Raw genomic sequence first — 140000 nt, 5'->3', positions numbered from 1 at the left:
GGATCAGGGCTGAGTAAGGCATCAATGATAATAGTAGTGGTGAAATGGGATCAGGGCTGAGTAAGGTATCAATGATAATAGTAGTGGTGAAATGGGATCAGGGCTGAGTAAGGCATCAATGATAATAGTAGTGGTGAAATGGGATCAGGGCTGAGTAAGGTAGTGGTGAAATGGGATCAGGGCTGAGTAAGGTATCAATGATAATAGTAGTGGTGAAATGGGATCAGGGCTGAGTAAGGCATCAATGATAATAGTAGTGGTGAAATGGGATCAGGGCTGAGTAAGGTATCAATGATAATAGTAGTGGTGAAATGGGATCAGGGCTGAGTAAGGTATCAATGATAATAGTAGTGGTGAAATGGGATCAGGGCTGAGTAAGGTATCAATGATAATAGTAGTGGTGAAATGGGATCAGGGCTGAGTAAGGTATCAATGATAATAGTAGTGGTGAAATGGGATCAGGGCTGAGTAAGGTAGTGGTGAAATGGGATCAGGGCTGAGTAAGGTAGTGGTGAAATGGGATCAGGGCTGAGTAAGGTAGTAGTGAAATGGGATCAGGGCTGAGTAAGGTATCAATGATAATAGTAGTGGTGAAATGGGATCAGGGCTGAGTAAGGCATCAATGATAATAGTAGTGGTGAAATGGGATCAGGGCTGAGTAGTGGTGAAATGGGATCAGGGCTGAGTAAGGTATCAATGATAATAGTAGTGGTGAAATGGGATCAGGGCTGAGTAAGGCATCAATGATAATAGTAGTGGTGAAATGGGATCAGGGCTGAGTAAGGCAGTGGTGAAATGGGATCAGGGCTGAGTAAGGCATCAATGATAATAGTAGTGGTGAAATGGGATCAGGGCTGAGTAAGGTATCAATGATAATAGTAGTGGTGAAATGGGATCAGGGCTGAGTAAGGTATCAATGATAATAGTAGTGGTGAAATGGGATCAGGGCTGAGTAAGGCATCAATGATAATAGTAGTGGTGAAATGGGATCAGGGCTGAGTAAGGCATCAATGATAATAGTAGTGGTGAAATGGGATCAGGGCTGAGTAAGGCATCAATGATAATAGTAGTGGTGAAATGGGATCAGGGCTGAGTAAGGCATCAATGATAATAGTAGTGGTGAAATGGGATCAGGGCTGAGTAAGGTATCAATGATAATAGTAGTGGTGAAATGGGATCAGGGCTGAGTAAGGGGATCATCAATGATAATAGTAGTGGTGAAATGGGATCAGGGCTGAGTAAGGCATCAATGATAATAGTAGTGGTGAAATGGGATCAGGGCTGAGTAAGGCATCAATGATAATAGGGATAGTGGTGAAATGGGATCAGGGCTGAGTAAGGCATCAATGATAATAGTAGTGGTGAAATGGGATCAGGGCTGAGTAAGGTATCAATGATAATAGTAGTGGTGAAATGGGATCAGGGCTGAGTAAGGTATCAATGATAATAGTAGTGGTGAAATGGGATCAGGGCTGAGTAAGGCATCAATGATAATAGTAGTGGTGAAATGGGATCAGGGCTGAGTAAGGCATCAATGATAATAGTAGTGGTGAAATGGGATCAGGGCTGAGTAAGGCATCAATGATAATAGTAGTGGTGAAATGGGATCAGGGCTGAGTAAGGCATCAATGATAATAGTAGTGGTGAAATGGGATCAGGGCAATGATAATAGTAAAATGGGATCAGGGCTGATCAATGATAATAGTAGTGGTGAAATGGGATCAGGGCTGAGTAAGGTATCAATGATAATAGTAGTGGTGAAATGGGATCAGGGCTGAGTAAGGCATCAATGATAATAGTAGTGGTGAAATGGGATCAGGGCTGAGTAAGGTATCAATGATAATAGTAGTGGTGAAATGGGATCAGGGCTGAGTAAGGCATCAATGATAATAGTAGTGGTGAAATGGGATCAGGGCTGAGTAAGGCATCAATGATAATAGTAGTGGTGAAATGGGATCAGGGCTGAGTAAGGTATCAATGATAATAGTAGTGGTGAAATGGGATCAGGGCTGAGTAAGGTATCAATGATAATAGTAGTGGTGAAATGGGATCAGGGCTGAGTAAGGCATCAATGATAATAGTAGTGGTGAAATGGGATCAGGGCTGAGTAAGGCATCAATGATAATAGTAGTAGTGAAATGGGATCAGGGCTGAGTAAGGCATCAATGATAATAGTAGTGGTGAAATGGGATCAGGGCTGAGTAAGGCATCAATGATAATAGTAGTGGTGAAATGGGATCAGGGCTGAGTAAGGCATCAATGATAATAGTAGTGGTGAAATGGGATCAGGGCTGAGTAAGGTATCAATGATAATAGTAGTGGTGAAATGGGATCAGGGCTGAGTAAGGTATCAATGATAATAGTAGTGGTGAAATGGGATCAGGGCTGAGTAAGGCATCAATGATAATAGTAGTGGTGAAATGGGATCAGGGCTGAGTAAGGCATCAATGATAATAGTAGTGGTGAAATGGGATCAGGGCTGAGTAAGGCATCAATGATAATAGTAGTGGTGAAATGGGATCAGGGCTGAGTAAGGTATCAATGATAATAGTAGTGGTGAAATGGGATCAGGGCTGAGTAAGGTATCAATGATAATAGTAGTGGTGAAATGGGATCAGGGCTGAGTAAGGTATCAATGATAATAGTAGTGGTGAAATGGGATCAGGGCTGAGTAAGGCATCAATGATAATAGTAGTGGTGAAATGGGATCAGGGCTGAGTAAGGCATCAATGATAATAGTAGTGGTGAAATGGGATCAGGGCTGAGTAAGGCATCAATGATAATAGTAGTGGTGAAATGGGATCAGGGCTGAGTAAGGTATCAATGATAATAGTAGTGGTGAAATGGGATCAGGGCTGAGTAAGGCATCAATGATAATAGTAGTGGTGAAATGGGATCAGGGCTGAGTATCAATGATAATAGTAGTGGTGAAATGGGATCAATGATAATAGTAGTGGTGAAATGGGATCAGGGCTGAGTAAGGTAGTGGTGAAATGGGATCAGGGCTGAGTAAGGCATCAATGATAATAGTAGTGGTGAAATGGGATCAGGGCTGAGTAAGGCATCAATGATAATAGTAGTGGTGAAATGGGATCAGGGCTGAGTAAGGTATCAATGATAATAGTAGTGGTGAAATGGGATCAGGGCTGAGTAAGGTATCAATGATAATAGTAGTGGTGAAATGGGATCAGGGCTGAGTAAGGCATCAATGATAATAGTAGTGGTGAAATGGGATCAGGGCTGAGTAAGGCATCAATGATAATAGTAGTGGTGAAATGGGATCAGGGCTGAGTAAGGTATCAATGATAATAGTAGTGGTGAAATGGGATCAGGGCTGAGTAAGGTAGTAGTGAAATGGGATCAGGGCTGAGTAAGGTATCAATGATAATAGTAGTGGTGAAATGGGATCAGGGCTGAGTAAGGTATCAATGATAATAGTAGTGGTGAAATGGGATCAGGGCTGAGTAAGGTATCAATGATAATAGTAGTGGTGAAATGGGATCAGGGCTGAGTAAGGCATCAATGATAATAGTAGTGGTGAAATGGGATCAGGGCTGAGTAAGGTATCAATGATAATAGTAGTGGTGAAATGGGATCAGGGCTGAGTATCAATGATAATAGTAGTGGTGAAATGGGATCAGGGCTGAGTAAGGTATCAATGATAATAGTAGTGGTGAAATGGGATCAGGGCTGAGTAAGGTAGTGGTGAAATGGGATCAGGGCTGAGTAAGGTATCAATGATAATAGTAGTGGTGAAATGGGATCAGGGCTGAGTAAGGTATCAATGATAATAGTAGTGGTGAAATGGGATCAGGGCTGAGTAAGGCATCAATGATAATAGTAGTGGTGAAATGGGATCAGGGCTGAGTAAGGCATCAATGATAATAGTAGTGGTGAAATGGGATCAGGGCTGAGTAAGGTATCAATGATAATAGTAGTGGTAAAATGGGATCAGGGCTGAGTAAGGATAATAGTAGGTGAAATGGGATCAGGGCTGAGTAAGGTATCAATGATAATAGTAGTGGTGAAATGGGATCAGGGCTGAGTAAGGTATCAATGATAATAGTAGTGGTGAAATGGGAAATGGGATCAGGGCTGAGTAAGGTATCAATGATAATAGTAGTGGTGAAATGGGATCAGGGCTGAGTAAGGCATCAATGATAATAGTAGTGGTGAAATGGGATCAGGGCTGAGTAAGGTATCAATGATAATAGTAGTGGTGAAATGGGATCAGGGCTGAGTAAGGCATCAATGATAATAGTAGTGGTGAAATGGGATCAGGGCTGAGTAAGGTATCAATGATAATAGTAGTGGTGAAATGGGATCAGGGCTGAGTAAGGTATCAATGATAATAGTAGTGGTGAAATGGGATCAGGGCTGAGTAAGGTATCAATGATAATAGTAGTGGTGAAATGGGATCAGGGCTGAGTAAGGTATCAATGATAATAGTAGTGGTGAAATGGGATCAGGGCTGAGTAAGGCATCAATGATAATAGTAGTGGTGAAATGGGATCAGGGCTGAGTAAGGCATCAATGATAATAGTAGTGGTGAAATGGGATCAGGGCTGAGTAAGGCATCAATGATAATAGTAGTGGTGAAATGGGATCAGGGCTGAGTAAGGCATCAATGATAATAGTAGTGGTGAAATGGGATCAGGGCTGAGTAAGGTATCAATGATAATAGTAGTGGTGAAATGGGATCAGGGCTGAGTAAGGCATCAATGATAATAGTAGTGGTGAAATGGGATCAGGGCTGAGTAAGGCATCAATGATAATAGTAGTGGTGAAATGGGATCAGGGCTGAGTAAGGTATCAATGATAATAGTAGTGGTGAAATGGGATCAGGGCTGAGTAAGGTATCAATGATAATAGTAGTGGTGAAATGGGATCAGGGCTGAGTAAGGCATCAATGATAATAGTAGTGGTGAAATGGGATCAGGGCTGAGTAAGGTATCAATGATAATAGTAGTGGTGAAATGGGATCAGGGCTGAGTAAGGCATCAATGATAATAGTAGTGGTGAAATGGGATCAGGGCTGAGTAAGGGTGAAATGGGATCAGGGCTCAATGATAATAGTAGTGGTGAAATGGGATCAGGGCTGAGTAAGGCATCAATGATAATAGTAGTGGTGAAATGGGATCAGGGCTGAGTAAGGCATCAATGATAATAGTAGTGGTGAAATGGGATCAGGGCTGAGTAAGGTATCAATGATAATAGTAGTGGTGAAATGGGATCAGGGCTGAGTAAGGCATCAATGATAATAGTAGTGGTGAAATGGGATCAGGGCTGAGTAAGGTATCAATGATAATAGTAGTGGTGAAATGGGATCAGGGCTGAGTAAGGCATCAATGATAATAGTAGTGGTGAAATGGGATCAGGGCTGAGTAAGGTAGTGGTGATCAATGATAATAGTAGTGGTGAAATGGGATCAGCAATGATAATAGTAGTGGTGAAATGGGATCAGGGCTGAGTAAGGTATCAATGATAATAGTAGTGGTGAAATGGGATCAGGGCTGAGTAAGGTATCAATGATAATAGTAGTGGTGAAATGGGATCAGGGCTGAGTAAGGTGTCAAATGATAATGAGTAAGTGGTGAAATGGGATCAGGGCTGAGTAAGGCATCAATGATAATAGTAGTGGTGAAATGGGATCAGGGCTGAGTAAGGCATCAATGATAATAGTAGTGGTGAAATGGGATCAGGGCTGAGTAAGGTATCAATGATAATAGTAGTGGTGAAATGGGATCAGGGCTGAGTAAGGTATCAATGATAATAGTAGTGGTGAAATGGGATCAGGGCTGAGTAAGGTATCAATGATAATAGTAGTGGTGAAATGGGATCAGGGCTGAGTAAGGTATCAATGATAATAGTAGTGGTGAAATGGGATCAGGGCTGAGTAAGGTATCAATGATAATAGTAGTGGTGAAATGGGATCAGGGCTGAGTAAGGCATCAATGATAATAGTAGTGGTGAAATGGGATCAGGGCTGAGTAAGGTATCAATGATAATAGTAGTGGTGAAATGGGATCAGGGCTGAGTAAGGTATCAATGATAATAGTAGTGGTGAAATGGGATCAGGGCTGAGTAAGGCATCAATGATAATAGTAGTGGTGAAATGGGATCAGGGCTGAGTAAGGTATCAATGATAATAGTAGTGGTGAAATGGGATCAGGGCTGAGTAAGGCATCAATGATAATAGTAGTGGTGAAATGGGATCAGGGCTGAGTAAGGCATCAATGATAATAGTAGTGGTGAAATGGGATCAGGGCTGAGTAAGGTCAGTAATAGGTGAAATGGGATCAGGGCTGGGCTCAATGATAATAGTAGTGGTGAAATGGGATCAGGGCTGAGTAAAGTAAGTGAAATGGGATCAATGATAATATGTAGTGGTGAATAGGACCAGGATAAGGCATCTGATAAACCAGTGACTGGGCTGGACCAGGATCAATGTTAGAACCAGACTGGGCTGGATAGGATCTATCTGTTGAAATGGGATCAGGGCTGAGTAAGGATCAATGATCTATAGTGGTGAAATGGGACCAGGGCTGGGTAAGGCATCAGGATAATAGTAGTGGTGAAAGGATCAGGCTGGGCCAGGATCATCTGATAATAGTAGTGGAAATGGGATCTGGGCCAGGATCTATCATGTAAAGTAGGAAATGGGCTGGACCAGGATCTGATCTATTGAAATGGGATCAGGACTGGGTGGGTCTATCTGTTAGAAACTGGGCTGGGCCAGGATCTATCTGTTAGTAGGACTGGGCTGGGCCAGGATCTATCTGTTAGACCCAGGACTGGGCTGGGCCAGGATCTATCTGTTAGACCCAGGACTGGGCTGGGCCAGGATCTATCTGTTAGAACCAGGACTGGGCTGGGCCAGGATCTATCTGTTAGACCCAGGACTGGGCTGGGCCAGGATCTATCTGTTAGACCCAGGACTGGGCTGGACCAGGATCTATCTGTTAGACCCAGGACTGGGCTGGACCAGGATCTATCTGTTAGACCCAGGACTGGGCTGGACCAGGATCTATCTGTTAGAACCAGGACTGGGCTGGGCCAGGATCTATCTGTTAGACCCAGGACTGGGCTGGGCCAGGATCTATCTGTTAGACCCAGGACTGGGCTGGGCCAGGATCTATCTGTTAGACCCAGGACTGGGCTGGACCAGGATCTATCTGTTAGACCCAGGACTGGGCTGGGCCAGGATCTATCTGTTAGAACCAGGACTGGGCTGGGCCAGGATCTATCTGTTAGACCCAGGACTGGGCTGGACCAGGATCTATCTGTTAGAACCAGGACTGGGCTGGACCAGGATCTATCTGTTAGACCCAGGACTGGGCTGGACCAGGATCTATCTGATCCTGATTGGACCAGGATATCTGTTAAAGGATTTACTCTACAGACGGACTGGGTGGACCAGGATCTAGTGGACGCCATACTAGAATCCAGGATTCCTCCTGGGGCTGGTCCCAGGACTCTAATCCAGATTCCTCCTGGGGCTGCATCCCCATACTCTAATCCAGATTCCTCCTGGGGCTGCAGGTTCCTCCTGGGGCTGCGTCCCCATTTACTCTACCAGATTCCTCCTGGGGCTGGTCCCCATTCTACCTTCCTCCTGGGGCTGAGTCCCATACTCTAATCCAGATTCCTCCTGGGGCTGCTCCCCATACTCTAATCCAGATTCCTCCTGTCCCCATACTCTAATCCAGATTCCTCCTGGGGCTGCGTCCCCATACTCTAATCTAGATTCCTCCTGGGGCTGAGTCCCCATACTCTAATCTAGATTCCTCCTGGGGCTGCATCCCCATACTCTAATCCAGATTCCTCCTGGGGCTGTGTCTCCATACTCTAATCCAGATTCCTCCTGGGGCTGCGTCCCCATACTCTAATCCAGATTCCTCCTGGGGCTGCGTCCCCATACTCTAATCCAGATTCCTCCTGGGGCTGCGTCCCCATACTCTAATCCAGATTCCTCCTGGGGCTGCGTCCCCATACTCTAATCCAGATTCCTCCTGGGGCTGCGTCCCCATACTCTAATCCAGATTCCTCCTGGGGCTGCGTCCCCATACTCTAATCCAGATTCCTCCTGGGGCTGTGTCCCCATACTCTAATCCAGATTCCTCCTGGGGCTGCGTCCCCATACTCTAATCCAGATTCCTCCTGGGGCTGCGTCCCCATACTCTAATCCAGATTCCTCCTGGGGCTGCGTCCCCATACTCTAATCCAGATTCCTCCTGGGGCTGCGTCCCCATACTCTAATCCAGATTCCTCCTGGGGCTGCGTCCCCATACTCTAATCCAGATTCCTCCTGTGGCTGCGTCCCCATACTCTAATCCAGATTCCTCCTGGGGCTGCGTCCCCATACTCTAATCCAGATTCCTCCTGTGGCTGCGTCCCCATACTCTAATCCAGATTCCTCCTGGGGCTGCGTCCCCATACTCTAATCCAGATTCCTCCTGGGGCTGTGTCTCCATACTCTAATCCAGATTCCTCCTGGGGCTGTGTCTTCATACTCTAATCCAGATTCCTTATCTAGAATCTGTCTTCCTGTTCTGTAGGTTTGGGTTCTGTGCTAGAATGTGTTCTGTGTTCTCTTTTGGAGTACTAGAATGTGTTCTGTGTTCTCTTTTGGAGTGCTAGAATGTGTTCTGTGTTCTCTTTTGGAGTGCTAGAATGTGTTCTGTGTTCTCTTTTGGAGTGCTAGAATGTGTTCTGTGTTCTCTTTTGGAGTGCTAGAATGTGTTCTGTGTTCTCTTTTGGAGTGCTAGAATGTGTTCTGTGTTCTCTTTTGGAGTGCTAGAATGTGTTCTGTGTTCTCTTTTGGAGTGCTAGAATGTGTTCTGTGTTCTCTTTCGGAGTGCTAGAATGTGTTCTGTGTTCTCTTGTAGAACGTGGAGTTCTCTCTGTGTGTCTGATGAAACCCAGCTGTAGAGACAGATACGCCCATTCATCCTCTAATACTCCTCCCTCTGTCTCTTTCTCCGTCTCTCTGTTTCTTCTTCTCTCCCTTTCTTTTTCTCTCTCTCTCCTCTCATTAGCATTCTAATGGGGCATCGTGGACTCAAAGAGATTTAAATCAGCCTCTCCTTCTCCACCCTTCTCTCCACCTCTCTTCCTCTCCACCCTTCTCTCCACCTCTCTCCCTCTCCACCCTTCTCTCCCTCTCCACCTCTCTTCCTCTCCACCCTTCTCTCCCTCTCCACCTCTCTCCCTCTCCACCCTTCTCTCCCTCTCCACCTCTCTCCCTCTCCACCCTTCTCTCCCTCTCCACCTCTCTTCCTCTCCACCCTTCTCTCTTCCTCTCCACCCTTCTCTCCACCTCTCTCCCTCTCCACCCTTCTCTCCCTCTCCACCTCTCTCCCTCTCCACCTCTCTCCCTCTCCACCCTTCTCTCCACCTCTCTCCCTCTCCACCCTTCTCTCCACCTCTCCCCCTTTTCTCTCCCTCTCCCCCCTTCTCTCCCTCTCCACCTCTCTCCCTCTCCACCCTTCTCTCCACCTCTCTCCCTCTCCACCCTTCTCTCCATCTCTCTCCCTTTTCTCTCCCTCTCCACCCTTCTCTCCACCTCGCTCTCTCTCTCTCTCTCTCTCTCTCTCTCTCTCACTCTCTCTCTCTCTCTCTCTCTCTCCACCTCTCTCTCTCTCTCTCTCTCTCTCCCACCTCGCTCGCTCTCTCTCTCTCTCTCTCTCTCTCTCTCTCACCTCTCTCTCTCTCTCTCTCCTCTCTCTCTCTCTCTCTCTCTCCACCTCGCTCTCTCTCTCTCTCTCTCTCTCTCCACCTCACTCTCTCTCTCTCTCTCTCCTCACTCGCTCCTCTCTCTCTCTCCTCTCTCTCTCTCTCTCTCCACCTCGCTCGCTCTCTCTCTCTCTCTCTCTCTCCACCTCGCTCTCTCTCTCTCTCCTCCACCTCGCTCGCTCTCTCTCTCTCTCTCTCACCTCGCTCGCTCTCTCTCTCTCTCTCTCCCACCTCGCTCGCTCTCTCTCTCTCTCTCCACCACCTCGCTCGCTCTCTCTCTCTCTCTCTCCACCTCGCTCGCTCTCTCTCTCTCTCTCTCCACCTCGCTCGCTCTCTCTCTCTCTCTCTCCCACCTCGCTCGCTCTCTCTCTCTCTCTCTCTCCACCTCGCTCGCTCTCTCTCTCTCTCTCTCCCCCTCGCTCGCTCTCTCTCTCTCTCTCTCCCCCTCGCTCGCTCTCTCTCTCTCTCTCTCCCACCTCGCTCTCTCTCTCTCTCCACCTCGCTCGCTCTCTCTCTCTCCACCTCGCTCGCTCTCTCTCTCTCCACCTCGCTCTCTCTCTCTCTCTCCCCCTCGCTCTCTCTCTCTCTCTCCACCTCGCTCTCTCTCTCTCTCCACCTCGCTCTCTCTCTCTCTCTCTCTCTCCCACCTCGCTCGCTCTCTCTCTCTCTCTATACCTCGCTCGCTCTCTCTCCACCTCGCTCGCTCTCTCTCTCTCTCCACCTCGCTCGCTCTCTCTCTCTCTCCACCACGCTCGCTCTCTCTCTCTCTCCACCTCGCTCCCTCTCTCTCCACCTCGCTCTCTCTCTCTCCCTCTCCACCTCTCGCTCTGCTCTCCTTCAGCCAGTTTCTTCTTATAGACTCAAAGTTGAATTCCCTCCTCTTTCCTCATTCATCACCCCTACTTCACACTCCCATCCTGTTGCTCTGAGCTCAGTAGGCTATTGTTGCAGGCTCTGTTAAGAGGTGTGTGGGTTGGTTCTCCAGAGAGGGGCTGCTTGGCCTGACTGAGCCAGAGGCTGGGTGGGTTGGCTGGGTCTGTGTGTGAGAGAGAGGGGCTGCTTGGCCTGACTGAGCCAGAGGCTGGGTGGGTTGGCTGGGTCTGTGTGTGAGAGAGAGGGGCTGCTTGGCCTGACTGAGCCAGAGGCTGGGTGGGTTGACAGATCTGTGTGTGAGAGAGATGATGGACTGTGTACCTCTACTACCTGTGTCGAGGCTATTGAGTCTGCCGATAAGAATGTGGTGATTGACAGAGTCGAAAGCCTTGGCCAGGTCGATGAAGACGGCTGCACAGTACTGTCTTTTTATCGATGGCGGTTATGATGTCGTTTAGGTCCTTGAGCGTGGCTGAGGTGCACACATGACCAGCTCGGAAACCAGATTGCGTAGCGGAGAAGGTACGGTGGGATTCGAGATGGTCGGTGTTCTGTTTGTCCACTTGGCTTTCGAAGACTTTAGTGTGGACAAAGGGTCCAGGCCAGTTGTGATGGAGGGGCGGGGCTCCGTGTGAACAAAGGGTCCAGGCCAGTTGTGATGGAGGGGCGGGGCTCCATGTGGACAAAGGGTCCAGGCCAGTTGTGATGGATGGGCGGGGCTCCGTGTGAACAAAGGGTCCAGGCCAGTTGTGATGGATGGGCGGGGCTCCGTGTGGACTAAGGGTCCAGGCCAGTTGTGCTGGATGGGCGGGGCTCCGTGTGGACAAAGGGTCCAGGCCAGTTGTGATGGAGGGGCGGGGCTCCGTGTGGACAAAGGGTCCAGGCCAGTTGTGATGGAGGGGCGGGGCTCCGTGTGGACAAAGGGTCCAGGCCAGTTGTGATGGATGGGCGGGGCTCCGTGTGGACAAAGGGTCCAGGCCAGTTGACAAGAGAGGTAGTAGTGTAGTTGGTGTACTTCGTTTGCTAGCCGGAGGAATGGGCCTAGCTTGAGGCTAACTGGTGCTTGCTTCTGGACAAGGGCGTTAGCCACGATAGCCACTCGGTAGCAGCTAGCTAGCTGCGATGATCCGGTGTAATGGTCCAGAGCCTTCGGCAGGAATCCAGTGATGTAGTGGAGAGAAAGAAATCAGTCCGATAGGCTCAGGGCTGATATCACGCTGTGCAGACTGACAGATATTATCTGGACTATCCGGGCTAAAGCGGTCTGAGCTAAAGACTGCTAACAGTGGCTAACAATGACTAAATAGCTAGTAGCTGATTAGCTGGCTAGCCACTGAAGGCTAGCTACTGAAGGCTAGCTACTGAAGGCTAGCCACTGAAGGCTGGCTACTGAAGGCTGGCCACTGAAGGCTGGCCACTGAAGGCTGGCTACTGAAGGCTAGCTACTGAAGGCTAGCTACTGAAGGCTAGCCACTGAAGGCTAGCCACAGAAGGCTGGCCACTGAAGGCTGGCTACTGAAGGCTAGCGCCACTGAAGGCTAGCTACTGAAGGCTAGCCACTGAAGGCTGGCTACTGAAGGCTGGCTACTGAAGGCTGGCTACTGAAGGCTGGCTACTGAAGGCTGGCTACTGAAGGCTAGCTACTGAAGGCTAGCTACTGAAGGCTGGCCACTGAAGGCTGGCTACTGAAGGCTGGCTACTGAAGGCTGGCTACTGAAGGCTGGCTACTGAAGGCTAGCCACTGAAGGCCAGCCACTGAAGGCCGGCTACTGAAGGCCAGCTACTGAAGGCTAGCTACGGAAGGCTAGCCACTGAAGGCCAGCCACTGAAGGCCAGCCACTGAAGGCTGGCTACTGAAGGCTAGCTACGGAAGGCTGGCTACTGAAGGCTAGCTACGGAAGGCTAGCCACTGAAGGCTGGCTACTGAAGGCTAGCTACGGGAGGCTAGCTGCTGATGGAGATTCCAGTTATAAGGTCGATAAAATAGCAGATCTGTACCACGTTGTGGGAGGCGGGTTGCAGGAAGGTATTTAATTAGAAAATGGAAAAAGAGATTTAAATGTATACAGAAAAAAGCTTGGTCACTGATGTTGTAGCTAGTAGCTAGATTTAGATGTGCTGGGTAATGTAGTTGCTAGCTCTAGTTGTGTGTTGTAGCTATGCTGTAGCTAGATTTAGATGTGCTGGGTAATGTAGTAGCTAGCTCTAGTTGTGTGTTGTAGCTAGTAGCTAGATTTAGATGTGCTGGGTAATGTAGTAGCTAGCTCTAGTTGTGTGTTGTAGCTATGCTGTAGCTAGATTTAGATGTGCTGGGTAATGTAGTAGCTAGCTCTAGTTGTGTGTTGTAGCTAGTAACTAGATTTAGATGTGCTGGGTAATGTAGTAGCTAGCTCTAGTTGTGTGTTGTAGCTAGTAACTAGATTTAGATGTGCTGGGTAATGTAGTAGCTAGCTCTAGTTGTGTGTTGTAGCTAGTAACTAGATTTAGATGTGCTGGGTAATGTAGTAGCTAGCTCTAGTTGTGTGTTGTAGCTATGCTGTAGCTAGATTTAGATGTGCTGGGTAATGTAGTAGCTAGCTCTAGTTGTGTGTTGTAGCTAGTAACTAGATTTAGATGTGCTGGGTTATGTAGTAGCTAGTAACTAGATTTAGATGTGCTGGGTAATGTAGTAGCTAGCTCTAGTTGTGTGTTGTAGCTAGTAACTAGATTTAGATGTGCTGGGTTATGTAGTAGCTAGCTCTAGTTGTGTGTTGTAGCTAGTAACTAGATTTAGATGTGCTGGGTTATGTAGTAGCTAGCTCTAGTTGTGTGTTGTAGCTATGCTGTAACTAGATTTAGATGTGCTGGGTAATGTAGTAGCTAGCTCTAGTTGTGTGTTGTAGCTATGCTGTAACTAGATTTAGATGTGCTGGGTTATGTAGTAGCTAGCTCTAGTTGTGTGTTGTAGCTATGCTGTAACTAGATTTAGATGTGCTGGGTTATGTAGTAGCTAGCTCTAGTTGTGTGTTGTAGCTATGCTGTAACTAGATTTAGATGTGCTGGGTTATGTAGTAGCTAGCTCTAGTTGTGTGTTGTAGCTATGCTGTAACTAGATTTAGATGTGCTGGGTTATGTAGTAGCTAGCTCTAGTTGTGTGTTGTAGCTATGCTGTAACTAGATTTAGATGTGCTGGGTTATGTAGTAGCTAGCTCTAGTTGTGTGTTGTAGCTATGCTGTAACTAGATTTAGATGTGCTGGGTTATGTAGTAGGTAGTAACTAGATTTAGATGTGCTGGGTAATGTAGTAGCTAGCTCTAGTTGTGTGTTGTAGCTATGCTGTAACTAGATTTAGATGTGCTGGGTTATGTAGTAGCTAGCTCTAGTTGTGTGTTGTAGCTATGCTGTAACTAGATTTAGATGTGCTGGGTTATGTAGTAGCTAGCTCTAGTTGTGTGTTGTAGCTATGCTGTAACTAGATTTAGATGTGCTGGATTATGTAGTAGCTAGCTCTAGTTGTGTGTTGTAGCTATGCTGTAACTAGATTTAGATGTGCTGGGTTATGTAGTAGCTAGTAACTAGATTTAGATGTGCTGGGTTATGTAGTAGCTAGCTCTAGTTGTGTGTTGTAGTTATGCTGTAACTAGATTTAGATGTGCTGGGTAATGTAGTAGCTAGCTCTAGTTGTGTGTTATAGTTATGTAGTAGCTAGCTCTAGTTGTGTGTTGTAGCTATGCTGTAGCTCTAGTTGTGTTGTAGCTATGCTGTAACTAGATTTAGATGTGCTGGATTATGTAGTAGCTAGCTGTAAATGTGTCAGAGTTGAGGACAATGATTCTGTTGGTCGTTATTCAGACCGTGAAATCTCTTTATCCTCGCTAGCGCTTCCCTGACGCATCACTGGACAAATACACAGCCCCGCTCCCTGTGTGTCAGAGAGTTTCAGTAATTATGGGTAAGACACTGTAGACACACAATGATCATGTACAACTTTTATGTTTGTGTAGATCTGGTATAGATGATAGACATGGTGGTGAATAGTAGTTAATTCAACAGGTAGATCAGGTATATAGACATGGTGGTGGTGAATAGTAGTTAATTCAACAGGTAGATCAGGTATATAGACATGGTGGTGGTGAATAGTAGTTAATTCAACAGGTAGATCAGGTATATAGACATGGTGGTGGTGAATAGTAGTTAATTCAACAGGTAGATCAGGTATATAGACATGGTGGTGAATAGTAGTTAATTCAACAGGTAGATCAGGTATATAGACATGGTGGTGGTGAATAGTAGTTAATTCAACAGGTAGATCAGGTATATAGACATGGTGGTGAATAGTAGTTAATTCAACAGGTAGATCAGGTATATAGACATGGTGGTGGTGAATAGTAGTTAATTCAACAGGTAGATCAGGTATATAGACATGGTGGTGAATAGTAGTTAATTCAACAGGTAGATCAGGTATATAGACATGGTGGTGGTGAATAGTAGTTAATTCAACAGGTAGATCAGGTATATAGACATGGTGGTGGTGGTGAATAGTAGTTAATTCAACAGGTAGATCAGGTATATAGACATGGTGGTGGTGAATAGTAGTTAATTCAACAGGTAGATCAGGTATATAGACATGGTGGTGGTGAATAGTAGTTAATTCAACAGGTAGATCAGGTATATAGACATGGTGGTGGTGAATATATAGACATGGTGGTAGTTAATTCAACAGGTAGATCAGGTATATAGACATGGTGGTGGTGAATAGTAGTTAATTCAACAGGTAGATCAGGTATATAGACATGGTGGTGGTGAATAGTAGTTAATTCAACAGGTAGATCAGGTATATAGACATGGTGGTGAATAGTAGTTAATTCAACAGGTAGATCAGGTATATAGACATGGTGGTGGTGAATAGTAGTTAATTCAACAGGTAGATCAGGTATATAGACATGGTGGTGGTGAATAGTAGGTTAATTCAACAGGTAGATCAGGTATATAGACATGGTGGTGAATAGTAGTTAATTCAACAGGTAGATCAGGTATATAGACATGGTGAATAGTAGTTAATTCAACAGGTAGATAGGTATATAGACATGGTGGTGAACAGTAGTTAATTCAACAGGTAGATCAGGTATATAGACATGGTGGTGGTGAATAGTAGTTAATTCAACAGGTAGATCAGGTATATAGACATGGTGGTGAATAGTAGTTAATTCAACAGGTAGATCAGGTATATAGACATGGTGGTGGTGAATAGTAGTTAATTCAACAGGTAGATCAGGTATATAGACATGGTGGTGGTGAATAGTAGTTAATTCAACAGGTAGATCAGGTATATAGACATGGTGGTGGTGAATAGTAGTTAATTCAACAGGTAGATCAGGTATATAGACATGGTGGTGGTGAATAGTAGTTAATTCAACAGGTAGATCAGGTATATAGACATGGTGGTGAATAGTAGTTAATTCAACAGGTAGATCAGGTATATAGACATGGTGGTGGTGAATAGTAGTTAATTCAACAGGTAGATCAGGTATATAGACATGGTGGTGGTGAATAGTAGTTAATTCAACAGGTAGATCAGGTATATAGACATGGTGGTGAATAGTAGTTAATTCAACAGGTAGATCAGGTATATAGACATGGTGGTGAATTCAACAGGTAGAATTCAACAGGTAGATCATATAGACATGGTGGTGAATAGTAGTTAATTCAACAGGTAGATCAGGTATATAGACATGGTGGTGGTGAATAGTAGTTAATTCAACAGGTAGATCAGGTATATAGACATGGTGGTGGTGAATAGTAGTTAATTCAACAGGTAGATCAGGTATATAGACATGGTGGTGGTGAATAGTAGTTAATTCAACAGGTAGATCAGGTATATAGACATGGTGGTGGTGAATAGTAGTTAATTCAACAGGTAGATCAGGTATATAGACATGGTGGTGGTGAATAGTAGTTAATTCAACAGGTAGATCAGGTATATAGACATGGTGGTGAATAGTAGTTAATTCAACAGGTAGATCAGGTATATAGACATGGTGGTGAATAGTAGTTAATTCAACAGGTAGATCAGGTATATAGACATGGTGGTGGTGAATAGTAGTTAATTCAACAGGTAGATCAGGTATATAGACATGGTGGTGGTGAATAGTAGTTAATTCAACAGGTAGATCAGGTATATAGACATGGTGGTGGTGAATAGTAGTTAATTCAACAGGTAGATCAGGTATATAGACATGGTGGTGGTGAATAGTAGTTAATTCAACAGGTAGATCAGGTATATAGACATGGTGGTGGTGAATAGTAGTTAATTCAACAGGTAGATCAGGTATATAGACATGGTGGTGGTGAATAGTAGTTAATTCAACAGGTAGATCAGGTATATAGACATGGTGGTGAATAGTAGTTAATTCAACAGGTAGATCAGGTATATAGACATGGTGGTGGTAATAGGTAGTTAATTCAACAGGTAGATCAGGTATATAGACATGGTGGTGGTGAATAGTAGTTAATTCAACAGGTAGATCAGGTATATAGACATGGTGGTGGTGAATAGTAGTTAATTCAACAGGTAGATCAGGTATATAGACATGGTGGTGGTGAATAGTAGTTAATTCAACAGGTAGATCAGGTATATAGACATGGTGGTGAATAGTAGTTAATTCAACAGGTAGATCAGGTATATAGACATGGTGGTGGTGAATAGTAGTTAATTCAACAGGTAGATCAGGTATATAGACATGGTGGTGAATAGTAGTTAATTCAACAGGTAGATCAGGTATATAGACATGGTGGTGAATAGTAGTTAATTCAACAGGTAGATCAGGTACATAGACATGGTGGTGGTGGTGAATAGTAGTAGTAGTTAATCTCAACAGGTAATTCAACAGGTAGATCAGGTATATAGACATGGTGGTGGTGAATAGTAGTTAATTCAACAGGTAGATCAGGTATATAGACATGGTGGTGGTGAATAGTAGTTAATTCAACAGGTAGATCAGGTATATAGACATGGTGGTGAATAGTAGTTAATTCAACAGGTAGATCAGGTATATAGACATGGTGGTGGTGAATAGTAGTTAATTCAACAGGTAGATCAGGTATATAGACATGGTGGTGGTGAATAGTAGTTAATTCAACAGGTAGATCAGGTATATAGACATGGTGGTGGTGAATAGTAGTTAATTCAACAGGTAGATCAGGTATATAGACATGGTGGTGAATAGTAGTTAATTCAACAGGTAGATCAGGTATATAGACATGGTGGTGAATAGTGTTAATTCAACAGGTAGATCAGGTAGACATGGTGGTGGTGAATAATTAATTCAACAGGTAGATCAGGTATATAGACATGGTGGTGGTGAATAGATCAGGTATATAGACATGGTGGTGGTGAATAGTAGTTAATTCAACAGGTAGATCAGGTATATAGACATGGTGGTGAATAGTAGTTAATTCAACAGGTAGATCAGGTATATAGACATGGTGGTGGTGAATAGTAGTTAATTCAACAGGTAGATCAGGTATATAGACATGGTGGTGGTGAATAGTAGTTAATTCAACAGGTAGATCAGGTATATAGACATGGTGGTGGTGAATAGTAGTTAATTCAACAGGTAGATCAGGTATATAGACATGGTGGTGAATAGTAGTTAATTCAACAGGTAGATCAGGTATATAGACATGGTGGTGAATAGTAGTTAATTCAACAGGTAGATCAGGTATATAGACATGGTGGTGGTGAATAGTAGTTAATTCAACAGGTAGATCAGGTATATAGACATGGTGGTGAATAGTAGTTAATTCAACAGGTAGATCAGGTATATAGACATGGTGGTGGTGAATAGTAGTTAATTCAACAGGTAGATCAGGTATATAGACATGGTGGTGAATAGTAGTTAATTCAACAGGTAGATCAGGTATATAGACATGGTGGTGGTGAATAGTAGTTAATTCAACAGGTAGATCAGGTATATAGACATGGTGGTGGTGAATAGTAGTTAATTCAACAGGTAGATCAGGTATATAGACATGGTGGTGGTGAATAGTAGTTAATTCAACAGGTAGATCAGGTATATAGACATGGTGGTGAATAGTAGTTAATTCAACAGGTAGATCAGGTATATAGACATGGTGGTGAATAGTAGTTAATTCAACAGGTAGATCAGGTATATAGACATGGTGGTGGTGAATAGTAGTTAATTCAACAGGTAGATCAGGTATATAGACATGGTGGTGAATAGTAGTTAATTCAACAGGTAGATCAGGTATATAGACATGGTGGTGGTGAATAGTAGTTAATTCAACAGGTAGATCAGGTATATAGACATGGTGGTGGTGAATAGTAGTTAATTCAACAGGTAGATCAGGTATATAGACATGGTGGTGAATAGTAGTTAATTCAACAGGTAGATCAGGTGTATAGACATGGTGGTGGTGAATAGTAGTTAATTCAACAGGTAGATCAGGTATATAGACATGGTGGTGGTGGTGAATAGTAGTTAATTCAACAGGTAGATCAGGTATATAGACATGGTGGTGAATAGTAGTTAATTCAACAGGTAGATCAGGTACATAGACATGGTGGTGGTGAATAGTAGTTAATTCAACAGGTAGATCAGGTATATAGACATGGTGGTGAATAGTAGTTAATTCAACAGGTAGATCAGGTATATAGACATGGTGGTGGTGAATAGTAGTTAATTCAACAGGTAGATCAGGTATATAGACATGGTGGTGAATAGTAGTTAATTCAACAGGTAGATCAGGTATATAGACATGGTGGTGGTGAATAGTAGTTAATTCAACAGGTAGATCAGGTATATAGACATGGTGGTGAATAGTAGTTAATTCAACAGGTAGATCAGGTATATAGACATGGTGGTGGTGAATAGTAGTTAATTCAACAGGTAGATCATGGTGGTGGTGTTAATTCAACAGGTATATAGACATGGTGGTGGTGAATAGTAGTTAATTCAACAGGTAGATCAGGTATATAGACATGGTGGTGAATAGTAGTTAATTCAACAGGTAGATCAGGTGTATAGACATGGTGGTGGTGAATAGTAGTTAATTCAACAGGTAGATCAGGTATATAGACATGGTGGTGGTGAATAGTAGTTAATTCAACAGGTAGATCAGGTATATAGACATGGTGGTGGTGAATAGTAGTTAATTCAACAGGTAGATCAGGTATATAGACATGGTGGTGAATAGTAGTTAATTCAACAGGTAGATCAGGTATATAGACATGGTGGTGAATAGTAGTTAATTCAACAGGTAGATCAGGTATATAGACATGGTGGTGAATAGTAGTTAATTCAACAGGTAGATCAGGTATATAGACATGGTGGTGGTGAATAGTAGTTAATTCAACAGGTAGATCAGGTATATAGACATGGTGGTGGTGAATAGTAGTTAATTCAACAGGTAGATCAGGTATATAGACATGGTGGTGAATAGTAGTTAATTCAACAGGTAGATCAGGTATATAGACATGGTGGTGGTGAATAGTAGTTAATTCAACAGGTAGATCAGGTATATAGACATGGTGATGAATAGTAGTTAATTCAACAGGTAGATCAGGTATATAGACATGGTGATGAATAGTAGTTAATTCAACAGGTAGATCAGGTATATAGACATGGTGGTGGTGAATAGTAGTTAATTCAACAGGTAGATCAGGTATATAGACATGGTGGTGGTGAATAGTAGTTAATTCAACAGGTAGATCAGGTATATAGACATGGTGGTGGTGAATAGTAGTTAATTCAACAGGTAGATCAGGTATATAGACATGGTGGTGGTGAATAGTAGTTAATTCAACAGGTAGATCAGGTATATAGACATGGTGGTGGTGAATAGTAGTTAATTCAACAGGTAGATCAGGTATATAGACATGGTGGTGAATAGTAGTTAATTCAACAGGTAGATCAGGTATATAGACATGGTGGTGGTGAATAGTAGTTAATTCAACAGGTAGATCAGGTATATAGACATGGTGGTGGTGAATAGTAGTTAATTCAACAGGTAGATCAGGTATATAGACATGGTGGTGAATAGTAGTTAATTCAACAGGTAGATCAGGTATATAGACATGGTGGTGGTGAATAGTAGTTAATTCAACAGGTAGATCAGGTATATAGACATGGTGGTGGTGGTGAATAGTAGTTAATTCAACAGGTAGATCAGGTATATAGACATGGTGGTGAATAGTAGTTAATTCAACAGGTAGATCAGGTATATAGACATGGTGGTGGTGAATAGTAGTTAATTCAACAGGTAGATCAGGTATATAGACATGGTGGTGAATAGTAGTTAATTCAACAGGTAGATCAGGTATATAGACATGGTGGTGGTGAATAGTAGTTAATTCAACAGGTAGATCAGGTATATAGACATGGTGGTGAATAGTAGTTAATTCAACAGGTAGATCAGGTATATAGACATGGTGGTGGTGAATAGTAGTTAATTCAACAGGTAGATCAGGTATATAGACATGGTGGTGAATAGTAGTTAATTCAACAGGTAGATCAGGTATATAGACATGGTGGTGGTGAATAGTAGTTAATTCAACAGGTAGATCAGGTATATAGACATGGTGGTGGTGAATAGTAGTTAATTCAACAGGTAGATCAGGTATATAGACATGGTGGTGGTGAATAGTAGTTAATTGGTGGTGGTGAATAGTAGTTAATTCAACAGGTAGATCAGGTATATAGACATGGTGGTGGTGAATAGTAGTTAATTCAACAGGTAGATCAGGTATATAGACATGGTGGTGAATAGTAGTTAATTCAACAGGTAGATCAGGTATATAGACATGGTGGTGGTGAATAGTAGTTAATTCAACAGGTAGATCAGGTATATAGACATGGTGGTGAATAGTAGTTAATTCAACAGGTAGATCAGGTATATAGACATGGTGGTGAATAGTAGTTAATTCAACAGGTAGATCAGGTATATAGACATGGTGGTGGTGAATAGTAGTTAATTCAACAGGTAGATCAGGTATATAGACATGGTGGTGGTGAATAGTAGTTAATTCAACAGGTAGATCAGGTATATAGACATGGTGGTGGTGAATAGTAGTTAATTCAACAGGTAGATCAGGTATATAGACATGGTGGTGGTGAATAGTAGTTAATTCAACAGGTAGATCAGGTATATAGACATGGTGGTGAATAGTAGTTAATTCAACAGGTAGATCAGGTATATAGACATGGTGGTGGTGAATAGTAGTTAATTCAACAGGTAGATCAGGTATATAGACATGGTGGTGAATAGTAGTTAATTCAACAGGTAGATCAGGTATATAGACATGGTGGTGAATAGTAGTTAATTCAACAGGTAGATCAGGTATATAGACATGGTGGTGGTGAATAGTAGTTAATTCAACAGGTAGATCAGGTATATAGACATGGTGGTGGTGAATAGTAGTTAATTCAACAGGTAGATCAGGTATATAGACATGGTGGTGGTGAATAGTAGTTAATTCAACAGGTGATCAGTGGTGGTGAATAGTAGTTAATTCAACAGGTAGATCAGGTATATAGACATGGTGGTGGTGAATAGTAGTTAATTCAACAGGTAGATCAGGTATATAGACATGGTGGTGAATAGTAGTTAATTCAACAGGTAGATCAGGTATATAGACATGGTGGTGGTGAATAGTAGTTAATTCAACAGGTAGATCAGGTATATAGACATGGTGGTGGTGAATAGTAGTTAATTCAACAGGTAGATCAGGTATATAGACATGGTGGTGAATAGTAGTTAATTCAACAGGTAGATCAGGTATTCAACAGGTAGACATGGTGGTGGTGAATAGTAGTTAATTCAACAGGTAGATCAGGTATATAGACATGGTGGTGGTGAATAGTAGTTAATTCAACAGGTAGATCAGGTATATAGACATGGTGGTGAATAGTAGTTAATTCAACAGGTAGATCAGGTATATAGACATGGTGGTGGTGAATAGTAGTTAATTCAACAGGTAGATCAGGTATATAGACATGGTGGTGGTGAATAGTAGTTAATTCAACAGGTAGATCAGGTATATAGACATGGTGGTGGTGAATAGTAGTTAATTCAACAGGTAGATCAGGTATATAGACATGGTGGTGGTGAATAGTAGTTAATTCAACAGGTAGATCAGGTATATAGACATGGTGGTGGTGTTAATTCAACATAGATCAGTTAATAGACATGGTGGTGAATAGTAGTTAATTCAACAGGTAGATCAGGTATATAGACATGGTGGTGGTGAATAGTAGTTAATTCAACAGGTAGATCAGGTATATAGACATGGTGGTGAATAGTAGTTAATTCAACAGGTAGATCAGGTATATAGACATGGTGTGGTGAATAGTAGTTAATTCAACAGGTAATCAGGTATATAGACATGGTGGTGGTGAATAGTAGTTAATTCAACAGGTAGATCAGGTATATAGACATGGTGGTGAATAGTAGTTAATTCAACAGGTAGATCAGGTATATAGACATGGTGGTGGTGAATAGTAGTTAATTCAACAGGTAGATCAGGTATATAGACATGGTGGTGGTGAATAGTAGTTAATTCAACAGGTAAATCAGGTATATAGACATGGTGGTGGTGAATAGTAATAGTAGTTAATTCAACAGGTAAATCAGGTATATAGACATGGTGGTGGTGAATAGTAGTTAATTCAACAGGTAGATCAGGTATATAGACATGGTGGTGGTGAATAGTAGTTAATTCAACAGGTAGATCAGGTATATAGACATGGTGGTGGTGAATAGTAGTTAATTCAACAGGTAAATGGTGGTGTGAATAGGTAGATCAGGTATAGACATGGTGGTGAATAGTAGTTAATTCAACAGGTAGATCAGGTATATAGACATGGTGGTGAATAGTAGTTAATTCAACAGGTAGATCAGGTATATAGACATGGTGGTGAATAGTAGTTAATTCAACAGGTAGATCAGGTATATAGACATGGTGATGAATAGTAGTTAATTCAACAGGTAGATCAGGTATATAGACATGGTGGTGAATAGTAGTTAATTCAACAGGTAGATCAGGTATATAGACATGGTGGTGAATAGTAGTTAATTCAACAGGTAGATCAGGTATATAGACATGGTGGTGAATAGTAGTTAATTCAACAGGTAGATCAGGTATATAGACATGGTGGTGAATAGTAGTTAATTCAACAGGTAGATCAGGTATATAGACATGGTGGTGGTGAATAGTAGTTAATTCAACAGGTAGATCAGGTATATAGACATGGTGGTGGTGAATAGTAGTTAATTCAACAGGTAGATCAGGTATATAGACATGGTGGTGATGAATAGTAGTTAATTCAACAGGTAGATCAGGTATATAGACATGTGATGAATAGTATTATAACAGGTAGATCAGGTATATAGACATGGTGATGAATAGTAGTTAATTCAACAGGTAGATCAGGTATATAGACATGGTGGTGAATAGTAGTTAATTCAACAGGTAGATCAGGTATATAGACATGGTGGTGGTGAATAGTAGTTAATTCAACAGGTAGATCAGGTATATAGACATGGTGGTGAATGAATAGTAGTTAATTCAACAGGTAGATCAGGTATATAGACATGGTGGTGAATAGTAGTTAATTCAACAGGTAGATCAGGTATATAGACATGGTGGTGGTGGTGAATAGTAGTTAATTCAACAGGTAGATCAGGTACATAGACATGGTGGTGAATAGTAGTTAATTCAACAGGTAGATCAGGTATATAGACATGGTGGTGATGAATAGTAGTTAATTCAACAGGTAGATCAGGTATATAGACATGGTGGTGAATAGTAGTTAATTCAACAGGTAGATCAGGTATATAGACATGGTGGTGAATAGTAGTTAATTCAACAGGTAGATCAGGTATATAGACATGGTGGTGGTGAATAGTAGTTAATTCAACAGGTAGATCAGGTATATAGACATGGTGGTGGTGAATAGTAGTTAATTCAACAGGTAGATCAGGTATATAGACATGGTGGTGAATAGTAGTTAATTCAACAGGTAGATCAGGTATATAGACATGGTGGTGAATAGTAGTTAATTCAACAGGTAGATCAGGTATATAGACATGGTGGTGAATAGTAGTTAATTCAACAGGTAGATCAGGTATATAGACATGGTGGTGAATAGTAGTTAATTCAACAGGTAGATCAGGTATATAGACATGGTGGTGAATAGTAGTTAATTCAACAGGTAGATCAGGTATATAGACATGGTGGTGGTGAATAGTAGTTAATTCAACAGGTAGATCAGGTATATAGACATGGTGGTGATGAATAGTAGTTAATTCAACAGGTAGATCAGGTATATAGACATGGTGGTGAATAGTAGTTAATTCAACAGGTAGATCAGGTATATAGACATGGTGATGAATAGTAGTTAATTCAACAGGTAGATCAGGTATATAGACATGGTGGTGAATAGTAGTTAATTCAACAGGTAGATCAGGTATATAGACATGGTGGTGGTGAATAGTAGTTAATTCAACAGGTAGATCAGGTGTATAGACATGGTGGTGGTGAATAGTAGTTAATTCAACAGGTAGATCAGGTATATAGACATGGTGGTGGTGAATAGTAGTTAATTCAACAGGTAGATCAGGTATATAGACATGGTGGTGGTGAATAGTAGTTAATTCAACAGGTAGATCAGGTATATAGACATGGTGGTGGTGAATAGTAGTTAATTCAACAGGTAGATCAGGTATATAGACATGGTGGTGAATAGTAGTTAATTCAACAGGTAGATCAGGTATATAGACATGGTGGTGGTGAATAGTAGTTAATTCAACAGGTAGATCAGGTATATAGACATGGTGGTGGTGAATAGTAGTTAATTCAACAGGTAGATCAGGTATATAGACATGGTGGTGGTGAATAGTAGTTAATTCAACAGGTAGATCAGGTATATAGACATGGTGGTGGTGAATAGTAGTTAATTCAACAGGTAGATCAGGTATATAGACATGGTGATGAATAGTAGTTAATTCAACAGGTAGATCAGGTATATAGACATGGTGATGAATAGTAGTTAATTCAACAGGTAGATCAGGTATATAGACATGGTGGTGAATAGTAGTTAATTCAACAGGTAGATCAGGTATATAGACATGGTGGTGAATAGTAGTTAATTCAACAGGTAGATCAGGTATATAGACATGGTGGTGGTGAATAGTAGTTAATTCAACAGGTAGATCAGGTATATAGACATGGTGGTGGTGAATAGTAGTTAATTCAACAGGTAGATCAGGTATATAGACATGGTGGTGAATAGTAGTTAATTCAACAGGTAGATCAGGTATATAGACATGGTGGTGAATAGTAGTTAATTCAACAGGTAGATCAGGTATATAGACATGGTGGTGGTGAATAGTAGTTAATTCAACAGGTAGATCAGGTATATAGACATGGTGGTGAATAGTAGTTAATTCAACAGGTAGATCAGGTATATAGACATGGTGGTGGTGAATAGTAGTTAATTCAACAGGTAGATCAGGTATATAGACATGGTGGTGGTGAATAGTAGTTAATTCAACAGGTAGATCAGGTATATAGACATGGTGGTGGTGAATAGTAGTTAATTCAACAGGTAGATCAGGTATATAGACATGGTGGTGAATAGTAGTTAATTCAACAGGTAGATCAGGTATATAGACATGGTGGTGGTGAATAGTAGTTAATTCAACAGGTAGATCAGGTATATAGACATGGTGGTCTATGATGAGAGAGGCCTGTAATTTTCATCATAGGTGCACTTCAACTATGACAGACAAAATTAGAAAATAAAATCCAGAAAATCACATTGTAGGATTTTTAATGAATTTATTTGCAAATTATGGTGGAAAATAAGTATTTGGTCAATAGCAAAAGTTTATCTCAATACTTTGTTATATACCCTTTGTGGGCAATGACAGAGGTCAAACGTTTTCTGTAAGTCTTCACACTGTTTTCACACACTGTTGCTGGTATTTTGGCCCATTCCTCCATGCAGATCTTCTCTAGAGCAGTGATGTTTTGGGGCTGTTGCTGGGCAACACGGACTTTCAACTCCCTCCAAAGATTTTCTATGGGGTTGAGATCTGGAGACTGGCTAGGCCACTCCAGGACCTTGAAATGCTTCTTACGAAACATTTTTAAGTGGGAGAACTTGCACAATTGGTGGCTGACTAAATACTTTTTTGCCCCACTGTGCTGTGTGTATATAGCTGTTTTCCCTGACTGTTCTGTGTGTATATAGCTGTGTGTATATAGCTGTATTCCTTGACTGTGCTGTGTGTATATAGCTGTGTGTATATAGCTGTATTCCCTGACTGCGCTGTGTGTATATAGCTGTGTGTATATAGCTGTATTCCTTGACTGTGCTGTGTGTATATAGCTGTGTGTATATAGCTGTGTGTGTGTGTATATAGCTGTGTGTATATAGCTGTGTGTATATAGCTGTGTGTATATAGCTGTATTCCTTGACTGTGCTGTGTGTATATAGCTGTGTGTATATAGCTGTGTGTATATAGCTGTGTGTATATAGCTGTGTGTATATAGCTGTGTGTATATAGCTGTGTGTATATAGCTGTGTGTATATAGCTGTGTGTGTGTATATAGCTGTGTGTGTGTATATAGCTGTGTGTATATAGCTGTGTGTATATAGCTGTGTGTATATAGCTGTGTGTATATAGCTGTGTGTGTATATAGCTGTGTGTATATAGCTGTGTGTATATAGCTGTATTCCTTGACTGTGCTGTGTGTATATAGCTGTGTGTATATAGCTGTGTGTATATAGCTGTATTCCCTGACTGCGCTGTGTGTATATAGCTGTGTGTATATAGCTGTGTGTGTATATAGCTGTGTGTATATAGCTGTGTGTATATAGCTGTGTGTATATAGCTGTGTGTATATAGCTGTGTGTGTGTATATAGCTGTGTGTGTGTATATAGCTGTGTGTATATAGCTGTGTGTATATAGCTGTGTGTATATAGCTGTGTGTGTATATAGCTGTGTGTATATAGCTGTGTGTATATAGCTGTGTGTATATAGCTGTATTCCTTGACTGTGCTGTGTGTATATAGCTGTGTGTGTATATAGCTGTGTGTATATAGCTGTGTGTATATAGCTGTGTGTATATAGCTGTGTGTATATAGCTGTATTCCCTGACTGCGCTGTGTGTATATAGCTGTGTGTATATAGCTGTGTGTATATAGCTGTGTGTATATAGCTGTGTGTATATAGCTGTGTGTATATAGCTGTGTGTATATAGCTGTGTGTATATAGCTGTGTGTATATAGCTGTGTGTATATAGCTGTGTGTATATAGCTGTGTGTATATAGCTGTGTGTATATAGCTGTGTGTATATAGCTGTGTGTATATAGCTGTGTGTATATAGCTGTGTGTATATAGCTGTGTGTATACAGCTGTATTCCTTGACTGTGCTGTGTGTATATAGCTGTGTGTATATAGCTGTGTGTATATAGCTGTGTGTATATAGCTGTGTGTATATAGCTGTGTGTATATAGCTGTGTGTATATAGCTGTGTGTATATAGCTGTGTGTGTATATAGCTGTGTGTATATAGCTGTGTGTATACAGCTGTATTCCTTGACTGTGCTGTGTGTATATAGCTGTGTGTATATAGCTGTGTGTATATAGCTGTGTGTATATAGCTGTGTGTGTATATAGCTGTGTGTGTATATAGCTGTGTGTGTATATAGCTGTGTGTATATAGCTGTGTGTATATAGCTGTGTGTATATAGCTGTGTGTATATAGCTGTGTGTATATAGCTGTGTGTATATAGCTGTGTGTATATAGCTGTGTGTATATAGCTGTGTGTATATAGCTGTGTGTATATAGCTGTGTGTATATAGCTGTGTGTATATAGCTGTGTGTATATAGCTGTGTGTATATAGCTGTGTGTATATAGCTGTGTGTATATAGCTGTGTGTATATAGCTGTGTGTATATAGCTGTGTGTATATAGCTGTGTGTATATAGCTGTGTGTATATAGCTGTGTGTATATAGCTGTGTGTATATAGCTGTGTGTATATAGCTGTGTGTATATAGCTGTGTGTATATAGCTGTGTGTATATAGCTGTGTGTATATAGCTGTGTGTATATAGCTGTGTGTATATAGCTGTGTGTATATAGCTGTGTGTATATAGCTGTGTGTATATAGCTGTGTGTATATAGCTGTGTGTATATAGCTGTGTGTATATAGCTGTGTGTATATAGCTGTGTGTATATAGCTGTGTGTATATAGCTGTGTGTATATAGCTGTGTGTATATAGCTGTGTGTATATAGCTGTGTGTATATAGCTGTGTGTATATAGCTGTGTGTATATAGCTGTGTGTATTTAGCTGTGTGTATATAGCTGTGTGTATACAGCTGTGTGTATACAGCTGTGTGTATACAGCTGTGTGTATATAGCTGTGTGTATATAGCTGTGTGTATATAGCTGTGTGTATATAGCTGTGTGTGTATATAGCTGTGTGTATATAGCTGTGTGTATATAGCTGTATTCCTTGACTGTGCTGTTAGTTATGGATCACCAGGGGTGGAGTTTACAGGACTACACAGAGACACTGCAGCCGTAGCGCAGATACACTTCCTCCAAGGACAGGTAAGACTGTAAGGTCACTTCCTCTAGAACAGGTAAGACTGTTAGGTCACTTCCTCTAGAACAGGTAAGACTGTTAGGTCACTTCCTGTAGGACATGAAAGACTGTTAGGTCACTTCCTCCAAGGACAGGTAATACTGTTAGGTCACTTCCTGTAGAACAGGTAAGACTGTAAGGTCACTTCCTCCAAGGATGGGTAAGACTGTTAGGTCACTTCCTCCAAGGACGGGTAAGACTGTTAGGTCACTTCCTCCAAGGACGGGTAAGACTGTTAGGTCACTTCCTGGAGGACGGGTATTTTGTTTTGCCCTCGAGGTGGGGGGGCCAGTCAAATGTTTTGCCCTCGAGGTGGGGGGGCCAGTTAAATGTTGCCCTCGAGGTGGGGGGGCCAGTTAAATGTTTTGCCCTCGAGGTGGGGGGCCAGTTAAATGTTGCCCTTGAGGTGGGGGGGCCAGTTAAATGTTTTGCCCTCGAGGTGGGGGCCAGTTAAATGTTTTGCCCTCGAGGTGGGGGCCGTGTGCGTGCGTATCTAGCGGTCGTGTGCGTGCGTATCTAGCGGCCGTGTGCGTATCTAGTGGTTGTGTGCGTATCTAGCGGCCGTGTGCGTATCTAGTGGTAGTGTGCGTATCTAGCGGTTGTGTGCGTATCTAGCGGCCGTGTGCGTATCTAGTGGTTGTGTGCGTATCTCGCGGTTGTGTGCGTATCTAGTGGTAGTGTGCGTATCTAGCGGCCGTGTGCGTATCTAGCGGTTGTGTGCGTATCTAGCGGCCGTGTGCGTATCTAGCGGCCGTGTGCGTATCTAGCGGTCGTGTGCGTATCTAGCGTTCGTGTGCGTATCTAGCGGCCGTGTGCGTATCTAGTGTGCGTATCTAGCGGCCGTGTGCGTATCTAGCGGCCGTGTGCGTATCTAGCGGTTGTGTGCGTATCTAGCGGTTGTGTGCGTATCTAGCGGCCGTGTGCGTATCTAGCGGTTGTGTGCGTATCTAGCGGTTGTGTGCGTATCTAGCGGCCGTGTTTGTGTGCGTATCTAGCGGTTGTGTGCGTATCTAGCGGTTGTGTGCGTATCTAGCGGTTGTGTGCGTATCTAGCGGCCGTGTGCGTATCTAGCGGCCGTGTGCGTATCTAGCGGCCGTGTGCGTATCTAGCGGCCGTGTGCGTATCTAGCGGTTGTGTGCGTATCTAGCGGTTGTGTGCGTATCTAGCGGCCGTGTGCGTATCTAGCGGCCGTGTGCGTATCTAGCGGCCGTGTGCGTATCTAGCGGCCGTGTGCGTATCTAGCGGCCGTGTGCGTATCTAGCGGTTGTGTGCGTATCTAGCGGTTGTGTGCGTATCTAGCGGCCGTGTGCGTATCTAGCGGTTGTGTGCGTATCTAGCGGTTGTGTGCGTATCTAGCGGTTGTGTGCGTATCTAGCGGTTGTGTGCGTATCTAGCGGTTGTGTGCGTATCTAGCGGCCGTGTGCGTATCTAGCGGTTGTGTGCGTATCTAGCGGTTGTGCGTATCTAGCGGTTGTGTGCGTATCTAGCGGTTGTGTGCGTATCTAGCGGTTGTGTGCGTATCTAGCGGTTGTGTGCGTATCTAGCGGTTGTGTGCGTATCTAGCGGCCGTGTGCGTATCTAGCGGCCGTGTGCGTATCTAGCGGTTGTGTGCGTATCTAGCGGTTGTGTGCGTATCTAGCGGTTGTGTGCGTATCTAGCGGTTGTGTGCGTATCTAGCGGCCGTGTGCGTATCTAGCGGCCGTGTGCGTATCTAGCGGCCGTGTGCGTATCTAGCGGTTGTGTGCGTATCTAGCGGTTGTGTGCGTATCTAGCGGTTGTGTGCGTATCTAGCGGTTGTGTGCGTATCTAGCGGTTGTGTGCGTATCTAGCGGTTGTGTGCGTATCTAGCGGTTGTGTGCGTATCTAGCGGTTGTGTGCGTATCTAGCGGTTGTGTGCGTATCTAGCGGTTGTGTGCGTATCTAGCGGTTGTGTGCGTATCTAGCGGTTGTGTGCGTATCTAGCGGTTGTGTGCGTATCTAGCGGTTGTGTGCGTATCTAGCGGTCTTGTGCGTATCTAGCGGTTGTGTGCGTATCTAGCGGTTGTGTGCGTATCTAGCGGTTGTGTGCGTATCTAGCGGTTGTGTGCGTATCTAGCGGTTGTGTGCGTATCTAGCGGTTGTGTGCGTATCTAGCGGTTGTGTGCGTATCTAGCGGCGGCGGTGTGTGCGTATCTAGCGGTTGTGTGCGTATCTAGCGGTTGTGTGCGTATCTAGCGGTTGTGTGCGTATCTAGCGGTTGTGTGCGTATCTAGCGGTTGTGTGCGTATCTAGCGGTTGTGTGCGTATCTAGCGGTTGTGTGCGTATCTAGCGGTTGCGTGCGTATCTAGCGGTTGTGTGCGTATCTAGCGGTCGTGTGCGTATCTAGCGGCCGTGTGCGTATCTAGCGGCGTGCGTATCTAGCGTGCGTATCTAGCGGCCGTGTGCGTATCTAGCGGCCGTGTGCGTATCTAGCGGCCGTGTGCGTATCTAGCGGCCGTGTGCGTATCTAGCGGTTGTGTGCGTATCTAGCGGCCGTGTGCGTATCTAGCGGTTGTGTGCGTATCTGTGCGTATCTAGCGGCCGTGTGCGTATCTAGCGGTTGTGTGCGTATCTAGCGGCCGTGTGCGTATCTAGCGTAGCGGCCGTGTGCGTATCTAGCGGTTGTGTGCGTATCTAGCGGCCGTGTGCGTATCTAGCGGCCGTGTGCGTATCTAGCGGTCGTGTGCGTATCTAGCGGCCGTGTGCGTATCTAGCGGCCGTGTGCGTATCTAGCGGCCGTGTGCGTATCTAGCGGCCGTGTGCGTATCTAGCGGCCGTGTGCGTATCTAGCGGTTGTGTGCGTATCTAGCGGTTGTGTGCGTATCTAGCGGCCGTGTGCGTATTTAGCGGCCGTGTGCGTATCTAGCGGCCGTGTGCGTATCTAGCGGCCGTGTGCGTATCTAGCGGTTGTGTGCGTATCTAGCGGTTGTGTGCGTATCTAGCGGCCGTGTGCGTATCTAGCGGCCGTGTGCGTATCTAGCGGTCGTGTGCGTATCTAGCGTTCGTGTGCGTATCTAGCGGCCGTGTGCGTATCTAGTGTGCGTATCTAGCGGCCGTGTGCGTATCTAGTGTGCGTATCTAGCGGCCGTGTGCGTATCTAGCGGCCGTGTGCGTATCTAGCGGTTGTGTGCGTATCTAGCGGTTGTGAGCGTATCTAGCGGTTGTGTGCGTATCTAGCGGTTGTGTGCGTATCTAGTGGTTGTGTGCGTATCTAGTGGTTGTGTGCGTATCTAGCGGTTGTGTGCGTATCTAGCGGTTGTGTGCGTATCTAGCGGTTGTGTGCGTATCTAGCGGTTGTGTGCGTATCTAGCGGTTGTGTGCGTATCTAGCGGTTGTGTGCGTATCTAGCGGTTGTGTGCGTATCTAGCGGTTGTGTGCGTATCTAGCGGTTGTGTGCGTGCGTATCTAGCGGCCGTGTGCGTGCGTATCTAGCGGCCGTGTGCGTATCTAGCGGTTGTGTGCGTATCTAGCGGTTGTGTGCGTATCTAGCGGTTGTGTGCGTATCTAGCGGTTGTGTGCGTATCTAGCGGTTGTGTGCGTATCTAGCGGTTGTGTGCGTGCGTATCTAGCGGCCGTGTGCGTATCTAGCGGGCGTGTGCGTATCTAGCGGCCGTGTGCGTATCTAGCGGTTGTGTGCGTATCTAGCGGTTGTGTGCGTGCGTATCTAGCGGCCGTGTGCGTATCTAGTGGTTGTGTGCGTATCTAGTGGTTGTGTGCGTATCTAGCGGTTGTGTGCGTATCTAGCGGCCGTGTGCGTATCTAGCGGTTGTGTGCGTATCTAGTGGTTGTGTGCGTATCTAGTGGTTGTGTGCGTATCTAGCGGTTGTGTGCGTATCTAGCGGCCGTGTGCGTGCGTATCTAGCGGGCGTGTGCGTATCTAGCGGCCGTGTGCGTATCTAGCGGTTGTGTGCGTATCTAGCGGTTGTGTGCGTATCTAGCGGCCGTGTGCGTATCTAGCGGCCGTGTGCGTGCGTATCTAGCGGCCGTGTGCGTATCTAGCGGCCGTGTGCGTGCGTATCTAGCGGCCGTGTGCGTATCTAGCGGCCGTGTGCGTGCGTATCTAGCGGCCGTGTGCGTATCTAGCGGCCGTGTGCGTATCTAGCGGCCGTGTGCGTATCTAGCGGTTGTGTGCGTGCGTATCTAGCGGCCGTGTGCGTGCGTATCTAGCGGCCGTGTGCGTATCTAGCGGTTGTGTGCGTATCTAGCGGTTGTGTGCGTATCTAGCGGCCGTGTGCGTATCTAGTGGTTGTGTGCGTATCTAGCGGTTGTGTGCGTATCTAGCGGCCGTGTGCGTGCGTATCTAGCGGGCGTGTGCGTATCTAGCGGCCGTGTGCGTATCTAGCGGTTGTGTGCGTATCTAGCGGTTGTGTGCGTGCGTATCTAGCGGCCGTGTGCGTGCGTATCTAGCGGCCGTGTGCGTGCGTATCTAGCGGCCGTGTGCGTATCTAGCGGCCGTGTGCGTGCGTATCTAGCGGCCGTGTGCGTGCGTATCTAGCGGTTGTGTGCGTGCGTATCTAGCGGCCGTGTGCGTATCTAGCGGCCGTGTGCGTATCTAGCGGCCGTGTGCGTGCGTATCTAGCGGGCGTGTGCGTATCTAGCGGCCGTGTGCGTATCTAGCGGTTGTGTGCGTATCTAGCGGTTGTGTGCGTATCTAGCGGTTGTGTGCGTATCTAGCGGTTGTGTGCGTATCTAGCGGTTGTGTGCGTATCTAGCGGTTGTGTGCGTATCTAGCGGCCGTGTGCGTATCTAGCGGCCGTGTGCGTATCTAGCGGCCGTGTGCGTGCGTATCTAGCGGCCGTGTGCGTATCTAGCGGCCGTGTGCGCGTATCTAGCGGCCGTGTGCGTATCTAGCGGCCGTGTGCGTATCTAGCGGCCGTGTGCGTATCTAGCGGCCGTGTGCGTGCGTATCTAGCGGCCGTGTGCGTATCTAGCGGTTGTGTGCGTATCTAGCGGTTGTGTGCGTATCTAGCGGTTGTGTGCGTATCTAGCGGTTGTGTGCGTATCTAGTGGTTGTGTGCGTATCTAGCGGTTGTGTGCGTATCTAGCGGTTGTGTGCGTATCTAGCGGTTGTGTGCGTATCTAGCGGCCGTGTGTGTGCGTATCTAGCGGTTGTGTGCGTATCTAGCGGTTGTGTGCGTATCTAGCGGCCGTGTGTGTGCGTATCTAGCGGCCGTGTGCGTATCTAGCGGCCGTGTGCGTATCTAGCGGCCGTGTGCGTATCTAGCGGCCGTGTGTGTGCGTATCTAGCGGCCGTGTGCGTATCTAGCGGTTGTGTGCGTATCTAGCGGTTGTGTGCGTATCTAGCGGTTGTGTGCGTATCTAGCGGTTGTGTGCGTATCTAGCGGTTGTGTGCGTATCTAGCGGCCGTGTGTGCGTATCTAGCGGTTGTGTGCGTATCTAGCGGCCGTGTGCGTATCTAGCGGCTAGCGGCCGTGTGCGTATCTAGCGGCCGTGTGCGTATCTAGCGGTTGTGTGCGTATCTAGCGGTTGTGTGCGTATCTAGCGGTTGTGTGCGTATCTAGCGGCCGTGTGCGTGTGTGCGTATCTAGCGGTTGTGTGCGTATCTAGCGGTTGTGTGCGTATCTAGCGGTTGTGTGCGTATCTAGCGGCCGTGTGCGTATCTAGCGGCCGTGTGCGTATCTAGCGGTTGTGTGCGTATCTAGCGGCCGTGTGCGTATCTAGCGGCCGTGTGCGTATCTAGCGGCCGTGTGCGTATCTAGCGGCGTGTGCGTATCTAGCGGTTGTGTGCGTATCTAGCGGTTGTGTGCGTATCTAGCGGTTGTGTGCGTATCTAGCGGCCGTGTGCGTATCTAGCGGTTGTGTGCGTATCTAGCGGTTGTGTGCGTATCTAGCGGCCGTGTGCGTATCTAGCGGTTGTGTGCGTATCTAGCGGTTGTGTGCGTATCTAGCGGTTGTGTGCGTATCTAGCGGTTGTGTGCGTATCTCGCGGTTGTGTGCGTATCTAGTGGTTGTGTGCGTATCTAGTGGTTGTGTGCGTATCTAGCGGCCGTGTGCGTGCGTATCTAGCGGTTGTGTGCGTATCTAGCGGTTGTGTGCGTATCTAGTGGTTGTGTGCGTATCTAGCGGGCGTGTGCGTATCTAGCGGCCGTGTGCGTATCTAGCGGTTGTGTGCGTATCTAGCGGCCGTGTGCGTGCGTATCTAGCGGCCGTGTGCGTATCTAGCGGTTGTGTGCGTGCGTATCTAGCGGCCGTGTGCGTATCTAGCGGCCGTGTGTGTGCGTATCTAGCGGTTGTGTGCGTATCTAGCGGTTGTGTGCGTATCTAGTGGTTGTGTGCGTATCTAGCGGCCGTGTGTGTGCGTATCTAGCGGCCGTGTGCGTGCGTATCTAGCGGCCGTGTGCGTGCGTATCTAGCGGCCGTGTGCGTATCTAGCGGTTGTGTGCGTATCTAGCGGTTGTGTGCGTATCTAGCGGCCGTGTGCGTGCGTATCTAGCGGCCGTGTGCGTATCTAGCGGCCGTGTGCGTGCGTATCTAGCGGCCGTGTGTGTGCGTATCTAGCGGCCGTGTGCGTATCTAGCGGCCGTGTGCGTATCTAGTGTGCGTATCTAGCGGCCGTGTGCGTATCTAGCGGTTGTGTGCGTATCTAGCGGTTGTGTGCGTATCTAGCGGTTGTGTGCGTATCTAGCGGTTGTGTGCGTATCTAGCGGTTGTGTGCGTATCTAGCGGTTGTGTGCGTATCTAGCGGTTGTGTGCGTATCTAGCGGTTGTGTGCGTATCTAGCGGCCGTGTGCGTGCGTATCTAGCGGCCGTGTGCGTATCTAGCGGTTGTGTGCGTATCTAGCGGCCGTGTGCGTGCGTATCTAGCGGTTGTGTGCGTATCTAGTGGTTGTGTGCGTATCTAGTGGTTGTGTGCGTATCTAGCGGTTGTGTGCGTATCTAGCGGTCGTGTGCGTATCTAGTGGTTGTGTGCGTATCTAGCGGTTGTGTGCGTATCTAGCGGTTGTGTGCGTATCTAGTGGTTGTGTGCGTATCTAGTGGTTGTGTGCGTATCTAGTGGTTGTGTGCGTATCTAGTGGTTGTGTGCGTATCTAGCGGTTGTGTGCGTATCTAGCGGTTGTGTGCGTGCGTATCTAGCGGCCGTGTGCGTGCGTATCTAGCGGCCGTGTGCGTATCTAGCGGTTGTGTGCGTATCTAGCGGTTGTGTGCGTATCTAGCGGTTGTGTGCGTGCGTATCTAGCGGCCGTGTGCGTATCTAGCGGCCGTGTGCGTGCGTATCTAGCGGCCGTGTGTGTGCGTATCTAGCGGCCGTGTGCGTATCTAGCGGCCGTGTGCGTATCTAGCGGCCGTGTGCGTATCTAGCGGCCGTGTGTGCGTATCTAGCGGCCGTGTGCGTATCTAGCGGCCGTGTGTGTGCGTATCTAGCGGCCGTGTGCGTATCTAGCGGCCGTGTGTGTGCGTATCTAGCGGTTGTGTGCGTATCTAGCGGCCGTGTGTGTGCATATCTAGCGGTTGTGTGCGTATCTAGCGGTTGTGTGCGTATCTAGCGGTTGTGTGCGTATCTAGCGGTTGTGTGCGTATCTAGCGGCCGTGTGCGTATCTAGCGGCCGTGTGCGTATCTAGCGGCCGTGTGCGTATCTAGCGGCCGTGTGTGCGTATCTAGCGGCCGTGTGCGTATCTAGCGGCCGTGTGTGTGCGTATCTAGCGGCCGTGTGCGTATCTAGCGGCCGTGTGTGTGCGTATCTAGCGGTTGTGTGCGTATCTAGCGGCCGTGTGTGTGCGTATCTAGCGGTTGTGTGCGTATCTAGCGGTTGTGTGCGTATCTAGCGGTTGTGTGCGTATCTAGCGGTTGTGTGCGTATCTAGCGGCCGTGTGCGTGCGTATCTAGCGGTTGTGTGCGTATCTAGCGGTTGTGTGCGTATCTAGCGGTTGTGTGCGTATCTAGCGGGCGTGTGCGTATCTAGCGGGCGTGTGCGTATCTAGCGGGCGTGTGCGTATCTAGCGGGCGTGTGCATATCTAGCGGTCGTGTGCGTATCTAGCGTTCGTGTGCGTATCTAGCGGCCGTGTGCGTATCTAGTGTGCGTATCTAGCGGCCGTGTGCGTATCTAGTGTGCGTATCTAGCGGCCGTGTGCGTATCTAGCGGCCGTGTGCGTATCTAGCGGTTGTGTGCGTATCTAGCGGTTGTGTGCGTATCTAGCGGCCGTGTGCGTATCTAGCGGTTGTGTGCGTATCTAGCGGTTGTGTGCGTATCTAGCGGCCGTGTGCGTATCTAGCGGTTGTGTGCGTATCTAGCGGCCGTGTGCGTATCTAGCGGTTGTGTGCGTATCTAGCGGCCGTGTGCGTATCTAGCGGTTGTGTGCGTATCTAGCGGTTGTGTGCGTATCTAGCGGTTGTGTGCGTATCTAGCGGCCGTGTGCGTATCTAGCGGCCGTGTGCGTATCTAGCGGCCGTGTGCGTATCTAGCGGTTGTGTGCGTATCTAGCGGTTGTGTGCGTATCTAGCGGTTGTGTGCGTATCTAGCGGCCGTGTGCGTATCTAGCGGTTGTGTGCGTATCTAGCGGTTGTGTGCGTATCTAGCGGTTGTGTGCGTATCTAGCGGTTGTGTGCGTATCTAGCGGTTGTGTGCGTATCTAGCGGCCGTGTGCGTATCTAGCGGTTGTGTGCGTATCTAGCGGTTGTGTGCGTATCTAGCGGTTGTGTGCGTATCTAGCGGTTGTGTGCGTATCTAGCGGTTGTGTGCGTATCTAGCGGTTGTGTGCGTATCTAGCGGTTGTGTGCGTATCTAGCGGTTGTGTGCGTATCTAGCGGTTGTGTGCGTATCTAGCGGTTGTGTGCGTATCTAGCGGTTGTGTGCGTATCTAGCGGTTGTGTGCGTATCTAGCGGTTGTGTGCGTATCTAGCGGTTGTGTGCGTATCTAGCGGTTGTGTGCGTATCTAGCGGTTGTGTGCGTATCTAGCGGTTGTGTGCGTATCTAGCGGTTGTGTGCGTATCTAGCGGTTGTGTGCGTATCTAGCGGTTGTGTGCGTATCTAGCGGTTGTGTGCGTATCTAGCGGCCGTGTGTGTGCGTATCTAGCGGCTGTGTGCGTATCTAGCGGTTGTGTGCGTATCTAGCGGCCGTGTGCGTATCTAGCGGTTGTGTGCGTATCTAGCGGTTGTGTGCGTATCTAGCGGTTGTGTGCGTATCTAGCGGTTGTGTGCGTATCTAGCGGTTGTGTGCGTATCTAGCGGTTGTGTGCGTATCTAGCGGTTGTGTGCGTATCTAGTGGTTGTGTGCGTATCTAGCGGTTGTGTGCGTATCTAGCGGTTGTGTGCGTATCTAGCGGCCGTGTGCGTATCTAGCGGTTGTGTGCGTATCTAGCGGTTGTGTGCGTATCTAGCGGTTGTGTGCGTATCTAGCGGTTGTGTGCGTATCTAGCGGTTGTGTGCGTATCTAGCGGTTGTGTGCGTATCTAGCGGTTGTGTGCGTATCTAGCGGCCGTGTGCGTATCTAGCGGCCGTGTGCGTATCTAGCGGCCGTGTGCGTATCTAGCGGTTGTGTGCGTATCTAGCGGTTGTGTGCGTATCTAGCGGCCGTGTGCGTATCTAGCGGCCGTGTGCGTATCTAGCGGTTGTGTGCGTATCTAGCGGTTGTGTGCGTATCTAGCGGTTGTGTGCGTATCTAGCGGTTGTGTGCGTATCTAGCGGTTGTGTGCGTATCTAGCGGTTGTGTGCGTATCTAGCGGTTGTGTGCGTATCTAGTGGTTGTGTGCGTATCTAGTGGTTGTGTGCGTATCTAGTGGTTGTGTGCGTATCTAGTGGTTGTGTGCGTATCTAGTGGTTGTGTGCGTATCCTAAATGTCCTGGATTGGTTGAAATTGGAAGCCCTCTGTTTGTACGACGCCGGGTCAGTTTTATGCAATAATGCAATGATTTGACTGTTTTTCTTGCAGAAATGGTGAAATATGGTTAAATATGCCGTCGCGTAATTTGCAGGGAATTGTTGATTTGACAAAAATATGTGTGATCCTGGATTTGACTGTTGGGATTGAAATAGTTTAACTGCACAAATCAGTTGACTGCATACCCACAAGCCACTGCAGCCCCTCATGATGAGGTCAGATATTTTGTAGCCCCCCTGGTTTTAGGTGCTAGGTTTATTTATATTTACAAATTCACCCTTCAGTCCCTCCTTCCTGGTCTGTGATGTCATCCTGGTGTTGTGCTCTGTGATAGGGCCGTCTGTTGTCGCTGCTTGATGACAACACGCTGCACCTGTGGGAGCTGGGCGGAGCTTCCCAGGACAGGGGAGGGGCTAAGAGCGAGGGTGTGGTCTACCTGGAAGAAAAACGCAACTACAGTCTCCTGGGACGACCTGGACTAGAGAGCTGCAGGTACACACACACACACACCACACACCACACACACACACAAAACACACACACACCACAAAACACACACACACACACACCACAAAACACACAAAACATACCACGCACAAAACACACAAAACATACCACACACAAAACACACACACACACACACCACAAAACACACAAAACATACCACGCACAAAACACACAAAACATACCACACACAAAACCACACACACCACACACAAAACACACACACATACCACACACAAAACACACACAAAACACACACACATACCACACACCACACACACACACACCACCCCACACACACACACACAGTGAGACATGTGTGTGTGTTATAATGTGTGTGATGTTGTCTCCAGTGCAAGCCGTGTGACAGTTCTGCTGTTGTTGAGGTCATGTGACCTGCTGTGTGTCGGCACCGAGGGAGGGGGCATACACTTCCTGGATCTGCCACGCCTCTCGTTGAGGGATAACCAATCACTCCTGCTGGACCAGGTAATGCAGAGGTGAGTGACAGCTGCTTCAGCCAGTGGGAGGAGGTAGTGTGGGTCTGTTCTAGAATGGAGTAGACTACAACTATACTTGTAGTGGTCCTTCTGTAGCTCAGTTGGTAGAGCATGGCGCTTGTAACGCCAGGGTAGTGGGTTCGATTCCCGGGACCACCCATACGTAGAATGTATGCACACATGACTGTAAGTCGCTTTGGATAAAAGCGTCAGCTAAATGGCATATATTAGTGTGGGTCTGTTCTAGAATGGGTTGGGTTCTAGAATGGGTTGGGTTCTAGAATGGGTTGGGTTCTAGAATGGGTTGGGTTCTCCAGGTTCCATCCTGGTCAACTGAGAGGAGAGCTGTCACAGGTGTGTATCTATGTTGTGTGTATATTTCCCACTGCTCCTGTTGTCATGGTCGTTAGGGGGAAGGGCCTCCTGTTGTCATGGTCGTTAGGGGAAGGGCCTCCTGTTGTCATGGTCGTTAGGGGGAAGGGCCTCCTGTTGTCATGGTCGTTAGGGGGAAGGGCCTCCTGTTGTCATGGTCGCTAGGGGGAAGGGCTTCCTGTTGTCATGGTCGTTAGGGGGAAGGGCCTCCTGTTGTCATGGTCGTTAGGGGGAAGGGCCTCCTGTTGTCATGGTCGTTAGGGGAAGGGCCTCCTGTTGTCATGGTCGTTAGGGGGAAGGGCCTCCTGTTGTCATGGTCGTTAGGGGAAAGGGCCTCCTGTTGTCATGGTCGTTAGGGGGAAGGGCCTCCTGTTGTCATGGTCGTTAGGGGGAAGGGCCTCCGGTTGTCATGGTCGTTAGGGGAAAGGGCCTCCTGTTGTCATGGTCGTTAGGGGGAAGGGCCTCCTGTTGTCATGGTCGTTAGGGAAAGGGCCTCCTGTTGTCATGGTCGTTAGGGGGAAGGGCCTCCTGTTGTCATGGTCGTTAGGGGGAAGGGCCTCCTGTTGTCATGGTCGTTAGGGGGAAGGGCCTCCTGTTGTCATGGTCGTTAGGGGAAAGGGCCTCCTGTTGTCATGGTCGTTAGGGGGAAGGGCCTCCTGTTGTCATGGTCGTTAGGGGAAAGGGCCTCCTGTTGTCATGGTCGTTAGGGGGAAGGGCCTCCTCTTGTCATGGTCGTTAGGGGAAAGGGCCTCCTGTTGTCATGGTCGTTAGGGGAAAGGGCCTCCTGTTGTCATGGTCGTTAGGGAAAGGGCCTCCTGTTGTCATGGTCGTTAGGGGGAAGGGCCTCCTGTTGTCATGGTCGTTAGGGGGAAGGGCCTCCTGTTGTCATGGTCGTTAGGGGAAAGGGCCTCCTGTTGTCATGGTCGTTAGGGGAAAGGGCCTCCTGTTGTCATGGTCGTTAGGGGGAAGGGCCTCCTGTTGTCATGGTCGTTAGGGGACTACAGGTGGCTGATGGGTAACGGTGTTTTTCAGCGTACCTGAGGACTACAGGTGGCTGATGGGTAACAGTGTTTTTCAGCGTACCCGAGGACTACAGGTGGCTGATGGGTAACGGTGTTTTTCAGCGTACCCGAGGACTACAGGTGTGGGAAGTCTCTGGGACCGGTGGAGTCGTTACAGGAACACCCCAAGCAGCCAGGGAAGATTCTGATTGGCTACAGCAGAGGCCTGGTCGTCCTATGGGATCTCAGCACCCGCAACGCAGAACACATGTTCCTGGGAAAACAGGTAAATAATATAACTACAGCTCTGTCTGTCTTTCATGGCTCTTTGTCAGAAGTCTTTCTGCCTGTCGTCGTATTGCACCTCTCTACTCTCCTTCCATTGTTCAAGGAAGTTCATTTGTTCCTTATTGTGCTACTAAGGGCCAATAATACGGCTAAATGCAGTGTGTGTCTGTTACAATACGGCTAAATGCAGCGTGTGTCTGTTACAATACGGCTAAATGCAGTGTGTGTCTGTTACAATACGGCTAAATGCAGTGTGTGTCTGTTACAATACGGCTAAATGCAGTGTGTGTCTGTTACAATACGGCTAAATGCAGTGTGTGTCTGTTACAATACGGCTAAATGCAGTGTGTGTCTGTTACAATACGGCTAAATGCAGTGTGTGTCTGTTACAATACGGCTAAATGCAGTGTGTCTGTTACAATACGGCTAAATGCAGTGTGTCTGTCTGTTACAATACGGCTAAATGCAGTGTGTCTGTTACAATACGGCTAAATGCAGCGTGTGTCTGTTACAATACGGCTAAATGCAGTGTGTGTCTGTTACAATACGGCTAAATGCAGTGTGTCTGTTACAATACGGCTAAATGCAGTGTGTCTGTTACAATACGGCTAAATGCAGTGTGTGTCTGTTACAATACGGCTAAATGCAGTGTGTGTCTGTTACAATACGGCTAAATGCAGTGTGTGTCTGTTACAATACAGCTAAATGCAGTGTGTCTGTTACAATACGGCTAAATGCAGTGTGTGTCTGTTACAATACGGCTAAATGCAGTGTGTGTCTGTTACAATACGGCTAAATGCAGTGTGTGTCTGTTACAATACGGCTAAATGCAGCGTGTGTCTGTTACAATACGGCTAAATGCAGCGTGTGTCTGTTACAATATGGCTAAATGCAGTGTGTGTCTGTTACAATACGGCTAAATGCAGCGTGTGTGTCTGTTACAATACGGCTAAATGCAGTGTGTGTCTGTTACAATACGGCTAAATGCAGTGGGTGTCTGTTACAATACGGCTAAATGCAGTGTGTGTCTGTTACAATACGGCTAAATGCAGTGTGTCTGTTACAATACGGCTAAATGCAGTGTGTGTCTGTTACAATACGGCTAAATGCAGTGTGTGTCTATTACAATACGGCTAAATGCAGTGTGTCTGTTACAATACGGCTAAATGCAGTGGGTGTCTGTTACAATACGGCTAAATGCAGTGTGTGTCTGTTACAATACGGCTAAATGCAGTGTGTGTCTGTTACAATACGGCTAAATGCAGTGTGTGTCTGTTACAATACGGCTAAATGCAGTGTGTGTCTGTTACAATACGGCTAAATGCAGTGTGTGTCTGTTACAATACGGCTAAATGCAGTGTGTCTGTTACAATACGGCTAAATGCAGCGTGTGTCTGTTACAATACGGCTAAATGCAGTGTGTGTCTGTTACAATACGGCTAAATGCAGTGTGTGTCTGTTACAATACGGCTAAATGCAGTGTGTGTCTGTTACAATACGGCTAAATGCAGTGTGTCTGTTACAATACGGCTAAATGCAGTGTGTCTGTTACAATACGGCTAAATGCAGTGTGTGTCTGTTACAATACGGCTAAATGCAGTGTGTGTCTGTTACAATACGGCTAAATGCAACGTGTGTCTGTTACAATACGGCTAAATGCAGCGTGTGTCTGTTACAATACGGCTAAATGCAGCGTGTGTCTGTTACAATACGGCTAAATGCAGCGTGTGTCTGTTACAATACGGCTAAATGCAGTGTGTGTCTGTTACAATACGGCTAAATGCAGTGTGTGTCTGTTACAATACGGCTAAATGCAGTGTGTGTCTGTTACAATACGGCTAAATGCAGCGTGTGTCTGTTACAATACGGCTAAATGCAGCGTGTGTCTGTTACAATACGGCTAAATGCAGCGTGTGTCTGTTACAATACGGCTAAATGCAGCGTGTGTCTGTTACAATACGGCTAAATGCAGTGTGTGTCTGTTACAATACGGCTAAATGCAGTGTGTGTCTGTTACAATACGGCTAAATGCAGTGTGTCTGTTACAATACGGCTAAATGCAGTGTGTGTCTGTTACAATACGGCTAAATGCAGTGTGTGTCTGTTACAATACGGCTAAATGCAGTGTGTGTCTGTTACAATACGGCTAAATGCAGTGTGTCTGTTACAATACGGCTAAATGCAGCGTGTGTCTGTTACAATACGGCTAAATGCAGCGTGTGTCTGTTACAATACGGCTAAATGCAGCGTGTGTCTGTTACAATACGGCTAAATGCAGCGTGTGTCTGTTACAATACGGCTAAATGCAGCGTGTGTCTGTTACAATACGGCTAAATGCAGCGTGTGTCTGTTACAATACGGCTAAATGCAGCGTGTGTCTGTTACAATACGGCTAAATGCAGTGTGTGTCTGTTACAATACGGCTAAATGCAGTGTGTCTGTTACAATACGGCTAAATGCAGCGTGTGTCTGTTACAATACGGCTAAATGCAGCGTGTGTCTGTTACAATACGGCTAAATGCAGCGTGTGTCTGTTACAATACGGCTAAATGCAGTGTGTGTCTGTTACAATACGGCTAAATGCAGTGTGTGTCTGTTACAATACGGCTAAATGCAGTGTGTGTCTGTTACAATACGGCTAAATGCAGTGTGTGTCTGTTACAATACGGCTAAATGCAGTGTGTGTCTGTTACAATACGGCTAAATGCAGCGTGTGTCTGTTACAATACGGCTAAATGCAGCGTGTGTCTGTTACAATACGGCTAAATGCAGTGTGTGTCTGTTACAATACGGCTAAATGCAGTGTGTCTGTTACAATACGGCTAAATGCAGTGGGTGTCTGTTACAATACGGCTAAATGCAGTGTGTGTCTGTTACAATACGGCTAAATGCAGTGTGTGTCTGTTACAATACGGCTAAATGCAGTGTGTGTCTGTTACAATACGGCTAAATGCAGTGTGTGTCTGTTACAATACGGCTAAATGCAGTGTGTGTCTGTTACAATACGGCTAAATGCAGTGTGTCTGTTACAATACGGCTAAATGCAGCGTGTGTCTGTTACAATACGGCTAAATGCAGTGTGTGTCTGTTACAATACGGCTAAATGCAGTGTGTGTCTGTTACAATACGGCTAAATGCAGTGTGTGTCTGTTACAATACGGCTAAATGCAGTGTGTGTCTGTTACAATACGGCTAAATGCAGTGTGTCTGTTACAATACGGCTAAATGCAGTGTGTGTCTGTTACAATACGGCTAAATGCAGCGTGTGTCTGTTACAATACGGCTAAATGCAGCGTGTGTCTGTTACAATACGGCTAAATGCAGCGTGTGTCTGTTACAATACGGCTAAATGCAGCGTGTGTCTGTTACAATACGGCTAAATGCAGCGTGTGTCTGTTACAATACGGCTAAATGCAGCGTGTGTCTGTTACAATACGGCTAAATGCAGCGTGTGTCTGTTACAATACGGCTAAATGCAGTGTGTGTCTGTTACAATACGGCTAAATGCAGTGTGTGTCTGTTACAATACGGCTAAATGCAGCGTGTGTCTGTTACAATACGGCTAAATGCAGCGTGTGTCTGTTACAATACGGCTAAATGCAGTGTGTCTGTTACAATACGGCTAAATGCAGCGTGTGTCTGTTACAATACGGCTAAATGCAGTGTGTGTCTGTTACAATACGGCTAAATGCAGTGTGTGTCTGTTACAATACAGCTAAATGCAGTGTGTGTCTGTTACAATACGGCTAAATGCAGTGTGTGTCTGTTACAATACGGCTAAATGCAGTGTGTGTCTGTTACAATACGGCTAAATGCAGTGTGTCTGTTACAATACGGCTAAATGCAGCGTGTGTCTGTTACAATACGGCTAAATGCAGCGTGTGTCTGTTACAATACGGCTAAATGCAGCGTGTGTCTGTTACAATACGGCTAAATGCAGTGTGTCTGTTACAATACGGCTAAATGCAGCGTGTGTCTGTTACAATACGGCTAAATGCAGCGTGTGTCTGTTACAATACGGCTAAATGCAGTGTGTGTCTGTTACAATACGGCTAAATGCAGTGTGTGTCTGTTACAATACGGCTAAATGCAGTGTGTCTGTTACAATACGGCTAAATGCAGCGTGTGTCTGTTACAATACGGCTAAATGCAGCGTGTGTCTGTTACAATACGGCTAAATGCAGCGTGTGTCTGTTACAATACGGCTAAATGCAGTGTGTGTCTGTTACAATACGGCTAAATGCAGTGTGTGTCTGTTACAATACGGCTAAATGCAGTGTGTGTCTGTTACAATACGGCTAAATGCAGTGTGTGTCTGTTACAATACGGCTAAATGCAGTGTGTGTCTGTTACAATACGGCTAAATGCAGTGTGTCTGTTACAATACGGCTAAATGCAGCGTGTGTCTGTTACAATACGGCTAAATGCAGCGTGTGTCTGTTACAATACGGCTAAATGCAGTGTGTGTCTGTTACAATACGGCTAAATGCAGTGTGTCTGTTACAATACGGCTAAATGCAGCGTGTGTCTGTTACAATACGGCTAAATGCAGCGTGTGTCTGTTACAATATGGCTAAATGCAGTGTGTGTCTGTTACAATACGGCTAAATGCAGTGTGTGTCTGTTACAATACGGCTAAATGCAGTGTGTCTGTTACAATACGGCTAAATGCAGCGTGTGTCTGTTACAATACGGCTAAATGCAGCGTGTGTCTGTTACAATACGGCGAAATGCAGCGTGTGTCTGTTACAATACGGCTAAATGCAGTGTGTCTGTTACAATACGGCTAAATGCAGCGTGTGTCTGTTACAATACGGCTAAATGCAGCGTGTGTCTGTTACAATACGGCTAAATGCAGTGTGTGTCTGTTACAATACGGCTAAATGCAGTGTGTGTCTGTTACAATACGGCTAAATGCAGTGTGTGTCTGTTACAATACGGCTAAATGCAGTGTGTGTCTGTTACAATACGGCTAAATGCAGTGTGTCTGTTACAATACGGCTAAATGCAGCGTGTGTCTGTTACAATACGGCTAAATGCAGCGTGTGTCTGTTACAATACGGCTAAATGCAGCGTGTGTCTGTTACAATACGGCTAAATGCAGCGTGTGTCTGTTACAATACGGCTAAACGCAGCGTGTGTCTGTTACAATACGGCTAAATGCAGTGTGTGTCTGTTACAATACGGCTAAATGCAGTGTGTGTCTGTTACAATACGGCTAAATGCAGCGTGTGTCTGTTACAATACGGCTAAATGCAGCGTGTGTCTGTTACAATACGGCTAAATGCAGCGTGTGTCTGTTACAATACGGCTAAATGCAGCGTGTGTCTGTTACAATACGGCTAAATGCAGCGTGTGTCTGTTACAATACGGCTAAATGCAGTGTGTCTGTTACAATACGGCTAAATGCAGTGTGTCTGTTACAATACGGCTAAATGCGGCTAAATGCAGCGTGTGTCTGTTACAATACGGCTAAATGCAGCGTGTGTCTGTTACAATACGGCTAAATGCAGTGTGTCTGTTACAATACGGCTAAATGCAGTGTGTCTGTTACAATACGGCTAAATGCAGTGTGTCTGTTACAATACGGCTAAATGCAGTGTGTGTCTGTTACAATACGGCTAAATGCAGTGTGTCTGTTACAATACGGCTAAATGCAGTGTGTCTGTTACAATACGGCTAAATGCAGTGTGTCTGTTACAATACGGCTAAATGCAGCGTGTGTCTGTTACAATACGGCTAAATGCAGTGTGTGTCTGTTACAATACGGCTAAATGCAGTGTGTCTGTTACAATACGGCTAAATGCAGTGTGTCTGTTACAATACGGCTAAATGCAGCGTGTGTCTGTTACAATACGGCTAAATGCAGTGTGTGTCTGTTACAATACGGCTAAATGCAGTGTGTGTGTGTGTGTGTGTGTGTGTGTGTGTGTGTGTGTGTGTGTCTGCAGCAGCTGGAGTCCCTGGTGTGGGAACGTTCCGGTAGCTCCTTCGTCAGTTCCCATAGCGACGGGGGGTACAGCGTGTGGGCTGTTGCCAGTGGTAACACGTACACACACCAGCCCGTGTCCTCGTCCATCCCCTATGGTGAGAGACAGACATACCCCCCCCCCTTAACCCCTATACACGCACACACCCTAACCCCTACATACACACACACACCCTAACCCCTACATACACACACACACCCTAACCCCTACATATACACACCACCCTAACCCCTACACACACACCACCCTAACCCCTACACACACACCACCCTAACCCATACACACACACCACCCTAACCTTTGTTGTCCTTGGGACCTCATTAACTCCTTGTCATCTCGTTGTGTCTCAGGTCCGTTCCCTTGGGACCTCATTAACTCCTTGTCGTCTGTCTCGTTGTGTCTCAGGTCCGTTCCCTTGGGACCTCATTAACTCCTTGTCATCTGTCTCGTTGTGTCTCAGGGTCCGTTCCCTTGGGACCTCATTAACTCCTTGTCATCTGTCTCGTTGTGTCTCAGGTCCGTTCCCTTGGGACCTCATTAACTCCTTGTCATCTGTCTCGTTGTGTCTCAGGGTCCGTTCCCTTGGGACCTCATTAACTCCTTGTCATCTGTCTCGTTGTGTCTCAGGTCCGTTCCCTTGGGACCTCATTAACTCCTTGTCATCTGTCTCGTTGTGTCTCAGGTCCGTTCCCTTGGGACCTCATTAACTCCTTGTCATCTGTCTCGTTGTGTCTCAGGTCCGTTCCCTTGGGACCTCATTAACTCCTTGTCATCTGTCTCGTTGTGTCTCAGGTCCGTTCCCTTGGGACCTCATTAACTCCTTGTCATCTCGTTGTGTCTCAGGTCCGTTCCCTTGGGACCTCATTAACATCTGTCTCGTTGTGTCTCAGGTCCGTTCCCTTGGGACCTCATTAACTCCTTGTCATCTGTCTCGTTGTGTCTCAGGTCCGTTCCCTTGGGACCTCATTAACTCCTTGTCATCTGTCTCATTGTGTCTCAGGTCCGTTCCCTTGGGACCTCATTAACTCCTTGTCGTCTGTCTCGTTGTGTCTCAGGTCCGTTCCCTTGGGACCTCATTAACTCCTTGTCATCTGTGTCGTTGTGTCTCAGGTCCATTCCCTTGGGACCTCATTAACTCCTTGTCGTCTGTCTCGTTGTGTCTCAGGTCCGTTCCCTTGGGACCTCATTAACTCCTTGTCGTCTGTCTTGTTATGTCTCAGGTCCGTTCCCTTGGGACCTCATTAACTCTTTGTCATCTCGTTGTGTCTCAGGTCCGTTCCCTTGGGACCTCATTAACTCCTTGTCGTCTGTCTCGTTGTGTCTCAGGTCCGTTCCCTTGGGACCTCATTAACTCCTTATCATCTGTGTCGTTGTGTCTCAGGTCCATTCCCTTGGGACCTCATTAACTCCTTGTCGTCTGTCTTGTTGTGTCTCAGGTCCGTTCCCTTGGGACCTCATTAACTCTTTGTCATCTCGTTGTGTCTCAGGTCCGTTCCCTTGGGACCTCATTAACTCCTTGTCGTCTGTCTCGTTGTGTCTCAGGTCCGTTCCCTTGTGACCTCATTAACTCCTTGTCATCTCGTTGTGTCTCAGGTCCGTTCCCTTGGGACCTCATTAACTCCTTGTCGTCTGTCTCGTTGTGTCTCAGGTCCGTTCCCTTGGGACCTCATTAACTCCTTGTCATCTGTCTCGTTGTGTCTCAGGTCCGTTCCCTTGGGACCTCATTAACTCCTTGTCATCTCGTTGTGTCTCAGGTCCGTTCCCTTGGGACCTCATTAACTCCTTGTCGTCTGTCTCGTTGTGTCTCAGGTCCGTTCCCTTGTGACCTCATTAACTCCTTGGCGCACCCATCCCGTTAGCGGGATCATTTTCGTCAACATCCACTGATTTCCAGAGCGCCAAATTCAAATTAAATGACAAAAAACATTTAATTTTCATGAAATAACAAGTGCAATATAGCAAAACACAGCTTGGCTTGTTGTTAATCCACCTGGCATGTCAGATTTCAAAAAAGCTTTTCAGCGAAAGCAAACCAAGTGTTTATGTAAGGACATCTCTCTCAGTAGACAAAACATTACTAACAGCTTGCAGCAAAGTAGATTGGTCACGAAAGTCAGAAAAGCAATAGAATGAATCGCTTACGTTTGATGATCTTCGGATGTTTGCACTCACAAGACCCCCAGTTACACAATAAATGTTCCTTTTGTTCCATAAAGATAATTTTTATATACAAAATATCTCTAGCAGCTAGCAGCAGGCAACCTGGTCACAAATCAGAAAAGCAATCAAATTAAAAGACAGACAATATTTTTACAGTTTTGGAAACTTTAGAGTGTTTTTTATCCTAAGCTGTCAATTATATGCATATTCTATATATTCTAGCATCTGGTGCTGAGAAATAGCCTGTTTACTTTGGGAACATTATTTCAAAAATGAAAATAGCGCCCCCTAGATTCAACAGGTTTTTAACTACTTGTCATCTGTCTCGTTGTGTCTTAGGTCCGTTCCCTTGTAAAGCCATCAACAAGATCTTATGGAGGACGATTCAGTCAGGGTGAGGAGTCAGGACCACTATCTATCTATCACTATCAGTATCTACTGTCACTAGGATCCATTCTGGTAACACTATCAGTATCTACTGTCACTAGGATCCATTCTGGTAACACTATCAGTATCTACTGTCACTAGGGTCCATTCTGGTAAAACTATCAGTATCTACTGTCACTAGGATCCATTCTGGTAACACTATCAGTATCTACTGTCACTAGGGTCCATTCTGGTAACACTATCAGTATCTACTGTCACTAGGATCCATTCTGGTAACACTATAAGTATCTACTGTCACTAGGATCCATTCTGGTAACACTATCAGTATCTACTGTCACTATCAGTATCTACTGTCACTGGGGTCCATTCTGGTAACACTATCAGTATCTACTGTCACTAGGATCCATTCTGGTAACACTATCAGTATCTACTGTCACTAGGGTCCATTCTGGTAACACTATCAGTATCTACTGTCACTAGGATCCATTCTGGTAACACTATCAGTATCTACTGTCACTAGGGTCCATTCTGGTAACACTATCAGTATCTACTGTCACTAGGGTCCATTCTGGTAACACTATCAGTATCTACTGTCACTAGGATCCATTCTGGTAACACTATCAGTATCTACTGTCACTATCAGTATCTACTGTCACTAGGGTCCATTCTGGTAACACTATCATTATCTACTGTCACTAGGATCCATTCTGGTAACACTATCAGTATCTACTGTCACTAGGGTTGATCCATTCTGGTAACACTATCAGTATCTACTATCACTAGGATCCATTCTGGTAATACTATCAGTATCTACTGTCACTAGGGTCCGTTCTGGTAACACTATCAGTATCTACTATCACTAGGATCCATTCTGGTAACACTATCAGTATCTACTGTCACTAGGGTCCATTCTGGTAACACTATCAGTATCTACTGTCACTAGGATCCATTCTGGTAACACTATCAGTATCTACTGTCACTATCAGTATCTACTGTCACTAGGATTCATTCTGGTAACACTATCAGTATCTACTGTCACTAGGGTTGATCCATTCTGGTAACACTATCAGTATCTACTGTCACTAGGATCCATTCTGGTAACACTATCAGTATCTACTGTCACTAGGGTCCATTCTGGTAACACTATCAGTATCTACTGTCACTAGGATCCATTCTGGTAACACTATCAGTATCTACTGTCACTAGGGTCCATTCTGGTAACACTATCAGTATCTACTGTCACTAGGATTCATTCTGGTAACATTATCAGTATCTGCTATCACTAGGGTCCATTCTGGTAACACTATCAGTATCTACTGTCACTAGGGTCCATTCTGGTAACACTATCAGTATCTACTGTCACTAGGGTCCATTCTGGTAACACTATCAGTATCTACTGTCACTAGGATCCATTCTGGTAACACTATCAGTATCTACTGTCACTATCAGTATCTACTGTCACTAGGGTCCATTCTGGTAACACTATCATTATCTACTGTCACTAGGATCCATTCTGGTAACACTATCAGTATCTACTATCACTAGGATCCATTCTGGTAACACTATCAGTATCTACTGTCACTAGGGTCCATTCTGGTAACACTATCAGTATCTACTGTCACTAGGATCCATTCTGGTAACACTATCAGTATCTACTGTCACTATCAGTATCTACTGTCACTAGGATTCATTCTGGTAACACTATCAGTATCTACTGTCACTAGGGTTGATCCATTCTGGTATCACTATCAGTATCTACTGTCACTAGGATCCATTCTGGTAACACTATCAGTATCTACTATCACTAGGATCCATTCTGGTATCACTATCAGTATCTACTGTCACTAGGATCCATTCTGGTAACACTATCAGTATCTACTGTCACTAGGGTCCATTCTGGTAACACTATCAGTATCTACTGTCACTAGGGTTGATCCATTCTGGTAACACTATCAGTATCTACTGTCACTAGGATCCATTCTGGTAACACTATCAGTATCTACTGTCACTATCAGTATCTACTGTCACTAGGGTCCATTCTGGTAACACTATCAGTATCTACTGTCACTAGGATTCATTCTGGTAACATTATCAGTATCTGCTATCACTAGGGTCCATTCTGGTAACACTATCAGTATCTACTGTCACTAGGATCCATTCTGGTAACACTATCAGTATCTACTGTCACTAGGGTCCATTCTGGTATCACTATCAGTATCTACTGTCACTAGGATCCATTCTGGTAACACTATCAGTATCTACTATCACTAGGATCCATTCTGGTATCACTATCAGTATCTACTGTCACTAGGATCCATTCTGGTAACACTATCAGTATCTACTGTCACTAGGATCCATTCTGGTAACACTATCAGTATCTACTATCACTAGGATCCATTCTGGTAACACTATCAGTATCTACTATCACTAGGATCCATTCTGGTAACACTATCAGTATCTACTGTCACTAGGGTTGATCCATTCTGGTAACACTATCAGTATCTACTATCACTAGGATCCATTCTGGTAACACTATCAGTATCTACTATCACTAGGATCCATTCTGGTAACACTATCAGTATCTACTGTCACTAGGATCCATTCTGGTAACACTATCAGGATCTACTGTCACTAGGATCCATTCTGGTAACACTATCAGTATCTACTGTCACTAGGATCCATTCTGGTAACACTATCAGTATCTACTGTCACTAGGATCCATTCTGGTAACACTATCAGTATCTACTATCACTATCAGTATCTACTGTCACTAGGATCCATTCTGGTAACACTATCAGTATCTACTATCACTATCAGTATCTACTGTCACTAGGGTTGATCCATTCTGGTAACACTATCAGTATCTACTGTCACTATCAGTATCTACTGTCACTAGGATCCATTCTGGTATCACTATCAGTATCTACTGTCACTAGGATCCATTCTGGTAACACTATCAGTATCTACTGTCACTAGGATCCATTCTGGTATCACTATCAGTATCTACTGTCACTAGGGTCCATTCTGGTAACACTATCAGTATCTACTGTCACTAGGGTCCATTCTGGTAACACTATCAGTATCTACTGTCACTAGGGTCCATTCTGGTAACACTATCAGTATCTACTGTCACTATCAGTATCTACTGTCACTATCAGTATCTACTGTCACTAGGGTCCATTCTGGTAACACTATCAGTATCTACTGTCACTAGGATCCATTCTGGTAACACTATCAGTATCTACTGTCACTAGGGTCCATTCTGGTATCACTATCAGTATCTACTGTCACTAGGATCCATTCTGGTAACACTATCAGTATCTACTATCACTAGGATCCATTCTGGTATCACTATCAGTACCTACTGTCACTAGGATCCATTCTGGTAACACTATCAGTATCTACTATCACTAGGATCCATTCTGGTAACACTATCAGTATCTACTATCACTAGGATCCATTCTGGTATCACTATCAGTACCTACTGTCACTAGGATCCATTCTAGTAACACTATCAGTATCTACTGTCACTAGGATCCATTCTGGTAACACTATCAGTATCTACTATCACTAGGATCCATTCTGGTAACACTATCAGTATCTACTGTCACTAGGATTCATTCTGGTAACACTATCATTATCTACTGTCACTAGGATCCATTCTGGTAACACTATCAGTATCTACTGTCACTAGGATCCATTCTGGTAACACTATCAGTATCTACTGTCACTAGGATCCATTCTGGTAACACTATCAGTATCTACTGTCACTAGGGTCCATTCTGGTAACACTATCAGTATCTACTGTCACTAGGATCCATTCTGGTAACACTATCAGTATCTACTGTCACTAGGATTCATTCTGGTAACACTATCATTATCTACTGTCACTAGGATCCATTCTGGTAACACTATCAGTATCTACTGTCACTAGGATCCATTCTGGTAACACTATCAGTATCTACTGTCACTAGGGTCCATTCTGGTAACACTATCAGTATCTACTGTCACTAGGATCCATTCTGGTAACACTATCAGTATCTACTGTCACTAGGGTTGATCCATTCTGGTAACACTATCAGTATCTACTGTCACTAGGATCCATTCTGGTAACACTATCAGTATCTACTGTCACTAGGATCCATTCTGGTAACACTATCAGTATCTACTGTCACTAGGGTTGATCCATTCTGGTAACACTATCAGTATCTACTGTCACTAGGATCCATTCTGGTAACACTATCAGGATCTACTGTCACTAGGATCCATTCTGGTAACACTATCAGTATCTACTGTCACTAGGATCCATTCTGGTAACACTATCAGTATCTACTGTCACTAGGATCCATTCTGGTAACACTATCAGTATCTACTGTCACTATCAGTATCTACTGTCACTAGGGTTGATCCATTCTGGTAACACTATCAGTATCTACTGTCACTATCAGTATCTACTGTCACTAGGATCCATTCTGGTATCACTATCAGTATCTACTGTCACTAGGATCCATTCTGGTAACACTATCAGTATCTACTGTCACTAGGATCCATTCTGGTAACACTATCAGTATCTACTGTCACTAGGATCCATTCTGGTATCACTATCAGTATCTACTGTCACTAGGGTCCATTCTGGTAACACTATCAGTATCTACTGTCACTAGGGTCCATTCTGGTAACACTATCAGTATCTACTGTCACTATCAGTATCTACTGTCACTATCAGTATCTACTGTCACTAGGGTCCATTCTGGTAACACTATCAGTATCTACTGTCACTAGGATCCATTCTGGTAACACTATCAGTATCTACTGTCACTAGGATTCATTCTGGTAACACTATCAGTATCTACTGTCACTATCAGTATCTACTGTCACTTGGATCCATTCTGGTAACACTATCAGTATCTACTGTCACTAGGGTCAATTCTGGTAACACTATCAGTATCTACTGTCTCTCTCTATCTCTCACTGCCCCCTCTCTCACTGCCCCCTCTCTCTGCCCCCCTCTCTCACTGCCCCTCTCTCTCACTGCCCCCTCTCTCACTGCCCCCTCTCTCACTGCCCCCTCTCTCACTGCCCCCTCTCTCACTGCCCCCTCTCTCACTGCCCCCTCTCTCACTGCCCCCCTCTCTCACTGCCCCCTCTCTCACTGCCCCTCTCTCACTGCCCCCTCTCTCACTGCCCCCCTCTCTCACTGCCCCTCTCTCTCACTGCCCCCCTCTCTCACTGCTGCCCTCTCTCTCACTGCCCCTCTCTCTCACTGCCCCTCTCTCTCACTGCCCCTCTCTCTCACTGCCCCTCTCTCTCACTGCCCCCTCTCTCACTGCCCCCCTCTCTCACTGCCCCTCTCTCTCACTGCCCCTCTCTCTCTGTCTCTCACTGCCCCCTCTCTCACTGCCCCTCTCTCTCACTGCCCCTCTCTCTCACTGCCCCTCTCTCTCACTGCCCCTCTCTCTCACTGCCCCTCTCTCTCACTGTCTCTCACTGCCCCTCTCTCTCACTCTCTCACTGCCCCTCTCTCTCTCACTCTCTCACTGCCCCTCTGTCTTTCTGTCCGTCTCTGTCTCTCCTGTAGGTGTCCAGTAGTCCTCTACAGTGGAGGAATGCCCAGGGCCAGTTACGGAGACCGTCACTGTCTCTCACTGCCCCTCTGTCTCTCTGTCTGTCTCTCTATCTGTCTCTGTCTCTCGTGTAGGTGTCCAGTAGTCCTCTACAGTGGAGGAATGCCCAGGGCCAGTTACGGAGACCGTCACTGTCTCTCACTGCCCCTCTCTCTCTCTCTGTCTCTCTGTCTGTCTCTGTCTCTCGTGTAGGTGTCCAGTAGTCCTCTACAGTGGAGGAATGCCCAGGGCCAGTTACGGAGACCGTCACTGTCTCTCACTGCCCCTCTCTCTCTCTGTCTCTGTCTCTCTGTCTGTCTCTGTCTCTCCTGTAGGTGTCCAGTAGTCCTCTACAGTGGAGGAATGCCCAGGGCCAGTTACGGAAACCGTCACTGTCTCTCACTGCCCCTCTCTCTCTGTCTCTCTGTCTCTCTATCTGTCTCTGTCTCTCTGTCTGTCTCTGTCTCTCCTGTAGGTGTCCAGTAGTCCTCTACAGTGGAGGAATGCCCAGGGCCAGTTACGGAGACCGTCACTGTCTCTCACTGCCCCTCTCTCTCTGTCTCTGTCTCTCTGTCTCTCCTGTAGGTGTCCAGTAGTCCTCTACAGTGGAGGAATGCCCAGGGCCAGTTACGGAGACCGTCACTGTCTCTCACTGCCCCTCTCTCTCTGTCTCTGTCTCTCTGTCTCTCCTGTAGGTGTCCAGTAGTCCTCTACAGTGGAGGAATGCCCAGGGCCAGTTACGGAGACCGTCACTGTCTCTCACTGCCCCTCTGTCTCTCTGTCTGTCTCTCTCTCTCTCTCTCTCTCTCTCTCTCTCTCTCTCTCTCTCTCTCTCTCTCTCTCTCTCTCTCTCTCTATGTCTGTCTCTATGTCTGTCTCTGTCTCTCTGTCTCTCTCTCTCTCTCTCTGTCTCTGTCTCTCTGTCTGTCTCTGTCTCTCCTGTAGGTGTCCAGTAGTCCTCTACAGTGGAGGAATGCCCAGGGCCAGTTACGGAGACCGTCACTGTGTGACCATCCAACAGGACAAACAACACGTCACGTTAGACTTCACATCCAGAGTGATAGACTTCTTCACCATCCACACCACTGACCCGGAGCACGGTGAGAGAGACACGCACTTCTCCAGAGCGGCTCACAGACACCATTAGGATTAAGTGCCACTGACCCGGAGCACGGTGAGAGAGACACGCACTTCTCCAGAGCGGATCACAGACACCATTAGGATTAAGTGCCACTGACCCGGAGCACGGTGAGAGAGACACGCACTTCTCCAGAGAGGCTCACAGACACCATTAGGATTAAGTGCCTTGCTCAAGGGCACATCTACCGATTTTAAATAATAATAATTATTCACCTAGTCTGCTCTGGGATTGGCCCTCCTCGTCGCTAGGCTACCTGACCCCCTGTGTTAATAATGTGTGTTTCCTCTCCCAGACTATGATGATCCTAAAGCCCTCGTGGTGCTACTGGAGGAGGAGCTGGTTGTAATAGACCTCCTGACCACCGGGTGGCCCTCTGTCCCTCCTCCCTACCTGACCCCCCCCCCCCCTGTGTTAATAATGTGTGTTTCCTCTCCCAGACTATGATGATCCTAAAGCCCTCGTGGTGCTACTGGAGGAGGAGCTGGTTGTAGTAGACCTCCTGACCACCGGGTGGCCCTCTGTCCCTCCTCCCTACCTTGCTCCGCTCCACTCCTCCGCCATCACCACATCCTGTCACCTTGACAACGTCCCCGCCAAGCTCTGGGACCGCCTGGCCGCCGCCGGGAACAGCCAGGGCGCTCAGCCTGGAGTGAGACACTGTACACACACACACACACACACACACACACACACACACACACACACACACACACTCACGGGGTGAGACACTGTACACACACACACACACACACACACACACACAGACACTGTACACACACACACACACACACACACACACACACACACACACACACGGGGTGAGACACTGTACACACACACACACACACATACACACACACACAGACACACGGGGTGAGACACTGTACACACACACACACACACACTCACGGAGTGAGACACTGTACACACACACACACAGACACACACACACACTCAGATCGTCAGAGACACAGAGGGACAGGTCGTCAGAGGGACAGGTCGTCAGAGGGGTCAGAGGGACAGGTCGTCAGAGGGACAGGTCGTCAGAGGGACAGGTCGTCAGAGACACAGAGGGACAGGTCGTCAGATGGACAGGTCGTCAGAGGGGTCAGAGGGACAGGTCGTCAGATGGACAGGTCGTCAGAGGGGTCAGAGGGACAGGTCGTCAGAGGGACAGGTCGTCAGAGGGACAGGTCGTCAGAGGGACAGGTCGTCAGAGGGACAGGTCGTCAGATGGATCAGAGGGACAGGTCGTCAGAGGGACAGGTCGTCAGAGGGACAGGTCGTCAGAGGGACAGGTCGTCAGAGGGGTCAGAGGGACAGGTCGTCAGAGGGACAGGTTGTCAGAGGGGTCAGAGGGACAGGTCGTCAGAGACACAGAGGGACAGGTCGTCAGATGGACAGGTCGTCAGAGGGGTCAGAGGGACAGGTCGTCAGATGGACAGGTCGTCAGAGGGGTCAGAGGGACAGGTCGTCAGAGGGACAGGTCGTCAGAGGGACAGGTCGTCAGAGGGACAGGTCGTCAGAGGGGTCAGAGGGACAGGTCGTCAGAGGGGTCAGAGGGACAGGTCGTCAGAGGGACAGGTCGTCAGAGGGACAGGTCGTCAGAGGGACAGGTCAGAGGGACAGGTCGTCAGAGGGGGACAGGTCGTCAGAGGGACAGGTCGTCAGAGGGACAGGTCGTCAGAGGGAGGGGTCAGAGGGACAGGTCGTCAGAGACACAGAGGGACAGGTCGTCAGATGGACAGGTCGTCAGAGGGGTCAGAGGGACAGGTCGTCAGATGGACAGGTCGTCAGAGGGGTCAGAGGGACAGGTCGTCAGAGGGGTCAGAGGGACAGGTCGTCAGAGGGGTCAGAGGGACAGGTCACAGAGGGGTCAGAGGGACAGGTCGTCAGAGGGACAGGTCGTCAGAGGGACAGGTCGTCAGAGGGACATGTCGTCAGAGGGGTCAGAGGGACAGGTCGTCAGAGGGACAGGTCGTCAGAGGGACAGGTGGTCAGAGGGACATGTCGTCAGAGGGGTCAGAGGGACAGGTCGTCAGAGGGACAGGTCGTCAGAGGGACAGGTCGTCAGAGGGACAGGTCGTCAGAGGGACAGGTCGTCAGAGGGGTCAGAGGGACAGGTCGTCAGAGGGACAGGTGGTCAGAGGGACAGGTCGTCAGAGGGGTCAGAGGGACAGGTCGTCAGAGGGACAGGTCGTCAGAGGGACAGGTCGTCAGAGGGACAGGTCGTCAGAGGGGTCAGAGGGACAGGTCGTCAGAGGGACAGGTCGTCAGAGGGACATGTCGTCAGAGGGGTCAGAGGGACAGGTCGTCAGAGGGACAGGTCGTCAGAGGGACAGGTCGTCAGAGGGGTCAGAGGGACAGGAGTTCACAGCTGGATGAATTATTGACAAATTCGTCTCTCTGCTGCAATGTGTGTATCAGTCATCTAACCAGTGTGTGTGTGTGTGTGTGTGTGTGTGTGTGTGTGTGTGTGTGTGTGTGTGTGTGTGTGTGTGTAGAGTTGGCCGATATGTGGAGGGAAGAATCTAGCACCCCCACCCAGACAACAGGAGTTGCTGCTGACAGGGTAAACACACACACACACACACACACACACACACACACACACACACACAGTCTTATGTAGTCTTCCTACTGTCTCTACTATGTTAGAGGTGTGTATCTACTGTCTCCACTATGTTAGAGGTGTGTATCTACTGTCTCCACTATGTTAGAGGTGTGTATCTACTGTCTCCACTATGTTAGAGGTGTGTATCTACTGTCTCCACTATGTTAGAGGTGTGTATCTACTGTCTCCACTATGTTAGAGGTGTGTATCTACTGTCTCCACTATGTTAGAGGTGTGTATCTACTGTCTCCACTATGTTAGAGGTGTGTATCTACTGTCTCCACTATGTTAGATGAGGTGTGTATCTACTGTCTCCACTATGTTAGAGGTGTGTATCTACTGTCTCCACTATGTTAGATGAGGTGTGTATATACTGTCTCCACTATGTTAGAGGTGTGTATCTACTGTCTCCACTATGTTAGATGAGGTGTGTATCTACTGTCTCCACTATGTTAGAGGTGTGTATCTACTGTCTCCACTATGTTAGATGAGGTGTGTATATACTGTCTCCACTATGTTAGAGGTGTGTATCTACTGTCTCCACTATGTTAGATGAGGTGTGTATATACTGTCTCCACTATGTTAGATGAGGTGTGTATATACTGTCTCCACTATGTTAGAGGGGTGTATCTACTGTCTCCACTATGTTAGATGAGGTGTGTATATACTGTCTCCACTATGTTAGATGAGGTGTGTATATACTGTCTCCACTATGTTAGATTAGGTGTGTATCTACTGTCTCCACTATGTTAGAGGGGTGTATCTACTGTCTCCACTATGTTAGATGAGGTGTGTATATACTGTCTCCACTATGTTAGAGGTGTGTATCTACTGTCTCCACTATGTTAGAGGGGTGTATCTACTGTCTCCACTATGTTAGATGAGGTGTGTATCTACTGTCTCCACTATGTTAGAGGTGTGTATCTACTGTCTCCACTATGTTAGATGAGGTGTGTATCTACTGTCTCCACTATGTTAGAGGTGTGTATCTACTGTCTCCACTATGTTAGAGGTGTGTATCTACTGTCTCCACTATGTTAGATGAGGTATGTATCTACTGTCTCCACTATGTTAGAGGGGTTTATCTACTGTCTCCACTATGTTAGAGGTGTGTATCTACTGTCTCCACTATGTTAGATGAGGTATGTATCTACTGTCTCCACTATGTTAGAGGGGTTTATCTACTGTCTCCACTATGTTAGATGAGGTAATTGACATCATTTGAGTCAGTTGGAGGTGTACCTAATATAATAATATAATAATAATATATGCCATTTAGCAGACGCTTTTATCCAAAGCGACTTACAGTCATGTGTGCATACATTCTACGTATGGGTGGTCCCGGGAATCGAACCCACTACCCTGGCGTTACAAGCGCCATGCTCTACCAACTGAGCTACAGAAGGACCACATACCTGTGGATGTATTTCAAGGCCTACCTTCAAACTCAGTGCCACTTTGCTTGACATCATGGGAAAATCAAAAGAAATCAGCCAAGACCTCAGAAAGAAAATTGTAGACCTCCACAAGTCTGGTTCATCCTTGGGAGCAATTTCCAAATGCCTGAATGTACCACGTTCATCTGTACAAACAATAGTACGCAAGTATAAACACCATGGGACCACGCAGCCGTCATACCGCTCAGGAAGGAGACGCGTTCTGTCTCCTAGAGATTAATGTACTTTGGTGCGAAAAGTGCAAATCAATCCCAGAACAACAGCAAAGGACCTTGTGAAGATGCTGGAGGAAACAGGTACAAAAGTATCTATTTCCACAGTAAAACGAGTCCTATATCGACATAACCTGAAAGGCCGCTCAGCAAGGAAGAATTGTGAAAAACTGAGTTTAAATGTATTTGGCTAAGGTGTATGTAAACTTCTCACCTCTACTGCGTCTCATGTCGCCACTATGTTAAAAGAGGTGTGTGTGTGTGTGTGTGTGTGTGTGTGTGTGTGTGTGTGTGTGTGTGTGTGTGTGTGTGTGTGTGTGTGTGTGTGTGTGTGTGTGTGTGTGTGTGTGTGTGTGTGTGTGTGTGTGTGTGTGTGTGTGTGTGTGTGTACCTGTGGTGGTGTGTGTGTAGGCATGAGGACGGTACAGTGCGATTCTGGAATGTGTCTGCTGTTGCCATGACTCCTCTCTACAAGCTCAGCACGGCTAACGTCTTCCATACCGACTGTGACCCTAACGACGACCCCCTGGACCCTACCAACGACCCCGAAGCACTGCAAGAGGAGGAGTGGCCTCCCTTCAGGAAGGTCAGAACACACAGACACATGCACACACACATGCAAGCACGAGCTCACACATTTCTTATAAATTTGCAAACATTTCGAAAAACCTGTTTTCACTTTGTCATTATGGTGTCATTATGGGGTATTGAGTCATTATGGGGTATTGAGTCATTATGGGGTATTGAGTCATTATGGGGTATTGAGTCATTATGGGGTATTGAGTCATTATGGGGTATTGAGTCATTATGGGGTATTGAGTCATTATGGGGTATTGAGTCATTGTGGGGTATTGAGTCATTATGGGGTATTGAGTCATTATGGGGTATTGAGTCATTATGGGGTATTGTGTCATTATGGGGTATTGTGTCATTATGGGGTATTGTGTCATTGTGGGGTATTGAGTCATTGTGGGGTATTGTGTCATTGTGGGGTATTGTGTCATTGTGGGGTATTGAGTCATTGTGGGGTATTGTGTCATTGTGGGGTATTGAGTCATTGTGGGGTATTGTGTCATTGTGGGGTATTGTGTCATTATGGGGTATTGTGTCATTGTGGGGTATTGAGTCATTGTGGGGTATTGAGTCATTGTGGGGTATTGAGTCATTGTGGGGTATTGAGTCATTGTGGGGTATTGAGTCATTGTGGGGTATTGAGTCATTGTGGGGTATTGTGTCATTGTGGGGTATTGTGTCATTGTGGGGTATTGTGTCATTGTCATTATGGGGTATCGAGTCATTGTGGGGTATTGAGTCATTGTGGGGTATTGAGTCATTATGGGGTATTGAGTCATTGTGGGGTATTGAGTCATTGTGGGGTATTGAGTCATTATGGGGTATTTTGATCCGTGTAGTGATGATGATGATGATGATGGTGTGTGTTCTAGGTGGGCTGTTTTGATCAGTATAGTGATGATGATGATGATGATGATGGTGTGTGTTCTAGGTGGGCTGTTTTGATCAGTATAGTGATGATGATGATAGTGTGTGTTCTAGGTGGGCTGTTTTGATCAGTATAGTGATGATGGTGTGTGTTCTAGGTGGGCTGTTTTGATCAGTATAGTGATGATGATGATGATGATGATGATGATGATGATGATGATGGTGTGTGTTCTAGGTGGGCTGTTTTGATCAGTATAGTGATGATGATGGTGTGTGTTCTAGGTGGGCTGTTTTGATCAGTATAGTGATGATGATGATGATGATGATGATGATGGTGTGTGTTCTAGGTGGGCTGTTTTGATCAGTATAGTGATGATGATGATGGTGTGTGTTCTAGGTGGGCTGTTTTGATCAGTATAGTGATGATGGTGTGTGTTCTAGGTGGGCTGTTTTGATCAGTATAGTGATGATGATGATGATGGTGTGTGTTCTAGGTGGGCTGTTTTGATCAGTATAGTGATGATGATGATGATGGTGTGTGTTCTAGGTGGGCTGTTTTGATCAGTATAGTGATGATGATGATGGTGTGTGTTCTAGGTGGGCTGTTTTGATCAGTATAGTGATGATGATGATGGTGGTGTGTGTTCTAGGTGGGCTGTTTTGATCAGTATAGTGATGATGATGATGGTATGTGTTCTAGGTGGGCTGTTTTGATCAGTATAGTGATGATGATGATGGTGGTGTGTGTTCTAGGTGGGCTGTTTTGATCAGTATAGTGATGATGATGATGGTGTGTGTTCTAGGTGGGCTGTTTTGATCAGTATAGTGATGATGATGATGATGGTGTGTGTTCTAGGTGGGCTGTTTTGATCAGTATAGTGATGATGATGATGATGATGTGTGTTCTAGGTGGGCTGTTTTGATCAGTATAGTGATGATGATGATGGTGTGTGTTCTAGGTGGGCTGTTTTGATCAGTATAGTGATGATGATGATGGTGTGTGTTCTAGGTGGGCTGTTTTGACCCCTATAGTGATGATCCTCGCCTGGGGATCCAGAAGATCAGTCTGTGTAAATACAGCTGTAGACTGGTGGTGGCCGGGACCGCTGGACAGGTACCCCACACACACACACACACACACACACACACACACACACACACACACACACACACACACACACACACACACACACACACTGTGTTTTGGTAATTAGACACGGCCTCTTCTTCTTGAGAGCCAATAAAATCTAAATTCGTGTGTCTGTGTCTCCAGGTGATCGTGCTGGGTCTGAGTGATGAATGGTCGGACCACACGGTCGATGTCTCCACGGTCGACCTGCTTCAGGACCGAGAGGGGTTCACCTGGAAGGGCCATGATAGGCTGGAGCCCCGAGCCAGCCCCGCCCCCTTCCCTCCAGGCTTCCAACCATTGGTCCTGGTGCAGGCCCTGCCCCCAGCCTCTGTTACCTCCGTGATGCTGCATGCGGAGTGGAACCTCGTAGCGTTCGGGACGAGTCACGGCTTCGGACTGTTTGACTCCCACAGACGCACTGCTGTTCTGGCCAGGTATACAGACAGACAGACAGACAGACAGACAGACAGACAGATACACACACACACACACACACACACACACACACACACACACACACACACACACACACACACACACACACACACACACACACACACACACACACACACACACACACACACACACACACACACACACACACACACACACACACACACACACACACACACACACACACACACACACACACACACACTCCAGATGTCCTCTCTGTTGTCTCCAGATGTCCCCTCTGTTGTCTCCAGGTGTACCCTCTGTTGTCTCCAGGTGTACCCTCTGTTGTCTCCAGGTGTCCTCTCTGTTGTCTCCAGATGTCCCCTCTGTTGTCTCCAGGTGTCCCCTCTGTTGTCTCCAGATGTCCCCTCTGTTGTCTCCAGATGTCCCCTCTGTTGTCTCCAGGTGTACCCTCTGTTGTCTCCAGGTGTCCTCTCTGTTGTCTCCAGGTGTCCCCTCTGTTGTCTCCAGGTGTCCCCTCTGTTGTCTCCAGGTGTCCTCTCTGTTGTCTCCAGATGTCCCCTCTGTTGTCTCCAGATGTCCCCTCTGGTGTCTCCAGGTGTCCCCTCTGGTGTCTCCAGATGTCCCCTCTGGTGTCTCCAGATGTCCCCTCTGTTGTCTCCAGGTGTCCCCTCTGTTGTCTCCAGATGTCCCCTCTGTTGTCTCCAGGTGTCCCCTCTGTTGTCTCCAGATGTACCCTCTGTTGTCTCCAGGTGTCCCCTCTGTTGTCTCCAGGTGTCCCCTCTGTTGTCTCCAGATGTCCCCTCTGTTGTCTCCAGGTGTCCCCTCTGTTGTCTCCAGGTGTCCCCTCTGTTGTCTCCAGGTGTCCCCTCTGTTGTCTCCAGGTGTCCCCTCTGTTGTCTCCAGGTGTCCCCTCTGTTGTCTCCAGGTGTCCCCTCTGTTGTCTCCAGTTGTCCCCTCTGGTGTTGTTAATCTGTTCTGTCTCTGTTGTCTCCAGGTGTACCCTCTGTTGTCTCCATGTGTCCCCTCTGTTGTCTCCAGTTGTCCCCTCTGGTGTTGTTAATCTGTTCTGTCTCTGTTGTCTCCAGGTGTACCCTCTGTTGTCTCCAGGTGTCCCCTCTGGTGTTGTTAATCTGTTCTGTCTCTGTTGTCTCCAGTTGTCCCCTCTGGTGTTGTTAATCTGTTCTGTCTCTGTTGTCTCCAGTTGTCCCCTCTGGTGTTGTTAATCTGTTCTGTCTCTGTTGTCTCCAGGTGTACCCTCTGTTGTCTCCAGGTGTACCCTCTGTTGTCTCCAGGTGTCCCCTCTGTTGTCTCCAGGTGTCCCCTCTGTTGTCTCCAGTTGTCCCCTCTGGTGTTGTTAATCTGTTCTGTCTCTGTTGTCTCCAGGTGTCCTCTCTGTTGTCTCCAGATGTCCCCTCTGTTGTCTCCAGGTGTCCCCTCTGTTGTCTCCAGATGTCCTCTCTGTTGTCTCCAGGTGTACCCTCTGTTGTCTCCAGGTGTACCCTCTGTTGTCTCCAGGTGTCCCCTCTGTTGTCTCCAGATGTCCCCTCTGTTGTCTCCAGATGTCCCCTCTGTTGTCTCCAGATGTCCCCTCTGTTGTCTCCAGATGTCCTCTCTGTTGTCTCCAGGTGTACCCTCTGTTGTCTCCAGATGTCCTCTCTGTTGTCTCCAGGTGTCCTCTCTGTTGTCTCCAGATGTCCTCTCTGTTGTCTCCAGGTGTCCTCTCTGTTGTCTCCAGATGTCCTCTCTGTTGTCTCCAGGTGTCCCCTCTGTTGTCTCCAGGTGTCCCCTCTGTTGTCTCCAGGTGTCCCCTCTGTTGTCTCCAGATGTCCCCTCTGTTGTCTCCAGATGTCCCCTCTGTTGTCTCCAGATGTCCTCTCTGTTGTCTCCAGGTGTACCCTCTGTTGTCTCCAGATGTCCTCTCTGTTGTCTCCAGGTGTCCCCTCTGTTGTCTCCAGGTGTCCCCTCTGTTGTCTCCAGGTGTCCCCTCTGTTGTCTCCAGATGTCCTCTCTGTTGTCTCCAGGTGTACCCTCTGTTGTCTCCAGGTGTACCCTCTGTTGTCTCCAGGTGTCCCCTCTGTTGTCTCCAGATGTCCCCTCTGTTGTCTCCAGATGTCCCCTCTGTTGTCTCCAGATGTCCCCTCTGTTGTCTCCAGATGTCCTCTCTGTTGTCTCCAGGTGTACCCTCTGTTGTCTCCAGATGTCCTCTCTGTTGTCTCCAGATGTCCCCTCTGTTGTCTCCAGATGTCCTCTCTGTTGTCTCCAGATGTCCCCTCTGTTGTCTCCAGATGTCCCCTCTGTTGTCTCCAGATGTCCCCTCTGTTGTCTCCAGGTGTCCCCTCTGTTGTCTTCAGATGTCCCCTCTGTTGTCTCCAGGTGTCCCCTCTGTTGTCTCCAGGTGTCCCCTCTGTTGTCTCCAGATGTCCCCTCTGTTGTCTCCAGATGTCCCCTCTGTTGTCTCCAGGTGTCCCCTCTGTTGTCTCCAGATGTCCCCTCTGTTATCTCCAGGTGTCCCCTCTGTTGTCTCCAGGTGTCCCCTCTGTTGTCTCCAGATGTCCCCTCTGTTGTCTCCAGGTGTCCCCTCTGTTGTCTCCAGATGTCCTCTCTGTTGTCTCCAGGTGTCCCCTCTGTTGTCTCCAGGTGTCCCCTCTGTTGTCTCCAGATGTCCCCTCTGTTGTCTCCAGATGTCCTCTCTGTTGTCTCCAGGTGTCCCCTCTGTTGTCTCCAGATGTCCTCTCTGTTGTCTCCAGGTGTACCCTCTGTTGTCTCCAGGTGTCCCCTCTGTTGTCTCCAGATGTCCCCTCTGTTGTCTCCAGGTGTCCCCTCTGTTGTCTCCAGGTGTCCCCTCTGTTGTCTCCAGATGTCCCCTCTGTTGTCTCCAGATGTCCCCTCTGGTGTTGTTAATCTGTTCTGTCTCTGTTGTCTCCAGGTGTCCCCTCTGTTGTCTCCAGATGTCCCCTCTGTTGTTGTTAATCTGTTCTGTCTCTCTGTTGTCTCCAGATGTCCCCTCTGGTGTTGTTAATCTGTTCTGTCTCTGTTGTCTCCAGGTGTCCCCTCTGTTGTCTCCAGATGTCCCCTCTGGTGTTGTTAATCTGTTCTGTCTCTGTTGTCTCCAGGTGTACCCTGCACCCTAACGACTCCCTAGCGATGGAGGGTCCTCTCAGCAGAGTAAAGAGTCTGAAGAAGTCTCTCAGACAGAGCTTCAGACGCATCAGGAAGAGTAGAGTGTCTGGGAAGAAACGCCCCTTCCCCACCCCTACCAGCAAGGTAACACACAGTGAGACAGCTTGATGTACAGGACACCCCTGGACAGGACACTAGTCTGTCTCCTGTTTCCTTAGTGAGACAGCTTGATGTACAGGACACCCCTTGGACAGGACACTAGTCTGTCTCCTGTTTCCTGTGTGAGACAGCTTGATGTACAGGACACCCCTTGGACAGGACACTAGTCTGTCTCCTGTTTCTGTAGTGAGACAGCTTGATGTACCAGGACACCCCATGGACAGGACACTAGTCTATCCAGGAATTCACAAACGCACCCTGGATGTCTAGAATGAGCATCAAACCAGAGGGTGTGAATTCCCCAACGCACCCTGGATGTCTAGAATGAGCATCAAACCAGAGGGTGTGAATTCCCCAACGCACCCTGGATGTCTAGAATGAGTATCAAACCAGAGGGTGTGAATTCCCCAACACACCCTGGATGTCTAGAATGAGCATCAAACCAGAGGGTGTGAATTCCCCAACGCACCCTGGATGTCTAGAATGAGCATCAAACCAGAGGGTGTGAATTCCCCAACGCACCCTGGATGTCTAGAATGAGCATCAAACCAGAGGGTGTGAATTCCCCAACGCACCCTGGATGTCTAGAATGAGCATCAAACCAGAGGGTGTGAATTCCCCAACGCACCCTGGATGTTTAGAATGAGCATCAAACCAGAGGGTGTGAATTCCCCAACGCACCCTGGATGTCTAGAATGAGCATCAAACCAGAGGGTGTGAATTCCCCAACACACCCTGGATGTCTAGAATGAGCATCAAACCAGAGGGTGTGAATTCCCCAACGCACCCTGGATGTCTAGAATGAGCATCAAACCAGAGGGTGTGAATTCCCCAACGCACCCTGAATGTCTAGAATGAGCATCAAACCAGAGGGCTCCGGTGTGAATTCCCCAACGCACCCTGGATGTCTAGAATGAGCATCAAACCAGAGGGCTCTGGTGTGAATGTCCCAACGCACCCTGGATGTCTAGAATGAGCATCAAACCAGAGGGCTCCGGTGTGAATTCCCCAACGCACCCTGGATGTCTAGAATGAGCATCAAACCAGAGGGTGTGAATTCCCCAACGCACCCTGGATGACTAGAATGAGCATCAAACCAGAGGGTGTGAATTCCCCAACGCACCCTGGATGTCTAGAATGAGCATCAAACCAGAGGGTGTGAATTCCCCAATGCACCCTGGATGTCTAGAATGAGCATCAAACCAGAGGGCTCCGGTGTGAATTCCCCAACGCACCCTGGATGTCTAGAATGAGCATCAAACCAGAGGGTGTGAATTCCCCAACGCACCCTGGATGTCTAGAATGAGCATCAAACCAGAGGGTGTGAATTCCCCAACGCACCCTGGATGTCTAGAATGAGCATCAAACCAGAGGGCTCCGGTGTGAATTCCCCAACGCACCCTGGATGTCTAGAATGAGCATCAAACCAGAGGGTGTGAATTCCCCAACGCACCCTGGATGTCTAGAATGAGCATCAAACCAGAGGGTGTGAATTCCCCAACACACCCTGGATGTCTAGAATGAGCATCAAACCAGAGGGTGTGAATTCCCCAACGCACCCTGGATGTCTAGAATGAGCATCAAACCAGAGGGCTCCGGTGTGAATTCCCCAACGCACCCTGGATGTCTAGAATGAGCATCAAACCAGAGGGTGTGAATTCCCCAACGCACCCTGGATGTCTCGAATGAGCATCAAACCAGAGGGTGTGAATTCCCCAACGCACCCTGGATGTCTAGAATGAGCATCAAACCAGAGGGTGTGAATTCCCCAACGCACCCTGGATGTCTCGAATGAGCATCAAACCAGAGGGTGTGAATTCCCCAACGCACCCTGGATGTCTAGAATGAGCATCAAACCAGAGGGTGTGAATTCCCCAACGCACCCTGGATGTCTAGAATGAGCATCAAACCAGAGGGCTCCGGTGTGAATTCCCCAACGCACCCTGGATGTCTAGAATGAGCATCAAACCAGAGGGTGTGAATTCCCCAACGCACCCTGGATGTCTAGAATGAGCATCAAACCAGAGGGTGTGAATTCCCCAACGCACCCTGGATGTCTAGAATGAGCATCAAACCAGAGGGTGTGAATTCCCCAACGCACCCTGGAAGTCTAGAATGAGCATCAAACCAGAGGGTGTGAATTCCCCAACGCACCCTGGATGTCTAGAATGAGCATCAAACCAGAGGGTGTGAATTCCCCAACGCATCCTGGATGTCTAGAATGAGCATCAAACCAGAGGGTGTGAATTCCCCAATGCACCCTGGATGTCTAGAATGAGCATCAAACCAGAGGGCTCCGGTGTGAATTCCCCAACGCACCCTGGATGTCTAGAATGAGCATCAAACCAGAGGGTGTGAATTCCCCAACGCACCCTGGATGTCTAGAATGAGCATCAAACCAGAGGGTGTGAATTCCCCAACGCACCCTGGATGTCTAGAATGAGCATCAAACCAGAGGGCTCCGGTGTGAATTCCCCAACGCACCCTGGATGTCTAGAATGAGCATCAAACCAGAGGGTGTGAATTCCCCAACGCACCCTGGATGTCTAGAATGAGCATCAAACCAGAGGGTGTGAATTCCCCAACACACCCTGGATGTCTAGAATGAGCATCAAACCAGAGGGTGTGAATTCCCCAACGCACCCTGGATGTCTAGAATGAGCATCAAACCAGAGGGCTCTGGTGTGAATTCCCCAACGCACCCTGGATGTCTAGAATGAGCATCAAACCAGAGGGCTCCGGTGTGAATTCCCCAACGCACCCTGGATGACTAGAATGAGCATCAAACCAGAGGGCTCCGGTGTGAATTCCCCAACGCACCCTGGATGTCTAGAATGAGCATCAAACCAGAGGGCTCCGGTGTGAATTCCCCAACGCACCCTGGATGTCTAGAATGAGCATCAAACCAGAGGGCTCCTGTGTGAATTCCCCAACGCACCCTGGATGTCTAGAATGAGCATCAAACCAGAGGGCTCCTGTGTGAATTCCCCAACGCACCCTGGATGTCTAGAATGAGCATCAAACCAGAGGGCTCCTGTGTGAATTCCCCAACGCACCCTGGATGTCTAGAATGAGCATCAAACCAGAGGGCTCCTGTGTGAATTCCCCAACGCACCCTGGATGTCTAGAATGAGCATCAAACCAGAGGGCTCCGGTGTGAATTCCCCAACGCACCCTGGATGTCTAGAATGAGCATCAAACCAGAGGGCTCCGGTGTGAATTCCCCAACGCACCCTGGATGTCTAGAATGAGCATCAAACCAGAGGGTGTGAATTCCCCAACGCACCCTGGATGTCTAGAATGAGCATCAAACCAGAGGGTGTGAATTCCCCAACGCACCCTGGATGTCTAGAATGAGCATCAAACCAGAGGGTGTGAATTCCCCAACGCACCCTGGATGTCTAGAATGAGCATCAAACCAGAGGGTGTGAATTCCCCAATGCACCCTGGATGTCTAGAATGAGCATCAAACCAGAGGGTGTGAATTCCCCAACGCACCCTGGATGTCTAGAATGAGCATCAAACCAGAGGGTGTGAATTCCCCAACGCACCCTGGATGTCTAGAATGAGCATCAAACCAGAGGGTGTGAATTCCCCAATGCACCCTGGATGTCTAGAATGAGCATCAAACCAGAGGGTGTGAATTCCCCAATGCACCCTGGATGTCTAGAATGAGCATCAAACCAGAGGGTGTGAATTCCCCAACGCACCCTGGATGTCTAGAATGAGCATCAAACCAGAGGGCTCCGGTGTGAATTCCCCAACACACCCTGGATGTCTAGAATGAGCATCAAACCAGAGGGTGTGAATTCCCCAATGCACCCTGGATGTCTAGAATGAGCATCAAACCAGAGGGCTCCGGTGTGAATTCCCCAACACACCCTGGATGTCTAGAATGAGCATCAAACCAGAGGGTGTGAATTCCCCAACGCACCCTGGATGTCTAGAATGAGCATCAAACCAGAGGGTGTGAATTCCCCAACACACCCTGGATGTCTAGAATGAGCATCAAACCAGAGGGTGTGAATTCCCCAACGCACCCTGGATGTCTAGAATGAGCATCAAACCAGAGGGTGTGAATTCCCCAACGCACCCTGGATGTCTAGAATGAGCATCAAACCAGAGGGCTCTGGTGTGAATTCCCCAACGCACCCTGGATGTCTAGAATGAGCATCAAACCAGAGGGTGTGAATTCCCCAACGCACCCTGGATGTCTAGAATGAGCATCAAACCAGAGGGTGTGAATTCCCCAACGCACCCTGGATGTCTAGAATGAGCATCAAACCAGAGGGCTCCGGTGTGAATTCCCCAACGCACCCTGGATGTCTAGAATGAACATCAAACCAGAGGGTGTGAATTCCCCAACGCACCCTGGATGTCTAGAATGAGCATCAAACCAGAGGGTGTGAATTCCCCAACGCACCCTGGATGTCTAGAATGAGCATCAAACCAGAGGGTGTGAATTCCCCAACGCACCCTGGATGTCTAGAATGAGCATCAAACCAGAGGGCTCTGGTGTGAATTCCCCAACGCACCCTGGATGTCTAGAATGAGCATCAAACCAGAGGGTGTGAATTCCCCAACGCACCCTGGATGTCTAGAATGAGCATCAAACCAGAGGGCTCCAGTGTGAATTCCCCAACGCACCCTGGATGTCTAGAATGAGCATCATGATGAATCTACGTGACACCGTTCCATGTTAGCTGTGATGTTATATTTAAATAATGATATGCCATTGTATGTCTAGAATTCCATCAGTCACTCAAAACATATAAAATAGATTATAAATGTAAATACGTTGGTTGGTTCTCACAACATATAAAATAGATTTGGTTCTCACAATATAAATATGTTTTGTTGGTTCTCACAATATAAATACGTTGGTTGGTTCTCACAACATATAAGATAGATTTGGTTCTCACAATATAAATACGTTGGTTGGTTCTCACAATATAAATACGTTTTGTTGGTTCTCACAGTATAAATACGTTGGTTGGTTCTCACAGTATAAATACGTTGGTTGGTTCTCACAATATAAATACGTTTTGTTGGTTCTCACAATATAAATACGTTGGTTGGTTCTCACAATATAAATACGTTGGTTGGTTCTCACGATATAAATACGTTGGTTGGTTCTCACGATATAAATACGTTGGTTGGTTCTCACGATATAAATACTTTGGTTGGTTCTCACAATATAAATACGTTGGTTGGTTCTCACGATATAAATACGTTGGTTGGTTCTCACGATATAAATACTTTGGTTGGTTCTCACGATATAAATACGTTGGTTGGTTCTCACAATATAAATACGTTGGTTGGTTCTCACAGTATAAATACGTTGGTTGGTTCTCACGATATAAATACGTTGGTTGGTTCTCACAGTATAAATACGTTTTGTTGGTTCTCACAGTATAAATAAGTTTTGTTGGTTCTCACAATATAAATACGTTGGTTGGTTCTCACAATATGAATACGTTGGTTGGTTCTCACAACATATAAGATAGATTTGGTTCTCACGATATAAATACGTTGGTTGGTTCTCACAATATAAATACGTTGGTTGGTTCTCACAATATAAATACGTTGGTTGGTTCTCACAACATATAAAATAGATTTGGTTCTCACAATATAAATACGTTGGTTGGTTCTCACAACATATAAAATAGATTTGGTTCTCACAATATAAATACGTTGGTTGGTTCTCACAACATATAAAATAGATTTGGTTCTCACCATATAAATACATTGGTTGGTTCTCACAACATATAAAATAGATTTGGTTCTCACCATATAAATACGTTGGTTGGTTCTCACAACATATAAAATAGATTTGGTTCTCACAATATAAATACGTTGGTTGGTTCTCACAACATATAAAATAGATTTGGTTCTCACCATATAAATACGTTGGTTGGTTCTCACAACATATAAAATAGATTTGGTTCTCACCATATAAATACGTTGGTTGGTTCTCACGATATAAATACGTTGGTTGGTTCTCACGATATAAATACGTTGGTTGGTTCTCACGATATAAATACGTTGGTTGGTTCTCACGATATAAATACGTTGGTTGGTTCTCACAATATAAATACGTTGGTTGGTTCTCACAATATAAATACGTTTTGTTGGTTCTCACGATATAAATACGTTGGTTGGTTCTCACAATATAAATACGTTGGTTGGTTCTCACAATATAAATACGTTGGTTGGTTCTCACAATATAAATACGTTGGTTGGTTCTCACAATATAAATACGTTTTGTTGGTTCTCACAATATAAATACGTTGGTTGTTTCTCATATAAATACGTTGGTTGGTTCTCACAATATAAATACGTTGGTTGGTTCTCACGATATAAATACGTTGGTTGGTTCTCACAATATAAATACGTTGGTTGGTTCTCACGATATAAATACGTTGGTTGGTTCTCACGATATAAATACGTTGGTTGGTTCTCACAATATAAATACGTTGGTTGGTTCTCACAATATAAATACGTTGGTTGGTTCTCACAACATATAAAATAGATTTGGTTCTCACAATATAAATACATTGGTTGGTTCTCACAATATAAATACGTTGGTTGGTTCTCACAATATAAACACGTTGGTTGGTTCTCACAATATAAATACGTTGGTTGGTTCTCACAATATAAATACGTTGGTTGGTTCTCACAGTATAAATACGTTTTGTTGGTTCTCACAATATAAATACGTTGGTTGTTTCTCACGATATAAATACGTTGGTTGGTTCTCACAATATAAATACGTTTTGTTGGTTCTCACGATATAAATACGTTGGTTGGTTCTCACGATGTAAATACGTTGGTTGGTTCTCACAGTATAAATACGTTGGTTGGTTCTCACAATATAAATACGTTTTGTTGGTTCTCACAGTATAAATACGTTGGTTGGTTCTCACGATATAAATACGTTGGTTGGTTCTCACAATATAAATACGTTGGTTGGTTCTCACAATATAAATACGTTGGTTGGTTCTCACGATATAAATACGTTGGTTGGTTCTCACAATATAAATACTTTGGTTGGTTCTCACAATATAAATACGTTGGTTGGTTCTCACGATATAAATACGTTGGTTGGTTCTCACAATATAAATACGTTGGTTGGTTCTCACAACATATAAGATAGATTTGGTTCTCACAATATAAATACGTTGGTTGGTTCTCACAACATATAAGATAGATTTGGTTCTCACAATATAAATACGTTGGTTTGTTCTCACCATATAAATACGTTGGTTGGTTCTCACAACATATAAGATAGATTTGGTTCTCACAATATAAATACGTTGGTTGGTTCTCACAATATAAATACGTTGGTTGGTTCTCATGATATAAATACGTTGGTTGGTTCTCACAATATAAATACGTTGGTTGGTTCTCACAACATATAAAATAGATTTGGTTCTCACAATGTAAATACGTTGGTTGGTTCTCACAATATAAATACGTTGGTTGGTTCTCGCAGTATAAATACGTTGGTTGGTTCTCACAATATAAATACGTTTTGTTGGTTCTCACAGTATAAATACGTTGGTTGGTTCTCACGATATAAATACGTTGGTTGGTTCTCACATATAAATACGTATATAAATACGTTTTGTTGGTTCTCACAATATAAATACGTTGGTTGGTTCTCACGATATAAATACGTTGGTTGGTTCTCACGATATAAATACGTTGGTTGGTTCTCACAATATAAATACGTTGGTTGGTTCTCACGATATAAATACGTTGGTTGGTTCTCACAACATATAAAATAGATTTGGTTCTCACAATATAAATACGTTGGTTGGTTCTCACAATATAAATACGTTGGTTGGTTCTCACAATATAAATACGTTGGTTGGTTCTCACGATATAAATACGTTGGTTGGTTCTCACGATATAAATACGTTGGTTGGTTCTCACGATATAAATACGTTGGTTGGTTCTCACAATATAAATACGTTGGTTGGTTCTCACGATATAAATACGTTGGTTGGTTCTCACGATATAAATACGTTGGTTGGTTCTCACAATATAAATACGTTGGTTGGTTCTCACAATATAAATACGTTTTGTTGGTTCTCACGATATAAATACGTTGGTTGGTTCTCACAATATAAATACGTTGGTTGGTTCTCACGATATAAATACGTTGGTTGGTTCTCACGATATAAATACGTTGGTTGGTTCTCACAATATAAATACGTTTTGTTGGTTCTCACAATATAAATACGTTGGTTGTTTCTCACGATATAAATACGTTGGTTGGTTCTCACGATATAAATACGTTGGTTGGTTCTCACAATATAAATACATTGGTTGGTTCTCACAATATAAATACGTTGGTTGGTTCTCACGATATAAATACGTTGGTTGGTTCTCACGATATAAATACGTTGGTTGGTTCTCACAATATAAATACGTTGGTTGGTTCTCACAATATAAATACGTTGGTTGGTTCTCACAACATATAAAATAGATTTGGTTCTCACAAAATATAAAATAGATTTGGTTCTCACAATATAAATACGTTGGTTGGTTCTCACAATATAAACACGTTGGTTGGTTCTCACAATATAAATACGTTGGTTGGTTCTCACAATATAAATACGTTGGTTGGTTCTCACAGTATAAATACGTTTTGTTGGTTCTCACAATATAAATACGTTGGTTGGTTCTCACGATATAAATACGTTGGTTGGTTCTCACAATATAAATACGTTGGTTGGTTCTCACAATATAAATACGTTGGTTGGTTCTCACGATATAAATACGTTGGTTGGTTCTCACAATATAAATACGTTGGTTGGTTCTCACAGTATAAATACGTTTTGTTGGTTCTCACAATATAAATACGTTGGTTGGTTCTCACGATATAAATACGTTGGTTGGTTCTCACAATATAAATACGTTGGTTGGTTCTCACAATATAAATACGTTGGTTGGTTCTCACGATATAAATACGTTGGTTGGTTCTCACAATATAAATACGTTTTGTTGGTTCTCACAGTATAAATACGTTGGTTGGTTCTCACGATATAAATACGTTGGTTGGTTCTCACAATATAAATACGTTGGTTGGTTCTCACAACATATAAGATAGATTTGGTTCTCACAATATAAATACGTTGGTTGGTTCTCACAACATATAAGATAGATTTGGTTCTCACAATATAAATACGTTGGTTTGTTCTCACCATATAAATACGTTGGTTGGTTCTCACAACATATAAGATAGATTTGGTTCTCACAATATAAATACGTTGGTTGGTTCTCACAATATAAATACGTTGGTTGGTTCTCACAATATAAATACGTTGGTTGGTTCTCACAATATAAATACGTTGGTTGGTTCTCACAATATAAATACGTTGGTTGGTTCTCACAACATATAAAATAGATTTGGTTCTCACAAAATATAAAATAGATTTGGTTCTCACAATATAAATACGTTGGTTGGTTCTCACGATATAAATACGTTGGTTGGTTCTCACAATATAAATACGTTGGTTGGTTCTCACAATATAAATACGTTGGTTGGTTCTCACGATATAAATACGTTGGTTGGTTCTCACAATATAAATACGTTTTGTTGGTTCTCACAGTATAAATACGTTGGTTGGTTCTCACGATATAAATACGTTGGTTGGTTCTCACGATATAAATACGTTGGTTGGTTCTCACAGTATAAATACGTTGGTTGGTTCTCACAGAGCTTCCAATGAGTGTGACATCCATTCCTGTGTGTGTGTGTAGATCCAGGAGGCCAACGCAGCGCTAGCTGACCAGGAGGAAGTAGCTCCGGTGCAGAGGAGGATCGAGCCGAGATCAGCTGACGACTCTCTATCAGGAGTGGTGCGATGCCTCTGTTTCGCCGATACGTTCCTCAGAGACGGTATGGTTCTGTCTGATACGTACCTCAGAGACGGTATGGTATGATTCTGTCTGATACGTACCTTAGAGATGGTATGATTCTGTCAGATACGTACCTCAGAGACGGTATGATTCTGTCTGATATGTACCTTAGAGACGGTATGATATGATTCTGTCTGATATGTACCTTAGAGACGGTATGATATGATTCTGTCTGATACGTACCTCAGAGACGGTTGATTCTGTCTGATACGTACCTCAGAGACGGTATGATTCTGTCTGATACGTTCCTCAGAGACGGTATGGTATGATTCTGTCTGATACGTACCTCAGAGAGATGGTATGATTCTGTCTGAGATACTGTCTGTACCTCAGAGACGATATGATTCTGTCTGATACGTACCTCAGAGACGGTATGGTATGATTCTGTCTGATACGTACCTCAGAGACGGTATGATATGATTCTGTCTGATACGTACCTCAGAGACGGTATGATTCTGTCTGATACGTACCTCAGAGACGGTATGATATGATTCTGTCTGATACGTACCTCAGAGACGGTATGATATGATTCTGTCTGATACGTACCTCAGAGACGGTATGATATGATTCTGTCTGATACGTACCTCAGAGACGGTATGATTCTGTCTGATACGTACCTCAGAGACGGTATGGTATGGTTCTGTCTGATACGTACCTTAGAGACGGTATGATATGATTCTGTCTGATACGTACCTCAGAGACGGTATGATTCTGTCTGATACGTACCTCAGAGACGGTATGATTCTGTCTGATACGTACCTTAGAGACGGTATGATATGATTCTGTCTGATACGTACCTCAGAGACGGTATGATTCTGTCTGATACGTACCTCAGAGACGGTATGATTCTGTCTGATACGTACCTCAGAGACGGTATGATATGATTCTGTCTGATACGTACCTCAGAGACGGTATGATATGATTCTGTCTGATACGTACCTCAGAGACGGTATGATTCTGTCTGATACGTACCTCAGAGACGGTATGATATGATTCTGTCTGATACGTACCTCAGAGACGGTATGATATGATTCTGTCTGATACGTACCTCAGAGACGGTATGATATGATTCTGTCTGATACGTACCTCAGAGACGGTATGGTTCTGTCTGATACGTACCTCAGAGACGGTATGATATGATTCTGTCTGATACGTACCTCAGAGACGGTATGATATGATTCTGTCTGATACGTACCTCAGAGACGGTATGATTCTGTCTGATACGTACCTCAGAGACGGTATGATTCTGTCTGATACGTACCTCAGAGACGGTATGGTTCTGTCTGATACGTACCTCAGAGACGGTATGATTCTGTCTGATACGTACCTCAGAGACGGTATGATATGATTCTGTCTGATACGTACCTCAGAGACGGTATGATTCTGTCTGATACGTACCTCAGAGACGGTATGATTCTGTCTGATACGTACCTCAGAGACGGTATGATTCTGTCTGATACGTACCTCAGAGACGGTATGATTCTGTCTGATACGTACCTCAGAGACGGTATGATATGATTCTGTCTGATACGTACCTCAGAGACGGTATGGTATGATTCTGTCTGATACGTACCTTAGAGACGGTATGATTCTGTCTGATACGTACCTCAGAGACGGTATGGTATGATTCTGTCTGATACGTACCTCAGAGACGGTATGGTATGATTCTGTCTGATACGTACCTCAGAGACGGTATGATATGATTCTGTCTGATACGTACCTCAGAGACGGTATGATATGATTCTGTCTGATACGTACCTCAGAGACGGTATGATTCTGTCTGATACGTACCTCAGAGACGGTATGGTATGGTTCTGTCTGATACGTACCTCAGAGACGGTATGATATGATTCTGTCTGATACGTACCTCAGAGACGGTATGGTTCTGTCTGATACGTACCTCAGAGACGGTATGATTCTGTCTGATACGTACCTCAGAGACGGTATGATTCTGTCTGATACGTACCTCAGAGACGGTATGATTCTGTCTGATACGTACCTCAGAGACGGTATGGTTCTGTCTGATACGTACCTCAGAGACGGTATGGTATGATTCTGTCTGATACGTACCTCAGAGACGGTATGATTCTGTCTGATACGTACCTTAGAGACGGTATGATTCTGTCTGATACGTACCTCAGAGACGGTATGATTCTGTCTGATACGTACCTCAGAGACGGTATGATATGATTCTGTCTGATACGTACCTCAGAGACGGTATGATTCTGTCTGATACGTACCTCAGAGACGGTATGATTCTGTCTGATACGTACCTCAGAGACGGTATGGTATGATTCTGTCTGATACGTACCTCAGAGACGGTATGATTCTGTCTGATACGTACCTCAGAGACGGTATGATATGATTCTGTCTGATACGTACCTCAGAGACGGTATGATTCTGTCTGATACGTACCTCAGAGACGGTATGATATGATTCTGTCTGATACGTACCTCAGAGACGGTATGATTCTGTCTGATACGTACCTCAGAGACGGTATGGTATGATTCTGTCTGATACGTACCTCAGAGACGGTATGATTCTGTCTGATACGTACCTTAGAGACGGTATGGTTCTGTCTGATACGTACCTCAGAGACGGTATGGTATGATTCTGTCTGATACGTACCTCAGAGACGGTATGGTTCTGTCTGATACGTACCTCAGAGACGGTATGATTCTGTCTGATACGTACCTCAGAGACGGTATGATATGATTCTGTCTGATACGTACCTCAGAGACGGTATGATTCTGTCTGATACGTACCTCAGAGACGGTATGATATGATTCTGTCTGATACGTACCTCAGAGACGGTATGATATGATTCTGTCTGATACGTACCTCAGAGACGGTATGGTATTCTGTCTGTTCTGTCTGTCTGATACGTACCTCAGAGACGGTATGATTCTGTCTGATACGTACCTTAGAGACGGTATGATTCTGTCTGATACGTACCTCAGAGACGGTATGATTCTGTCTGATACGTACCTCAGAGACGGTATGATATGATTCTGTCTGATACGTACCTCAGAGACGGTATGATATGATTCTGTCTGATACAGTTGCCAGAAGTTTACATACACTTGGGTTGGATTCATTAAAACTAGTTTTTCAACCACTCCACAAATTTCTTGCTAACAAGTCGGTTAGGACATTACTTTGTGCATTGACACAAGTCATTTCTCCAACAATTGTTTAAAGACAGATTATTTCACTTATAATTCACTGTATCACAATTCCAGTGGGTCATAAGTTTACATACACTAAGTTGACTGTGCCTTTTAAACAGCTTGGAAAATTCGAGAAAATTATGTCATGGCTTTATAAGCTTCTGATAGGCTAATTGACATCATTTGAGTCAATTGGAGGTGTACCTGTGGATGTATTTCAAGGCCTACCTTCAAACTCAGTGCCTCTTTGCTTGACATGGGGGCGGCAGCGTAGCCTAGTGGTTAGAGCGTTGGACTAGTAACCGGAAGGTTGCAAGTTCAAACCCCGAACTGACAAGGTACAAATCTGTCGTTCTGCCCCTGAACAGGCAGTTAACCCACTGTTCCCAGGCCGTCATTGGAAATAAGAATTTGTTCTTAACTGACTTGCCTAGTTAAATAAAGATAAAAAAATAAATAAATAAAAAACATCTTGGGAAAATCAAAAGAAATCAGCCAAGACCTCAGAAAGAAAATTGTAGACCTCCACAAGTCTGGTTCATCCTTGGGAGCAATTTCCAAATGCCTGAAGGTACCACGTTCATCTGTACAAACAATAGTACTCAAGTATAAACACCATGGGACCACGCAGCCGTCATACCGCTCAGGAAGGAGACGCGTTCTGTCTCCTAGAGATGAATGTACTTTGGTGTGAAACGTGCAAATCAATCCCAGAACAACAGCAAAGGACCCTGTGAAGATGCTGGACGAAACAGGTACAAAAGTATCTATATCCACAAACTGAAAGGTTGCTCAGCAACGAAGAGACCGCTGCTCCAAAACCACCATAGAAAAGCCAGACTACGATTTGCAACAGCACATGGAGACAAAGATCATACATTTTGGAGAAATGTCCTCTGGTCTGATGAAACAAAAATAGAACTGTTTAGCCATAATGACCATCGTTATGTTTGGAGGAAAAGGGGAGGCTTGCAAGCCGAAGAACTCCATCCCAACCGTGAAGCACGGGGGTGGCAGCATCATGTTGTGGGGGTGCTTTGCTGCAGGAGGGCCTGGTGCATTTCACAAAATAGATGGTATCATGAGGGAGGAAAAATATGTGGATATATTGAAGCAACATCTCAAGACGTGTGTTGGAGATTTTCCAGTCATCTGGTGATTTTCCGTAACCTATACTGTTGTCTTTGAAGTAGAACGAATCAACAGAGTGAAGTCTGAGCCCATGTGATGTACAAAGCTAGATCAACATGGAATTGACCATTGGACATGTAAAGAACAGAACATAAGCAGAATCTGTGTAGATGAGGTTAACTGACAAGATGTGACAGGTCTGGGCCATATCTGATCCTGTGAAGGCTACTGGACACGCGCACACACGTTAACCATACATTGATAATGTAGTTCTGAACTTGTAAAGACCTTTGGCCAGGAACATTAGCTAAAGGGTATGTCATGTCACGCCACCAATAGAATCTATGCCCCAATATCTGAGCCAATAAGAGAATGGAAACTATGTAACAAAGACAATGAGGTGATGACATCATTATGTAAAGGTAGAAACTGTATAAAAGCAGAGCGCTAAGAATGAGGAGGCAGTTCTTCCATGGAGGTGCTCGGCATTTGTTGTCCTCTGCAATAAAATTCTAATTTGAATTCACAAACTCCGGTATCTGAGTAGTATTTGTTTTTAATATTTTCCACAACATCAGTCAGGAAGTTTAAGCTTGGTCGCAAATGGGTCTTCAAAATGGACAATGACCCCCAAGCGTACTTCCAAGTTGTGGCAAAATGGCTTAAGGACAACAAAGTCAAGGTATTGGAGTGGCCATCACAAAGCCCTGACCTCAATCCCAGAGAAGATTTGTGGGCAGAACTGAAAAAACGTGTGCGAGCAAGGAGGAGAATAAATCATTCTCTCTACGATTATTCTGACATTTCACATTCTTAAAATAAAGTGGTGATCCTAACTGACCTAAAACTGGGAATTTTTACCAGGATTAAATGTCAGGAATTGTGAAAAAACTGAGTTTAAATGTATTTGGCTACGGTGTATGTAAACTTCTGACTTCAGCTGTATATCTTTGTTTATTAATGTGTCTATCTATGTTAACATGTATATCTCCGTTTAATTTGTGTGTATCTATGTTAATGTGTATATCTCTGTTTAATGTGTGTGTATCTATGGTAACATGTGTATCTATGTCAACATGTATATCTCTGTTTAATGTGTGTGTATCTATGTCAACATGTATATCTCTGTTTAATGTGTGTGTATCTATGTTAACATGTATATCTCTGTTTGTGTGTGTATCTATATTAACGTGTATATCTCTGTCTCCCCCAGGTACACACCACGGCCCGACGCTGTGGGCGGGGACAAACTCAGGGAGTGTGTATGCTTACGCGTTGGAGGTCCCGGGTGTGGGGTCGGGACGTGGACGGCCGGGGGTGAGGGAGCGGCTGTGGACGGCCGGGGGTGAGGGCGGCTGTGTGGAGGCCGTGTTGGGGAAAGAGATTCAGCTGATGCACAGGGCTCCGGTCGTGTCCGTCTGCGTTCTGGACGGACGGGGGAAACCGTTACCAGAACCTTACCAAGCCTCTCTGGACCTGGCTACTGCTCCAGACATGACGAACCCACACTCTGTCCTCATCGCTTCAGAGGAACAACTCAAGGTACACACCTGTTGGGAATTACCTGTCAGTCAGGTATTCAGTCTCTCTGAGGTCAGTGTTGACAGGTATATTGTGTTGACAGGTATATTGGGTTGACAGGTGTGTTGTGTTGACAGGTATATTGTGTTGACAGGTATATTGTGTTGACAGGTATATTGTGTTGACAGGTATATTGTGTTGACAGGTGTATTGTGTTGACAGGTGTATTGTGTTGACAGGTATATTGTGTTGACAGGTATATTGTGTTGACAGGTATATTGTGTTGACAGGTATATTGTGTTGACAGGTATATTGTGTTGACAGGTATATTGTGTTGACAGGTATATTGTGTTGACAGGTATATTGTGTTGACAGGTATATTGTGTTGACAGGTATATTGTGTTGACAGGTATATTGTGTTGACAGGTGTATTGTGTTGACAGGTGTATTGTGTTGACAGGTATATTGTGTTGACAGGTATATTGTGTTGACAGGTATATTGTGTTGACAGGTATATTGTGTTGACAGGTATATTGTGTTGACAGGTAATTGTGTTGACAGGTATATTGTGTTGACAGGTATATTGTGTTGACAGGTATATTGTGTTGACAGGTATATTGTGTTGACAGGTAATTGTGTTGACAGGTATATTGTGTTGACAGGTATATTGTGTTGACAGGTGTGTTGTGTTGACAGGTGTATTGTGTTGACAGGTATATTGTGTTGACAGGTATATTGTGTTGACAGGTGTATTGTGTTGACAGGTATATTGTGTTGACAGGTGTATTGTGTTGACAGGTGTATTGTGTTGACAGGTATGTGTTGTTGACAGGTGTATTGTGTTGACAGGTGTATTGTGTTGACAGGTGTTCAGTCTTCCTAAGGTCGGTGCGAAGACCAAGTTCAAGCTGACGGCTCATGAGGGTTGTCGTGTGCGGAGGGTTGCCATGGTGACGGTGTGTTCCACAGCCCAGGAGGACTACAGTGAGACCAGTCTGGTCTGTCTGACCAACCTTGGAGACCTGCACTTGTTTAACGTACCTGCCCTACGGCCACAGGTAGGGGGGTGTACCTGTTTAACGTACCTGCCCTGGCCACAGGTAGGGGGTGTACCTGTTTAACGTACCTGCCCTACGGCCACAGGTGGGGGGTGTACCTGTTTAACGTACCTGCCCTACGGCCACAGGTAGGGGGGTGTACCTGTTTAACGTACCTGCCCTACGGCCACAGGTGGGGGGGGAGTGTACCTGTTTAACGTACCTGCCCTACGGCCACAGGTAGGGGGGACAGTACCTGTTTAACGTACCTGCCCTACGGCCACAGGTGGGGGGGGAGTGTATTGTTTAACGTACCTGCCCTACGGCCACAGGTAGGGGGGGTGTACCTGTTTAACGTACCTGCCCTACGGCCACAGGTAGGGGGGGGGTGTACCTGTTTAACGTACCTGCCCTACGGCCACAGGTAGGGGGGGGTGTACCTGTTTAACGTGCCCTACGGCCACAGGTAGGGGGGTGTACCTGTTTAACGTGTGCCCTACGGCCACAGGTAGGGGGAGTGTACCTGTTTAACGTACCTGCCCTACGGCCACAGGTAGGGGGTGTACCTGTTTAACGTACCTGCCCTACGGCCACAGGTAGGGGGTGTACCTGTTTAACGTACCTGCCCTACGGCCACAGGTAGGGGGTGTACCTGTTTAACGTGCCTGCCCTACGGCCACAGGTAGGGGGGTGTACCTGTTTAACGTACCTGCCCTACGGCCACAGGTAGGGGGGGTGTACCTGTTTAACGTACCTGTTTAACAGGTAGGGGGTGTACCTGTTTAACGTACCTGCCCTACGGCCACAGGTAGGGGGGGGTGTACCTGTTTAACGTACCTGCCCTACGGCCACAGGTGGGGGGGGTGTACCTGTTTAACGTACCTGCCCTACGGCCACAGGTAGGGGGGTGTACCTGTTTAACGTACCTGCCCTACGGCCACAGGTAGGGGGTGTACCTGTTTAACGTACCTGCCCTACGGCCACAGGTAGGGGGTGTACCTGTTTAACGTGTGTGCCCTACGGCCACAGGTAGGGGGTGTACACCTGTTTAACGTACCTGCCCTACGGCCACAGGTAGGGGGGTGTACCTGTTTAACGTACCTGCCCTACGGCCACAGGTAGGGGGTGTACCTGTTTAACGTACCTGCCCTACGGCCACAGGTAGGGGGGTGTACCTGTTTAACGTACCTGCCCTACGGCCACAGGTAGGGGGTGTACAGTGTGTGTGTGTTGCAGTGTGTGTGTTGCAGTGTGTGTGTGTTGCAGTGTGTGTGTGTTGCAGTGTGTGTGTGTTCCAGTGTGTGTGTGTTGCAGTGTGTGTGTGTTGCAGTGTGTGTGTGTTGCAGTGTGTGTGTTTGCGTGTGTGTGTGTGTTGCAGTGTGTTGTGTTGCAGTGTGTGTGTTGCAGTGTGTGTGTGTTGCAGTGTGTGTGTGTTGCAGTGTGTGTGTGTTGCAGTGTGTGTGTGTTGCAGTGTGTGTGTTGCAGTGTGTGTGTGTTGCAGTGTGTGTGTGTTGCAGTGTGTGTGTGTTGCAGTGTGTGTGTGTTGCAGTGTGTGTGTGTGTGTGTGTATGTGTGTGTGTGTGTTGCAGTGTGTGTGTGTTAACCTCTGTCTCTGTCTGTAGGTACGTTATGACTGTATCCGTAAAGAGGACATCAGTGGCATCGCTTCCTGTGTCTTCACAAGGAACGGTCAGGGTGAGAACACACACACACACACACACACACACACACACACAACAATTGTTGATATGCATGTTTCCGTTTGTGTGTGTAGGGTTCTACCTGGTCTCTCTGTGTGTGTAGGGTTCTACCTGATCTCTCTGTGTGTGTAGGGTTCTACCTGATCTCTCTGTGTGTGTAGGGTTCTACCTGATCTCTCTGTGTGTAGGGTTCTACCTGATCTCTCTCTCTGTGTGTGTAGGGTACTTACTACCTGATCTCTCTCTCTGTGTGTGTAGGGTACTTACTACCTGATCTCTCTCTGTGTGTGTAGGGTACTTACTACCTGATCTCTCTCTCTCTCTGTGTGTAGGGTTCTACCTGATCTCTCTGTGTGTAGGGTTCTACCTGATCTCTCTCTCTGTGTGTGTAGGGTACTTACTACCTGATCTCTCTGTGTGTAGGATTCTACCTGATCTCTCTCTCTCTCTCTCTCTGTAGGGTACTACCTGATCTCTCTCTCTGTGTGTGTAGGGTACTACCTGGTCTCTCTGTGTGTGTAGGGTTCTACCTGGTCTCTCTGTGTGTGTAGGGTTCTACCTGGTCTCTCTGTGTGTGTAGGGTTCTACCTGGTCTCTCTGTGTGTGTAGGGTTCTACCTGATCTCTGTGTGTGTGTAGGATTCTACCTGATCTTTCTCTCTGTGTGTAGGGTTCTACCTGATCTGTGTGTAGGATTCTACCTGATCTCTCTCTCTCTCTGTGTAGGGTACTACCTGATCTCTCTCTCTCTGTGTGTAGGGTTCTACCTGATCTTTCTCTCTGTGTGTAGGGTTCTACCTGATCTCTCTCTCTGTGTGTAGGATTCTACCTGATCTCTCTCTCTCTCTCTGTGTAGGGTACTACCTGATCTCTGTTGCTCTGTGTGTAGGGTTCTACCTGATCTCTCTCACTGTGTGTGTAGGGTTCTACCTGATCTCTCCATCAGAGTACCAGCGTTTCTCCCTGTCAGCTAAAGTCATCACAGAACCTCTGTGTACTGTGGAGCAGGAGAGACCTCTGGAGACCAGGTCACTACACACTAACACCAGGTCACTACACACACTAACATCAGGTCACTACACACACTAACATCAGGTCACTACACACACAGGTCACTAACATCAGGTCACTACACACACTAACATCAGGTCACTACACACACTAACATCAGGTCACTACACAGGTCACTACACTAACATCAGGTCACTACACACTAACATCAGGTCACTACACACACTAACATCAGGTCACTACACACACTAACATCAGGTCACTACACACACTAACATCAGGTCACTACACACACTAACATCAGGTCACTACACACACTAACAACATCAGGTCACTACACACACTAACATCAGGTCACTACACACACTAACATCCAGGTCACTACACACACTAACATCAGGTCACTACACACACTAACATCAGGTCAACATCAGGTCACTACACACACTAACATCAGGTCACTACACACACTAACATCAGGTCACTACACACACTAACATCAGGTCACTACACACACTAACACAGGTCACTACACACAGGTCAACATCAGGTCACTACACACTAACATCAGGTCACTACACACTAACAGGTCACTACACACACTAACATCAGGTCACTACACACACTAACATCAGGTCACTACACAACACAGGTCACTACATAACAGGTCACTACACACACTAACATCAGGTCACTACACACACTCAACATCAGGTCACTACACACACTAACATCAGGTCACTACACACACTAACATCAGGTCACTACACACACTAACATCAGGTCACTACACACACTAACATCAGGTCACTACACACACTAACATCAGGTCACTACACACACTAACACCAGGTCACTACACACACTAACATCAGGTCACTACACACACTAACATCAGGTCACTACACACACTCAACATCAGGTCACTACACACACTAACATCAGGTCACTACACACACTAACATCAGGTCACTACACACTAACATCAGGTCAACATCAGGTCACTACACACACACTAACATCAGGTCACTACACACACTAACATCAGGTCACTACACACACTAACATCAGGTCACTACACACACTAACATCAGGTCACTACACACACTAACATCAGGTCACTACACACTAACATCAGGTCACTACACACACTAACATCAGGTCACTACACACACTAACATCAGGTCACTACACACACTAACATCAGGTCACTACACACACTAACATCAGGTCACTACACACACTAACATCAGGTCACTACACACTAACATCAGGTCACTACACACACTAACATCAGGTCACTACACACACTAACATCAGGTCACTACACACACTAACATCAGGTCAGGTCACTACACACACTAACATCAGGTCACTACACACACTAACACTCACTACACATCAGGTCACTACACACTAACATCAGGTCACTACACACACTAACATCAGGTCACTACACACACTAACATCAGGTCACTACACACACTAACATCAGGTCACTACACACTAACATCAGGTCACTACACACTAACATAACATCAGGTCACTACACACACTAACATCAGGTCACTACACACTAACATCAGGTCACTACACACACTAACATCAGGTCACTACACACACTAACATCAGGTCACTACACACACTAACATCAGGTCACTACACACACTAACATCAGGTCACTACACACACTAACATCAGGTCACTACACACTAACATCAGGTCACTACACACACACCAGGTAACATCAGGTCACTACACACACTAACATCAGGTCACTACACACACTAACATCAGGTCACTACACACTAACATCAGGTCACTACACACTAACATCAGGTCACTACACACACTAACATCAGGTCACTACACACTAACATCAGGTCACTACACACACTAACATCAGGTCACTACACACACTAACATCAGGTCACTACACACAGGTCACTACTAACATCAGGTCACTACACACTAACATCAGGTCACTACACACACTAACATCAGGTCACTACACACACTAACATCAGGTCACTACACACTAACATCAGGTCACTACACACACTAACACCAGGTCACTACACACACTAACATCAGGTCACTACACACACTAACATCAGGTCACTACACACACTAACATCAGGTCACTGTCAGGTCACTACACACAACTAACTATCATCAGGTCACTACACAACATCAGGTCAACACCAGGTCACTACACACACTAACACCAGGTCACTACACACTAACATCAGGTCACTACACACTAACATCAGGTCACTACACACACTAACATCAGGTCACTACACACACTAACATCAGGTCACTACACACACTAACACCAGGTCAACATCAGGTCACTACACACACTAACATCAGGTCACTACACACACTAACACCAGGTCACTACACACTAACATCAGGTCACTACACACACTAACATCAGGTCACTACACACTAACACCAGGTCACTACACACACTAACATCAGGTCACTACACACACTAACATCAGGTCACTACACACTAACATCAGGTCACTACACACACTAACATCAGGTCACTACACACACTAACATCAGGTCACTACACACACTAACATCAGGTCACTACACTAACATCAGGTCACTACACACACTAACATCAGGTCACTACACACACTAACATCAGGTCACTACACACACTAACATCAGGTCACTACACACACTAACACCAGGTCACTACACACACTAACACCAGGTCACTACACACTACCACACTAACAGGTCACTACACACACTAACATCAGGTCACTACACACACTAACATCAGGTCACTACACACACTAACATCAGGTCACTACACACACTAACATCAGGTCACTACACACACTAACACCAGGTAACATCAGGTCACTACACACACTAACATCAGGTCACTACACACTAACATCAGGTCACTACACACACTAACACCAGGTCACTACACACACTAACATCAGGTCACTACACACTAACATCAGGTCACTACACACACTAACATCAGGTCACTACACACACTAACATCAGGTCACTACACACACTAACATCAGGTCACTACACACACTAACATCAGGTCACTACACACACTAACATCAGGTCACTACACACTAACATCAGGTCACTACACACACTAACATCAGGTCACTACACACTAACATCAGGTCACTACACACACTAACATCAGGTCACTACACACTAACATCTCACTACACACTAACATCAGGTCACTACACACACTAACATCAGGTCACTACACACACTAACATCAGGTCACTACACACACTAACATCAGGTCACTACACACACTAACATCAGGTCACTACACACACTAACATCAGGTCACTACACACACTAACATCAGGTCACTACACACTAACATCAGGTCACTACACACACCAACATCAACATCAGGTCACTACACACACTAACATCAGGTCACTACACACTAACATCAGGTCACTACACACACTAACATCAGGTCACTACACACTAACATCAGGTCACTACACACACTAACATCAGGTCACTACACACTAACATCAGGTCACTACACACACATAACATCAGGTCACTACACACACTAACATCAGGTCACTACACACTAACATCAGGTCACTACACACACTAACATCAGGTCACTACACACTAACATCAGGTCACTACACACTAACATCAGGTCACTACACACTAACATCAGGTCACTACACACACTAACATCAGGTCACTACACACTAACATCAGGTCACTACACACACTAACATCAGGTCACTACACACTACTAACACACACACTAACAGGTCACTACACACACTAACATCAGGTCACTACACACACTAACATCAGGTCACTACACACACTAACATCAGGTCACTACACACACTAACATCAGGTCACTACACACACTAACACCAGGTCACTACACACTAACATCAGGTCACTACACACTAACATCAGGTCACTACACACACTAACATCAGGTCACTACACACACTAACATCAGGTCACTACACACTAACATCAGGTCACTACACACACTAACATCAGGTCACTACACACACTAACATCAGGTCACTACACACTAACATCAGGTCACTACACACACTAACATCAGGTCACTACACACACTAACATCAGGTCACTACACACTAACATCAGGTCACTACACACACTAACATCAGGTCACTACACACACTAACATCAGGTCACTACACACACTAACATCAGGTCACTACACACACTAACATCAGGTCACTACACACACTAACATCAGGTCACTACACACACTAACATCAGGTCACTACACACACTAACATCAGGTCACTACACACTAACATCAGGTCACTACACACACTAACATCAGGTCACTACACACACTAACATCAGGTCACTACACACACTAACATCAGGTCACTACACACACTAACATCAGGTCACTACACACACTAACATCAGGTCACTACACACACTAACATCAGGTCACTACACACACTAACATCAGGTCACTACACACACTAACATCAGGTCACTACACACACTAACATCAGGTCACTACACACACTAACATCAGGTCACTACACACTAACATCAGGTCACTACACACACTAACATCAGGTCACTACACACACTAACATCAGGTCACTACACACACTAACATCAGGTCACTACACACACACTAACATCAGGTCACTACACACACTAACATCAGGTCACTACACACACACTACACACACTAACATCAGGTCACTAACATCAGGTCACTACACACACTAACATCAGGTCACTACACACACTAACATCAGGTCACTACACACACTAACATCAGGTCACTACACACACTAACATCAGGTCACTACACACACTAACATCAGGTCACTACACACACTAACATCAGGTCACTACACACACTAACATCAGGTCACTACACACACTAACATCAGGTCACTACACACACTAACATCAGGTCACTACACACACTAACATCAGGTCACTACACACACTACATCAACACACACTCAGGTCACTACACACACTAACATCAGGTCACTACACACTAACATCAGGTCACTACACACACTAACATCAGGTCACTACACACTAACATCAGGTCACTACACACACTAACATCAGGTCACTACACACACTAACACCAGGTCACTACACACACTAACATCAGGTCACTACACACACTAACATCAGGTCACTACACACACTAACATCAGGTCACTACACACACTAACATCAGGTCACTACACACTAACATCAGGTCACTACACACATCAGGTCACTAACACCAGGTCACTACACACACTAACAACATCAGGTCACTACACACACTAACATCAGGTCACTACACACACTAACATCAGGTCACTACACACTAACATCAGGTCACTACACACACTAACATCAGGTCACTACACACACTAACATCAGGTCACTAGGTCACACACTAACACCAGGTCACTACACACACTAACATCAGGTCACTACACACACTAACACCAGGTCACTACACACACTAACACCAGGTCACTACACACACTAACATCAGGTCACTACACACACAACACAGGTCACTCTAACACCAGGTCACTACACACTAACACCAGGTCACTACAGGTCACACTAACAACATCAGGTCACTACACACACTAACACCAGGTCACTACACACACTAACATCAGGTCACTACACACACTAACATCAGGTCACTACACACTAACATCAGGTCACTACACACACTAACATCAGGTCACTACACACACTAACATCAGGTCACTACACACTAACACCAGGTCACTACACACACTAACATCAGGTCACTACACACACTAACATCAGGTCACTACACACACTAACATCAGGTCACTACACACACTAACACCAGGTCACTACACACACTAACATCAGGTCACTACACACTAACACCAGGTCACTACACACACTAACACAGGTCACTACACACTAACAACACCAGGTCACTACACACACTAACATCAGGTCACTACACACACTAACACCAGGTCACTACACACACTACACAACACCAGGTCACTACACACACTAGGTCATCAGGTCACTACACACACTAACACCAGGTCACAGGTCACACACACTAACACAGGTCACTACACACTAACATCAGGTCACTACACACACTAACACCAGGTCACTACATCAGGTCACACTAACACCAGGTCACTACACTACTCAACTACACTACTCAACCAAGTCTAACACCAGCCTCAGATTATTAGATATATGGCACCCTTTCAGATTGACATTCATCAATCAGATCATTCAAGCACCACGTTAACCTTTTTCTGCAAAGATTGAGGCTATACTTTTGTAGTCCAGGTCCAGCTGAACGTCGGACGAAAAGTTGAAAAAAGTTATATTACAGGTCGTAGAAACTTGTCAAACTAAGTATAGAGTCAATCTTTAGGATGTTTTTATCATAAATCTTCAATAAAGTTCCAACCGGAGAATTCCATTGTCTGTAGAAAAGCAATGGAACGAGAGTTAACTCTCTCGTGAGCGCGCGTCACGAGCCTGTGGCACTCGGCCGGACACCTGGCTCAATCCCCTCTCATTCAGCTCCCCTTCCTAGTAGAAGCCTCAAACACAGTTCTAAAGACTGTTATCTGCTGTTCTTTTTGCCCTTTTCACGACATTGTTTCCTGGACCGAATGAAGGCTCCTCGTAAAATCATTCAATTTAATCATTAAGATCAAGATGCTAAATTTTTATTTTATTTATCCTTTATTTAACTAGGCAAGTCGGTTAAGAACAAATTCTTATTTTCAATGACGGCCTGGGTTAACTGCCTTGTTCAGGGGCATAACGACAGATTTTTACCTTGTCAGCTCGGGGATTTGATCTAGAAACCTTTGCGGTTACTGGTCCAACGCGCTAACCACTAGGCTACCTGCTGGTTACTGGTCCAACGCGCTAACCACTAGGCTACCTGCTGGTTACTGGTCCAACGCGCTAACCACTAGGCTACCTGCTGGTTACTGGTCCAACGCGCTAACCACTAGGCTACCTGCTGGTTACTGGTCCAACGCGCTAACCACTAGGCTACCTGCTGGTTACTAGTCCAACGCTCTAACCACTAGGCTACCTGCTCTAACCACTAGGCTACCTGCTCTAACCACTAGGCTACCTGCTGGTTACTGGTCCAACGCGCTAACCACTAGGCTACCTGCTGGTTACTGGTCCAACGCGCTAACCACTAGGCTACCTGCTGGTTACTGGTCCAACGCGCTAACCACTAGGCTACCTGCTGGTTACTGGTCCAACGCGCTAACCACTAGGCTACCTGCTGGTTACTAGTCCAACGCTCTAACCACTAGGCTACCTGCTGGTTACTAGTCCAACGCTCTAACCACTAGGCTACCTGCTGGTTACTAGTCCAACGCTCTAACCACTAGGCTACCTGCTGGTTACTAGTCCAACGCTCTAACCACTAGGCTACCTGCTGGTTACTAGTCCAACGCTCTAACCACTAGGCTACCTGCTGGTTACTGGTCCAACGCGCTAACCACTAGGCTACCTGCTGGTTACTGGTCCAACGCGCTAACCACTAGGCTACCTGCTGGTTACTGGTCCAACGCTCTAACCACTAGGCTACCTGCTGGTTACTGGTCCAACGCGCTAACCACTAGGCTACCTGCTGGTTACTGGTCCAACGCTCTAACCACTAGGCTGCCCCAGTATCAACAACACAGGCTAACCACTAGGCTACCTGCTGGTTACTGGTCCAACGCGCTAACCACTAGGCTAGGCCGCCCCAGTATCAACAACACAGGCTAACCACTAGGCTACCTGCTGGTTACTGGCCCAACGCGCTAACCACTAGGCTACCTGCTGGTTACTGGTCCAACGCTCTAACCACTAGGCTACCTGCTGGTTACTGGTCCAACACTCTAACCACTAGGCTACCTGCTGGTTACTGGTCCAACGCGCTAACCACTAGGCTACCTGCTGGTTACTGGTCCAACGCTCTAACCACTAGGCTACCTGCTGGTTACTGGTCCAACGCTCTAACCACTAGGCTACCTGCTGGTTACTAGTCCAACGCGCTAACCACTAGGCTACCTGCTCTAACCACTAGGCTACCTGCTCTAACCACTAGGCTAGGCCGCCCCAGTATCAACAACACAGTGAGCTAACCACTAGGCTACGCCGCCCCAGTATCAACAACACAGGCTAACCACTAGGCTAGGCCGCCCCAGTATCAACAACACAGTGAGCTAACCACTAGGCTACGCCGCCCCAGTATCAACAACACAGGCTAACCACTAGGCTAGGCCGCCCCAGTATCAACAACACAGTGAGCTAACCACTAGGCTACGCCGCCCCAGTATCAACAACACAGGCTAACCACTAGGCTAGGCCGCCCCAGTATCAACAACACAGTGAGCTAACCACTAGGCTACCTGCTGGTTACTGGTCCAACGCGCTAACCACTAGGCTAGGCCGCCCCAGTATCAACAACACAGGCTAACCACTAGGCTAGGCCGCCCCAGTATCAACAACACAGGCTAACCACTAGGCTACCTGCTGGTTACTGGTCCAACGCGCTAACCACTAGGCTAGGCCGCCCCAGTATCAACAACACAGGCTAACCACTAGGCTACCTGCTCTAACCACTAGGCTAGGCCGCCCCAGTATCAACAACACAGGCTAACCACTAGGCTAGGCCGCCCCAGTATCAACAACACAGGCTAACCACTAGGCTAGGCCGCCCCAGTATCAACAACACAGGCTAACCACTAGGCTAGGCCGCCCCAGTATCAACAACACAGGCTAACCACTAGGCTAGGCCGCCCCAGTATCAACAACACAGGCTAACCACTAGGCTAGGCCGCCCCAGTATCAACAACACAGGCTAACCACTAGGCTACCTGCTCTAACCACTAGGCTAGGCCGCCCCAGTATCAACAACACAGGCTAACCACTAGGCTACCTGCTGGTTACTGGTCCAACGCGCTAACCACTAGGCTACGCCGCCCCAGTATCAACAACACAGGCTAACCACTAGGCTACCTGCTGGTTACTGGTCCAACGCTCTAGGCTAGGCCGCCCCAGTATCAACAACACAGGCTAACCACTAGGCTAGGCCGCCCCAGTATCAACAACACAGGCTAACCACTAGGCTACGCCGCCCCAGTATCAACAACACAGGCTAACCACTAGGCTAGGCCGCCCCAGTATCAACAACACAGGCTAACCACTAGGCTACGCCGCCCCAGTATCAACAACACAGTGAGCTACTGCTCTGATGCTGTTCTCTGTCTCCATAGCGACGACGCAGCCATGCCTCTCCGGGCCAACGGAACTCACTGGAACCAGGCTGAAGGTACGTGGAACGCTTCTCATTGGTCCTTCTGCTAATGTAACGGATGTGAAACGGCTAGCTTAGTTAGCGGTGTGCGCTAAATAGCGTTTCAATCAGTGACGTCACTTGCTCTGAGACCTTGAAGTAGTGGTTCCCCTTTGCTCTGCAAGGGCCGCGGCTTTTGTGGAGCGATGGTTAACGATGCTTCGTGGGTGACTGTTGTTGATGTGTGCAGAGGGTTCCTGGTTCGCGCCCGGGGTACGGGCGAGGGGACGGTCTACAGTTATACACTAACAGTTACTAGCTGGCTGTCAACCAATCCCCTTTCACATTGCCTCAGTCTGACCTCTAACCCCTGACCCCCAGGGTTAACCGAGGACCCCCAGTGTGGCCTGTCCTCCCCGCCTCCCCTCTCCCCTCTGGACTCCCCCCTCAGCATGGCTGACGTCAGCCTGGACACCACCGGAGAACTCACTGTAGAGGACGTCAGGGACTTCCTCACGTAAGATATTACAATAACAGTCATTTAACAGACGTTCTTATCCAGAGACTCAGTTACATTAACATGTTAGTCATTTAACAGACGTTCTTATCCAGAGACTCAGTTACATTAACATGTTAGTCATTTAACAGACGTTCTTATCCAGAGACTCAGTTACATTAACATGTTAGTCATTTAACAGACGTTCTTATCCAGAGACTCAGTTACATTAACATGTTAGTCATTTAACAGACGTTCTTATCCAGAGAGACTCAGTTACATTAACATGTTAGTCATTTAACAGACGTTCTTATCCAGAGAGACTCAGTTACATTAACATGTTAGTCATTTAACAGACGTTCTTATCCAGAGACTCAGTTACATTAACATGTTAGTCATTTAACAGACGTTCTTATCCAGAGACTCAGTTACATTAACATGTTAGTCATTTAACAGACGTTCTTATCCAGAGACTCAGTTACATTAACATGTTAGTCATTTAACAGACGTTCTTATCCAGAGACTCAGTTACATTAACATGTTAGTCATTTAGCAGACGTTCTTATCCAGAGACTCAGTTACATTAACATGTTAGTCATTTAACAGACGTTCTTATCCAGAGACTCAGTTACATTAACATGTTAGTCATTTAACAGACGTTCTTATCCAGAGACTCAGTTACATTAACATGTTAGTCATTTAACAGACGTTCTTATCCAGAGACTCAGTTACATTAACATGTTAGTCATTTAACAGACGTTCTTATCCAGAGACTCAGTTACATTAACATGTTAGTCATTTAACAGACGTTCTTATCCAGAGACTCAGTTACATTAACATGTTAGTCATTTAACAGACGTTCTTATCCAGAGAGACTCAGTTACATTAACATGTTAGTCATTTAACAGACGTTCTTATCCAGAGACTCAGTTACATTAACATGTTAGTCATTTAACAGACGTTCTTATCCAGAGACTCAGTTACATTAACATGTTAGTCATTTAACAGGCGTTCTTATCCAGAGACTCAGTTACATTAACATGTTAGTCATTTAACAGACGTTCTTATCCAGAGACTCAGTTACATTAACATGTTAGTCATTTAACAGACGTTCTTATCCAGAGACTCAGTTACATTAACATGTTAGTCATTTAACAGACGTTCTTATCCAGAGACTCAGTTACATTAACATGTTAGTCATTTAACAGACGTTCTTATCCAGAGACTCAGTTACATTAACATGTTAGTCATTTAACAGACGTTCTTATCCAGAGACTCAGTTACATTAACATGTTAGTCATTTAACAGACGTTCTTATCCAGAGACTCAGTTACATTAACATGTTAGTCATTTAACAGACGTTCTTATCCAGAGACTCAGTTACATTAACATGTTAGTCATTTAACAGACGTTCTTATCCAGAGACTCAGTTACATTAACATGTTAGTCATTTAACAGACGTTCTTATCCAGAGACTCAGTTACATTAACATGTTAGTCATTTAACAGACGTTCTTATCCAGAGACTCAGTTACATTAACATGTTAGTCATTTAACAGACGTTCTTATCCAGAGACTCAGTTACATTAACATGTTAGTCATTTAACAGACGTTCTTATCCAGAGACTCAGTTACATTAACATGTTAGTCATTTAACAGACGTTCTTATCCAGAGACTCAGTTACATTAACATGTTAGTCATTTAACAGACGTTCTTATCCAGAGACTCAGTTACATTAACATGTTAGTCATTTAACAGACGTTCTTATCCAGAGACTCAGTTACATTAACATGTTAGTCATTTAACAGACGTTCTTATCCAGAGACTCAGTTACATTAACATGTTAGTCATTTAACAGACGTTCTTATCCAGAGACTCAGTTACATTAACATGTTAGTCATTTAACAGACGTTCTTATCCAGAGACTCAGTTACATTAACATGTTAGTCATTTAACAGACGTTCTTATCCAGAGACTCAGTTACATTAACATGTTAGTCATTTAACAGACGTTCTTATCCAGAGACTCAGTTACATTAACATGTTAGTCATTTAACAGACGTTCTTATCCAGAGACTCAGTTACATTAACATGTTAGTCATTTAACAGACGTTCTTATCCAGAGACTCAGTTACATTAACATGTTAGTCATTTAACAGACGTTCTTATCCAGAGACTCAGTTACATTAACATGTTAGTCATTTAACAGACGTTCTTATCCAGAGACTCAGTTACATTAACATGTTAGTCATTTAACAGACGTTCTTATCCAGAGACTCAGTTACATTAACATGTTAGTCATTTAACAGACGTTCTTATCCAGAGACTCAGTTACATTAACATGTTAGTCATTTAACAGACGTTCTTATCCAGAGACTCAGTTACATTAACATGTTAGTCATTTAACAGACGTTCTTATCCAGAGACTCAGTTACATTAACATGTTAGTCATTTAACAGACGTTCTTATCCAGAGACTCAGTTACATTAACATGTTAGTCATTTAACAGACGTTCTTATCCAGAGACTCAGTTACATTAACATGTTAGTCATTTAACAGACGTTCTTATCCAGAGACTCAGTTACATTAACATGTTAGTCATTTAACAGACGTTCTTATCCAGAGACTCAGTTACATTAACATGTTAGTCATTTAACAGACGTTCTTATCCAGAGACTCAGTTACATTAACATGTTAGTCATTTAACAGACGTTCTTATCCAGAGACTCAGTTACATTAACATGTTAGTCATTTAACAGACGTTCTTATCCAGAGACTCAGTTACATTAACATGTTAGTCATTTAACAGACGTTCTTATCCAGAGACTCAGTTACATTAACATGTTAGTCATTTAACAGACGTTCTTATCCAGAGACTCAGTTACATTAACATGTTAGTCATTTAACAGACGTTCTTATCCAGAGACTCAGTTACATTAACATGTTAGTCATTTAACAGACGTTCTTATCCAGAGACTCTGTTACATTAACATGTTAGTCATTTAACAGACGTTCTTATCCAGAGAGACTCAGTTACATTAACATGTTAGTCATTTAACAGACGTTCTTATCCAGAGAGACTCAGTTACATTAACATGTTAGTCATTTAACAGACATTCTTATCCAGAGAGACTCAGTTACATTAACATGTTAGTCATTTAACAGACATTCTTATCCAGAGACTCAGTTACATTAACATGTTAGTCATTTAACAGACGTTCTTATCCAGAGACTCAGTTACATTAACATGTTAGTCATTTAACAGACGTTCTTATCCAGAGACTTAGTTACATTAACATGTTAGTCATTTAACAGACGTTCTTATCCAGAGACTCAGTTACATTAACATGTTAGTCATTTAACAGACGTTCTTATCCAGAGACTCAGTTACATTAACATGTTAGTCATTTAACAGACGTTCTTATCCAGAGACTCAGTTACATTAACATGTTAGTCATTTAACAGACGTTCTTATCCAGAGAGACTCAGTTACATTAACATGTTAGTCATTTAACAGACGTTCTTATCCAGAGACTCAGTTACATTAACATGTTAGTCATTTAACAGACGTTCTTATCCAGAGACTCAGTTACATTAACATGTTAGTCATTTAACAGACGTTCTTATCCAGAGACTCAGTTACATTAACATGTTAGTCATTTAACAGACGTTCTTATCCAGAGACTCAGTTACATTAACATGTTAGTCATTTAACAGACGTTCTTATCCAGAGACTCAGTTACATTAACATGTTAGTCATTTAACAGACGTTCTTATCCAGAGACTCAGTTACATTAACATGTTAGTCATTTAACAGACGTTCTTATCCAGAGACTCAGTTACATTAACATGTTAGTCATTTAACAGACGTTCTTATCCAGAGACTCAGTTACATTAACATGTTAGTCATTTAACAGACGTTCTTATCCAGAGACTCAGTTACATTAACATGTTAGTCATTTAACAGACGTTCTTATCCAGAGACTCAGTTACATTAACATGTTAGTCATTTAACAGACGTTCTTATCCAGAGACTCAGTTACATTAACATGTTAGTCATTTAACAGACGTTCTTATCCAGAGACTCAGTTACATTAACATGTTAGTCATTTAACAGACGTTCTTATCCAGAGACTCAGTTACATTAACATGTTAGTCATTTAACAGACGTTCTTATCCAGAGACTCAGTTACATTAACATGTTAGTCATTTAACAGACGTTCTTATCCAGAGACTCAGTTACATTAACATGTTAGTCATTTAACAGACGTTCTTATCCAGAGACTCAGTTACATTAACATGTTAGTCATTTAACAGACGTTCTTATCCAGAGACTCAGTTACATTAACATGTTAGTCATTTAACAGACGTTCTTATCCAGAGACTCAGTTACATTAACATGTTAGTCATTTAACAGACGTTCTTATCCAGAGACTCAGTTACATTAACATGTTAGTCATTTAACAGACGTTCTTATCCAGAGACTCAGTTACATTAACATGTTAGTCATTTAACAGACGTTCTTATCCAGAGACTCAGTTACATTAACATGTTAGTCATTTAACAGACGTTACATTAACATGTTAGTCATTTAACAGACGTTCTTATCCAGAGACTCAGTTACATTAACATGTTAGTCATTTAACAGACGTTCTTATCCAGAGACTCAGTTACATTAACATGTTAGTCATTTAACAGACGTTCTTATCCAGAGACTCAGTTACATTAACATGTTAGTCATTTAACAGACGTTCTTATCCAGAGACTCAGTTACATTAACATGTTAGTCATTTAACAGACGTTCTTATCCAGAGACTCAGTTACATTAACATGTTAGTCATTTAACAGACGTTCTTATCCAGAGACTCAGTTACATTAACATGTTAGTCATTTAACAGACGTTCTTATCCAGAGACTCAGTTACATTAACATGTTAGTCATTTAACAGACGTTCTTATCCAGAGACTCAGTTACATTAACATGTTAGTCATTTAACAGACGTTCTTATCCAGAGACTCAGTTACATTAACATGTTAGTCATTTAACAGGCGTTCTTATCCAGAGACTCAGTTACATTAACATGTTAGTCATTTAACAGACGTTCTTATCCAGAGACTCAGTTACATTAACATGTTAGTCATTTAACAGACGTTCTTATCCAGAGACTCAGTTACATTAACATGTTAGTCATTTAACAGACGTTCTTATCCAGAGACTCAGTTACATTAACATGTTAGTCATTTAACAGACGTTCTTATCCAGAGACTCAGTTACATTAACATGTTAGTCATTTAACAGACGTTCTTATCCAGAGACTCAGTTACATTAACATGTTAGTCATTTAACAGACGTTCTTATCCAGAGACTCAGTTACATTAACATGTTAGTCATTTAACAGACGTTCTTATCCAGAGACTCAGTTACATTAACATGTTAGTCATTTAACAGACGTTCTTATCCAGAGACTCAGTTACATTAACATGTTAGTCATTTAACAGACGTTCTTATCCAGAGACTCAGTTACATTAACATGTTAGTCATTTAACAGACGTTCTTATCCAGAGACTCAGTTACATTAACATGTTAGTCATTTAACAGACGTTCTTATCCAGAGACTCAGTTACATTAACATGTTAGTCATTTAACAGACGTTCTTATCCAGAGACTCAGTTACATTAACATGTTAGTCATTTAACAGACGTTCTTATCCAGAGACTCAGTTACATTAACATGTTAGTCATTTAACAGGCGTTCTTATCCAGAGACTCAGTTACATTAACATGTTAGTCATTTAACAGACGTTCTTATCCAGAGACTCAGTTACATTAACATGTTAGTCATTTAACAGACGTTCTTATCCAGAGACTCAGTTACATTAACATGTTAGTCATTTAACAGACGTTCTTATCCAGAGACTCAGTTACATTAACATGTTAGTCATTTAACAGACGTTCTTATCCAGAGACTCAGTTACATTAACATGTTAGTCATTTAACAGACGTTCTTATCCAGAGACTCAGTTACATTAACATGTTAGTCATTTAACAGACGTTCTTATCCAGAGACTCAGTTACATTAACATGTTAGTCATTTAACAGACGTTCTTATCCAGAGACTCAGTTACATTAACATGTTAGTCATTTAACAGACGTTCTTATCCAGAGACTCAGTTACATTAACATGTTAGTCATTTAACAGACGTTCTTATCCAGAGACTCAGTTACATTAACATGTTAGTCATTTAACAGACGTTCTTATCCAGAGACTCAGTTACATTAACATGTTAGTCATTTAACAGACGTTCTTATCCAGAGACTCAGTTACATTAACATGTTAGTCATTTAACAGACGTTCTTATCCAGAGACTCAGTTACATTAACATGTTAGTCATTTAACAGACGTTCTTATCCAGAGACTCAGTTACATTAACATGTTAGTCATTTAACAGACGTTCTTATCCAGAGACTCAGTTACATTAACATGTTAGTCATTTAACAGACGTTCTTATCCAGAGACTCAGTTACATTAACATGTTAGTCATTTAACAGACGTTCTTATCCAGAGACTCAGTTACATTAACATGTTAGTCATTTAACAGACGTTCTTATCCAGAGACTCAGTTACATTAACATGTTAGTCATTTAACAGGCGTTCTTATCCAGAGACTCAGTTACATTAACATGTTAGTCATTTAACAGACGTTCTTATCCAGAGACTCAGTTACATTAACATGTTAGTCATTTAACAGACGTTCTTATCCAGAGACTCAGTTACATTAACATGTTAGTCATTTAACAGACGTTCTTATCCAGAGACTCAGTTACATTAACATGTTAGTCATTTAACAGACGTTCTTATCCAGAGACTCAGTTACATTAACATGTTAGTCATTTAACAGACGTTCTTATCCAGAGACTCAGTTACATTAACATGTTAGTCATTTAACAGACGTTCTTATCCAGAGACTCAGTTACATTAACATGTTAGTCATTTAACAGGCGTTCTTATCCAGAGACTCAGTTACATTAACATGTTAGTCATTTAACAGACGTTCTTATCCAGAGACTCAGTTACATTAACATGTTAGTCATTTAACAGACGTTCTTATCCAGAGACTCAGTTACATTAACATGTTAGTCATTTAACAGACGTTCTTATCCAGAGACTCAGTTACATTAACATGTTAGTCATTTAACAGGCGTTCTTATCCAGAGACTCAGTTACATTAACATGTTAGTCATTTAACAGACGTTCTTATCCAGAGAGACTCAGTTACATTAACATGTTAGTCATTTAACAGACGTTCTTATCCAGAGACTCAGTTACATTAACATGTTAGTCATTTAACAGACGTTCTTATCCAGAGACTCAGTTACATTAACATGTTAGTCATTTAACAGACGTTCTTATCCAGAGACTCAGTTACATTAACATGTTAGTCATTTAACAGACGTTCTTATCCAGAGACTCAGTTACATTAACATGTTAGTCATTTAACAGACGTTCTTATCCAGAGACTCAGTTACATTAACATGTTAGTCATTTAACAGACGTTCTTATCCAGAGACTCAGTTACATTAACATGTTAGTCATTTAACAGACGTTCTTATCCAGAGACTCAGTTACATTAACATGTTAGTCATTTAACAGACGTTCTTATCCAGAGACTCAGTTACATTAACATGTTAGTCATTTAACAGACGTTCTTATCCAGAGACTCAGTTACATTAACATGTTAGTCATTTAACAGACGTTCTTATCCAGAGACTCAGTTACATTAACATGTTAGTCATTTAACAGACGTTCTTATCCAGAGACTCAGTTACATTAACATGTTAGTCATTTAACAGGCGTTCTTATCCAGAGACTCAGTTACATTAACATGTTAGTCATTTAACAGACGTTCTTATCCAGAGACTCAGTTACATTAACATGTTAGTCATTTAACAGACGTTCTTATCCAGAGACTCAGTTACATTAACATGTTAGTCATTTAACAGACGTTCTTATCCAGAGAGACTCAGTTACATTAACATGTTAGTCATTTAACAGGCGTTCTTATCCAGAGACTCAGTTACATTAACATGTTAGTCATTTAACAGACGTTCTTATCCAGAGACTCAGTTACATTAACATGTTAGTCATTTAACAGACGTTCTTATCCAGAGACTCAGTTACATTAACATGTTAGTCATTTAACAGACGTTCTTATCCAGAGACTCAGTTACATTAACATGTTAGTCATTTAACAGACGTTCTTATCCAGAGACTCAGTTACATTAACATGTTAGTCATTTAACAGACGTTCTTATCCAGAGACTCAGTTACATTAACATGTTAGTCATTTAACAGACGTTCTTATCCAGAGACTCAGTTACATTAACATGTTAGTCATTTAACAGACGTTCTTATCCAGAGACTCAGTTACATTAACATGTTAGTCATTTAACAGACGTTCTTATCCAGAGAGACTCAGTTACATTAACATGTTAGTCATTTAACAGACGTTCTTATCCAGAGACTCAGTTACATTAACATGTTAGTCATTTAACAGACGTTCTTATCCAGAGACTCAGTTACATTAACATGTTAGTCATTTAACAGACGTTCTTATCCAGAGACTCAGTTACATTAACATGTTAGTCATTTAACAGACGTTCTTATCCAGAGACTCAGTTACATTAACATGTTAGTCATTTAACAGGCGTTCTTATCCAGAGACTCAGTTACATTAACATGTTAGTCATTTAACAGACGTTCTTATCCAGAGACTCAGTTACATTAACATGTTAGTCATTTAACAGACGTTCTTATCCAGAGACTCAGTTACATTAACATGTTAGTCATTTAACAGACGTTCTTATCCAGAGACTCAGTTACATTAACATGTTAGTCATTTAACAGACGTTCTTATCCAGAGACTCAGTTACATTAACATGTTAGTCATTTAACAGACGTTCTTATCCAGAGACTCAGTTACATTAACATGTTAGTCATTTAACAGACGTTCTTATCCAGAGACTCAGTTACATTAACATGTTAGTCATTTAACAGACGTTCTTATCCAGAGACTCAGTTACATTAACATGTTAGTCATTTAACAGACGTTCTTATCCAGAGACTCAGTTACATTAACATGTTAGTCATTTAACAGACGTTCTTATCCAGAGACTCAGTTACATTAACATGTTAGTCATTTAACAGACGTTCTTATCCAGAGACTCAGTTACATTAACATGTTAGTCATTTAACAGACGTTCTTATCCAGAGACTCAGTTACATTAACATGTTAGTCATTTAACAGACGTTCTTATCCAGAGACTCAGTTACATTAACATGTTAGTCATTTAACAGACGTTCTTATCCAGAGACTCAGTTACATTAACATGTTAGTCATTTAACAGACGTTCTTATCCAGAGAGACTCAGTTACATTAACATGTTAGTCATTTAACAGACGTTCTTATCCAGAGACTCAGTTACATTAACATGTTAGTCATTTAACAGACGTTCTTATCCAGAGACTCAGTTACATTAACATGTTAGTCATTTAACAGACGTTCTTATCCAGAGACTCAGTTACATTAACATGTTAGTCATTTAACAGACGTTCTTATCCAGAGACTCAGTTACATTAACATGTTAGTCATTTAACAGACGTTCTTATCCAGAGACTCAGTTACATTAACATGTTAGTCATTTAACAGACGTTCTTATCCAGAGACTCAGTTACATTAACATGTTAGTCATTTAACAGACGTTCTTATCCAGAGACTCAGTTACATTAACATGTTAGTCATTTAACAGACGTTCTTATCCAGAGACTCAGTTACATTAACATGTTAGTCATTTAACAGACGTTCTTATCCAGAGAGACTCAGTTACATTAACATGTTAGTCATTTAACAGACGTTCTTATCCAGAGACTCAGTTACATTAACATGTTAGTCATTTAACAGACGTTCTTATCCAGAGACTCAGTTACATTAACATGTTAGTCATTTAACAGACGTTCTTATCCAGAGACTCAGTTACATTAACATGTTAGTCATTTAACAGACGTTCTTATCCAGAGACTCAGTTACATTAACATGTTAGTCATTTAACAGACGTTCTTATCCAGAGACTCAGTTACATTAACATGTTAGTCATTTAACAGACGTTCTTATCCAGAGACTCAGTTACATTAACATGTTAGTCATTTAACAGACGTTCTTATCCAGAGACTCAGTTACATTAACATGTTAGTCATTTAACAGACGTTCTTATCCAGAGACTCAGTTACATTAACATGTTAGTCATTTAACAGACGTTCTTATCCAGAGACTCAGTTACATTAACATGTTAGTCATTTAACAGACGTTCTTATCCAGAGACTCAGTTACATTAACATGTTAGTCATTTAACAGACGTTCTTATCCAGAGACTCAGTTACATTAACATGTTAGTCATTTAACAGACGTTCTTATCCAGAGACTCAGTTACATTAACATGTTAGTCATTTAACAGACGTTCTTATCCAGAGACTCAGTTACATTAACATGTTAGTCATTTAACAGACGTTCTTATCCAGAGACTCAGTTACATTAACATGTTAGTCATTTAACAGACGTTCTTATCCAGAGACTCAGTTACATTAACATGTTAGTCATTTAACAGACGTTCTTATCCAGAGACTCAGTTACATTAACATGTTAGTCATTTAACAGACGTTCTTATCCAGAGACTCAGTTACATTAACATGTTAGTCATTTAACAGACGTTCTTATCCAGAGACTCAGTTACATTAACATGTTAGTCATTTAACAGACGTTCTTATCCAGAGACTCAGTTACATTAACATGTTAGTCATTTAACAGACGTTCTTATCCAGAGACTCAGTTACATTAACATGTTAGTCATTTAACAGACGTTCTTATCCAGAGACTCAGTTACATTAACATGTTAGTCATTTAACAGACGTTCTTATCCAGAGACTCAGTTACATTAACATGTTAGTCATTTAACAGACGTTCTTATCCAGAGACTCAGTTACATTAACATGTTAGTCATTTAACAGACGTTCTTATCCAGAGACTCAGTTACATTAACATGTTAGTCATTTAACAGACGTTCTTATCCAGAGACTCAGTTACATTAACATGTTAGTCATTTAACAGACGTTCTTATCCAGAGACTCAGTTACATTAACATGTTAGTCATTTAACAGACGTTCTTATCCAGAGACTCAGTTACATTAACATGTTAGTCATTTAACAGACGTTCTTATCCAGAGACTCAGTTACATTAACATGTTAGTCATTTAACAGACGTTCTTATCCAGAGACTCAGTTACATTAACATGTTAGTCATTTAACAGACGTTCTTATCCAGAGACTCAGTTACATTAACATGTTAGTCATTTAACAGACGTTCTTATCCAGAGACTCAGTTACATTAACATGTTAGTCATTTAACAGACGTTCTTATCCAGAGAGACTCAGTTACATTAACATGTTAGTCATTTAACAGACGTTCTTATCCAGAGACTCAGTTACATTAACATGTTAGTCATTTAACAGACGTTCTTATCCAGAGACTCAGTTACATTAACATGTTAGTCATTTAACAGACGTTCTTATCCAGAGACTCAGTTACATTAACATGTTAGTCATTTAACAGACGTTCTTATCCAGAGACTCAGTTACATTAACATGTTAGTCATTTAACAGACGTTCTTATCCAGAGACTCAGTTACATTAACATGTTAGTCATTTAACAGACGTTCTTATCCAGAGACTCAGTTACATTAACATGTTAGTCATTTAACAGACGTTCTTATCCAGAGACTCAGTTACATTAACATGTTAGTCATTTAACAGACGTTCTTATCCAGAGACTCAGTTACATTAACATGTTAGTCATTTAACAGACGTTCTTATCCAGAGACTCAGTTACATTAACATGTTAGTCATTTAACAGACGTTCTTATCCAGAGACTCAGTTACATTAACATGTTAGTCATTTAACAGACGTTCTTATCCAGAGACTCAGTTACATTAACATGTTAGTCATTTAACAGACGTTCTTATCCAGAGACTCAGTTACATTAACATGTTAGTCATTTAACAGACGTTCTTATCCAGAGACTCAGTTACATTAACATGTTAGTCATTTAACAGACGTTCTTATCCAGAGACTCAGTTACATTAACATGTTAGTCATTTAACAGACGTTCTTATCCAGAGACTCAGTTACATTAACATGTTAGTCATTTAACAGACGTTCTTATCCAGAGACTCAGTTACATTAACATGTTAGTCATTTAACAGACGTTCTTATCCAGAGACTCAGTTACATTAACATGTTAGTCATTTAACAGACGTTCTTATCCAGAGAGACTCAGTTACATTAACATGTTAGTCATTTAACAGACGTTCTTATCCAGAGACTCAGTTACATTAACATGTTAGTCATTTAACAGACGTTCTTATCCAGAGACTCAGTTACATTAACATGTTAGTCATTTAACAGACGTTCTTATCCAGAGACTCAGTTACATTAACATGTTAGTCATTTAACAGACGTTCTTATCCAGAGACTCAGTTACATTAACATGTTAGTCATTTAACAGACGTTCTTATCCAGAGACTCAGTTACATTAACATGTTAGTCATTTAACAGACGTTCTTATCCAGAGACTCAGTTACATTAACATGTTAGTCATTTAACAGACGTTCTTATCCAGAGACTCAGTTACATTAACATGTTAGTCATTTAACAGACGTTCTTATCCAGAGACTCAGTTACATTAACATGTTAGTCATTTAACAGACGTTCTTATCCAGAGACTCAGTTACATTAACATGTTAGTCATTTAACAGACGTTCTTATCCAGAGACTCAGTTACATTAACATGTTAGTCATTTAACAGACGTTCTTATCCAGAGACTCAGTTACATTAACATGTTAGTCATTTAACAGACGTTCTTATCCAGAGACTCAGTTACATTAACATGTTAGTCATTTAACAGACGTTCTTATCCATAGACTCAGTTACATTAACATGTTAGTCATTTAACAGACGTTCTTATCCAGAGACTCAGTTACATTAACATGTTAGTCATTTAACAGACGTTCTTATCCAGAGACTCAGTTACATTAACATGTTAGTCATTTAACAGACGTTCTTATCCAGAGACTCAGTTACATTAACATGTTAGTCATTTAACAGACGTTCTTATCCAGAGACTCAGTTACATTAACATGTTAGTCATTTAACAGACGTTCTTATCCAGAGACTCAGTTACATTAACATGTTAGTCATTTAACAGACGTTCTTATCCAGAGACTCAGTTACATTAACATGTTAGTCATTTAACAGACGTTCTTATCCAGAGACTCAGTTACATTAACATGTTAGTCATTTAACAGACGTTCTTATCCAGAGACTCAGTTACATTAACATGTTAGTCATTTAACAGACGTTCTTATCCAGAGACTCAGTTACATTAACATGTTAGTCATTTAACAGACGTTCTTATCCAGAGACTCAGTTACATTAACATGTTAGTCATTTAACAGACGTTCTTATCCAGAGACTCAGTTACATTAACATGTTAGTCATTTAACAGACGTTCTTATCCAGAGACTCAGTTACATTAACATGTTAGTCATTTAACAGACGTTCTTATCCAGAGACTCAGTTACATTAACATGTTAGTCATTTAACAGACGTTCTTATCCAGAGACTCAGTTACATTAACATGTTAGTCATTTAACAGACGTTCTTATCCAGAGACTCAGTTACATTAACATGTTAGTCATTTAACAGACGTTCTTATCCAGAGACTCAGTTACATTAACATGTTAGTCATTTAACAGACGTTCTTATCCAGAGACTCAGTTACATTAACATGTTAGTCATTTAACAGACGTTCTTATCCAGAGACTCAGTTACATTAACATGTTAGTCATTTAACAGACGTTCTTATCCAGAGACTCAGTTACATTAACATGTTAGTCATTTAACAGACGTTCTTATCCAGAGACTCAGTTACATTAACATGTTAGTCATTTAACAGACGTTCTTATCCAGAGAGACTCAGTTACATTAACATGTTAGTCATTTAACAGACGTTCTTATCCAGAGACTCAGTTACATTAACATGTTAGTCATTTAACAGACGTTCTTATCCAGAGACTCAGTTACATTAACATGTTAGTCATTTAACAGACGTTCTTATCCAGAGACTCAGTTACATTAACATGTTAGTCATTTAACAGACGTTCTTATCCAGAGACTCAGTTACATTAACATGTTAGTCATTTAACAGACGTTCTTATCCAGAGACTCAGTTACATTAACATGTTAGTCATTTAACAGACGTTCTTATCCAGAGAGACTCAGTTACATTAACATGTTAGTCATTTAACAGACGTTCTTATCCAGAGACTCAGTTACATTAACATGTTAGTCATTTAACAGACGTTCTTATCCAGAGAGACTCAGTTACATTAACATGTTAGTCATTTAACAGACGTTCTTATCCAGAGACTCAGTTACATTAACATGTTAGTCATTTAACAGACGTTCTTATCCAGAGACTCAGTTACATTAACATGTTAGTCATTTAACAGACGTTCTTATCCAGAGACTCAGTTACATTAACATGTTAGTCATTTAACAGACGTTCTTATCCAGAGACTCAGTTACATTAACATGTTAGTCATTTAACAGACGTTCTTATCCAGAGACTCAGTTACATTAACATGTTAGTCATTTAACAGACGTTCTTATCCAGAGAGACTCAGTTACATTAACATGTTAGTCATTTAACAGACGTTCTTATCCAGAGACTCAGTTACATTAACATGTTAGTCATTTAACAGACGTTCTTATCCAGAGACTCAGTTACATTAACATGTTAGTCATTTAACAGACGTTCTTATCCAGAGACTCAGTTACATTAACATGTTAGTCATTTAACAGACGTTCTTATCCAGAGACTCAGTTACATTAACATGTTAGTCATTTAACAGACGTTCTTATCCAGAGACTCAGTTACATTAACATGTTAGTCATTTAACAGACGTTCTTATCCAGAGACTCAGTTACATTAACATGTTAGTCATTTAACAGACGTTCTTATCCAGAGACTCAGTTACATTAACATGTTAGTCATTTAACAGACGTTCTTATCCAGAGACTCAGTTACATTAACATGTTAGTCATTTAACAGACGTTCTTATCCAGAGACTCAGTTACATTAACATGTTAGTCATTTAACAGACGTTCTTATCCAGAGACTCAGTTACATTAACATGTTAGTCATTTAACAGACGTTCTTATCCAGAGACTCAGTTACATTAACATGTTAGTCATTTAACAGACGTTCTTATCCAGAGAGACTCAGTTACATTAACATGTTAGTCATTTAACAGACGTTCTTATCCAGAGACTCAGTTACATTAACATGTTAGTCATTTAACAGACGTTCTTATCCAGAGACTCAGTTACATTAACATGTTAGTCATTTAACAGACGTTCTTATCCAGAGACTCAGTTACATTAACATGTTAGTCATTTAACAGACGTTCTTATCCAGAGACTCAGTTACATTAACATGTTAGTCATTTAACAGACGTTCTTATCCAGAGACTCAGTTACATTAACATGTTAGTCATTTAACAGACGTTCTTATCCAGAGACTCAGTTACATTAACATGTTAGTCATTTAACAGACGTTCTTATCCAGAGACTCAGTTACATTAACATGTTAGTCATTTAACAGACGTTCTTATCCAGAGAGACTCAGTTACATTAACATGTTAGTCATTTAACAGACGTTCTTATCCAGAGACTCAGTTACATTAACATGTTAGTCATTTAACAGACGTTCTTATCCAGAGACTCAGTTACATTAACATGTTAGTCATTTAACAGACGTTCTTATCCAGAGACTCAGTTACATTAACATGTTAGTCATTTAACAGACGTTCTTATCCAGAGACTCAGTTACATTAACATGTTAGTCATTTAACAGACGTTCTTATCCAGAGACTCAGTTACATTAACATGTTAGTCATTTAACAGACGTTCTTATCCAGAGACTCAGTTACATTAACATGTTAGTCATTTAACAGACGTTCTTATCCAGAGACTCAGTTACATTAACATGTTAGTCATTTAACAGACGTTCTTATCCAGAGACTCAGTTACATTAACATGTTAGTCATTTAACAGACGTTCTTATCCAGAGACTCAGTTACATTAACATGTTAGTCATTTAACAGACGTTCTTATCCAGAGACTCAGTTACATTAACATGTTAGTCATTTAACAGACGTTCTTATCCAGAGACTCAGTTACATTAACATGTTAGTCATTTAACAGACGTTCTTATCCAGAGACTCAGTTACATTAACATGTTAGTCATTTAACAGACGTTCTTATCCAGAGACTCAGTTACATTAACATGTTAGTCATTTAACAGACGTTCTTATCCAGAGACTCAGTTACATTAACATGTTAGTCATTTAACAGACGTTCTTATCCAGAGACTCAGTTACATTAACATGTTAGTCATTTAACAGACGTTCTTATCCAGAGACTCAGTTACATTAACATGTTAGTCATTTAACAGACGTTCTTATCCAGAGACTCAGTTACATTAACATGTTAGTCATTTAACAGACGTTCTTATCCAGAGACTCAGTTACATTAACATGTTAGTCATTTAACAGACGTTCTTATCCAGAGACTCAGTTACATTAACATGTTAGTCATTTAACAGACGTTCTTATCCAGAGACTCAGTTACATTAACATGTTAGTCATTTAACAGACGTTCTTATCCAGAGACTCAGTTACATTAACATGTTAGTCATTTAACAGACGTTCTTATCCAGAGACTCAGTTACATTAACATGTTAGTCATTTAACAGACGTTCTTATCCAGAGACTCAGTTACATTAACATGTTAGTCATTTAACAGACGTTCTTATCCAGAGACTCAGTTACATTAACATGTTAGTCATTTAACAGACGTTCTTATCCAGAGAGACTCAGTTACATTAACATGTTAGTCATTTAACAGACGTTCTTATCCAGAGACTCAGTTACATTAACATGTTAGTCATTTAACAGACGTTCTTATCCAGAGAGACTCAGTTACATTAACATGTTAGTCATTTAACAGACGTTCTTATCCAGAGACTCAGTTACATTAACATGTTAGTCATTTAACAGACGTTCTTATCCAGAGACTCAGTTACATTAACATGTTAGTCATTTAACAGACGTTCTTATCCAGAGACTCAGTTACATTAACATGTTAGTCATTTAACAGACGTTCTTATCCAGAGACTCAGTTACATTAACATGTTAGTCATTTAACAGACGTTCTTATCCAGAGACTCAGTTACATTAACATGTTAGTCATTTAACAGACGTTCTTATCCAGAGACTCAGTTACATTAACATGTTAGTCATTTAACAGACGTTCTTATCCAGAGACTCAGTTACATTAACATGTTAGTCATTTAACAGACGTTCTTATCCAGAGACTCAGTTACATTAACATGTTAGTCATTTAACAGACGTTCTTATCCAGAGACTCAGTTACATTAACATGTTAGTCATTTAACAGACGTTCTTATCCAGAGACTCAGTTACATTAACATGTTAGTCATTTAACAGACGTTCTTATCCAGAGACTCAGTTACATTAACATGTTAGTCATTTAACAGACGTTCTTATCCAGAGACTCAGTTACATTAACATGTTAGTCATTTAACAGACGTTCTTATCCAGAGACTCAGTTACATTAACATGTTAGTCATTTAACAGACGTTCTTATCCAGAGACTCAGTTACATTAACATGTTAGTCATTTAACAGACGTTCTTATCCAGAGACTCAGTTACATTAACATGTTAGTCATTTAACAGACGTTCTTATCCAGAGACTCAGTTACATTAACATGTTAGTCATTTAACAGACGTTCTTATCCAGAGACTCAGTTACATTAACATGTTAGTCATTTAACAGACGTTCTTATCCAGAGAGACTCAGTTACATTAACATGTTAGTCATTTAACAGACGTTCTTATCCAGAGACTCAGTTACATTAACATGTTAGTCATTTAACAGACGTTCTTATCCAGAGACTCAGTTACATTAACATGTTAGTCATTTAACAGACGTTCTTATCCAGAGACTCAGTTACATTAACATGTTAGTCATTTAACAGACGTTCTTATCCAGAGACTCAGTTACATTAACATGTTAGTCATTTAACAGACGTTCTTATCCAGAGACTCAGTTACATTAACATGTTAGTCATTTAACAGACGTTCTTATCCAGAGACTCAGTTACATTAACATGTTAGTCATTTAACAGACGTTCTTATCCAGAGAGACTCAGTTACATTAACATGTTAGTCATTTAACAGACGTTCTTATCCAGAGACTCAGTTACATTAACATGTTAGTCATTTAACAGACGTTCTTATCCAGAGACTCAGTTACATTAACATGTTAGTCATTTAACAGACGTTCTTATCCAGAGACTCAGTTACATTAACATGTTAGTCATTTAACAGACGTTCTTATCCAGAGACTCAGTTACATTAACATGTTAGTCATTTAACAGACGTTCTTATCCAGAGACTCAGTTACATTAACATGTTAGTCATTTAACAGACGTTCTTATCCAGAGAGACTCAGTTACATTAACATGTTAGTCATTTAACAGACGTTCTTATCCAGAGACTCAGTTACATTAACATGTTAGTCATTTAACAGACGTTCTTATCCAGAGACTCAGTTACATTAACATGTTAGTCATTTAACAGACGTTCTTATCCAGAGACTCAGTTACATTAACATGTTAGTCATTTAACAGACGTTCTTATCCAGAGACTCAGTTACATTAACATGTTAGTCATTTAACAGACGTTCTTATCCAGAGACTCAGTTACATTAACATGTTAGTCATTTAACAGACGTTCTTATCCAGAGAGACTCAGTTACATTAACATGTTAGTCATTTAACAGACGTTCTTATCCAGAGACTCAGTTACATTAACATGTTAGTCATTTAACAGACGTTCTTATCCAGAGACTCAGTTACATTAACATGTTAGTCATTTAACAGACGTTCTTATCCAGAGACTCAGTTACATTAACATGTTAGTCATTTAACAGACGTTCTTATCCAGAGAGACTCAGTTACATTAACATGTTAGTCATTTAACAGACGTTCTTATCCAGAGACTCAGTTACATTAACATGTTAGTCATTTAACAGACGTTCTTATCCAGAGACTCAGTTACATTAACATGTTAGTCATTTAACAGACGTTCTTATCCAGAGACTCAGTTACATTAACATGTTAGTCATTTAACAGACGTTCTTATCCAGAGACTCAGTTACATTAACATGTTAGTCATTTAACAGACGTTCTTATCCAGAGACTCAGTTACATTAACATGTTAGTCATTTAACAGACGTTCTTATCCAGAGACTCAGTTACATTAACATGTTAGTCATTTAACAGACGTTCTTATCCAGAGACTCAGTTACATTAACATGTTAGTCATTTAACAGACGTTCTTATCCAGAGACTCAGTTACATTAACATGTTAGTCATTTAACAGACGTTCTTATCCAGAGAGACTCAGTTACATTAACATGTTAGTCATTTAACAGACGTTCTTATCCAGAGACTCAGTTACATTAACATGTTAGTCATTTAACAGACGTTCTTATCCAGAGACTCAGTTACATTAACATGTTAGTCATTTAACAGACGTTCTTATCCAGAGACTCAGTTACATTAACATGTTAGTCATTTAACAGACGTTCTTATCCAGAGACTCAGTTACATTAACATGTTAGTCATTTAACAGACGTTCTTATCCAGAGAGACTCAGTTACATTAACATGTTAGTCATTTAACAGACGTTCTTATCCAGAGACTCAGTTACATTAACATGTTAGTCATTTAACAGACGTTCTTATCCAGAGACTCAGTTACATTAACATGTTAGTCATTTAACAGACGTTCTTATCCAGAGACTCAGTTACATTAACATGTTAGTCATTTAACAGACGTTCTTATCCAGAGACTCAGTTACATTAACATGTTAGTCATTTAACAGACGTTCTTATCCAGAGACTCAGTTACATTAACATGTTAGTCATTTAACAGACGTTCTTATCCAGAGACTCAGTTACATTAACATGTTAGTCATTTAACAGACGTTCTTATCCAGAGACTCAGTTACATTAACATGTTAGTCATTTAACAGACGTTCTTATCCAGAGAGACTCAGTTACATTAACATGTTAGTCATTTAACAGACGTTCTTATCCAGAGACTCAGTTACATTAACATGTTAGTCATTTAACAGACGTTCTTATCCAGAGACTCAGTTATATTAACATGTTAGTCATTTAACAGACGTTCTTATCCAGAGACTCAGTTACATTAACATGTTAGTCATTTAACAGACGTTCTTATCCAGAGACTCAGTTACATTAACATGTTAGTCATTTAACAGACGTTCTTATCCAGAGACTCAGTTACATTAACATGTTAGTCATTTAACAGACGTTCTTATCCAGAGACTCAGTTACATTAACATGTTAGTCATTTAACAGACGTTCTTATCCAGAGAGACTCAGTTACATTAACATGTTAGTCATTTAACAGACGTTCTTATCCAGAGACTCAGTTACATTAACATGTTAGTCATTTAACAGACGTTCTTATCCAGAGACTCAGTTACATTAACATGTTAGTCATTTAACAGACGTTCTTATCCAGAGACTCAGTTACATTAACATGTTAGTCATTTAACAGACGTTCTTATCCAGAGACTCAGTTACATTAACATGTTAGTCATTTAACAGACGTTCTTATCCAGAGACTCAGTTACATTAACATGTTAGTCATTTAACAGACGTTCTTATCCAGAGACTCAGTTACATTAACATGTTAGTCATTTAACAGACGTTCTTATCCAGAGACTCAGTTACATTAACATGTTAGTCATTTAACAGACGTTCTTATCCAGAGACTCAGTTACATTAACATGTTAGTCATTTAACAGACGTTCTTATCCAGAGACTCAGTTACATTAACATGTTAGTCATTTAACAGACGTTCTTATCCAGAGAGACTCAGTTACATTAACATGTTAGTCATTTAACAGACGTTCTTATCCAGAGACTCAGTTACATTAACATGTTAGTCATTTAACAGACGTTCTTATCCAGAGACTCAGTTACATTAACATGTTAGTCATTTAACAGACGTTCTTATCCAGAGACTCAGTTACATTAACATGTTAGTCATTTAACAGACGTTCTTATCCAGAGACTCAGTTACATTAACATGTTAGTCATTTAACAGACGTTCTTATCCAGAGACTCAGTTACATTAACATGTTAGTCATTTAACAGACGTTCTTATCCAGAGACTCAGTTACATTAACATGTTAGTCATTTAACAGACGTTCTTATCCAGAGACTCAGTTACATTAACATGTTAGTCATTTAACAGACGTTCTTATCCAGAGACTCAGTTACATTAACATGTTAGTCATTTAACAGACGTTCTTATCCAGAGACTCAGTTACATTAACATGTTAGTCATTTAACAGACGTTCTTATCCAGAGACTCAGTTACATTAACATGTTAGTCATTTAACAGACGTTCTTATCCAGAGACTCAGTTACATTAACATGTTAGTCATTTAACAGACGTTCTTATCCAGAGACTCAGTTACATTAACATGTTAGTCATTTAACAGACGTTCTTATCCAGAGACTCAGTTACATTAACATGTTAGTCATTTAACAGACGTTCTTATCCAGAGACTCAGTTACATTAACATGTTAGTCATTTAACAGACGTTCTTATCCAGAGACTCAGTTACATTAACATGTTAGTCATTTAACAGACGTTCTTATCCAGAGACTCAGTTACATTAACATGTTAGTCATTTAACAGACGTTCTTATCCAGAGACTCAGTTACATTAACATGTTAGTCATTTAACAGACGTTCTTATCCAGAGACTCAGTTACATTAACATGTTAGTCATTTAACAGACGTTCTTATCCAGAGACTCAGTTACATTAACATGTTAGTCATTTAACAGACGTTCTTATCCAGAGACTCAGTTACATTAACATGTTAGTCATTTAACAGACGTTCTTATCCAGAGAGACTCAGTTACATTAACATGTTAGTCATTTAACAGACGTTCTTATCCAGAGAGACTCAGTTACATTAACATGTTAGTCATTTAACAGACGTTCTTATCCAGAGACTCAGTTACATTAACATGTTAGTCATTTAACAGACGTTCTTATCCAGAGACTCAGTTACATTAACATGTTAGTCATTTAACAGACGTTCTTATCCAGAGACTCAGTTACATTAACATGTTAGTCATTTAACAGACGTTCTTATCCAGAGACTCAGTTACATTAACATGTTAGTCATTTAACAGACGTTCTTATCCAGAGACTCAGTTACATTAACATGTTAGTCATTTAACAGACGTTCTTATCCAGAGACTCAGTTACATTAACATGTTAGTCATTTAACAGACGTTCTTATCCAGAGAGACTCAGTTACATTAACATGTTAGTCATTTAACAGACGTTCTTATCCAGAGAGACTCAGTTACATTAACATGTTAGTCATTTAACAGACGTTCTTATCCAGAGACTCAGTTACATTAACATGTTAGTCATTTAACAGACGTTCTTATCCAGAGACTCAGTTACATTAACATGTTAGTCATTTAACAGACGTTCTTATCCAGAGAGACTCAGTTACATTAACATGTTAGTCATTTAACAGACGTTCTTATCCAGAGACTCAGTTACATTAACATGTTAGTCATTTAACAGCCGTTCTTATCCAGAGACTTAGTTATATTAACATGTTAGTCATTTAACAGACGTTCTTATCCAGAGAGACTCAGTTACATTAACATGTTAGTCATTTAACAGACGTTCTTATCCAGAGACTCAGTTACATTAACATGTTAGTCATTTAACAGACGTTCTTATCCAGAGACTTAGTTATATTAACATGTTAGTCATTTAACAGACGTTCTTATCCAGAGACTCAGTTACATTAACATGTTAGTCATTTAACAGACGTTCTTATCCAGAGACTCAGTTACATTAACATGTTAGTCATTTAACAGACGTTCTTATCCAGAGACTCAGTTACATTAACATGTTAGTCATTTAACAGACGTTCTTATCCAGAGACTCAGTTACATTAACATGTTAGTCATTTAACAGACGTTCTTATCCAGAGACTCAGTTACATTAACATGTTAGTCATTTAACAGACGTTCTTATCCAGAGACTTAGTTATATTAACATGTTAGTCATTTAACAGACGTTCTTATCCAGAGACTCAGTTACATTAACATGTTAGTCATTTAACAGACGTTCTTATCCAGAGACTCAGTTACATTAACATGTTAGTCATTTAACAGACGTTCTTATCCAGAGACTCAGTTATATTAACATGTTAGTCATTTAACAGACGTTCTTATCCAGAGAGACTCAGTTACATTAACATGTTAGTCATTTAACAGACGTTCTTATCCAGAGACTCAGTTACATTAACATGTTAGTCATTTAACAGATGTTCTTATCCAGAGACTCAGTTACATTAACATGTTAGTCATTTAACAGACGTTCTTATCCAGAGACTCAGTTACATTAACATGTTAGTCATTTAACAGACGTTCTTATCCAGAGACTCAGTTACATTAACATGTTAGTCATTTAACAGACGTTCTTATCCAGAGACTCAGTTACATTAACATGTTAGTCATTTAACAGACGTTCTTATCCAGAGAGACTCAGTTACATTAACATGTTAGTCATTTAACAGACGTTCTTATCCAGAGACTCAGTTACATTAACATGTTAGTCATTTAACAGACGTTCTTATCCAGAGAGACTCAGTTACATTAACATGTTAGTCATTTAACAGACGTTCTTATCCAGAGACTCAGTTACATTAACATGTTAGTCATTTAACAGACGTTCTTATCCAGAGACTCAGTTACATTAACATGTTAGTCATTTAACAGACGTTCTTATCCAGAGACTCAGTTACATTAACATGTTAGTCATTTAACAGACGTTCTTATCCAGAGACTCAGTTACATTAACATGTTAGTCATTTAACAGACGTTCTTATCCAGAGACTCAGTTACATTAACATGTTAGTCATTTAACAGACGTTCTTATCCAGAGAGACTCAGTTACATTAACATGTTAGTCATTTAACAGACGTTCTTATCCAGAGACTCAGTTACATTAACATGTTAGTCATTTAACAGACGTTCTTATCCAGAGACTCAGTTACATTAACATGTTAGTCATTTAACAGACGTTCTTATCCAGAGACTCAGTTACATTAACATGTTAGTCATTTAACAGACGTTCTTATCCAGAGACTCAGTTACATTAACATGTTAGTCATTTAACAGACGTTCTTATCCAGAGACTCAGTTACATTAACATGTTAGTCATTTAACAGACGTTCTTATCCAGAGAGACTCAGTTACATTAACATGTTAGTCATTTAACAGACGTTCTTATCCAGAGACTCAGTTACATTAACATGTTAGTCATTTAACAGACGTTCTTATCCAGAGACTCAGTTACATTAACATGTTAGTCATTTAACAGACGTTCTTATCCAGAGACTCAGTTACATTAACATGTTAGTCATTTAACAGACGTTCTTATCCAGAGAGACTCAGTTACATTAACATGTTAGTCATTTAACAGACGTTCTTATCCAGAGACTCAGTTACATTAACATGTTAGTCATTTAACAGACGTTCTTATCCAGAGACTCAGTTACATTAACATGTTAGTCATTTAACAGACGTTCTTATCCAGAGACTCAGTTACATTAACATGTTAGTCATTTAACAGACGTTCTTATCCAGAGACTCAGTTACATTAACATGTTAGTCATTTAACAGACGTTCTTATCCAGAGACTCAGTTACATTAACATGTTAGTCATTTAACAGACGTTCTTATCCAGAGACTCAGTTACATTAACATGTTAGTCATTTAACAGACGTTCTTATCCAGAGACTCAGTTACATTAACATGTTAGTCATTTAACAGACGTTCTTATCCAGAGACTCAGTTACATTAACATGTTAGTCATTTAACAGACGTTCTTATCCAGAGACTCAGTTACATTAACATGTTAGTCATTTAACAGACGTTCTTATCCAGAGACTCAGTTACATTAACATGTTAGTCATTTAACAGACGTTCTTATCCAGAGAGACTCAGTTACATTAACATGTTAGTCATTTAACAGACGTTCTTATCCAGAGACTCAGTTACATTAACATGTTAGTCATTTAACAGACGTTCTTATCCAGAGACTCAGTTACATTAACATGTTAGTCATTTAACAGACGTTCTTATCCAGAGACTCAGTTACATTAACATGTTAGTCATTTAACAGACGTTCTTATCCAGAGACTCAGTTACATTAACATGTTAGTCATTTAACAGACGTTCTTATCCAGAGACTCAGTTACATTAACATGTTAGTCATTTAACAGACGTTCTTATCCAGAGAGACTCAGTTACATTAACATGTTAGTCATTTAACAGACGTTCTTATCCAGAGACTCAGTTACATTAACATGTTAGTCATTTAACAGACGTTCTTATCCAGAGACTCAGTTACATTAACATGTTAGTCATTTAACAGACGTTCTTATCCAGAGAGACTCAGTTACATTAACATGTTAGTCATTTAACAGACGTTCTTATCCAGAGACTCAGTTACATTAACATGTTAGTCATTTAACAGACGTTCTTATCCAGAGACTTAGTTATATTAACATGTTAGTCATTTAACAGACGTTCTTATCCAGAGACTCAGTTACATTAACATGTTAGTCATTTAACAGACGTTCTTATCCAGAGACTCAGTTACATTAACATGTTAGTCATTTAACAGACGTTCTTATCCAGAGACTCAGTTACATTAACATGTTAGTCATTTAACAGACGTTCTTATCCAGAGACTCAGTTACATTAACATGTTAGTCATTTAACAGACGTTCTTATCCAGAGACTCAGTTACATTAACATGTTAGTCATTTAACAGACGTTCTTATCCAGAGACTCAGTTACATTAACATGTTAGTCATTTAACAGACGTTCTTATCCAGAGACTCAGTTACATTAACATGTTAGTCATTTAACAGACGTTCTTATCCAGAGACTCAGTTACATTAACATGTTAGTCATTTAACAGACGTTCTTATCCAGAGACTCAGTTACATTAACATGTTAGTCATTTAACAGACGTTCTTATCCAGAGACTCAGTTACATTAACATGTTAGTCATTTAACAGACGTTCTTATCCAGAGACTCAGTTACATTAACATGTTAGTCATTTAACAGACGTTCTTATCCAGAGACTCAGTTACATTAACATGTTAGTCATTTAACAGACGTTCTTATCCAGAGACTCAGTTACATTAACATGTTAGTCATTTAACAGACGTTCTTATCCAGAGACTCAGTTACATTAACATGTTAGTCATTTAACAGACGTTCTTATCCAGAGACTCAGTTACATTAACATGTTAGTCATTTAACAGACGTTCTTATCCAGAGACTCAGTTACATTAACATGTTAGTCATTTAACAGACGTTCTTATCCAGAGACTCAGTTACATTAACATGTTAGTCATTTAACAGACGTTCTTATCCAGAGACTCAGTTACATTAACATGTTAGTCATTTAACAGACGTTCTTATCCAGAGACTCAGTTACATTAACATGTTAGTCATTTAACAGACGTTCTTATCCAGAGAGACTCAGTTACATTAACATGTTAGTCATTTAACAGACGTTCTTATCCAGAGACTCAGTTACATTAACATGTTAGTCATTTAACAGACGCGTTCTTATCCAGAGACTCAGTTACATTAACATGTTAGTCATTTAACAGACGTTCTTATCCAGAGACTCAGTTACATTAACATGTTAGTCATTTAACAGACGTTCTTATCCAGAGACTCAGTTACATTAACATGTTAGTCATTTAACAGACGTTCTTATCCAGAGACTCAGTTACATTAACATGTTAGTCATTTAACAGACGTTCTTATCCAGAGACTCAGTTACATTAACATGTTAGTCATTTAACAGACGTTCTTATCCAGAGACTCAGTTACATTAACATGTTAGTCATTTAACAGACGTTCTTATCCAGAGACTCAGTTACATTAACATGTTAGTCATTTAACAGACGTTCTTATCCAGAGACTCAGTTACATTAACATGTTAGTCATTTAACAGACGTTCTTATCCAGAGACTCAGTTACATTAACATGTTAGTCATTTAACAGACGTTCTTATCCAGAGAGACTCAGTTACATTAACATGTTAGTCATTTAACAGACGTTCTTATCCAGAGACTCAGTTACATTAACATGTTAGTCATTTAACAGACGTTCTTATCCAGAGAGACTCAGTTACATTAACATGTTAGTCATTTAACAGACGTTCTTATCCAGAGACTCAGTTACATTAACATGTTAGTCATTTAACAGACGTTCTTATCCAGAGACTCAGTTACATTAACATGTTAGTCATTTAACAGACGTTCTTATCCAGAGACTCAGTTACATTAACATGTTAGTCATTTAACAGACGTTCTTATCCAGAGACTCAGTTACATTAACATGTTAGTCATTTAACAGACGTTCTTATCCAGAGACTCAGTTACATTAACATGTTAGTCATTTAACAGACGTTCTTATCCAGAGACTCAGTTACATTAACATGTTAGTCATTTAACAGACGTTCTTATCCAGAGACTCAGTTACATTAACATGTTAGTCATTTAACAGACGTTCTTATCCAGAGACTCAGTTACATTAACATGTTAGTCATTTAACAGACGTTCTTATCCAGAGACTCAGTTACATTAACATGTTAGTCATTTAACAGACGTTCTTATCCAGAGACTCAGTTACATTAACATGTTAGTCATTTAACAGACGTTCTTATCCAGAGACTCAGTTACATTAACATGTTAGTCATTTAACAGACGTTCTTATCCAGAGACTCAGTTACATTAACATGTTAGTCATTTAACAGACGTTCTTATCCAGAGACTCAGTTACATTAACATGTTAGTCATTTAACAGACGTTCTTATCCAGAGACTCAGTTACATTAACATGTTAGTCATTTAACAGACGTTCTTATCCAGAGACTCAGTTACATTAACATGTTAGTCATTTAACAGACGTTCTTATCCAGAGACTCAGTTACATTAACATGTTAGTCATTTAACAGACGTTCTTATCCAGAGACTCAGTTACATTAACATGTTAGTCATTTAACAGACGTTCTTATCCAGAGACTCAGTTACATTAACATGTTAGTCATTTAACAGACGTTCTTATCCAGAGACTCAGTTACATTAACATGTTAGTCATTTAACAGACGTTCTTATCCAGAGACTCAGTTACATTAACATGTTAGTCATTTAACAGACGTTCTTATCCAGAGACTCAGTTACATTAACATGTTAGTCATTTAACAGACGTTCTTATCCAGAGACTCAGTTACATTAACATGTTAGTCATTTAACAGACGTTCTTATCCAGAGACTCAGTTACATTAACATGTTAGTCATTTAACAGACGTTCTTATCCAGAGACTCAGTTACATTAACATGTTAGTCATTTAACAGACGTTCTTATCCAGAGACTCAGTTACATTAACATGTTAGTCATTTAACAGGCGTTCTTATCCAGAGACTCAGTTACATTAACATGTTAGTCATTTAACAGACGTTCTTATCCAGAGACTCAGTTACATTAACATGTTAGTCATTTAACAGACGTTCTTATCCAGAGACTCAGTTACATTAACATGTTAGTCATTTAACAGACGTTCTTATCCAGAGACTCAGTTACATTAACATGTTAGTCATTTAACAGACGTTCTTATCCAGAGACTCAGTTACATTAACATGTTAGTCATTTAACAGACGTTCTTATCCAGAGACTCAGTTACATTAACATGTTAGTCATTTAACAGACGTTCTTATCCAGAGACTCAGTTACATTAACATGTTAGTCATTTAACAGACGTTCTTATCCAGAGACTCAGTTACATTAACATGTTAGTCATTTAACAGACGTTCTTATCCAGAGACTCAGTTACATTAACATGTTAGTCATTTAACAGACGTTCTTATCCAGAGACTCAGTTACATTAACATGTTAGTCATTTAACAGACGTTCTTATCCAGAGACTCAGTTACATTAACATGTTAGTCATTTAACAGACGTTCTTATCCAGAGACTCAGTTACATTAACATGTTAGTCATTTAACAGACGTTCTTATCCAGAGACTCAGTTACATTAACATGTTAGTCATTTAACAGACGTTCTTATCCAGAGACTCAGTTACATTAACATGTTAGTCATTTAACAGACGTTCTTATCCAGAGACTCAGTTACATTAACATGTTAGTCATTTAACAGGCGTTCTTATCCAGAGACTCAGTTACATTAACATGTTAGTCATTTAACAGACGTTCTTATCCAGAGACTCAGTTACATTAACATGTTAGTCATTTAACAGACGTTCTTATCCAGAGACTCAGTTACATTAACATGTTAGTCATTTAACAGACGTTCTTATCCAGAGACTCAGTTACATTAACATGTTAGTCATTTAACAGACGTTCTTATCCAGAGACTCAGTTACATTAACATGTTAGTCATTTAACAGACGTTCTTATCCAGAGACTCAGTTACATTAACATGTTAGTCATTTAACAGACGTTCTTATCCAGAGACTCAGTTACATTAACATGTTAGTCATTTAACAGACGTTCTTATCCAGAGACTCAGTTACATTAACATGTTAGTCATTTAACAGACGTTCTTATCCAGAGACTCAGTTACATTAACATGTTAGTCATTTAACAGACGTTCTTATCCAGAGACTCAGTTACATTAACATGTTAGTCATTTAACAGACGTTCTTATCCAGAGAGACTCAGTTACATTAACATGTTAGTCATTTAACAGACGTTCTTATCCAGAGACTCAGTTACATTAACATGTTAGTCATTTAACAGACGTTCTTATCCAGAGACTCAGTTACATTAACATGTTAGTCATTTAACAGACGTTCTTATCCAGAGACTCAGTTACATTAACATGTTAGTCATTTAACAGACGTTCTTATCCAGAGACTCAGTTACATTAACATGTTAGTCATTTAACAGACGTTCTTATCCAGAGACTCAGTTACATTAACATGTTAGTCATTTAACAGACGTTCTTATCCAGAGACTCAGTTACATTAACATGTTAGTCATTTAACAGACGTTCTTATCCAGAGACTCAGTTACATTAACATGTTAGTCATTTAACAGACGTTCTTATCCAGAGACTCAGTTACATTAACATGTTAGTCATTTAACAGACGTTCTTATCCAGAGAGACTCAGTTACATTAACATGTTAGTCATTTAACAGACGTTCTTATCCAGAGACTCAGTTACATTAACATGTTAGTCATTTAACAGACGTTCTTATCCAGAGACTCAGTTACATTAACATGTTAGTCATTTAACAGACGTTCTTATCCAGAGACTCAGTTACATTAACATGTTAGTCATTTAACAGACGTTCTTATCCAGAGACTCAGTTACATTAACATGTTAGTCATTTAACAGACGTTCTTATCCAGAGACTCAGTTACATTAACATGTTAGTCATTTAACAGACGTTCTTATCCAGAGACTCAGTTACATTAACATGTTAGTCATTTAACAGACGTTCTTATCCAGAGACTCAGTTACATTAACATGTTAGTCATTTAACAGACGTTCTTATCCAGAGACTCAGTTACATTAACATGTTAGTCATTTAACAGACGTTCTTATCCAGAGACTCAGTTACATTAACATGTTAGTCATTTAACAGACGTTCTTATCCAGAGACTCAGTTACATTAACATGTTAGTCATTTAACAGACGTTCTTATCCAGAGACTCAGTTACATTAACATGTTAGTCATTTAACAGACGTTCTTATCCAGAGACTCAGTTACATTAACATGTTAGTCATTTAACAGACGTTCTTATCCAGAGACTCAGTTACATTAACATGTTAGTCATTTAACAGACGTTCTTATCCAGAGACTCAGTTACATTAACATGTTAGTCATTTAACAGACGTTCTTATCCAGAGACTCAGTTACATTAACATGTTAGTCATTTAACAGACGTTCTTATCCAGAGACTCAGTTACATTAACATGTTAGTCATTTAACAGACGTTCTTATCCAGAGACTCAGTTACATTAACATGTTAGTCATTTAACAGACGTTCTTATCCAGAGACTCAGTTACATTAACATGTTAGTCATTTAACAGACGTTCTTATCCAGAGACTCAGTTACATTAACATGTTAGTCATTTAACAGACGTTCTTATCCAGAGACTCAGTTACATTAACATGTTAGTCATTTAACAGACGTTCTTATCCAGAGAGACTCAGTTACATTAACATGTTAGTCATTTAACAGACGTTCTTATCCAGAGACTCAGTTACATTAACATGTTAGTCATTTAACAGACGTTCTTATCCAGAGACTCAGTTACATTAACATGTTAGTCATTTAACAGACGTTCTTATCCAGAGACTCAGTTACATTAACATGTTAGTCATTTAACAGACGTTCTTATCCAGAGACTCAGTTACATTAACATGTTAGTCATTTAACAGACGTTCTTATCCAGAGACTCAGTTACATTAACATGTTAGTCATTTAACAGACGTTCTTATCCAGAGACTCAGTTACATTAACATGTTAGTCATTTAACAGACGTTCTTATCCAGAGAGACTCAGTTACATTAACATGTTAGTCATTTAACAGACGTTCTTATCCAGAGACTCAGTTACATTAACATGTTAGTCATTTAACAGACGTTCTTATCCAGAGACTCAGTTACATTAACATGTTAGTCATTTAACAGACGTTCTTATCCAGAGACTCAGTTACATTAACATGTTAGTCATTTAACAGACGTTCTTATCCAGAGACTCAGTTACATTAACATGTTAGTCATTTAACAGACGTTCTTATCCAGAGACTCAGTTACATTAACATGTTAGTCATTTAACAGACGTTCTTATCCAGAGACTCAGTTACATTAACATGTTAGTCATTTAACAGACGTTCTTATCCAGAGACTCAGTTACATTAACATGTTAGTCATTTAACAGACGTTCTTATCCAGAGACTCAGTTACATTAACATGTTAGTCATTTAACAGGCGTTCTTATCCAGAGACTCAGTTACATTAACATGTTAGTCATTTAACAGACGTTCTTATCCAGAGACTCAGTTACATTAACATGTTAGTCATTTAACAGACGTTCTTATCCAGAGACTCAGTTACATTAACATGTTAGTCATTTAACAGACGTTCTTATCCAGAGACTCAGTTACATTAACATGTTAGTCATTTAACAGACGTTCTTATCCAGAGACTCAGTTACATTATGTTAGTCATTTAACAGACTTATCAGAGACTCAGTTACATTAACATGTTAGTCATTTAACAGACGTTCTTATCCAGAGACTCAGTTACATTAACATGTTAGTCATTTAACAGACGTTCTTATCCAGAGACTCAGTTACATTAACATGTTAGTCATTTAACAGACGTTCTTATCCAGAGACTCAGTTACATTAACATGTTAGTCATTTAACAGACGTTCTTATCCAGAGACTCAGTTACATTAACATGTTAGTCATTTAACAGACGTTCTTATCCAGAGACTCAGTTACATTAACATGTTAGTCATTTAACAGACGTTCTTATCCAGAGACTCAGTTACATTAACATGTTAGTCATTTAACAGACGTTCTTATCCAGAGACTCAGTTACATTAACATGTTAGTCATTTAACAGACGTTCTTATCCAGAGACTCAGTTACATTAACATGTTAGTCATTTAACAGACGTTCTTATCCAGAGACTCAGTTACATTAACATGTTAGTCATTTAACAGACGTTCTTATCCAGAGACTCAGTTACATTAACATGTTAGTCATTTAACAGACGTTCTTATCCAGAGACTCAGTTACATTAACATGTTAGTCATTTAACAGACGTTCTTATCCAGAGACTCAGTTACATTAACATGTTAGTCATTTAACAGACGTTCTTATCCAGAGACTCAGTTACATTAACATGTTAGTCATTTAACAGACGTTCTTATCCAGAGACTCAGTTACATTAACATGTTAGTCATTTAACAGACGTTCTTATCCAGAGACTCAGTTACATTAACATGTTAGTCATTTAACAGGCGTTCTTATCCAGAGACTCAGTTACATTAACATGTTAGTCATTTAACAGACGTTCTTATCCAGAGACTCAGTTACATTAACATGTTAGTCATTTAACAGACGTTCTTATCCAGAGACTCAGTTACATTAACATGTTAGTCATTTAACAGACGTTCTTATCCAGAGACTCAGTTACATTAACATGTTAGTCATTTAACAGACGTTCTTATCCAGAGACTCAGTTACATTAACATGTTAGTCATTTAACAGACGTTCTTATCCAGAGAGACTCAGTTACATTAACATGTTAGTCATTTAACAGGCGTTCTTATCCAGAGACTCAGTTACATTAACATGTTAGTCATTTAACAGACGTTCTTATCCAGAGACTCAGTTACATTAACATGTTAGTCATTTAACAGACGTTCTTATCCAGAGACTCAGTTACATTAACATGTTAGTCATTTAACAGACGTTCTTATCCAGAGACTCAGTTACATTAACATGTTAGTCATTTAACAGACGTTCTTATCCAGAGACTCAGTTATATTAACATGTTAGTCATTTAACAGACGTTCTTATCCAGAGACTCAGTTACATTAACATGTTAGTCATTTAACAGACGTTCTTATCCAGAGACTCAGTTACATTAACATGTTAGTCATTTAACAGACGTTCTTATCCAGAGACTCAGTTACATTAACATGTTAGTCATTTAACAGACGTTCTTATCCAGAGACTCAGTTACATTAACATGTTAGTCATTTAACAGACGTTCTTATCCAGAGACTCAGTTACATTAACATGTTAGTCATTTAACAGACGTTCTTATCCAGAGACTTAGTTATATTAACATGTTAGTCATTTAACAGACGTTCTTATCCAGAGACTCAGTTACATTAACATGTTAGTCATTTAACAGACGTTCTTATCCAGAGACTCAGTTACATTAACATGTTAGTCATTTAACAGATGTTCTTATCCAGAGACTCAGTTACATTAACATGTTAGTCATTTAACAGACGTTCTTATCCAGAGACTCAGTTACATTAACATGTTAGTCATTTAACAGACGTTCTTATCCAGAGACTCAGTTACATTAACATGTTAGTCATTTAACAGACGTTCTTATCCAGAGACTCAGTTACATTAACATGTTAGTCATTTAACAGACGTTCTTATCCAGAGACTCAGTTACATTAACATGTTAGTCATTTAACAGACGTTCTTATCCAGAGACTCAGTTACATTAACATGTTAGTCATTTAACAGACGTTCTTATCCAGAGACTCAGTTACATTAACATGTTAGTCATTTAACAGACGTTCTTATCCAGAGACTCAGTTACATTAACATGTTAGTCATTTAACAGACGTTCTTATCCAGAGACTCAGTTACATTAACATGTTAGTCATTTAACAGACGTTCTTATCCAGAGAGACTCAGTTACATTAACATGTTAGTCATTTAACAGACGTTCTTATCCAGAGACTCAGTTACATTAACATGTTAGTCATTTAACAGACGTTCTTATCCAGAGACTCAGTTACATTAACATGTTAGTCATTTAACAGACGTTCTTATCCAGAGACTCAGTTACATTAACATGTTAGTCATTTAACAGACGTTCTTATCCAGAGAGACTCAGTTACATTAACATGTTAGTCATTTAACAGACGTTCTTATCCAGAGACTCAGTTACATTAACATGTTAGTCATTTAACAGACGTTCTTATCCAGAGACTCAGTTACATTAACATGTTAGTCATTTAACAGACGTTCTTATCCAGAGACTCAGTTACATTAACATGTTAGTCATTTAACAGACGTTCTTATCCAGAGACTCAGTTACATTAACATGTTAGTCATTTAACAGACGTTCTTATCCAGAGACTCAGTTACATTAACATGTTAGTCATTTAACAGACGTTCTTATCCAGAGACTCAGTTACATTAACATGTTAGTCATTTAACAGGCGTTCTTATCCAGAGACTCAGTTACATTAACATGTTAGTCATTTAACAGACGTTCTTATCCAGAGACTCAGTTACATTAACATGTTAGTCATTTAACAGGCGTTCTTATCCAGAGACTCAGTTACATTAACATGTTAGTCATTTAACAGACGTTCTTATCCAGAGAGACTCAGTTACATTAACATGTTAGTCATTTAACAGACGTTCTTATCCAGAGACTCAGTTACATTAACATGTTAGTCATTTAACAGACGTTCTTATCCAGAGAGACTCAGTTACATTAACATGTTAGTCATTTAACAGACGTTCTTATCCAGAGACTCAGTTACATTAACATGTTAGTCATTTAACAGACGTTCTTATCCAGAGACTCAGTTACATTAACATGTTAGTCATTTAACAGACGTTCTTATCCAGAGACTCAGTTACATTAACATGTTAGTCATTTAACAGACGTTCTTATCCAGAGACTCAGTTACATTAACATGTTAGTCATTTAACAGACGTTCTTATCCAGAGACTCAGTTACATTAACATGTTAGTCATTTAACAGACGTTCTTATCCAGAGACTCAGTTACATTAACATGTTAGTCATTTAACAGACGTTCTTATCCAGAGACTCAGTTACATTAACATGTTAGTCATTTAACAGACGTTCTTATCCAGAGACTCAGTTACATTAACATGTTAGTCATTTAACAGACGTTCTTATCCAGAGACTCAGTTACATTAACATGTTAGTCATTTAACAGAAGCGTTCTTATCCAGAGACTCAGTTACATTAACATGTTAGTCATTTAACAGACGTTCTTATCCAGAGAGACTCAGTTACATTAACATGTTAGTCATTTAACAGACGTTCTTATCCAGAGACTCAGTTACATTAACATGTTAGTCATTTAACAGACGTTCTTATCCAGAGACTCAGTTACATTAACATGTTAGTCATTTAACAGACGTTCTTATCCAGAGACTCAGTTACATTAACATGTTAGTCATTTAACAGACGTTCTTATCCAGAGACTCAGTTACATTAACATGTTAGTCATTTAACAGACGTTCTTATCCAGAGAGACTCAGTTACATTAACATGTTAGTCATTTAACAGACGTTCTTATCAGAGACTCAGTTACATTAACATGTTAGTCATTTAACAGACGTTCTTATCCAGAGACTCAGTTACATTAACATGTTAGTCATTTAACAGGCGTTCTTATCCAGAGACTCAGTTACATTAACATGTTAGTCATTTAACAGACGTTCTTATCCAGAGAGACTCAGTTACATTAACATGTTAGTCATTTAACAGACGTTCTTATCCAGAGACTCAGTTACATTAACATGTTAGTCATTTAACAGACGTTCTTATCCAGAGACTTAGTTATATTAACATGTTAGTCATTTAACAGACGTTCTTATCCAGAGACTCAGTTACATTAACATGTTAGTCATTTAACAGACGTTCTTATCCAGAGACTCAGTTACATTAACATGTTAGTCATTTAACAGGCGTTCTTATCCAGAGACTTAGTTATATTAACATGTTAGTCATTTAACAGACGTTCTTATCCAGAGACTCAGTTACATTAACATGTTAGTCATTTAACAGACGTTCTTATCCAGAGACTCAGTTACATTAACATGTTAGTCATTTAACAGACGTTCTTATCCAGAGACTCAGTTACATTAACATGTTAGTCATTTAACAGGCGTTCTTATCCAGAGACTCAGTTACATTAACATGTTAGTCATTTAACAGACGTTCTTATCCAGAGACTCAGTTACATTAACATGTTAGTCATTTAACAGACGTTCTTATCCAGAGACTCAGTTACATTAACATGTTAGTCATTTAACAGACGTTCTTATCCAGAGACTCAGTTACATTAACATGTTAGTCATTTAACAGACGTTCTTATCCAGAGACTCAGTTACATTAACATGTTAGTCATTTAACAGACGTTCTTATCCAGAGACTCAGTTACATTAACATGTTAGTCATTTAACAGACGTTCTTATCCAGAGACTCAGTTACATTAACATGTTAGTCATTTAACAGACGTTCTTATCCAGAGACTCAGTTACATTAACATGTTAGTCATTTAACAGACGTTCTTATCCAGAGACTCAGTTACATTAACATGTTAGTCATTTAACAGACGTTCTTATCCAGAGACTCAGTTACATTAACATGTTAGTCATTTAACAGACGTTCTTATCCAGAGAGACTCAGTTACATTAACATGTTAGTCATTTAACAGACGTTCTTATCCAGAGACTCAGTTACATTAACATGTTAGTCATTTAACAGACGTTCTTATCCAGAGACTCAGTTACATTAACATGTTAGTCATTTAACAGACGTTCTTATCCAGAGACTCAGTTACATTAACATGTTAGTCATTTAACAGACGTTCTTATCCAGAGACTCAGTTACATTAACATGTTAGTCATTTAACAGACGTTCTTATCCAGAGACTCAGTTACATTAACATGTTAGTCATTTAACAGACGTTCTTATCCAGAGACTCAGTTACATTAACATGTTAGTCATTTAACAGACGTTCTTATCCAGAGACTCAGTTATATTAACATGTTAGTCATTTAACAGACGTTCTTATCCAGAGACTCAGTTACATTAACATGTTAGTCATTTAACAGACGTTCTTATCCAGAGACTCTGTTACATTAACATGTTAGTCATTTAACAGACGTTCTTATCCAGAGACTTAGTTATATTAACATGTTAGTCATTTAACAGACGTTCTTATCCAGAGACTCAGTTACATTAACATGTTAGTCATTTAACAGACGTTCTTATCCAGAGACTCAGTTACATTAACATGTTAGTCATTTAACAGACGTTCTTATCCAGAGACTCAGTTACATTAACATGTTAGTCATTTAACAGACGTTCTTATCCAGAGACTCAGTTACATTAACATGTTAGTCATTTAACAGACGTTCTTATCCAGAGACTCAGTTACATTAACATGTTAGTCATTTAACAGACGTTCTTATCCAGAGAGACTCAGTTACATTAACATGTTAGTCATTTAACAGACGTTCTTATCCAGAGACTCAGTTATATTAACATGTTAGTCATTTAACAGGCGTTCTTATCCAGAGACTCAGTTACATTAACATGTTAGTCATTTAACAGACGTTCTTATCCAGAGACTCAGTTACATTAACATGTTAGTCATTTAACAGACGTTCTTATCCAGAGACTCAGTTACATTAACATGTTAGTCATTTAACAGACGTTCTTATCCAGAGACTCAGTTACATTAACATGTTAGTCATTTAACAGGCGTTCTTATCCAGAGACTCCAGTTACATTAACATGTTAGTCATTTAACAGACGTTCTTATCCAGAGACTCAGTTACATTAACATGTTAGTCATTTAACAGACGTTCTTATCCAGAGACTCAGTTATATTAACATGTTAGTCATTTAACAGACGTTCTTATCCAGAGACTCAGTTACATTAACATGTTAGTCATTTAACAGACGTTCTTATCCAGAGACTCAGTTACATTAACATGTTAGTCATTTAACAGACGTTCTTATCCAGAGACTCAGTTACATTAACATGTTAGTCATTTACCAGACGTTCTTATCCAGAGACTCAGTTACATTAACATGTACGTCATTTAACAGACGTTCTTATCCAGAGACTCAGTTACATTAACATGTTAGTCATTTAACAGACGTTCTTATCCAGAGACTCAGTTACATTAACATGTTAGTCATTTAACAGACGTTCTTATCCAGAGACTCAGTTACATTAACATGTTAGTCATTTAACAGACGTTCTTGTCCAGAGACTCAGTTACATTAACATGTTAGTCATTTAACAGACGTTCTTATCCAGAGACTCAGTTACATTAACATGTTAGTCATTTAACAGACGTTCTTATCCAGAGACTCAGTTACATTAACATGTTAGTCATTTAACAGACGTTCTTATCCAGAGACTCAGTTACATTAACATGTTAGTCATTTAACAGATGTTCTTATCCAGAGACTCAGTTACATTAACATGTTAGTCATTTAACAGACGTTCTTATCCAGAGACTCAGTTACATTAACATGTTAGTCATTTAACAGACGTTCTTATCCAGAGAGACTCAGTTACATTAACATGTTAGTCATTTAACAGACGTTCTTATCCAGAGACTCAGTTACATTAACATGTTAGTCATTTAACAGACGTTCTTATCCAGAGAGACTCAGTTACATTAACATGTTAGTCATTTAACAGACGTTCTTATCCAGAGACTCAGTTACATTAACATGTTAGTCATTTAACAGACGTTCTTATCCAGAGAGACTCAGTTACATTAACATGTTAGTCATTTAACAGACGTTCTTATCCAGAGACTCAGTTACATTAACATGTTAGTCATTTAACAGACGTTCTTATCCAGAGACTCAGTTACATTAACATGTTAGTCATTTAACAGACGTTCTTATCCAGAGACTCAGTTACATTAACATGTTAGTCATTTAACAGACGTTCTTATCCAGAGACTCAGTTACATTAACATGTTAGTCATTTAACAGACGTTCTTATCCAGAGACTCAGTTACATTAACATGTTAGTCATTTAACAGACGTTCTTATCCAGAGACTCAGTTACATTAACATGTTAGTCATTTAACAGACGTTCTTATCCAGAGACTCAGTTACATTAACATGTTAGTCATTTAACAGACGTTCTTATCCAGAGACTCAGTTACATTAACATGTTAGTCATTTAACAGACGTTCTTATCCAGAGAGACTCAGTTACATTAACATGTTAGTCATTTAACAGACGTTCTTATCCAGAGACTCAGTTACATTAACATGTTAGTCATTTAACAGACGTTCTTATCCAGAGACTCAGTTACATTAACATGTTAGTCATTTAACAGACGTTCTTATCCAGAGAGACTCAGTTACATTAACATGTTAGTCATTTAACAGACGTTCTTATCCAGAGACTCAGTTACATTAACATGTTAGTCATTTAACAGAGCGTTCTTATCCAGAGAGACTCAGTTACATTAACATGTTAGTCATTTAACAGGCGTTCTTATCCAGAGACTCAGTTATATCAAATCGGAGGGCATGCTGTCGGTCCTCTACAGTCTCTATGGGGGTGCCACAGGGTTCAATTCTCGGGCCGACTCTTTTCTCTGTATATATCAATGATGTTGCTCTTGCTTTTAACGGGCGATTCCCTGATCCACCTCTGTTAGTCGCAGACGACACCATTCTATAACATGTTACTTTAACGGCCCCGTCATTGGACACTGTGCTATTCTTATCAACCTCCAAACGAGCTTCAATGCCTTACAGCACTCCTTCCGTGGCCTCCAACTGCTCCTATCCAGAGACTCAGTAAAACCAAATGCATGCTTTTCAACCGATCGCTGCCTGCACCCGTTCTTATGCCAGACTAGCATCACCACCCTGGATGGTTCTCCAACCTTGAATATGTGGACATCTATAAGTACCTAGGTGTCTGGCTAACTGTTAGTCAAACTCTCCTTCCAGACTCATCAAACATCTCCAATTCAAAAATCAAATCCATGTTAGTCGGCTTTCTATTCCAGAGCAAAGCCATCACAGTCTTTAACACGCTGCCAAGCTTTACCTAGTAAAACTGACTATCCTACCAGTTATCCTCGACTTTAACAGGCGATGTCATCTACAAACATGGTCATTTAACACTCTACTCAGCAAACTGGATGCAGTCTATCACAGTGCCATCCGTTTGTCACTAAAGCACCTTATACCACCCACCACTGCGACTGTTAGTCATGCTTCTTAGTCGGCTGGCCCTCACTACATATTAGTCATTTAGCCAGACCCACTGGCTCAGGTCATCTACAAGTCCATGCTAGGTAAAGCTCCGTTCTTATCTCCAGTTCACTGGTCACGATGTAACACCCATCCAGTAGACTCAGTTACATCCACAGGTTAGTCATTTCACTGATCATCCAGAAAACCAGTTGCACCTCATTTGGCCGCCTTTCGTTCCAGTACTCTGCTGCCTGTGACTGGAGCAATTGCAAATCGCTGAAGTTGGAGACTTTTATCTCCCTCACCAAACATGTTAGTCAAACATCAGCTATCCAGAGCAGCTAACCGATCGCTGCAGCTGTTATCAGAGTCTATTACATAAATAGCTCACCCTTTTCACCCAGTACCTCATTCCCATACTGTTTTTATACTGTTTTTGTTTACTTTTCTGCTCTTTTGCACACCAATATCTCTACCTGTACATGCCCATCTGATCATTTATCACCAGTGTTAATCTGCAAAATTGTATTATTCGCCTACCTCCTCATGCCTTTTGCACACATTGTATATAGACTGCCCATTTTTTTTCTACTGTGTTATTGACTTGCTAAATTGTTTACTCCATGTGTAACTCTGTTATCCAGTCTGTTCACATTGCTATGCTTTATCTTCTTATCCAGAACTCAGTTACATTAACTTTTCATTTAACAGAGCCTTACCTGGTTCAGTTAATTAACATGTGAAATAAAATAAATAAAAAATTAACATGTTAGTCATTTAACAGGCGTTCTTATCCAGAGACTCAGTTACATTAACATGTTTAGTCATTTAACAGGCGTTCTTATCCAGAGAGACTCCAGTTACATTAACATGTTAGTCATTTAACAGGCGTTCTTATCCAGAGACTCAGTTACATTAACATGTTTGTCATTTAACAGACGTTCTTATCCAGAGAGACTCAGTTACATTAACATGTTAGTCATTTAACAGGCGTTCTTATCCAGAGACTCAGTTACATTAACATGTTAGTCATTTAACAGACGTTCTTATCCAGAGACTCAGTTACATTAACATGTTAGTCATTTAACAGGCGTTCTTATCAGAGACTCAGTTATATTAACATGTTAGTCATTTAACAGACGTTCTTATCCAGAGACTCAGTTACATTAACATGTTAGTCATTTAACAGGCGTTCTTATCCAGAGACTCAGTTACATTAACATGTTTAGTCATTTTAACAGAGCGTTCTTATCCAGAGACTTAGTTATATTAACATGTTAGTCATTTAACAGACGTTCTTATCAGAGACTCAGTTACATTAACATGTTAGTCATTTAACAGACGTTCTTATCCAGAGACTCAGTTACATTAACATGTTAGTCATTTAACAGACGTTCTTATCCAGAGACTCAGTTACATTAACATGTTAGTCATTTAACAGAGCGTTCTTATCCAGAGACTCAGTTAACATGTTAGTCATTTAACAGGCGTTCTTATCCAGAGACTCAGTTACATTAACATGTTAGTCATTTAACAGGCGTTCTTATCCAGAGACTCAGTTATATTAACATGTTAGTCATTTAACAGACGTTCTTATCCTTATCCAAGAGACTCAGTTACATTAACATGTTAGTCATTTTTCTTAACAGACGTTCTTATCCAGAGACTCAGTTACAGTTACATTAACATGTTATAGTCATTTAACAGGCGTTCTTATCCAGAGACTCAGTTACATTAACATGTTAGTCATTTAACAGGCGTTCTTATCCAGAGACTCAGTTACATTAACATGTTAGTCATTTAACAGACGTTCTTATCCAGAGACTCAGTTACATTAACATGTTAGTC

At 42.4% G+C, this 140000-nt stretch overlaps 3 protein-coding genes and 3 long non-coding RNA genes across 11 annotated transcripts in view; 5 read left to right on the top strand and 1 right to left on the bottom strand.

The window, feature by feature from the left end:
• LOC127928992 (uncharacterized) overlaps positions 1 to 6272 on the top strand; it is a 7634-nt gene extending 1362 nt beyond the window's left edge. Inside the window, exons 2-7 of one of the 4 annotated variants that reach the window (XR_008133141.1) lie at positions 333 to 537; positions 1784 to 2629; positions 3109 to 3563; positions 3732 to 3919; positions 4199 to 4950; positions 5667 to 6272. This is a non-coding gene — a long non-coding RNA (uncharacterized LOC127928992). Of the gene's footprint in view, positions 1 to 198; positions 538 to 1783; positions 2818 to 3108; positions 3564 to 3731; positions 3920 to 4198; positions 4951 to 5295; positions 5390 to 5666 lie in introns of those variants that run through there. The other 3 variants (XR_008133144.1, XR_008133142.1, XR_008133143.1) reach the window with 3 other exon arrangements.
• Positions 6273 to 21273: 15001 nt separating this feature from the next.
• On the top strand, positions 21274 to 24925 carry LOC127928993 (uncharacterized). Of its 2 annotated transcripts, none has more exons than XR_008133146.1 (3): positions 21274 to 21546; positions 24291 to 24338; positions 24390 to 24925. It is a non-coding gene; the product is annotated as an uncharacterized LOC127928993 (long non-coding RNA). The 2 variants fall into 2 exon arrangements; XR_008133145.1 differs by lacking the exon at positions 21274 to 21546 and adding an exon at positions 21553 to 21945.
• A 4180-nt stretch (positions 24926 to 29105) lies between these two features.
• Positions 29106 to 57515, top strand: LOC127928989 (lethal(2) giant larvae protein homolog 1-like). Its single transcript, XM_052516638.1, has 8 exons — positions 29106 to 29232; positions 39460 to 39617; positions 39983 to 40129; positions 41626 to 41788; positions 47742 to 47877; positions 50280 to 50334; positions 56876 to 57030; positions 57364 to 57515. Exons 3-8 carry the CDS (start codon positions 40122 to 40124, stop codon positions 57513 to 57515), a joined length of 669 nt encoding a protein of 222 aa, XP_052372598.1. The 5' UTR covers positions 29106 to 29232; positions 39460 to 39617; positions 39983 to 40121.
• Positions 57516 to 58441: 926 nt separating this feature from the next.
• On the top strand, positions 58442 to 61233 carry LOC127928991 (uncharacterized). The gene is made up of 7 exons (XM_052516640.1): positions 58442 to 58671; positions 58780 to 58935; positions 59122 to 60047; positions 60079 to 60143; positions 60475 to 60570; positions 60602 to 60697; positions 60763 to 61233. The coding sequence occupies exons 1-3, from the start codon at positions 58468 to 58470 to the stop codon at positions 59701 to 59703; spliced, it is 942 nt and encodes a 313-aa protein (XP_052372600.1). The 5' UTR covers positions 58442 to 58467; the 3' UTR covers positions 59704 to 60047; positions 60079 to 60143; positions 60475 to 60570; positions 60602 to 60697; positions 60763 to 61233.
• A 433-nt stretch (positions 61234 to 61666) lies between these two features.
• Positions 61667 to 96984, top strand: LOC127928996 (lethal(2) giant larvae protein homolog 1-like; the record flags this gene model as incomplete). Its single annotated transcript, XM_052516642.1, has 11 exons — positions 61667 to 61940; positions 63804 to 63908; positions 64068 to 64360; positions 67460 to 67610; positions 77397 to 77535; positions 83070 to 83398; positions 84244 to 84435; positions 86037 to 86109; positions 87036 to 87141; positions 96448 to 96503; positions 96849 to 96984. Coding segments are annotated over exons 1-11 (1709 nt in total), but the record flags the coding sequence as incomplete, so codon positions are not given.
• Positions 93363 to 95744, bottom strand: LOC127928994 (uncharacterized). 2 transcript variants are annotated; one of them, XR_008133147.1, is made up of 4 exons: positions 95123 to 95744; positions 94656 to 94811; positions 94305 to 94460; positions 93363 to 94223 (listed from the first exon to the last, which is right to left on the bottom strand). It is a non-coding gene; the product is annotated as an uncharacterized LOC127928994 (long non-coding RNA). The 2 variants fall into 2 exon arrangements; XR_008133148.1 differs by having other exon boundaries at positions 94695 to 94811.
• Positions 96985 to 140000: the final 43016 nt, after the last annotated feature.

Source organism: Oncorhynchus keta, unplaced genomic scaffold, assembly GCF_023373465.1.
Source record: "Oncorhynchus keta strain PuntledgeMale-10-30-2019 unplaced genomic scaffold, Oket_V2 Un_scaffold_5244_pilon_pilon, whole genome shotgun sequence".
Lineage (NCBI taxonomy): Eukaryota > Metazoa > Chordata > Actinopteri > Salmoniformes > Salmonidae > Oncorhynchus > Oncorhynchus keta.
This window is presented reverse-complemented; position numbering and strand designations above follow the sequence as displayed.

What these genes read in the sequence shown, in the direction of transcription:
- LOC127928989 (XM_052516638.1), top strand. An exon ending in ACATGTTCCTGGGAAAACAG is followed by an intron (nt 41,789 to 47,741) that starts GTAAATAATATA and finishes GTGTGTCTGCAG; the next exon opens with CAGCTGGAGTCCCTGGTGTG. An exon ending in CACCACTGACCCGGAGCACG is followed by an intron (nt 57,031 to 57,363) that starts GTGAGAGAGACA and finishes TTCCTCTCCCAG; the next exon opens with ACTATGATGATCCTAAAGCC.
- LOC127928991 (XM_052516640.1), top strand. Translation starts at nt 58,468, where the DNA reads ATGGACAGGTCGTCAGAGGGGTCAGAGGGACAGGTCGTCAGATGGACA. An exon ending in ACAGGTCGTCAGAGGGACAG is followed by an intron (nt 58,672 to 58,779) that starts GTCGTCAGAGGG and finishes TCAGAGGGACAG; the next exon opens with GTCGTCAGAGACACAGAGGG. An exon ending in CAGAGGGGTCAGAGGGACAG is followed by an intron (nt 58,936 to 59,121) that starts GTCACAGAGGGG and finishes TCAGAGGGACAG; the next exon opens with GTCGTCAGAGGGACAGGTCG.